Source organism: Gorilla gorilla, chromosome 8, assembly GCF_029281585.2.
Source record: "Gorilla gorilla gorilla isolate KB3781 chromosome 8, NHGRI_mGorGor1-v2.1_pri, whole genome shotgun sequence".
NCBI lineage: Eukaryota > Metazoa > Chordata > Mammalia > Primates > Hominidae > Gorilla > Gorilla gorilla.
The window spans coordinates 68,846,537-68,990,715 of NC_073232.2; the positions used below are offsets into that span (position 1 = coordinate 68,846,537).

The 144,179-nt window shown below is 44.3% G+C and overlaps 4 protein-coding genes and 2 long non-coding RNA genes across 13 annotated transcripts; 2 read left to right on the plus strand and 4 right to left on the minus strand.

The window, feature by feature from the left end:
- Positions 1 to 84: 84 nt before the first annotated feature.
- Positions 85 to 15,021, minus strand: GPRIN2 (G protein regulated inducer of neurite outgrowth 2). 7 transcript variants are annotated; one of them, XM_055353072.2, is made up of 4 exons: positions 14,864 to 15,021; positions 12,958 to 13,068; positions 9,796 to 9,955; positions 85 to 9,127 (listed from the first exon to the last, which is right to left on the minus strand). In XM_055353072.2, the coding sequence occupies exons 3-4, from the start codon at positions 9,859 to 9,861 to the stop codon at positions 7,745 to 7,747; spliced, it is 1,449 nt and encodes a 482-aa protein (XP_055209047.2). In that variant the 5' UTR covers positions 9,862 to 9,955; positions 12,958 to 13,068; positions 14,864 to 15,021; the 3' UTR covers positions 85 to 7,744. The 7 variants fall into 7 exon arrangements, with proteins under 7 accessions (XP_055209047.2, XP_055209048.2, XP_055209044.2 ...); XM_055353073.2 differs by having other exon boundaries at positions 12,958 to 13,084; XM_055353069.2 differs by lacking the exon at positions 14,864 to 15,021 and adding an exon at positions 14,420 to 14,848.
- Positions 15,022 to 36,587: 21,566 nt separating this feature from the next.
- Positions 36,588 to 54,780, plus strand: SYT15 (synaptotagmin 15). Of its 2 annotated transcripts, none has more exons than XM_004049349.5 (7): positions 36,588 to 37,557; positions 39,335 to 39,477; positions 40,338 to 40,633; positions 42,174 to 42,344; positions 42,936 to 43,056; positions 44,042 to 44,221; positions 44,919 to 54,780. In XM_004049349.5, the coding sequence occupies exons 1-7, from the start codon at positions 37,181 to 37,183 to the stop codon at positions 45,059 to 45,061; spliced, it is 1,431 nt and encodes a 476-aa protein (XP_004049397.1). In that variant the 5' UTR covers positions 36,588 to 37,180; the 3' UTR covers positions 45,062 to 54,780. The 2 variants fall into 2 exon arrangements, with proteins under 2 accessions (XP_004049397.1, XP_063566176.1); XM_063710106.1 differs by lacking the exon at positions 36,588 to 37,557 and adding an exon at positions 38,356 to 38,754.
- LOC115936054 (uncharacterized) lies at positions 40,610 to 55,524 on the minus strand. Its single transcript, XR_004071636.3, has 2 exons — positions 55,220 to 55,524; positions 40,610 to 41,580 (listed from the first exon to the last, which is right to left on the minus strand). It is a non-coding gene; the product is annotated as an uncharacterized lncRNA (long non-coding RNA).
- Positions 55,525 to 56,241: 717 nt separating this feature from the next.
- On the plus strand, positions 56,242 to 69,472 carry LOC129525005 (uncharacterized). Its single transcript, XR_008669031.2, has 5 exons — positions 56,242 to 56,314; positions 59,535 to 59,874; positions 64,733 to 65,124; positions 66,376 to 66,539; positions 69,227 to 69,472. It is a non-coding gene; the product is annotated as an uncharacterized lncRNA (long non-coding RNA).
- Positions 67,751 to 116,378, minus strand: LOC115935989 (shieldin complex subunit 2-like). Its single transcript, XM_055353076.2, has 8 exons — positions 115,580 to 116,378; positions 108,523 to 110,051; positions 102,485 to 102,592; positions 88,567 to 88,761; positions 88,265 to 88,399; positions 78,951 to 79,179; positions 72,049 to 72,164; positions 67,751 to 68,736 (listed from the first exon to the last, which is right to left on the minus strand). The coding sequence occupies exons 2-8, from the start codon at positions 109,232 to 109,234 to the stop codon at positions 68,537 to 68,539; spliced, it is 1,695 nt and encodes a 564-aa protein (XP_055209051.1). The 5' UTR covers positions 109,235 to 110,051; positions 115,580 to 116,378; the 3' UTR covers positions 67,751 to 68,536.
- LOC129525003 (GTP-binding protein Rheb-like) lies at positions 92,096 to 92,968 on the minus strand. Its single transcript, XM_055353082.2, has one exon. It carries the CDS (start codon positions 92,787 to 92,789, stop codon positions 92,235 to 92,237), a length of 555 nt encoding a protein of 184 aa, XP_055209057.1. The 5' UTR covers positions 92,790 to 92,968; the 3' UTR covers positions 92,096 to 92,234.
- Positions 116,379 to 144,179: the final 27,801 nt, after the last annotated feature.

The following is a 144,179-nucleotide window of genomic DNA, read 5'->3' on the forward strand; positions in this document are numbered from 1 at the left end:
CTATCTGCTCCCAGTCCCTATGACACAGGGACCAAGAGTACCTAAAGCCCTGGGAGAGGAGGAGGAAAGGTCAGGCAGGGACTAGGCGCAAAATTTAAGGCAACACTAAGTGATTCGGTAACCAAGATAAATCATATTTTAATTATTTTAACGCAGTGTTTTAAAATAAAAACTAATGAAAAATGATAAAATATCAAAAATTTCAATAAAGCAGCATCCGACTTCCTGCCCAGCTGTCCTCCCGTATCCCAGGTGCCAGCCCCCTGTGTCCACACCCCTGCTGGTTCCTGCCCCACCCCTTCCCCCAGCCCAGGAGGCTTCCACCCCTTCAAGAATTGAAATCTTCACAAGAAGCCCTTGCCCCTCTCCCTGAATACCCCCACCTCTGAAGAGAAAAAAAATCAAACCAAAGAGTTTTCCTCAAGAGTTGCAGGCTGGGCTTACAAAAGCCACAAAGCTTGAGTACAAAATGACACCCTTGGCCACCATCTCCCAGTCTGTTGACTGCTAAAAATGAGAAGTGAACAGAGAGAAGGCCAGGCAGAAGGCTGCAGGGGAGGGGCCAGGTGGGCAGCAACAGGGAACAAATCTGAGTGGAGGGGAGAATTCTACCCCTCCCAGGGTTCCAGCCCCAACAGAGGCTCCCTGCTTGGGCCTTGCTCAGGCCTGGGAGGGTGATATGCTTTGGCTGTGTCCCCACCCAAAATCTCATCTTGAATTGTAATCCCTATAATCCCCATGTGACAAGGGAGAGATCAGGTGGAGGTGATGGAATCGTGGGGGCGGTTCCCCCATGCTGTTCTTGTGATAGTAAGTTCTCACGAGATCTGATGGTTTTATAAGTGTTTGGTAGTTCCTTCTGCATTCATTCTCCTTCCTGCTGCCTTGTGAAGAAGGTGCCTTGCTTCTCCTTCGCTGTCTGCCATGATTGTAAGTTTCCTGAGGCTTCCTGTAAGTTTCCTGAGGCTCCCCGGGCCACATGGAACTGTGAGTCAATTAAACCTCTTTCCTTTATAAATTACCCAGTCTCAGGCAGTTCTTTATAGCAGCATGAAAACGGACTAATATGGAGGGGTCAAAGACAGAAATCTCCTCCTCCAGTCCCTAGCCTTGGCTCTTGGACACAAATCCAGTTCCTGACAGCAGAGAAGCACACAGGTGGGACAGTGCAGTGTGTCCCCACAGGGGCTCAGGCCACACCCCAACCCAATTACAAGCCATGCAAGAAGATTCTGAAAACATGGATGAGGAGATGGCCTGCCTAAAGCCAGCAGATGGGTGCCACCCACCTGATGTACCTCTCTAGCAGCCTAGCCAGCCAGCCCCCAACAAGGGCCACCAAAAGTTAGGACAGATGGGGTGCCCTTCCAGCCCGACCAAAGTCCTTCCATTCACCCAGCAGGGCCACTGACAACTGATTTCTCATTCTGGGCAAAAGCAATGGAAACTTGGCACAGCAACCCCAGGGAGACCTCCCTCTGTAAGGAGATGCTCAGATGTTTTGGTTTGTGTCCAAAGAGGGGAAGGACAGGTGGAAAGAAAGGGCCTAGACCCATGTAAATCACAAATGCCAAGACCCAGACACAGCCACAGCTGGGGGCCTGGTGGGGGGAATGGCCAAGACCGCAAGAAGAGAGACTACTGTATGGAGCCAGAAGGCGAAGGCAAGTAAATCCTTGGCACAAAGCAGGAGGAGGCAGGAATAAGTACAATGGACAGTGGGGAGGCAGACAGGTTCTGAATAACCCAGAACAAAGAGAATATGAAACCACAAAAGAAGAACAGATTAAAGAGAAATGGGGGATGGGGATGACAGAGCACCCAGGGCAGCGGGTGCAGGACCAGCAGAGGTCCCCCGACTGTCCTTGGCTGTGTGCACACAGAGGCACTGCAGTCCTGGGGCCATGTTCATAGGATGCAGAGAAAGCACACTCTGTCTTTTCTCAGGAAAGCTGCAGGGAAATGAAAAGCTCCAGGCAGGACAGACTGGGCGATGACTGCATGGCTAAAAGCGCACACCTTAAAACTAGACACACTCCCCTGCCCTGAGCCCCAGATGTCAATGGACATATTCCCACAATTTTCACATTCCCTCCCAATAAAGTAGGGCCATGAAAGATGAATTTTAGGATATCCACTTGGGGAGCTCGTATTTTGGGGCCAGACCTTCCTCCTTGCTGGGCTATCTCGGGCTTGGAGTGGGAGAAGCCAGGCAGGAGTCCTGGAGAGTGACCGCACAAGTGAGCAAAGGCAGCATTCACCCAACTCTTGGGACAAGGGAGTCAGACCCCACCACCCATCCCCAATCCTATGGGCCCACGTCACTTTGGTTTCGCTTGTTTTTTTTTAGTAAACATCAGCTTTCCTCAGGTGTTTTTCTGCTTTATTATTCCCGTGTAGCCACAGCAACAGAACTAGCCCCATGTCTCTCAATCAGGGAGGTCCCCAGCAAGCTTTGGAAAGACACCCATCAAAAAGAGTGAGCAAACCTAAAGAAGGGTTCAATAGGGAAGGTACCGGCGGCCGGCTGCAGAGGGGCTCCGTTCCCCTGACCCTCAGTCACTTCCCAGAAACCACACAGAGGAGCCCGGGTGTGCCAGAAACAGCCTTTCATAATACAAGATGGACAGGAAAGAGGCCAAGGGCAGGCAGTTCCCAATCTCCACAAGGGCAAGAAGGTAGAGTCCATACTTCTTTCTTGTCTTTTTCTTTTTTTGAAACAGGGTCTGGCTCCGTCATCCAGGCTGGAGCACAGTGGCACTATCTCGGCTCACTGCAACCTCCACCTCCTGGGCTCAAGCCATCTTCCCACCTCAACCCCCTGAGTAGCTGAGGCTACAGATGCACACCACCATGCCCAGGTAATTTTTGTATTTTTTGTAGAGATGGGATTTCTCCATGTTGCCCAAACTGGTTTCGAACTCCTGAGCTCAAGCAGTCAGCCCACCTCAGCCTCCCAAAGTGCTGGGATTACAGGCATGAGCCACTGTACCAGGCCGAGTCCACACTTCTAAGCTTGCTGTTGCTCTCAGACTTGCAGAACAACCTATTAAACAGAAGTAGGTAAAAGTTGAGAAAGGGAAGTGGCCACCACAGAACCAGTTCTGCTGAGAACGAGGACTCGAGTCAGGCTATGCTACCCTCCTTCCATGGCCATGGGAAAAAGGGGTGTGTGCTGTTGGTGTGAGAGATCTGGATCTTAACAGATCAGACTTAAACTAATTTGCCCATGATGACCGTGTGGATTTGGAGGGACCTGGGAATCTCACAGACCTATGGGATGTCCCAGCGATATGTCCTGGGCTTCATACCAGCCCTGCCCTGCCTGACAAGTTGGATGAAAACTGATAAAGGACTCGTCATAGCTTCAGATGGCAAAACCAGGCCAGGCCAGAATGAAAAAGGAGAAGGAATTTAACATGGGCAAATGCCAAGCTCTGCATTTAACTAACCAAGGCTGCTTGGCATGAACAAAACTGAGACAGAGCAATGCATGGAGAAAAGGGTTGGGCATTTGTGGGCTACAAGCTTGGCATGACATGGATGCAAATGTCAATGGGTGCACCCTCAGATGCCTGTGACTCCCTCTGGTGGTTTCTGTGCACAACTTCCCCCAAAATAGGCCCTACAACTCCATGCAGAAACCTACCCTGGGGCTCCTAGAGCTTCCTAGCCTGCCTGCCAGAGAGCAGAAGTGCCTGGAGGCTACATCTTCACCCCTGGGTAGTCCTTACTCTGAGATGGGACTGCATCCAGGGCTCCCCTTTAGGGTCTGGCTTGGACTGAAATCACACCCTGCCTTGCCTTCTGTCCCTCCCTTAACTTGCTCTCCCCTCCCTAATAACTCCAGCATCCTCATCTCAGCAGAAGCTTCTGGGGAACCCAGCCCAAGATGAGTGGTGAGGGCTAGGGTAGCCCTCCTCACTGCACTCTGGGAACTACATTTTCAGAAGCCCCAGCCAGAGGGCCAAGTCCCAGGCAGGGTACAAAGCTGTGGGGCGAGGAACCTGGAAAGAGGCTCTGAACAAGGGACTTTTAAGGAAGTGGGATGTGGGCTGTGATCACAGCCAAGCTGGCAGGGTAAGAGGTGGCCCCTGAATGTGGCTATGAGAGGGGTGCCCAACACTACCAGCCTGTGTGCTGAGCACTAACTCAGTGCCAGGCACTACTTGGGTTATTCTATTTAATCTCCACACCAAGCATGTGAAGGAGGCACCATTGTCATCCCCATCTTACAGATGAGGAAGATGATCAAGGCTTGTAACTTGCCCAAGATCACATGGCTATAGGTGTGGATCCTATATATCCAGATTCAAACTCCAGCTTTAGCCCACTAAGCTATGGTGGCCAACCCCAGCCCAAAGTGTTGGGACCTGCGTGTAGAAGACCCCTTCAGCCCTTGTAAAGTTAGGATCTAGCATGTCTAAGGGGACAGAGACCCAATCCAGGTGACACAGGAGGTAAGATCACAGTGGAACAGGCCATCCCTGCTTTTCCACCACCACCAGCACTGTGACCTCAGACCAGCTCTACTCTATGAGTTTCTTGTGACAGTGATGGCAGCCTGGGGCCAGACAAGGGATGCGTGTCTTGTGTCCTGGACACAAGACAGGCAGGCCCAGAGGGGACAAGCTATATGAAGAGAGGCTTCAGCTGTCGGGGGTCCTGAATGCCATGGAAGGAGAGCAGGTGGGCAGAAGCAGGGAGCCCCTGGAGCAGACAGAGGGGGGATTCCTGCTGAGGCAAGGGGCTCTAGGACTCCAGGGTTTATGCTCCAAAGAACAGAATTTACCAGGACAAAATAAACAAGACCAGCCAGGACCGATGCCCCATCCCTGCTGGGGTCTGGCAAAGCTCTCACCTCCAAATTTGTATCTATTTTGAATTCAAAGCCAAACAAACACATCAACAGTGAACTCCAACACCTCCCAGAGCAGGGCCTGAAAGGGACCCAGAAAGTCTGGCCAGAAATCCAGAGTCCAGGGGGAGGAGATCTGTAAACTAAACCACTGGCCGTGCTCTGGGGCCCTAAACCACTACAGGCATCAGGCCTGTCCCAGGAGAGGGCACAGCAAGGGGAGTTGGGAGGGGTCTTCAGTTCCAATCAGAAATGAGGCTGCAGTCACTTCAGGTAGACCTGTCAGCAGCAGCTGTGCAACCGGGCTAGGGAGACAAGGATCGTGGTTTAGCCAGGAGAATCGTCTGGGGCCCCAGCCAAGACACAGGTGTTGGATTCCAGCACCGCTCTGCAAATACTCATCTCAGTGATGATGAGGTGAGTGGGAGCTTGGCTGAGCCCAGCCCGGCCTGCCATCCTGGCAAGCCAGGGCAGCATGGAGGTAGCACAGAGTGGCACCCAGCCAGCGTGAATGCATGAGAATCTGCACGTGACACAGAAGAAAGTCTCTTCATGAAGTAGGTTTCACTGGTCCCAGCCAAACCCTGTGGCATGTGGCCCTTTCTGCACCTGCTGAACATGCCATTCACCTTGTCCCAGGTAGTGGCCTCACCCTCCTCTTGCTCAAACTGGAAACCTCAGCACCCTGAAATGCCTCCTCCCCAAATCCATTGCACACATGTGTGCCTGTGTATGCGTGTGTGTGCACGTGTATGAACCCAGCCCCCAGCTGCCCACTCCATTGCCCCTAAACAGGCCCCTCCTTGGTGTCACCTGGCACATCTCCACTGGAAGCCAAATGGATATTTCTAAACTGAAATCTGGTCCCACCTCAGAACCCCTTCCACAGTTCCCCTAAAGTTCCTTTCCTCATTTACATCAGGATCTTCACAATGGGGACCCCTGGTCACCTCCCAACCCAACAAACGCTCCAAATGAGCTGCCACTGCAGAAACTCATCATGGCCCGGGCAGGACAGGCACATCCAAGTATCTGACCAGGCTGTTCCATCTGCCGGGCAGGTCCTGCCCTCTCTCCACCCACCTGTCTAACCCCTGCATCCTCAAGACCCTACTTAGCTGTGGCCCTGTGTGAAAGGTCCCTCCCCATGTACCCACAGCCATTTGTTCTCTCTCATGTGGCCCTAACAGGCTGGGGTTCCTGGAGACTCCATGGGGAGCCAGGCATGAAGATGGCATATACCCATGTGTCACTCCCCAGAACGTGAGCTGCCTGCCCTGGCACCATACACAAAGGGACTGACAGCCCCAGAATCCCAAGGGGTGCACCTATGCATATGGGAAAGGCATGTTTACGGGTGAGAATGGTCCATCGTTGGGCTTCAGGAGGCATCTGACCTGACGCACGCCTTTGTCACTTTGTCCTTGTGGCCTGTTGAAATGCCACTCCTGCTTTACAAATTCACCAACTGTTGCATGAGTCATTTCCACCTCAATGAGTACCAGGTCCTTGAGGATGGGGAAAAGTAAGCCACCACTGTGGGGGTCCTGGGCTCCTAGGTGCAGAAGAGGCTCCAGAAACAGGCCAGGTCATGGGCCATGACCCCACACTAGCCCTCTGGTCCCTCACAAGGGTGGATTGGGGGGCTGTGTCACGGGAGCTTAGGATCTTCAAGACAAAGACCCAGGACAAGAACACAAGCCCACTCCCATTCTTCACAGGCCTTGAGAAATCTTTGGGCAATGAAGTCAAGACTGTGCCAAACCCCCGTGTTTCTGTCTCTCCAAGGCCCCTGGCCCCCACTGCCTAGCCTAGGTCAGGTCATGTGGGCAAGCGAGCCCCCACAGCCTCACAGCCCCTACCCCAGGGCCAGGGCAAACTCCTTCCCTGTCCCCCTCCTTCCCTGTCCCCCTCCATTCCTGCCCTCCCTCCTTCCACAAACTGCACCCGCTGGGTGCAGCCAACAGAATGAGGTGAAAATAGTGCAATTTTAGGCTTTGTAACTGATTTTAGGGCAGGTGGCCACCCATTCTCCCCTTCCTCAGGCCAGCCTCTGACACAATGACCCTGGAAGCCTGGCAGCCCTCCGTAATGGTCAGCATCCTCCCCTGCCATCCCCAACCCACACCATGAGCTCAGCCAGGGCAGGGGCAGCCTCTGTCTCATTCACCACAGAATCCACAGAACCCAGCACAGAGTATGAGCTCAGTAAATTCTCCTCATACATGACTGCACTGACTGGACCGGGCACATGCTACAGGGAAACACCCCCGGCTCAGCCGGCCCTGGCTTTGGATCTCAGTCCCACCTCTTCAAGCTGTCCAGCGTGGGGCACATCGGCTACAGCCTTGCCAAATGAAGCCTTGCCAGGATGAAGAGGTGAAGACAGGACAAGCACAGTATGTGGCACACAGGAGGCCTCTGATAACATCAGTCCCCTTCCCTAAAGACCTGGGCAGTCCCTGTCACTGGGGCCTCACATTTCATGTCGAGAATTCACTATTTCTCAGCACTGATTTCAAATAAAGCCACCAAGAGTCTGACGAGGCAACATGGCAGAGTTCTGAGGGTGGAGTGAACAAAAGGTCATTTTTTACAGAAAACTCAGGATCTCCCCTCTGCACAGTGCTAAAGCCCTGTCTCAAAGTTCAGAGCCCGGAAGGTGCAGAGATGTGGCCCTTGGAAATCAAGCCCTTAAGAAAACAGCCCAGCTTTGTGCAGCCGGAAGCCCCAGGCTGCAGTCCTGTGGTCTGGAGGCAGCCGATATTCAGGCGAGAGATGTGCCCAGCTGCCAGTGGGTCCAGGGGGCACGGAGCCCCCACCGTCCCTGGCCCAGGTCTAGGACTAAGTCAGTGGGCCCAGGCCAGCTCCAAGGGCCACAGGTCCTCATTCGGGGACCGCGCCGGAGCAGCCGCAGCAGCTGGGGCGCCGCAGGGACTGCATGACAGCCCGCAGCGGCCCCCTCCGGCCCTCCACAGACAGGCTGTCCTCGCTGGCGGGCGCCCGCTGCAGCTGCTCAAACTGCATCTCCAGGTGCTTCTGGATGGCCACACCGAGCACCTCTGGGTCCACCGCAGCTCCGTACACCTCCCATGTCATGCCCTCAGCATCCCATCGCACATCCCGCACAGGGGACGGCGCCTCCTCCAGGCTGGACCCCAGAGTTACCTCTGGGAACACATGCAGGGCTGCAGGCGCTTCCAGGGACGGACTGGTGGCCACAGCCTTGCAGGCCGCCACTGGGGCCGCCTGCACACCAGCATCCTGGGCTGACAGCGGGGATGCCTCTGCAGGGGCCAAGTCATTGGCTGAGGTCATGGTCCACACATCTTTGGTCCCAGAGCCAGGCTCTGGGACTAACCCAGCGGGACCCCAAAGGTGGGCACAGCAATGGGAGTGCCCAGGGAGCCCCCCAGACAACCTACAGTGGATCTTCACCCCATGCTGAGCCTGCAGCCCAGACTCGCTTACTGATGCCACTAGTTTGGGAAAGGCCAGGATCCCTGTGGCAGGTAGGGCATGGCAGCAGCCACCAGCCCCCACCTCCCTCATGCCACAGAGTAGAGCAGCTGGGGGCAGAGCATGGCAGGTGGTGGTAGCCAGCTGTTCAGCAGCTTTGGGCTCAGCCTGGGCACTGCTGCTGTGGGCAGTTGTGTCCCCCAGGTCTAGCGGTGGCACCGACAACTGACTCGCCCCCAGCATCCAGGCTGAGTTAGAAGTCCCATCCTCAGGAGCCAGGTCCCTTTCCAGGCCTGCAGGGGCCTGGCCACCCTGGCCAGACGTACCACCTGGCTGCAGCTGAGCCCTGTGGACAGGGCTGCTGCCAAGGGCTGAGCAGCTGAGACTGGCCTTCCGAGCACCACTGTGTCCCCGCATCTGGGTGCTACGGACCAGGTCTGAATGGCTCCTCTGCATAGCAGCAGCACTAGGGGCCCGCAGGCGACACAGGTCACCGCCGCCCATGGTGGACACACTGCCCACAGTGCTGCTCCGCCAGTGGCCTCCAGCACTGGGTCGTGCCTCGGGGCCAGAGGCCCGTGCTGGCTTCATACTCTCAGGCGGGTTCCCCTCTTCCTCCGGGGCCTGGGGTCTGCTGCTGGCCTCGCCCAGCTGGGCCTGCCACACGGTGCTGCTGGCAGTCTTGCGGAGCTCTGGCCTCTGTCCCCGGCCTTCACCCAGCAGGCTGGAAGAGCTCTGGGACAGGGGCTGAAGGCGGGGGCTCAGGGGTGCCCAGGGACCCGGCTTGGGGCGGCTGGAGCTCATGGCTGCCTGCAGAAGAGAGAAAGGGAGGGAGTGGAGTTGAGTTGGGTGGCAGCACCTAAGCCGATTCTACTGTGAACTCCCACAGTGCTAGGTTCACCAGGGAGCCACCTTCAGTCCCAGCCTGCCTGACTGGTCAGAACCATATGCAAGGCAGTGACAAGACACCAGACACTTCAAATCAAGGTCATCTCACATTAGACACAAGGATGACACTCAAATTATCTCATCATCAGTCTCAAGCAGTTAGAATCTGCCCTAGGGTGGGGTCCTGGAGGCCGCCACTCTATCAGCTCTCGACTCTTTACTGGCTGGTTTGTGTGGGAGGGGAAGGGAGAGGGCCAAATCTGCTGGGGCTTTGGGGGTGAAACTGCAGCCCTAGGGGGTGGGGCTGTGGGATAACAGCTCTTGGTCAACCAGCACGGAAGCACTATGGCCTCTTAACGGGCACAGCTGGACAGGCCAATACTGGGCTACTTCCTCCTGGGACTGGCAGTATCCAACTCACTGTGGACAGGGTCTCCTTGGTACAGAGTGGGAGCTCAGAGAAAGTTCACAGGACGAGGGAGCAATGACCAGAGGACACTGAGAATCACCCTGGGCTTCCACAACCACCCCCATCCTCCTTGGCCTAGCCTTGCTGAGCTGGCATGTCTCTGGGGTTCCCTGACTCCTACCTCTAGCTCCAGGGGCAAGGAGAGGCCCCATGCATCAGCTTTTTCCATGAGGGACTCATTCAGCATCTGGTCATTGATTCCACAGCATCTCCTGAGCCCCTACTGCGTGCCCAGCTGTAGGGCTAGGGAACATGGGATTCATCCAGACCTTTCTGTACCCCTGGGGACGGTGCAGCAGTGAGATAAGATGCCCACCCAGTACCATCAATCAGACCTACCCTGCATGATGTTTAACCCCCTCTTGCCCAGTGTACCTGCATCCTCATTGTCCCCCACCCTCTGTACCATCGCTGTCACTTCCCCCAGCCATAAAGACCACCCTGGACCTGGCAGCTGCAGCCTAGAGCCAGTTCTGGCCCTTTCCACTTCTGCATCTCTTCCTGGGGCCCCTTTTCCGACCCTCCAGCCAGGCAGCCTTCATCCCTGACTGAGCATTGGGCCTGCATGGAACAGTTTGGCCAACTGTCAGCCTCCCCACAGGCCTGAAGTTGGCAAAGCCTGGCCTGTGGCCTGCTCCCCTCTGGCTGTCCAACACCCAGCACTGACCTGATGTGTCGTCGGCACTCAGAGGATTATCTGCTGTGTGCCTGACCAAGAGAACAAGCAAATACAAGAACACACCCACAGAGGAGGGCACTGAGTACCAAAAATGGGGTCTTAGGGAGGGCACCGCCAAGGCAGGAGAGCTCACGTAGGGTGAGAGATGAGAAAAGGCTTCCTGGAGGACCAGCCACGTAAGTCAGGCCTGGAGTGAGAGAAGCAAGAAGGTGTTCAGGTGGAGAGCGGAGTGGGCAGGAGGAAAGAGGCCATGTGTCCAGAGCATATGAGGGGAGCAGTGGGGTCAAAGTGTCTGGGCCACCTCGGCCCTGGCCACAGCAGTGAATTGGGGAGATCACTCTGGGACTCCTTGCCAGGCAGGAGAGGTGGGAGAAACAGGGTGGGGACAGGAGGCAGCAGCTGCATTTGGGCAATCCCAGCCCTGCCCTCCCACCCTAGGCTGATAAAGACTTCCAGGAAACAACCTCCCCGACCAGGTGAGCAAGGCTACCCGAGAGGAAATTCGGGAAGGGCTGTGGGACTCGGTTTCTGTGTAATTACAAATGTCTTGGCAGCCCAGCACTCAGGAGATGGCTGGTGGCTGCTGAGCCACAGTGAGGATGATACTGGTGCTGTAGTCCCTGAGACTCCAGCTCTGCACAACTTCCTGCGATGATGGAAAGATTCTACCCTGTGCTGTCCAGTAGGTAGGCACCAATGGCATGTGGGTACCAAGCACTCGGCAGGGGGCTACTGCAACTGAGACACTGAATGTTTAAGTTTTATTTGAATCTAACTGGCCACATGAGGCTAATGACTACTGTACAGGATTGTGCAGCTCTGAACACAGCCCCGGCCTGGTAAGGATGTCCCATCCCAGCTGCTTCACGGGGCTGAAGCCAGACTTGTCCCTGGGAGGATCAGGAAGAGGAGGAGTAGCCAAGAGAGAATTCTGACCCAGACCCTGCCCTCAATGAGCTCTAAGATGGACATACAAACAAAGGAGGGCAATAAAGCCCGTAACAGCGATGATAATAACAGCTGCCAGGGCCTGATCACTCGCCAAGGGCCAGGCACGTGCCACATCCTTTGCATACATTGTCTCATATAACTGTGCAAGCAACCTCTTGAGACAGTCATTATCTCCATTCTACAGACAGGAGAATTCCATAAGCTCAGAGAGGCTCAGTGACCCCCAAGGGCACACACCTGTGGGGCATCTGAGCTCCTCTCCCCTTTGAGCACTGAGCAGGCCTATGCCTCGCAGCTCTCACCCTTTTTACTGATCTGGCCTGGCCCTGCCAATCATGCTTATGACATGCCATGGAACAAGTCACTGAGTGGATCTCCACCTGCCCAACATGCTTCTTAGCAGCTCCTGAGGCTGCAAGAATGAGGAGGGCAGGAGGTGTTCCTCCTGACTGGGACAGCTGTGGTCACTGCCAGCCCCTGGCAGGGAGATAACCACTCAGTTGCAGGTCCAAGACCCCAGGGAGGCCCCATCTGGACATCCACACAGCCTCTGGCCAAACCCCACCACCCTCCCAGGGAGGGGGGCCATAAACAGCCAGGCCAGCAGCCTCTGGCCCCTGAGGAGACAGGTGGAATGAGGTCCTCAGACCCCCACCAAGACCCACTGAGAAGCCATGAGCAATGAGCATCCCACTGTGCCTGTCTCACCAGAGGGCTGCCCAGCACCCAGGGCTAGTCATCACCCAGAGACCCCCGTGTGGGCTATGTATCTATTGGTTCCCTTCCCCATTCCCCCTCCACAAGTGACAAAACTGAGGCCTGGAGCAGCTCAGAAATGTCAAAGAACACACAGCTGAAAGTGGCTAATTCAGAACCCCAATGGATTGGCCTGGCTAACTACAACCTGGCCTTCCCAGCTCAGAAGGAAGGAAGGGCTCTGAGGGGAGTACTGGGGGAAAGAGGCTTCCACACTGCCTGTTACAGTGCTGTGGACTGGGCCAGAGGAGGGGCCTCCCAGGGAGCCAGGGGTGAGGAGGAAGGGGCAGGGCTCTGCTTCCAATGGGGGCTCTTCCCCTTCCTGTGCATGTACTCACACGTGGACCCCTAACTTCTTTGAGCCTCAGTTTCTTCAATCTGCAAAACAGAAGTAAATCCCCACCCTGCAGGGTTGTTGTGAAGACTAAATGTGACAGCATGTGCACTGTCTGCAACAGTGTTTGTTAACAATAATCTTCTCTTTCCCCTCCCATCAAGAGCAGCTTAAGTTCATGGTATAACAAGTATTAGTACTGGGGGCCAGAGAGGCCCTTTTCAGAAGCCATCAAGACACCCCAAAGGTTAGCCTCCTCTTGCTTCCCATCCTCGCTACCTTCATCCCATCCTAGGACCAGGTCACCATCAGTGTCCCCAGTCTCCCTATCACCAAACTAGGTTTCCCAGCACCTATTTTAAATCTTAACCTAGGAGGCTACGCATGCATACAAGTCTAGAGTCTGCACTTTAAATACCCAGAATGGCACACCCACCCTGCCTTTATAACAACACAGAAGGTTCTGGTTTTGCCCTAAAGGGACCCTCGGAAGATCTTTTAGGACAAGATAAAGAACAGGCATACAGAAGTATCCAAGACCTCTAGTATTCTTTGAACGATACCTTAACGTTCTCTCTCCTGCCCCATTTGATGCCGAAGTTGCTATGGTTGTGGCCGATGTCCCGTGGCCAATGCCAGGCTGTCCTGCTGCCTCAGGTTCCACCTGTCAGCAACTGGAAGATCAACCACCTATGTAGCAATCAACCAATGTCATTTTGAGTAAAAGCCCCCAGTTCTCAGACACTTCCAGACTAGCCCAAACATAGAGACCTTTGAGTCAACGTAGAGAGTCCAGCTCCCGCCATGCTGCCACAGCAGAGGAGCCCAGGCCTTTGGGATATGCCCAGGGGACTACCAAGACCACCACAAGTGGGCTCCATCTCAGATGACACTGTGGCATCCATCTAAGTCCCCTCTTGGTTTTGTTCGTTCATTTGTTTGTGAGACAGAGTCTCGCTCTGTCTCCCAGGCTCGAGTACAATGGCTCAGTCTCGGCTCACTGCAAACTCTGCCTCCCGGGTTCACGTGATTCTCTTGTCTTAGTCTCCCGGCAGCTGGGATTACAGGCGTGCACCATGGCGCCCAGCTAATTTTTGTATTTTTAGTAGAGATGGGGTTTTCGCCATGTTGGCCAGGCTGGTCTCGAACTCCTGACCTCAGGTGATCCACCTGCCTCGGCCTCCCAAAGTGCTGGGATTACAGGCATGAGCCACAGCGCCTGGCCCAAGTCCCCTCTAGTGAAGTGGCAAGCATTTGGATGATGACTCCAGCAAAACCAAAACAGGAAAAGCAAACCTATATGATCAGGCAGGAAAACTGGTTCTATGTTAAAATATGGACCTTACCTCTCAAGGACCAGGCAGGAATGCACACAGCACAAACCCCCATTGCACAGTGGGGATACAGCACCCTCCAGGAGGTGGTTTAATCCACCCCAGAGTGAACGGGGCCTGATAGGAACACTCAGGGCCAACTCTGGGCAAAGCAGCAGGCAGCATTCCTAAAGGGAGGGTTTGGAGGAGACAAAACCTGCCCTTCACAATGAACGTGCCTTAAGGGCTACATGCCCCGGGTCACAAGCTGTGCCAGGAAAGGGTTCTGGGGTAACTGTGGGGTCAGTGGCCCCATGGATGAGGCTCTGCTCACCAGGAAGAGGCCTAGGCGCCCAACAGCCCGTGAGCTTCCTCCCCTGGGGAGGATTTGCCCACAATCCCTGGGGGGCACCTAGGTGGAGAGGGTGCCCCGGCCTAGAAGCAGCCTAGGCGGCCGGTGTGTCCCTATCTGCACGCTCACAAGCACTCATGCCCCAGCCTGGGACACACAGGCCCGTTTGCAGTAACAGCGTCTACCCAGCTGCACTCTGCACGCCAAGCACAGGCCGCCCCTGCTGCGGGGCCAAAGGCCTGAACGCACCGCACCACGCAGCCTCGCCCAGAACAGCTCCCCTCCCGCCCTTCCTGCACAAAGCCCACCCGGACTTAGGGAGAAGGGGGCTCCATACGGGCCCGAAACGAGGCTACAGACCTTCTCAGGAGCAAAGGCAGCGACTGCAGGCAAATGGGGCTGTGGGCCGGGGTGAGGATGCGGGGCAGGAGGAGCCAAAGGGCAGCAAGGCTGGGGGCGGGGTAGGCGGCGCAGGAGGCTGAGGGAGGGGAAAAGGAAGAAGGGGAGAGGGAGGAGCGATGGCAGCAGGGGTGGAGGCCGAAGGAGACAGGGTCCCGGACAGACTTGTGAAAATGGGAGGATGGGCAGAGGAGACGTGGAAGAGGGGACAGGACAGGACAATGAGAGGCGGAGCGCGGGGAGTGCGATGCGGCCACCGGGGGCTCTGGGCGCTGGGCAGGGGCCAGGATGTCGGGGGTCTGAGCGCAGGCAGCGGGAAGGAGTGGGTTCTGGGGCTCAGCAAGGGGGAGGTGCCGCCCACCACGCCCCCCGCCCCCACGGGAGCGCGCGGAGCCGGCCTCTCACCCTCTCGCCCGCCGGGGCCGCGCAGGCGGGGGAAGCGCTGCTCCTGCGGCCGCCACAGGTGCCAGGTGCCGCGGCCCAAGATGGAGCCGGAGCCGACCTGGCCTGGGCGCGAGACGCCGCCCGCCGCCGTCGGCCCGGCCCGCGGAGCCAGCGCCGGGTACAGGGAGGGGCCAGCGGGGCAGCTGGCACCGGGGCGGCGGGAGGGGCGGCGGGCGGAGACCTCGCTCACCTGGGCCCGTCCCACTCTGGAGCCTGCCACCGCCCAGCCGCGCCCCGGGATCTGCGTCCGCGCGCCCTCACCCCTCCTTCCCGACCCCTCCTCAGGCCGGGTCCCCACTGTCCTCGGTCTTTTCGGCCCCGCCCGCACCACGACCGCCTGTTCTCCAGGCTGCCCAGCGAACCCCCAAGACTCCCACTTCCCCGACGCAACCCCACCGTCCCGGGTGTATAGGCGCAGCTCCCCACGATTCTCCGGCCCCAGACCCAGCCCCCCAAGTCCACCTCCTCGTAGCCCCGCCCCCTCGCTCCAGTGCCCCCTCGCTCCAGTTCCCCTTCCGCACCATGCCCCGCATTGAGGTCTCCGTGCCGGCGGCTACCCCTTTCCTCTCGCCTTCGCCATCCTAGCTCCGCCTCTCACAATTCTCTGGCTCCGGATCCCGCCCACGAGACCCCGTTCCTATAGGGCCCTTTCGTCTGGGATACCAGGCCTGGTCTCCACTAGCCTCGGACTTTCCAGCCCCAGGTCCCAAATCCTGGACCCACAGTCCCATCCTCTGAGCTCCACTCTCATGGACCCCAAACCTCACTCCAGTCCTTTGAACTCCATGATCCTGGCTTGGCCTGGCCCCCGGAGCCCTCCATTGCCCCTCAAGAGCCCAGCCTGGTAGACTCCTTCCCTAGGGTTGCATCTCCAGCCCCGCCCCTGAAGACTGGTAATCTACCACCCCTTTCCCTGCCCACGTGCCCCTACCCAGCCCGGCTTGAGGCCTTCAGTCTCCCAGCCGCGGACCCCAACAGCGGGCGAGGGCAGTGACCGTGCGGGGATGAGCCACCTCCACCGGAGCCCGCCTTCTTCCCCGCAATTCCCCGCAGCACCACCGCGCCTTCCCGGTCCCATGACGCCGGGGGCCAGCCCAGGCCCTGGGATCGCCAGGTTCCACACTATGAGGCTGAGGACCTGGGCGTACCGTTGCCTCAATATCCCCCAGTTTCCACAACCGCTGGCCAGCTTCAGGGCGCAGGACAGGCAGCCCCGGCCTCCCTCCACTCGCAATGGATTCCTGCTGTCCACCCAGGGCCACGTGGTATGAGGTACTTGTACTATCTCTGGGCCCCAGTATCACATAATTGGGTCCCAATGTTGGCACTTCTCCGTTGTCCCCTGTGCCGGGACCCCCAACTTGTTGGCCCAGCCCTGTGCTGAGAGGTCTGCGTTCCTCCCTTCCAGTGCCCAGGAGCCAACAGTATCTCTAATTCTCCCCGTTTGGGTAGCAAAGGACCTCAGTCTGCCCAGAGAGACTCAGACTGCCCCAAGTAGCCCTCTCCAGCGAGGTCTGAGAGCAGCTCTCAGATTCTGGCAGACGGCTGCCTTTGGCCAAATGCCCACAGGGGTGTCGACGTCAGACCCCAGGCTTGGGCCTCACCATCACACACTGCCTGGTAGGGGGATCCTGCTTAAAGGAGGCAAATAGGGGATTTGTTTGCCGAGACCACTACCCACTTCTGCCCCTGTCCAGGAATTAGGACCTCTGCTTCCACATCTTAGGCATCTTACTCATATTCCCTCTTTAGTGAAGTCAGCTGAGCCCCAAAAAGGGATGGACTGCTTGTGGTTACACTGAGAGTTGGTGCCAGATCCAGGCCCCAAACCTGGGGCTCTCAGCTCCCAGGACATCTCAAGAACCAAGAACCTCACTGTGTGTTTCAAGGAAGCCTTCTTGGGGCTGGGTGTCAGGAGATGTCTGCCATGCAATCTACCTGCGAACACAGCTGGCTGGCCCTCACCCCAGGGCATCACTCCTTGTCCAACTGGCCCCCTTCTTCCATTCATGCCCTGGCAAGGAGGCTCCCCTGGCTGTGGCAGCTGCCCAGGGAGAACCCAGGATGGGGAGTCACACTTAAATTCCAATCTCAACTCCCCCACATATTCACTGGCTGTGCAACCCCACACCCAAGCAAAACTGTTCATCTCTCTGGGCATCAGTTTCCTCATCTGCAGAGTGGTAGTAATTATACCTACCTAACAGGGCTGGGGGAAGAGGGTGTTTGTGAACGTGTCCCGTGGAGTGTTATCGCTGCTATCAGTCACTTGATCAAATATTTACTGAGCTCTTCCTGGGTCAGGTCCTGGAGGTACAAGCTGCACTGCATGGGGGAAGGAAGGGATGGATATGTGTAGATTGCTTTGGTAGAGAGCAGCTCAGGCCTGAGGACCACATGGGCCAACTACCATTTGCTGAGACTCTGAACCCTGACAGAAGAGGAATGAGTGTGGGGTGCTCTCAGGGGTCCAGCGGGGGCACACTGGGATGTTTGAGGCACCACGTGGACAGGTGGGTTGCACATACAGGATTGGAGGGGTTTTTCTGTTTGTTTTTGTTCCTTGAGATGGAATTTCACTCTTGTCACCCAGGCTAGAGTGCAATAGCGTGATCTCGACTCACTGCAACCTCCGCCTCCCGGGTTCAAGAGATTCTTCTGCCTCAGCCTCTTGAGTAGCTGGGATTACAGGTGCCTATCACCATGCCCAGCTAATTTTTGTATTTTTGCTAGAGGTGGGGTTTCACCATGTTGGCTAGGTCTCGAACTCCTGATCTCAGGTGATCCGCCTCCTCTGCCTCCCAAGATGCTGGGACTACAGGCGTGAACCACCATGCCCAGCCAAGGACCGGAGTTTTTCAGAAGTCTGGGTGTCATGGACATGGGGTGGTTGCTGAAGTCACAGGGGTGGGTGGATAAGGTCTTCAGGGAAAGAGTAGAGTGAGGAGAGGGCTTAGGACCCATTTGTGAGTCACCAGGTAACAAAGGATGGAGGAGCACCCAGAAAAGATAGTGGGAAACTGGAACATCATGGTGACACAGGGCACTTGGAGCAAGCTCCTTCAGTGAGGTGGCAGAGGCAGAAGCCACTGGCATGGGTTGGGGGATGAGCTGGAGGAGAGAACCAGAGATGGTGCATGTGCAGATGCCTCTTTTAAACACAGCCATAAAGGGGAGAAGAAAGGTGTCACTTGGGAAGGAATGTAGGGTCAAGAGAGGCATTTTTTTAATGCTATTTTTTTGTTTGCTTGCTTGTTTTATTATCTGCATCCTGTAGTAGGTTTCCTTTATTTCAAACAACAGAAAGCAAGTCTGGTTAAGTTAAGCAAAAAGGGATGGCCAGGCGCAGTGGCTCACACCTGTAATCCCAGCACTTTGGGAGGCCAAGGCAGGTGGATCACTTGAGACCAGGAGTTCAAGACCAGCCTGGCCAACATGGTGAAACCCCATCTCTACTAAAAATACAAAAAATGAGCCAGGTATGGTGGCGTCTGCCTGTAATCTCAGCTACTCGAGAGGCTAAGACAAGAGAATCAGGACACTTGAACTTGGGAGGCGGATGTTGCAGTGAGTCAAGATCGCACCGCCATTGCACTCCAGTCTAGACAACAGAGCAAGACTCTATCTCAAAAAAAAAAAAAAAAAATTAGCTGGGCAGGGTGGCATGTTTCTGTAGTCCTCCTATTCCCAAGGCTGAGGCAGGAGGATAGCTTGTAGCCAAGAGGTGGAGGTTGCAGTGAGCAGAAATTGTGCCACTGCACTACAGCTTAGCAACAGAGCGGGAGTCTGTCTCAAAAAAAAAAAAAAAAAAAAAAAAAAAGTTAAGCAAAAAGGGGATATGTCAAAAGATCGCAGGGATCTCCAGATGCTAATGCTTTCAGCCATGTTCTTCAAGGCAGGAGCCAGGTGACTCCAGATCCCAACAGGAGGAACCACTGGCTCCCCAGTGCCACCTCCACAGAAAGGATTCCTGTCCATGGTGCTTGGTGTGTCTCTCAGCTCAAGATTCAAAATCCCAGTGGAGTGGCAGTTTGTTTGGCCGAGCTATGGCCACATGCCCTCTGCCCTTGGATCGACATACCTGGAGGAATACCTGGCCCAATGCCTCTCTAGGATCACCCACTGCCCCACCGAGACTGCTCACAAGACAGTTTTCCCCAGCAGGGAGGTTGAAGCCTGAGTGACCAGAAACAAATATCCACTGCACATTGTAACGAACTGAGCACATTTGACTGCTAGGGAGAAGTACCCATTGAGAAGGAGTGGACAGGAGATACAGGAGCCAGAATTGCTACTGGCAATAAGGTCCTCAATGGGCTGAGATTCAGGAGTTCAATAGGAGGAAAGAGGTGACTTCTTTATGTAATAGCAGAGCAAGAAGAAATGATGGGGGTAGTACCGAGGTACCATAGTCTCTCTCCTCTTGGGAAAGAAAGTTGCTGGCAACCTTAAATCTACATCCTCACATCTCTGGATCTAAACAACCCACAAATCAAGTCTTACTGACCCTACTTGACAATCCTGGACCAGAGAGAGAGCTCTTCAATTGACCAGCCTGTGTCACTGCTCTTCCCAAAATGGTGGGGCCCTGCAGTAGGGCTGACAGTGGGTCACAGAGACTAGTGAAGAGTGGTTCCCCAAAGGAAAGGGCAAGACACTGTTGCCAGACTAAGGGAACCTGACACTGAGCTGTCCCAAAGCACAAATTACCACTGGGGACAGCCTCTGTGCAAGCTTTGAGGAAATGCTAAGTTGGGATGTATCAATGCCTAAGGAAGAGAGAGCTTTGATTCAGTTAAACAGCATCTGCTTTTCTAGCAAAATATCTCTAGGGTACAAGAGACCCCTCTAGCCAAAAGAGCCATAAATGAAAAGGCTGTCTTTTTGTCTGACAAAAAGACAACTGACTCCCCGGGACTTAGCATATAATAGATGTTTGCTGGCTGGCTGGCTGGATGAATGAATGAATGAATGGAAGGCAGTTGATTCAGAAATGCCTATTACTACCTCAATTTAGTTCCACAGACATTTTCCTGAGTCCCTAATAATAATTATCAGCTGCAAGCTGACAATATAGGCTAAATCAGAGGTGCCTTGGCCCCAAAGCCTACATGATGGGGGATTCAGGGGACCTGAGACAGATGCCCGAAGGACAATTAGGTCACAAGGATTGAAGGGAATAGAAGGGGCTGGAGTGCTCAGAGGAGAGGCGTTGTAGTAGACATCTGTTGCTTTTTCAGCTCCCCACAATCCAGCCCCCATTTCATTTGGGGGATCATCCCAAGACAGAGACTGCTAATTGCCCCCAATACTTATTGTCCCCTTCTATAGTAATAGAAGTCCTCTAACTGAGTACATAACTGCCCAGAATAATGACCACATTTCCCAGGCATCGTGCACCCAACATGCTGTAGATTAGGTTCTCAGCAGTGAGATGTTAGCAGAAGTAATTTCTGCAATTTCTCGGTCATGCACTTCAGAAGAAATGTGCCTCGCCCCTTTCCCTCTCCCCTGGTAGGAATGAAGTCATGGTGTGAAGCCAGTTTATATCAATCAGGTGAAGCTAAAACCCTAAGGATGTCAGAGTGACAAAAGAGAAGGAGCCTGTGTCCCAACACACTGTGGTTGCCTATCAGCCCTGGACTAGCTCTAACTAGGTTTTCCATGAAAGAGAAATTAACCTCCAGTCTATTTCAGTCACTATTTGGGGTGAGTGCTCTCTTGCAGAAGGAAAGCCTGTAAACTAATTATTAGTGCTGTATACAAATTATTAGTAAAGGCTGTATACTAATTATTACCAAGAAGGGCTGTGTTGCTGGTAACAAAACTGAAAACATATTTTAAATGCCATACATAAATATGATGGTCTGGAAACCCTGTTTATGCCATGCCATAGCAGTCGATCAACTGATTCCTGCAATACCTTGCAAAGTCAGCTCTTGCTCTAAAGGAAACAGTTGGAAATTTCAGAATGCAGGGGTTTGCTGGATGCTTCTTGCCACTCTCAACAGAGTCCTACATGACCCAGAAGAACGTGGACAGAGCTAGCCCGAGGAAGGCAGATACTGAAGAGAATACAGCAGTGCTGAAAGAAGCTCCCTTTGCCTATGGGCTATAACCTCAGTTTTAAAAGTTTTCAGACCTAAAAAAAAAACTATTGCTTGTTAAAAACTCCATATTTGATAGCTTGATTCTTATATCTTGAAAGATTTTTAGAGTGTAAATATAACTGATGTTATGAAATTGTTTCATGTTCTATAGAGCAGTTATATATCATAACGTAGGCAGAAATCAGCCATCATATCATATCATATCATATCATATCATATCATATCATAATGCAGGCAGAAATCCGCCATCATATAATTGTGAGCAGAAATCAGCCATCATATAATTGTGAGCAGAAAAATACCTAATTGGATTCTGTAAATGGGTATATTTTGAATTATGCTGTACAGTGCTTGCCCAAAAAAATACTGTGCCTGAAAATGGCATTAATTTATTAATAAAAAATATGATTTAAGTGATTTTCTAACAACATTTCAAAGGCACCTTTATGGTTCTCAAAGTGTTGCCATATAATAATATTCCTTTAGAATAAAATTATATTTATTTAAAAAAATAAAGAGAAAAATCTATTGCTTCTGTACCACAAACTGAGGCAGATATAGAATAATTTTCTGAAGAAGCAGGATTAGCAGGAGATGAGACTATGGACCCTAGTCTTTCTCAAACACTTGATTACGTTTCTCAACCTGACAATGACAGCCGCTCGGCCACAAAGACCAGATCAAGGAAGCTGCCTTCCAGTCCAAGTTGAGTGTTTTCGCTGGTCTCAGGTTGAGAGGGAGGTGAATTGATATAACATACAGGCTGATAAATAAAAGGCCACCATTTTTAGGCTTAAATACTGCTAATCTAAAGGAGGTTGAGCATCACTAAACCAAAAACCCAGAAATCTAAAATGCTCTAAAATCCAAAACTTCTTGAGCACACATGATGCTCATTGGAACATTTCAGATTTTGAATTTTCAGATTAGGGATGTTCAGCCAGGATAATGCAAATATTCCAAAATCTGAAATATGAAACACTCTGGCCCCGAGCATTTCAGATAAGGGATACCCAACCTGTACTTGCCCCAGAGGATAACTAGCCACAAATAGGCAGAAAGCCAACTGAGATTTTAAGGGGCATGTGTTACCAAAGAACCATGAATCTGGCTGGTACAAGTCTGCATTTTTGACTCCTTAAATCAACCGACCCCTACCCACCAAACCTGCACCTGCAAAAAGTGGGCTGCAAAAGCTATGCAGCCCAGGCCCAGTGTGGTGGCATGTGCCTGTAGTCCCTGCTGCTCTGAAGGCTGAAGTGGGAGGATTGCCTGAGCCCCAGGCACTCGAGTCCAGCCTGGGCAACACAGCAAGACCTTCTCTCTAAAAAAAATGTTTAAGCTGTATAGCCCTAAGAGGGATACACCATTTGATGCCCTTTAGTTGTGCCATGGAAGGCAGTGGACAAAGAGGGGACCACCAAGGTCCAAAGACGTCTATCCCAGGGAATACTCCTGGAGAGAGGTGCTGTCGTCCAAGGACTCTGCTCCACTCCCTGGGAACCTTCACAATTTCTTCCCACCAGGATTTGGTGGGTGTGTTTTTCCCTCTTCTGGATGAGGTTTCCCACCATGGTTATCTTCTTTTTACTGGCTGTTGCATATTGGGTGTAAGGAGGCAGGCAATGTATGTAAGGGTTCCAGGGCAACACACCATAAAGAACTGCATCCAGAAGCCTGGTGTGGTGGCTCACACCTGTAAACCCAGCACTTCGGGAGGCCAAGATGGGAGGATTGCTTGAACCTGGGAGTTTGAGACCAGCCTGGGCAACATAGTGAGAACTTGTCTAAAAAAACAAAAATAAAACAAAAACCACATCAGATCTGATGGTGCAGGCTGTCCCTCCACAGGTCCCAGGCTTGGAGCTGGACATAGGCACTGGATGCAACTTTAGGGTTGTCTCCCCTGGGGAGAGGACACACGGACATTTGACTGGCCAATGGGACAGGCTGGAGCTGAGATTGTTAATTGCCCCCGATCACACTCATCTCCTATGTTTAAAGAATTCTTGTTTTTTATCTGGAGACACGGAAATCCAGAAAAAAAATACCGTATTTCCTCACTTCCTGGAAGCTATATTTGGCCAAGTAAGTGACCAGCAGCATTGAAGTAGGGAGAGGTGACACTTTTAACCAGAGGGGCGAGCCCTCCTCTTCCGCCTTTTCCGTTTCCACTGGCTAGGCAGTGGAGGTGATGGTGAAACATCTCACATCACAATACCTAGGGACAGAGAAGCAACAAGATGGGGAAAAAAAAACCTGGGTTCCCAGGCTGCTTACCTGCAGGCAGGTGAGGGAGAAAGAAACTTCTAGCCTGCTTAAGCCAATCTTATTCAAAGTCTCTCTTCCAGCAGTTCAACATATATTCCACAAAGATATTACTCACACTCTACCTCCTCTACGCTCATGTGGGTCTTAGAGGAGGGCTGTATGCTAGGCCTCAGCCAATCACCGTATCAGTTTCCTGGCCAGAGATTGTTCAGGATAAGTGTGTACCCCACTTAGATCCAATGATAAATACTTTATCTGGGAATGTGGAGAAAGAAACTCACTCTATTCCCCAAGGGAATGTGGCGATGAAGCCACCATCTTACATGAAGCCGGATACTGGAGCCGCCCAGAGAAGGACAAAGCGAGGATGTGCAGAAGCAAGTTCCCGAGAACATCCCGGGAGCCTTGACCTCAGTGAGGACTAAGGCTAGTCTCATCCCTTGACATCTCAATTAAGGAAGACAATACATTTCCTTTTTTAAAAACCAATTTGCATTATATTTCCATCCTTTGCTACCAAAAGTGTCCTTAGTGATACGCTGGTCACCGTGGGAGGGTTACAGAGGCAACATGGAAGGGGGATGTCTGCTTTGGTCTCAGACCACCTGCAACTTGTTTGGGGGAAAAAATGGGTTTGTTATAAGGATGCATGAGGATTTGAACCAGAATTGAAAAGTCCTCAGGAATAGGCGAGACAACTTCAGAAATAGCCATTGCTCCCTCTCTTCATGGAGCTTCCCAGACCGGTTTCCTCCTGACTGTGCTCTGCCAGCTCTTTCCACCAACTGGCGCCCTCTCCTGATGCTGAATTTCTGCTGCTTTGAAACTGAGTTGCCACCACGCCAGCTCCTCCTAGTGGCACCTCTTCACATATCCTTCATGCTTCTTCCCTTGGAGCTGGCTGTCTCGCTCCTGCCCTGTTTCTCAACTTCCAATTTAAAAAAGAGAAATTGGATAGACATAGGTCATCTTTAATGCCAGAGGAAAACTCACAAATCCTGACCAGCCTGATTCAGAGCCTGAGTCAGGTGTTTGCTTGCTCTTGTCCAACTGTTACATGATCTAAAATAGGCCACCTGCTGGCTGTCTCCTCCTCTAGGGCTGCGGGCATGGCAGGTACCACCACTGATGTGTCTTGTATGCCTACACAGAATTATTGTATTAGGCAATACTCTTCTGACTTCAAGAGGCAGAAACCCAACTCAAATTGGCTTAAGCACCAAAGGGACTTTTTACTGTTTCTTGTAAGTCAACAGTCCAGGGTAACCGAGCTTGGCCAGAGCCCCTAGCTTAAATGATGTCATCAGAACTGGCACCTCTCTCTTTTAGCCAGGCTCTCCCTACATAGTGGATCTTGGGAACTCCTGGATTATGTTTATGTCCTCACAGCTCTAAGTCCATGGACAAGAGTTTAAGGAACAAGGACAGTGCCAAGTTAACTGTACTAGCCATTACTGTTTTGTTTTGTTTTGTTTTGTTTTGTTTTGTTTTGTTTTGTTTTGTTTTGTTTTTGAGACTGAGGCTCGCTCTATTGCCCAGGCTGGAGTGCAGTGGCGGAATCTCGGCTCACTGCAACCTCTGCCTCCCAGGTTCAAGTGATTCTCCTGCCTCAGCCTCCTGAGTAGCTGGGATTACAGGCCCCCACCATCACGCCTGGCTGATTTTTGTATTTTTAGTAGAGACAGGGTTTCACCATGTTGGCCAGGCTGGTCTCAAACTCTTGACCTCAAAAGATCTGCCCACCTCGGCCTCCCAAACTGCTGGGATTACAGGTGTGAGCCCGGCTGCCATTACTGTTATTATGGCTCCCAAAAGTTGCCCACAAATTCCAGGTTCAAGTCATAGTAAACTAAGGTAGGCCACTGCCCAGCTCCTAACCACTCACTGAGGCCTGCAGCATGTCATGCTCTGACTGGCCAGGTCTGGATCAGATCTAGCTCTGGAGTTAAAAGAGAAATGGGACCACTGAATTTTGTCACCAGAAGCAGCAAGAATAGATGCTGAGCAGGCAAAAACAACAAATGTCCTCTGCAATCTGCAGCATTGGTTGTCGAATGTTACACATACCCCTCTTGACATAAACACAGCTGTTAAAATATTCTTTCTCAAGATAAGGCAGTTATACCATATACCACCAAAACCCTACTCACTCCTACTGCAACAGAAGACAGCGCAGAACTCAGGTTCTCAACCAGTTGCTGCATTCAGGTTCAGAACCTCTGGAGGATGTGCCGTCCTCTCCGAACTGTGGTAAGTGAAGCTCTGAGGACATAGATAGCAGGACCCAATGGGCCTCTTCCATGTGCCTCCACCGGGGTGAGTAAATTCCAATCAGTCCCCAATTAGTCTGGCTTATTTCACTCAAGATTCAAGTTTCAGAGTGAAAGCATCTGACTGGCCCAGTTTGCATCATGCACCCACCCGCTGACCAGGGGAGTGCAGAGCACAGTGCATCTGATGGAGGCGGGAACATGGTTTCTGTTACTATGAGCGAGAAGTAAGGATGCTGGGCTAACGTGGGAAATCCTCGCTGAGTGGATTTCTCTGCCTCGATAATGACATGGACACTGCTGATGAGCTAGCTGGTGGGTGTGGCTGGGTCACCAGGCTCATATGTGGCAGCCAGGCAGCTCCAGATAGGAGGGGGTCCCCAATGTCTGGGAGCTGTGGACTCCCAATTCTTGTCTTGAGGCCCACTGGCACAGTCCTCACTTTGGAGAAATTGGGGCACTGTTTATGCCAGTTCAGGCTTAGGCCCTGGCTCCTCCCTGGTCTGATCATGACCTTGCTTGAGGACTATGTGTGGACACTGCTGATTGCCGACCTGTGTCAGGATAGTCTGGGTTATGGCGCAATAGCGACCTCACAAAAATAGCAGTGGATTAACTAAACACAAGTCTATTTCCCATCCTTGCTCTATGCCTATCACAGGTTTGGCAAGAGGGCTCTGTTCATCATGGAGGACTCTTGGCATTTGCTTTTACAGTCATCATATCAATGGAAAAGAACTTGGGGAACAATGTACCAACTGTCTTTTTTTAAACTTTTATTTCAGAATCAGAGGGTACATGTGCAGGTTGTTACAAAAGTATATTTTGAGGCTGAGGTTTGGAGGACAAATGAATCCATCACTCAGGAGGAGCATAGTACACAATAGGCAGTTTTTAATCGACTCTTGACCCCCCTCCCTCCCTCTCCTCTCTTGTATTCCCCAGTGTCTGTTGTTCCCATTTTTATGACCATGTGTACCCAATGTTTAGCTCTCATTTAATAAGCGAGAACATGCAGTATATAGTTTTCTGTTCCTGTGTTAAGTCACTTAGGATAATGGTTTCTAGCTGCATCCATATTGCTGTAAAGGACAGGTCTTTCTTCTTTTTGTGGTTGTGTAGTAGTCCATGGTGTATATGCACAACATTTTTTCTATCCAACCCACTATTGATGGGCACCTGGGTTGATTCCATGTCTTTGCTACCATGAATAACGCAGTGATGAACATATGGGTGCATGTGTCTTTTTATGCACCAACTTTTAAAGCTTCCACTAGAAAGTGATACATCTCACTTCTGCTCCCATTTCATTGATCAAAGTAAGTTACACATCCATAACTAACCCCAAGGGTTGTACCATCTGCCTGGAAGAAAGAAAACCAAATATAGTGGCCAAATACCCGCTTCACTAATGACAACCACTACCCAATTTCTCTCTCTTCTTCTTCCAAAACAGAGCACCAGTTTTGACTGGGATGACAATTGTCTAGCTAAATATATTTATTTTTCCTTGTAGCTTCCTTGTATCTGGGGTTAGTTACACGTGACCTTGTTCTAACCAATGAGATGTAAGAGGGAATCACTAGGCAGGGGTTTCTTGGAAAGCTAGATGTGATGCCTTGAGACGCAGCAGCCATACTGTGAACTTAAGGACAGAAACCACACACTCCAGAAGGTGAAGGAGGTTGATGGGGGAGCCTGGCATCTTGATGAAACCCTTAAGCATCTGTACCACCCTGGGCTGCTGATCTCTGGGGTGCTGGCTACATAACAACAATAAACCCCTATCTGATCCACTGATGGTCAGGTGTTCTGGTATTTCATCCAAACACGTTCCTTACTATTTACCTGCTCTGTATTTGAGGTTTCTCAGTCTTCGGTCTTTCATGTACAGATGATTTATGGTGCAATGGAAAGAACTTTGAATCATTCGACACTGGGTTCAAATCTGGGGTTGACCGATTTCTAGTTGTGTGACCTTGGGCGAGTTGCCTAACCTCTTCCAGCTTTAGTTTTCTCATCTGTAAAATGGGAATTGAAATCCCGTGGCACTGACAGCCATTTCTTATGTCCTCTTCCTTCAACCAGTCTCCCATTATAGGACTGAAAAGGTCAGATACTCACTTTCTTGGTCTCCTTGAAACCAGCATGGCTGTGTGTGGGTCTGGCCAGTGAGCAACAAGGTATGGAGGGTCAGTGTGCTGGAGGCTTTCTGATAAGATGAGGGATGTGAGTGAGGAAATAAACACTTTCCCTATCAGATTCCCTTCCTTCTTTTCCTGCCTTTGAACTTGGTGTTAGAAGACACCAAGCCATCTTGAAACTTTAAGGTGGCAGAGCAGGTGACACATCCAAGGAACCTGGATCTTAGATGATGATGTTGAGCTGCCAAGTCAAATCTGAGGCTACCCAACCACAAATGTCTTGCTAAGTAACACCATTTCTCCCCATTCCAAGGAAGACATTTTTTTTCACATTCTGATACCACTGAAATCAAGTCACTTCTCATATCTGATTTGATAGTAAAGAATGGCTTCATGGTTTGGCAGCAAGTTTTGCTTATACAAAGAAAGTGGTGCAAAACAGTGGTGCATTTCACAATCAATGACATCTTAGAGCTAATGAAATACGAAAGCAAATCTTCTTATGGTTTAAGCCCTATTTAGGCTTATTTAGTCAGATTTACTGTAAATTGTAACCAAAAGATTTCCTAAGTGATAAAAGTACCTGCCATAGGCCAGGCGTGGTGGCTTATGCCTGTAATCCCAGCACTTGGGAGGCCGAGGCAGGCAGATCACCTGAGGTCAGGAGTTCAAGATCAGCCTGGGCAACATGGTAAAACCACATCTCTACTAAAAATACAAAAATTAGCCAGGCATGGTGGTGGGCACCTGTAATCCCAGCTACTCAGGAGGCTGAGGCAAGAAAATCTCTTGAACCTGGGAGGCAGAGGTTGCAGTGAGCTGAGATCGTGCCATTGCACTCCAGCCTGGGCAACAAGAGCGAAACTCCATCTAACAACAACAACAACAAAAAAAAAACCTGCCATAGATGGTGGTTGTAAAGAATAAATAATTTTTTAAAAAGAATGAATGAATAAAACAATGTAAGTAAAGTATTTGGTGTAGATTATTTATTTGGTCAGCGTTTCAAAATCCTTATATAAATTATTTTGTTCTACTATGTCCAAATGTAAACACACATGTGTGCATGCAAACCCAAGAAAGGTGTATGTCCCTAAAATAAGGCCAGGTACAAATTTGGGCCACAGAGGGCCCAAAGCAGGTGGGCAATCTTGTATCACTGAAGACTTGTGATTGCAAATGGCAGATACCTACTCAAGCTGGCATTAAGTACACATCGGAATTTGTGGGCTCACCTAAGTGAAAAACCAGGTGGTGTTCTAGCTTCATGCCTTGTCTCATTCACCCATCACCAGCATCCAGTATCTCTCTCCCTCTCTTTCTCTGGGTACCACCTATTCAGCTGACCCTGTCCTCAGACCAGCTTTTTTCTTGTCATTTGAGATTCTCTCATTAAATTCAAGACCCTCGGGAAGAACCCTTGACTCTGCCCAGCATTGTCAGAAAAATCAGCCTTGCAGCTCATTGGCTCTCTGTTTCCCTGAACCAATCTCTGCAGCCAGGAGGAGGGACCTGTGGAGGAATCAAACCCAGCTGGAAGAAGAAGAGGGTGGAGTCAACCACACCCAAGAGGAGGGAAGGGCTTTCCTAGAGGGCACTTTTGACTGGGGCACCACTGCAACAAAAGAAGGATAAAGTATGCTGTGTGAAAACCTCAGATGTCCCCCACAAGCCTTCTCTCTTTCCCCTAAACCCACTACCCCTTAGCACTTTATTCCTCCCACAGCAGCAGAGGCTGGTCCAGAGAAGACCAAGGCCAGCCAGTAAGGAAAAGTGACAAGATCATCCACCTTCAGCCACAACTTTGAGGCATGTGGAGAGGGGACAAGGGGTGTGGCCCTGCCAGCTCACAGCTCTAGTCTCACCAAAGGAATCAAAAGAGAGTGACAGTGTTTTGCTCAGCTTTTGCTGCTTACAGAGTCTCTATGGCATCATCCAGAAGCATTTACTTTTCCCTTCCATGTCTGTGGGTTGGCTGGGGTCTGCTGGCTCAGGCTGAACTCCTTGATCTCAGGCTCCAGGTGGGGTTTGGACCTGCACCACAGAGCACTCATTGGCCTGGAGCCAGCTCTCCCTGGGCCATGCTCATCTCACCGCCTTGGCTGAAGCACAGGAGAGCAAGGCCAGCCGCACGGTGCAGTTCCAGCCTCTGCCGCATCATCTCTGCCAACTTTCCAGTGGCCCAAGCAGGTCATGTGGCCATGCTCAAAGTCAAATCATGGGGAAGCATGTGTCCCACTGATATGGTTTGGAAGTTTTTTCCCCTCCAAATCTCATGTTGAAATGTGGCTTCCAATGTTGCAGGTGGGGCCTGGTGGGAGGTGTTTGGATCATGGGGGCAGATCCCTCATGAAGGGCTTGGTGCCTCCTTTTAGTAATGAGTGAGTTATTGCTCTGAGTTCAGGCAAGATCTGGTAGTTTAAAAAAGTGGGCATCCCTTTTCTTGTTCCCTTTCTTGCCACTTGACACACTTGCTCCCCTTCCACCTTCTGCCATGAGTAGAAGCTTCCTGAGGCCTCACCAGAAGCAGATGCTGGCACCATGCTTCCTTTACAGCCTGCAGAACTGTAAGCCAATTAAACCTCTTTTCTTTATAAATTACCCGGTCTCAGGAATTCCTTTATAAGCAACATAAACAGTCTAATGCACCCACCATGTTGCAAGGCTGTGGGAGTACAATACCAGTACAGGGAAGAGAGGACTTGAGACCAATCGTTTAATTGACCACAGAAGGTAACCAAAGAACAGCCTTCCCACAGGCTCAGCACTTTTAACTGATTTGTTTATGGAAGTGAAACCTCAGCCTTGAGCACTAAAGCCCAGTAAAATGGTCTCATTCAAGATCTCGGGATCTATTTGAGGGAACAAAGGAGGACATGTAAGAGCCCCGAGCTCCCTATGGAGGCCACACTTGGAAGGAGCAGGTATTCAGCAGAGATCATTCCCTTCTAGCCACGGTCCCTGCAGTCCCAAGACAGTCATCAGAAAGGCCACCTAGGTAATAATCAAATCTGCAAACTTGAGTTAAGTCTCCCCATCTCCCATGGTGAGGGCCAGCCACAGACAGCCTCTTCCCTTGGAGAGGGTGCCATGGTCAGCCTCCTCTCTCCTCTCTCACTGCCCATAGCAGACTTCTGAGGTAAGAGCATGAGCAGAGGAAGGGAAGAGGATTTGGAAATTTCTGTCTTGATGGTCTCGTAAGATGCCTTACCTCTCCAGATCTGGAAGAGGTTTCATGCTCAAATGGGCCCTTTGAAAGGAACCCTCGATCCTTCACCCCTGATACCCACTCCAGAACTAGGGTGCCCTTGACCTGAGCAAATGAATCAGAAGCCACTTGCTCCCTCCTCGACCCCTAGAAAGTTCACCTCCTACTTCCTTCCACTGTGCCACATATGCCCTCTGGGTAGGGCCTGTGGTCAGGACTGAGATGATCACACACCGGCTCCTTCATTCACATGGTCAATGTCTGGTTGTGGGAAATATGTACACATTCCACATCCTGACAAGTCCCCAGGCACATGTCAGTGACAATTCCCCATCACACTCTGAGCCACACTCGCACTACCAGTGGCGTGTCATGTGCCCAAGATCCACAAACCTTTGGCTGGCATCTGAGGGAGCCCGGCTGCTTCCCAACACAGCAGCTGCCTACTCTCTTCATCAGAATCAAGAAGCCACAATTGCCTGTGCACCTCCACCACCAGTCCGTCTGCCTCCCAAACTCCAGGGGACAGAAACAAGCTCTCAGAGCAGAGTTGAATCCCCCACTCTCTGGGCTGGAGGGCAGGCTGTCCTCTGCTCCACCTGCCCCCTCTCTACCTGAGCACACCCCCCTCCCCAGCCCTGGCCAGCCATAGGAGGTGGGAGTCCACATCACAGCCCCAGCCCTCAAGAAAGGAATCTGGCAAATCCCCTCCCTCCCTCACTCTCTCAGCCCTTCCTCTCACTGAGGGACAGTTGTCCAGCAGGTTCTCAGCCACCTTTGGAAATCTGCATCTTAGTCTGTCACCACTCTTTGGAGTTTGATAGCTAATTTCTTCATGTCTTAACCGACACATCAATTTAGCATATTAATACATCAAAAAACAAAGTCTTTCCGCCCTCTCATGGCTCATTGGATGCATGCCTGGTGACTGAGCACATTGCTATTCCTGAAAAAAAAAAATGTGGGTCAGTTGTTAGCACAGAAGCTGGCGGAGGGGCAGGAGTGAGCCATGGAGGCTGAGCAGCAAATTAATTGTTGTTTGCCACAAATGGCCCTGGCTGAAAAGACCCCATCCCTAAGGGGGGTCAATAAACTTTAGGACAGCTGAGTGCCCAGAGGTGACGATTGAGGAAGGACAAGCCTTGCCTCAGTTCCTGACTTCTGCTCCATGCCGAGGGGCAGCCTTGGTGGTCAAGAGACTGAAGCTGGAACAGCTGATGCCAACGCCGGCTCAGCTCCTTGCTAACACAGTGGCCTTGGCGGGCTCACTCCCCTCTGCCGCCCTCTCTCTCCACCCCTCCAGGGGCAGGGGCTGCATGCAGCAGGATGCAGGGGCTGCCAGGACAACATAGGTCCCGTCCTCTGCACTTTAGCCCTGTGCACCTGTGCTGGCTCCATCCTCTCTGGCTTCTCCACGTGGGGCTTTCCATGGCCCCAGACTTAGCTCCTTCTGCTCAACAACTCCTGCCAGAAAGGAGGTGTCTCTTCCCCAGTACATCCCACAAAATTCCAGTGTTGATCCTGATTAGCCTCTCGCGGGGTGGGGTGGGGTCACAGGGACATCCCTGAACCTATCACTGCGGCCAGAAATGAACTAGGCTGAGCAGCCAGGCCTGGGTCATGGACAAAGCCCTAGAATAGGGGTGAGGAGGGGAGTGCCAGGTACTGTGTGGACAGGGAAGGGGAAGGAAGTTGTTCCCTCCAGAGGGAAGGCAGGGTTCTGGTGCTGGTTAAGAGGAGGCAGGGGAGCAGGCCTGCCAGGCAGGGGAGCAGCAGGGCAGGAAGCTGAAACCACACCCAGGGGCAGGAGGGAGCCACAGGCCCAAGCCCACCCTGCCAGTCAGAGTGACTGTCTGCAGGAGGAGACACAATTTGGAGCCAGCATGTTTCAGTGGGGGACGAGAAGTTCTGATCCAACAAGGAAAGATACTCCCTCCAAGCTCCTCAAAAGAAGGGGCTGGAGGAAATTAAGTCTGAGGCCACCATAGCAGAACCAAAGAGCAGACAGGATGCTGGCAGGGGAACCCTCCCCCTCCTCACAAAGAAGGACCTGGGCTGACCTGGTGCAATTTGCATGAATTGAGAAACACAGTCTTCCACATGCTTCTCAGCGTGGCCTTTATCCTGCTATGGCCTCTGTGTTCCTCAGTGATGAGAGATGACACTTCCTTAGACAGGGATGATTCTTAAGGTTAATTGAAAGTGGCCTTTCTCGTAATCATCTGCTGCAATGAATTATTAATCACCTGCAGGCATTTGCAGGTCTTTAAACTCTTGGACTTCCTGCAGCCCTCCTTGGAAGTGCTTTTGCCATGGAAATAAAACTTCCGCTTGGCCATGAAAGACAGAACCCATGTCTGCTGCTGTTTCTAGGCTTCCCAGCTCCAGAGACACGGGGAAGAACAAGGTCTGAAAACAGGAAGCAGAGCCAGAGCTGCTGCCAGACCCTGGATGCCTTTCTGTTCTGGGGAGCTGGCTCCAGGCCAGCCAGGTCTCAGAGCCCCCGGGCAGTGGATGGAGGGGAGGCTGCCCAAAGTGCCTGTGGCTCTTTGCCTGATTCACGGTCAGCGCCACAGGAAAGGGTCTCCTGGGTCCTTGCCCTACAGCTGGTCACTGGTGAAGAAGGAACGAGGGAGCCAGGTGCCAGGCCTAGATCCACCACTTAGTGGGTGGGCCAGGAAACCTCTTTGATTCAGTTTCCTCATCTGAAGAGGTGGTCATGACCCTGCAGGGCAGACATGAGGCAGGGCTCCATGGGATCGTGTACATCAGGCCTGCATCTCAATGCTCAGAACATCAGGAGCAGCAAGAAGGATGAGCTCCCTCCTGCCACCTGCTTTTATCTTCCCATGGAGGAAGATTGACTCAAAGCTCAGTGGGCTGGCTGGCTGTGTAAGGATTTTGCAGATAGAGCTGACAACGTGATTTTGCAGACCCCAGAAGCTGGTCTGCAGGACCAGGGCAGGGAGCTCCTGTTGGGCCCTAAATTGTGAGCCCAGGATGTGTATGATGCGTGGACAATGTTGGCAGAAGCTGGGGCAGCTCATCCCAATGGCAAGAGCCCTTCATCTGCCATTCAGCACAGCCTCAGCCCTGGAGGTGGATAGTGGCGATGCCAAGCTGAATAAGACACAGCCCCCTGCCTTCATGGAGGCCCTGGGCTGCCAGGAAGAGTGAGGCAGCAGTCTCAGGCACAGAGTCCCATATTCGGCATGGTAGCTGCAAGGACCATGAGGACAAGGAGGGGATGATGAAGGGCTTCACAGAAGGCAAGATGCTGGGGGTTCATCTTGAAACATGAGCAGTGGAGAAGGAGGGTGGGAGGGGCATTGAGTATTTCAGACAGGGAGAGAGCAGCATGGTGGGAGAGCCCAGTGCATACGCAGAGCCGTGGAAGTAGCTGCATCGGTCTGGGCACAAGCACTGCAGAGAGATGGGTGGTGGGGGGGATGAGAATGGGAGGGGAGCCTGGAAGACAACAGCTGGGAAGGGGAGTGGGTGCAGCATGGAATCTGAAGAGCTGAGAGGAGGCCCATGCAGAGCTCCAGATGAGAGGTGATGGAGGGCTGGGCAAGGTTTTTTGCCATGATAGAGATGGACAGAGGAGGAACAGCTGTCAGGACTTGGTGACACAGAGAAAGATGGGGACTTTGGAAAAGCACAGCATGGGGGTCGAGAGATGGCAGCTCTGGGCCTGGCACTCAGGAAGTGCCAGAAGGGATTCCCTTTTCAAAAAACATCCCACTACCCAACTCCACCCCTAGAACAGCCTGAGTACAGCTCGGGCGCAATCATGGAGGCAGCTGGTGTGGATGCCATGCCCCATTGGGGTGGTCAGGTGGGGGTGCATGGCAGCTGGGGGAAGGGGTCAAGATAGCTGACGGGTTCCATGTAGGGGTCCCCTAAGCCTTGCTAGCTGCCTGAGTCCAGTGTTGAGGCACACTGAACTCTAGACAGAGGAAGGGGAAATGTAAGCCACCCCTCCCAGGGTACTGCATGGACAACATGGTCCACACAATGGTCCTAGAGACATCAAGTCCTCATCCCCCAACCCCATGACTACATGGCAAAAGGGGCTTTGCAGGTGTGATTAAGTTAATGATCTTGAGATGGGGGTGGTGGTTATCCTGGATTATCTGATGAGCCTCTTATAGAGAAACGCCGCACTCTGAGATGAATTCAGAAGTCCTTTATTAGCCGGCAACCGAGAGACAGCTAGTGCTCAAAATCCTCTCGGACCTGAAGAAAGGGCTAGATTTTCTTTTATACTTTGGTTTAGAAAGGGGAGGAGGAGCCTAGCTGAAGCACTCTTACAGAAGCGAAACAGGCAAAAAGTTAAAAGACAAATGGTTACAGGAAAACAAACAGTTCCAGGTGCAGGGGTTTTGAATCCATCACAAGGCGATAGATGCGGGGGCTTCGGGTACCATCAACCGGACACAAACGTGGGGGCTTAGGGTACTATCAACTGGGCAAATTCCTGGGAACTGCGGATATAGCTTGCCACAGTATCTTATCCATTAATTGCATTCTTTGATGTGCTGGGAGTCAGCTTGCACAAGTTAAGTCCTTGAGGAAGGGGGGTGGGTAAGGGGCTGCAAGTGAAGGAGCCAAAATGGAGTTTGTCTGGCTCTCTCAGCTAAGGGACAGTCAATTCAGGTTAAAACAAGGTAGGGTATCACACTTACAAGAGGGAGGCAGAAAGAGTTGATGTGAAATGACCCGGAGTGGGAGAGGTTAGAAAAGGCTGTGCTGCCGGCTTTGAAGACAAAGGAAAGGGCCACTGGCTAGCAGCCTCTAGGAGCTGGAAACGCTGGGAAACAGCTCCCTTGCCTCCAGAAGGCCCTGCCAACCCAGTTTACATTCCCAACCCCCAGAACTGTGAGATAACATGCGTGTGGCTTAAACTACTCAATCTGTGGTACTTTGTTGCAGGGGCAACAACAAACATACAGACATCTAACTCAGACCCGAGGCCTTGGGTGGGACCCAGGCCCCATTTCCTGAGACACCTGCCCCCACAGTGACCTGGGGTAAGCAGAAGTGGGGGAGGATTCTCCAGACACCCCAGACTGTCTCCAAGTAGAGCGGAGATCTCGCCAGTTAAGCGCACAGCTGAGGACAGTTACTGGGTGAAGTGGCCTGGGTCTCCGCCTTCTCATGCCCCCACCGCCCAGACGCTAGAAGGGGAGTAGCTGCGGCCTCTGCACCCTGGCGCTGAGGGCTCCCAGACCCGGCCCAGTGGGGCACCCCAGTTCACTACCCTCCTCGCCTAAGGTGAGCCAAAGCCCAGGCAGAGTGGAGCCTCACGCACACTGACTGCCCCCTAGGACAGGCACAGGTGACGCGGGGGTGTGGGACCCAGGCTATGACTCTGGACACAACCTTCAAGGCTGTAAAACGAGAAGGCCCATCCCCCCAAAACACGCACTCCCCCACAACCACCCCCTCCCCCCCACACACACACACACTCCCCTGCACCACAAATACACACATTCCTTTCGCTCCCCACTCAGACGCCTCGAGGTCTAAGAGGCTCCCCACCAGAGCCTCGGCGGGGGAACCATAGGGGCGCGGCCAGGGCGCGCCGAGGGGTGACCAGAGAGGATGCGCAGCGACCTTACTTCCGCCTTTCCCGCAAGGCGCGTTCGCCAGCCTGGACTAGTGGGCACGGGCCCTGCCTTCTAATAATCACCATAATAATAGGCGCTGGGTGTACAGAGGGGACCCAGGCGACGCTGGCCTCCATCCGATAACCACCGTAACAGGGGCTGGGCCGCGCCGCTCCTCCGCTCTAAGTGCTCCTTACATGCTTCTTAAGTTACCGGCAGGCCAGCCGCCCTTACTAGAGCCCCTCACGGACATTAACCCAATTGAGAAGACTGAACGCAGCATGCGGACGTTAAGTTGTCCCAAATCGCAGGGCTGGCGAGTGAGGAGCCTGAATTGGAACCCAGGAGCTTCTGGAACCCGCTCCAGAATTGCGCTCTCGACCGGTTTGTCCGCTGAGAGCGAACGGGTGCGCCAGACCCAGCGCCGCATCCCTGCCCAAGGCCATCAGGCAGGCAGCGCTGGGGCCCAGGACCCGCGCGGAGACTCCACCCCGGGATCCAGGAAGGCTCCCCCGAGCCGGGGTCGGAGCTGCGGCGGGAGGGGCCTCGGCTTAAGGAGGATCTGGGAGGGCGGGGGCTCAGTCCTGGCCACCAGGTGTGAGGGGTCGGGTGCGGAGCCCTGTGTCAGACGCGGCGGTGAAGGCTGTAGCCCTGCTCTCCGGGATGGGGGTGGTACTCTCACCCCACCCTGCCCCAAGCCGCAGGGAGCCCCTGGCGCCCCTGGCACTGGCGCCCGGGACCCGCCCTGGCTGGAGCCCTTCGGTTTCCGGGAGCTCACGGTCGGCTCTGCGCCCCTCCACCTCCGGGCCTGGGCCTGGGCCAGGGACGGGCTGGGGCGGGACTGCGGCCTCGGGGCGCTGGGTCCCTGCCCCTGTCGTGCACTGCGCGGCTCCCCGCGCCGCAGCTGGGCACCAGCAGCACCACGGACCGCCCCTGCGCTCGCCCGACGGCGCCCCGCGGCGCTTTAAGAGCCGGCCTGTCAGCCCAGCCCCAGCCGCCCAGACCGGCGAGACCAGCCTGCGGGAGCAGCCCCATGGCGGGTAAGCGAGCCTCGCCTCCCCAGCCCAGCCCCGGCCCCTCTGCGACCCTTCCAGCACTTGCCTCCGCCCCGCCGCCCCCGCTGGGATGCAGCGCCTGCCCTGCCCGGCCTCGGCGCGCTCTTGGAGGGGCACTGGGATGGAGTAGACGCTGAGGCCCGCTCTTCGCGGTCAGTTAAGGCTTAGGAGGTGTGGGGGGTCCCGCCTTCTCACCACCCCACCCAGTGCAGATCCCTGAGACCTGAATGCCCTGCGGCCGCACGTCACCCTAAGGGAGGCACCTTTTTGGGCCGCCCCAGGTGGCCAGCGGTTGGAACCCAGCGTCTGAGCACCCCAGGGGCGAAGCCTCCTAGGTCCCGCAAATGCGGACGTGTGAGGGCCAGCAGCAAAGGGGCCTTGCCCCCTCTTCCTCCCCACCTCGTCCACCGCGTCGCACCAATTCCCCTAAGCGCGTGCTCACCTTGATAGAGGGCTAGGGGAGGGAGCGGGTGTTAGAGAAGAGTCCAGCCTTGCAGCAGGTTCCAGGGCCCCAGATGGTAGAGGTTTGATTGCAGACCAGGGGGAAGGAAGGTACCTTTCAGGGCTTTCCTTAACTGACTGCGTCCACACCCCAGCTCCCCTCCTGGCCTCAACAGGAGCCCAGGGGATATGGAGGTTCTGGTGAGGGCAGGTTTGATTTCTACTCAGAAGCGCAAGGAAATGGCTTCTTTAAGCCAGAATCCCAAGGGCAGGGCCAGCTGTTTTCCAAGGAAAACTAGAAGGTTCTGCCCAGGGCTCTCAGACCCTGGGGTAAACGGGTTCTCCTCTGAGAGCTGGCGGAACCCAGCTAGGAGCATCCCTCCCGGAACCCATCCCCAGCAGCCCTGCTCCTATCACTCCTGAGATCAAACGCAGAGGCAGGGTTGCTGCCCTAGTTCTGCCCCAGCAGGCCAGGGCTGTGAGGGAGAGTGGCTTTCCCAGGCAGGCATCACAGTACTGGTGGTCTCTGCCCCCAGAGCAGCTGGCCCTGGTGATTGGGGGCACCATCGGGGGGCTGCTGCTGCTGCTGTTGATCGGGGCAAGCTGCTGTCTGTGGAGAAGGTTCTGTGCCACCCTCACCTATGAGGAGCTGCCTGGGACACCAGCCATGGCCACCGCAGCTGCCTCCAGTGGGCAGCGGGACAGGCCCTGCCAGCCGCATGCTAGGACCCAACTGAGCAGGTGAGGCAGGATGTGGGGCCAAGTGCGCCCCTGGAATTTCCCTCAGGGTGGGGTCGAAAAGGAAAGTTCTGTTTATGGGGGTGCCTCTTCTATGCTGCTTCGGTGCTGGGAGCTATCACAAAGAAACCCCAGAAACCTCACATCAGCTATTAGGCAGGTGTTATGAAACCCATGTTCCAGGTGAGGAATCTGAGGCTCAGTGCACATAAGCAACAGGTCCAGAGAACACAATTAGTAAGTGGCAGAACAGGAATCCAAACCCAGACTGGCTGACACTGTCAGGGGCTGTGTTCCTTCTCCAAATCCCACGTGTGTGTGTGTGTGTGTGTGTGTGTGTGTGTGTGTGTGTGTGTGTGTGTGTGTGTGTGTGTGTGTGTGTGTGTGTGTGTGTGTGTGTTTTGCCTGGTATGGGCCCAGAAAATGGTGCCCTGGCCTCCTCCTGGCTCCCGATGGCTTTTCTTCCTCCAGCCACTGGTGCTCAACCGTCCTCCAGCCCCTGGTGCTCAACCGTCCTGGCTGAGCGCTCTGAGACCACACCATTCACTTGCCACCTACATGTTGTCTCCCTGACTCTGGACAGGCCACCAGCTGTGCCATTCGTGGTGCCCCCAACCCTTCAAGGCCGAGATTGGGTGCCCCTGCACAGTGGAGAGTGGGCCGATGCCGCATGGGACCCCTGCCCGGCATCAGAGCTGCTGCCTCACACCCCCAGCGGCGGCCTTGGTGAGTGTCCTTGCCAGGGCTGCCCAGAGGTCAGGGTCTGCTCGGGTGGCCCCATCTCCTTTCACCAGCTTGGCTCTGGAACACAACCTGAACCAGCCAGGGATGCCAGGGACCACCCAGGGACCACTCTTTCTGGGTGCTTTCATTTATGAAGTGCTTGCTGCACCCTATGAGGGTGAGATATGGCCTTGGGTGCTGATTTGGAGTGAGACCTCACCATGACTCTGAGGGGGAGGAATTATCACCCCATTTTACATAGTCTTAACTGAGGCTGTAAGCAACAGATTGGAACTGGAACCCAGGCACGCCATGTACAGAACTTGTGCTGGGTCCCACTCTAGGATGATGGGTTGGTTGACCAAGAGGACAGAATGGTAGGGGCTGCAAACACAGCTTTCTGCCACCTCTTTGCCCTGAAGATCTACCAAGAGACCATCACAGGAACCACCCAATAATCACCTTGGCCCTTCTAATTTGAAGAGGAAGAAGAAAGGCAATGTTTTATCACTGAGTCATTCCCTAGACACCATGGAAGGGGGCTAGGCCAGGTGATGGGCACTGTGTCCTTGAAACGGGTCCTGACCTCCAAGAATGGGGGCAAATCCCACGGGGCAGGACTCTGCTAGGATCCCCAGCCTGGCCATGCAATGCCTTCATGCTGAGAAGGCTTCTTGGAGGAGCTGCACCAGAGAGAGGGGATGTGTTTAGCCTGGTGAGGAGAGTGGGGTAGATGTGGTCAGGCTAGCTGAGGCTCAGCAGAGACAGATGGGCCAGGATGGGGATGGGTGCCCAGAGCTTGCCACTGTCTCCCATGCCCCTGCCTTCCTCTGGCCTGCCAGCCCTCCCACCCTCTGTTATAGGAGATGCATGTATGGTGGGGGCCATCGACCCAGAGCTGTACAAGTTCCCAGAGGACAAAAGTGAGACCGACTTCCCCGACGGCTGCCTGGGGCGGCTGTGGTTCTCGGTGGAATATGAGCAGGAGGCTGAGCGGCTGCTGGTGGGCTTGATCAAGGCACAGCACCTGCAAGCCCCCTCGGATACCTGCAGCCCCCTGGTGAAGCTCTACCTGCTGCCTGATGAGCGGCGCTTCCTCCAATCCAAGACCAAACGCAAAACCTCCAACCCGCAGTTTGACGAGCACTTCATCTTTCAGGTACAGCCTCTGGAGCAGGCAGGGTCTGGTGCCCTCCGCATTGCTGGGAAGGTGCAGACCTACAGGAGAGCCCAGCCTCCTGTACCAGCCAGGGCTCTGCAGCCCCCGGGACCCTTGATGCCACCAGCTCTGCTTTACCTAGTCTGCTAGTTTAAGGCCTACAGGAGCTGATCCCTGATAGACGGGCAGGGGAGAGATTTGGTGAGTGGTGACCAGAAGCCTGGGCTTCCCTGTCCTGACTGCCTGGAGGAGAGTGGGTGAAAACACAATTTTAGAGCAACTACTGAATGCCAGGCCCTGGCCTATGGGGCTCAGGGGAATTATCCCAAAGGCCTGAAGTACTATGGGGTTTCTGGCAAATTTATCCAAGGAAGGCAAAATACAGGCCTCAGCGTGAGTGCAGGAGCTTCCTGTGCTGTCAGAGGCCAGCGCGGGGCCCGAGTGCCCTCACAGGGTAGGTGTGGTGCCTTGCTGCACTCTGGGCTGGCCGGCTCAGGCTCTGGAGGTGAAGAGTCTGTTGGGGCACCGAGCCAGTTTCACAGGGGCCTGGGAGCCTTAGCAGGTGACTGGGGGCCCTTAGGGGAAGGAGTCATCGAGACCTGCCAAGAGGCCTTGGACAAACATGTTCTCAGGAGCTGGGTGGCAAGCTAGCCAAGAGGTGAGGTTCAGCCAGTCAGCTTTCAGGAGGAGTGTGACTGCCGAGGCCAGGGCCATCACTTGTGCCTTCCGCCCTGGCTAAGAGCTGGGAAGAGGGGTGCCATCGGGCCTGGTCCCGGGCCGTCTTTCTGAGGCCAGGGCTGTGAGAATTCACAGGTGAATCGCTCTTCTCAAGACATCAGAATCCAAGGCTGCAGCCTTGCTGACGTGCGACACGTCATGCTTGCAGGCTAATTTTTCTTAGCTCATCACTTCTCCACTCTGTCTCGCCCCAGCTTGATCCAGTCCCTCTGTGGAAAAGGGAGAAGGGGAAAGAAAAGAAAATCAATATTAATGGGCCATCTGCTGTAGGTCAGACACTGTGATTCGGGTTTTACAACCAGAGAGGAAGACCCATGATCCCCATTTCACAGGCGAGGAGGCCAAATCTCAGAGAGGGGAGGGCTGGCATGCCCAGCTCTGACAGCAGAGACAGGCCGGTGCCCCGGGCTCCTGGGCCTTTGCTACAGTGCAGGGTGGTGGCGGGGCCATACTCACTGTGCAGCCATGTCACTTGGTGCTCTGGTTAAACGGCAGATTCCAATTCATGGGTCTGGGCTGGGGCCCAAGATCCTGCATTTCTAACAGGGCTCCAAGTGGTGGTGGACGCTACACGTCCTTGGACCACACTCTGTGTAGCAAGGTCCTGGCACCTACCCCCACTTTCCAGGGGTACACGGCTCTGCTGCTGAGAAGGGTCCCCTGAAAATGCCTAGGTTTGGGGGATGTGGGTCCCTGGTTGAGACATCCGTTCCCAAAAGCACCCATGTCCAGAATAACGAGTCACACCATCCCATCCCCTACCCCCACGCCTGACTCTGGCTGCTGTCCTTGTCCCCCCCAGGTGTCCAGCAAGACTGTCACCCAGAGGGTGCTGAAGTTCTCCGTCTACCACGTGGACAGGCAGAGGAAGCACCAGCTCCTGGGGCAGGTGCTCTTCCCCTTGAAGAATGAGACCCTGGTGGGGGACTGCCGGCGTGTCATCTGGAGAGACCTGGAGGCCGAGAGCCTGGAGGTATGGTTGAAGTCACCATGCCTATGCCACTGAGCATCAGCTGGCAGGTGTGCACAGGGCCCAGCACCTGCTGGCGGCATCAGCCCTCAGCATCCTGCACACCACCCTACAACAGTGACTCAGGGAGAAGGGCCCAGGCCCCAAGCAGCATGGGACAGGTGGGAATGGACCTGCCCCTGGGCAGGGAGGGCCTGCTTGAGGTCCTGTTGTCACACTGGCCATCAGACGCCCTGGAGCAACCTGAAATATCCACATTTGGATTCTTATCTAGGTTAGACAGCTGTGAGAGATGACACCACAAATGGTCCAGCCCAGGGAAATGTTTCCCCCAGCCCACCACCCCCAGGAAGGCCCCAGCTGGCTCAGACCTGGGTGTGACTCCTTAGCTCTGGTCCACAGGACTGCACAAGCCCTTAAACTCTCCAGACCACAGTTGCCCCATCCTTAAAATGGCAGTGGAACTCAAAGGGGACCATGCGGGTGTGTCGCATGGACCGCTAGGAGGAAGCGGGAGGCTCTCTGGGGGTTCTGTGACCCCTTCAGCACTTGCCAGAGTAACAGGGTGGGGTGCTTCCATCTTGGCCTCCCCAGCCCCCCTCGGAGTTTGGCGACCTCCAGTTCTGCCTCAGCTACAACGACTACCTGAGACGCCTGACGGTGGTTGTGCTGCGTGCCAAGGGCCTCCGGCTTCAGGAGGACAGAGGCATTGTCAGTGAGTTCTTCCCTTTCTTCCTGGGGAAGGTCCCACCCACCGAGCTTACAGCCTGGGGCTACAGTCCAACCTCACCCCTGACCATCCAGTTTCTGCTTGCATACACCTATCATGGAGCGCTCACTACCTCACAAGACGTGCTGTCCCTCAGTCGACAGTTCTGGTGCAGGAAGCCTCTTCCTGTGTTGAACCCAAAGCTGCATCTCCTTGGCCTCCCCTACTGAGGGTTCTAACCCAGCCGCAATACCAGGCCCTGCCCCTCCTGTTTCCCGAGGCAGCATCTTGGCTCTTTGAACTGTCCTGCCTGCCTCCACCTCCACCTTTCCATCAGCGGCATGGGTCCAGTTCCTCCAGGGTGAGGCCCACACCTCCCTCCCCACAGGGGAAGAGCCCCCGACTCAATGGGCACTGATGCTTGGCCTCCCAGAATACAGGAGCTGCAGAAGGGGAGGCCTTGGTTCACCCCACATGTCCCACCCCATTTGGGCTCACCCCACACATCCCACCCATCCCAGTGAGGTGGTGGTGGTCAGCCACCTGTTTGTGTTCACATCTGGGGTCACCGTAAGCCAGGCAGGATCCAGACCTTCCACTGTGACTCTGACCCTCACCCACCAAATCTTAGCCCTCTGTACAAGGTGTTTAAGGGGCCCCAGGGGGCCTGGGGGCCCAGTGAGCAGCCCCCCAACAGGGAGGGACAGGCTTGTGGTGCTAGGCTCTGGTAAACCAGGGCCTGCAGGAGCCGTGGGTACTTTCCTGATGCAAAGAGGACGGAAAAGGAAGGGAGCGGAGCCCCGCCTGGGCCACAGGGCAGTGCACTCCTCAGCCGGCTTCCTCTGGTCACGCCCGCGGGGCCGCAGCACTGTGTGAGGGGTGGGGCCCTGGCACCTAGCTTGGGCACATGCCCTCCTAGCCGGACCTCCCACAGGCGGGGGCTCTGCTCCCATCTGCCTCTGCCAGCCCACTAGTGCTCACTGTTCCCTAGGTGTGTTTGTCAAAGTGTCTCTGATGAACCACAACAAGTTTGTCAAGTGCAAGAAGACTTCAGCTGTGCTGGGCTCCATCAACCCTGTGTACAATGAGACCTTCAGCTTCAAGGCCGATGCCACCGAGCTAGATACCGCTAGCCTCAGCCTGACCGTGGTGCAGAACATGGAAGGGGACAGTAAGGCCACACCCTACCCTGGGCTGCTGGGATGGGGACCACGAGGGGCTGCCGAGTGTTCAGGCAGAGTGAGTGCCTCCTGTCCTGACCTCAGAAGGAGCTGTACGAGCTCCCTCCCTGGTTAAGGAAACTAGTGCTCAGAAAGGCTGAAATACTTGCCCAAGACCTGGGTTTCAGGCCCAGCTTTAGTCCAGTTGAGCTCTGTCTGTGGCACCCTAGAAACAGGTTAAGCAGCCGGGCATGCTGGCTCACATCTGTAATCCCAGCACCTTGGGAGGCCAAGGTGGGTGGATCACTTGAGCTTAAGGACTTAAGACCCTTCTCCACGGTGGCCAGTGAACGTTACTGCTGAATGTACTCTCAGATGACCGAGGCCTTCTTTCTAGAGGGGCCCTTTCCTCCCTCAGCTCTTTGGCATAAGGTAGACTTAATACGGCCCCACAGAAGGGTGTGGGGCAGAGCTGGTGGCCCTCAAGGAGAGAGTCTTTCAGGGCTCTCCTTCCTCCCAATCTCCCAGGGGGAGAAGCAGCCCTTCCAGCTGCAGAGCAAAGGCAGGGCCCCTTTGGGGGCTGTCAGCTCCCACTCAGAGAGGAGGGGAGTTGCTACTTCCTCCTGGGGAGGAGGAGGGAGGAAAGGAGGTCACTGGGGACGTGGCTTCTGTGCTCAGGAGCACACCAGTGCTCTCCCTCCCCTGCAGAGAGCCAGCAGCTGGGCCGAGTGGTGGTGGGCCCCTACATGTACACCCGCGGCAGAGAGCTGGAGCACTGGGACGAGATGCTCAGCAAGCCCAAGGAGCTGGTGAAGCGCTGGCATGCGCTCTGCCGCACCACGGAGCCCTGACCCTTCGCCCAGCACCGCGGTTCCGCTTTGGGAGCCAATCATCCTCGCAGTTGCACGTGACAGCCACAGCCACACGCATGGACGTTTCATCCAACAGCTCCCCGAGCTGCCAGGCCAGCCTGAGCCAGGAGGACGTGAGTGCTGATATGCAGGAGAGAAGAGGGGACAAAGAAGCCCTGGCCCGGTCAGCGGCTCTGGCCATACAGCCTTCCGACACACTCCCTCCTCCTTACCTGCGGGGCTGCCTGGGCTCGGAATCCCGGCTCCTGGTCCTCACAGCCCTGATTTGGACCAGAATCTCAGGTGCTCAGAAGAAAGATCCTGTTTAGTGATGACCCAGCTCTACCTGCTGAATGGACCTGCAGGGTAAACTTGGGTGCCTCCATCTGGGAAAGCTGATGATGTGTTCATGCAGTCGATGACCCTCACTGCTTTTTCAGCCAGGGTTTCTCTGCCTTCTGTCTGGCAGAGAAAACACACTGCTATGGGGAAAATCACAGGGAGGGCGCTGTGACCAGCACACTCAGGCACCAAGTGTTGGCATGGCTCACTGTGCTGGGTGAAGGCCTCCCTGAGCATTAGGTCCTCCACGGGGCTGTGTCAAATGCCCTCCCACATTGTGTCAAGTTTGCCCATGGCCCACCCTCCCCACAGTCCAAAACCACACAGCCCTGGTTCTCCAGCTGTTCTGCTGTTTCTGTGCTCTCCCTGATTAAGAGCATTCAGTTCCTGGGCTCTCCCTTTGAGCAGGAAATGGTGAAAGCATGTGGCTATGGTATAGCCCACAGGGCTGAGATTGCTGTGTTGCAGTATTGATGTAAAATTTGTTAAGAAGGAAGTACCCACAAATCACTGCCATCAACTCCCCAGAAGTTGCACTCAAGCTAGTGAGCAGCCCTTGTGCTTGTCACAGTTACTGTAACAGGTAGTGTGTATTTGCACCTGGCATCGTGCAGCCTGCACGTCAACACGTTTTTGCGTAACTAGAACAGCACATGGAACCACTATCTCTTTCTCTTTTTTCCTTCTTTTTCTTTTTTTTTTTTTATTTTATTTTTTTGAGATGGAGTTTCCCTCTTGTCACCCAGGCTGGAGTGCAATGGCGTGATCTCGGCTCACTGCACCCTCCACCTCCCAGGTTCAAGCGATTCTCCTGCCTCAGCCTCCCAAGTAGCTGGGATTACTGGCGCCCGCCACCATGCCTGGCTAATTTTTTTTATTTTTAGTAGAGACGGAATTTTACCATGTTGGCTAGGCTGGTCTCAAATTCCTGGCCTCAGGTGATCCACCTGCCTCAGCCTCCCAAAGTGCTGGGATTACAGGCATGAGTCACCGCACCCAGCCCGACCAGTATCTTTTTCTTATGCAGTGAAACAACTTTAGCAAAAGAGGCAATGAATGTTATACTAAGTTTGTACCTCTTTAACTCCACCTCCAATTTCTGTCAATCTACAAATACAAGGGTCGCCTCGCAGTGTTTCGTATGGACAGAATATCTTGTGTTTGCTTTTTGTCACTTATTTCACTTGCACATTTTCTTTTTGTTTGTTTGTTTGTTTTTTGAGACGGAGTCTCGCTCTGTCGCCCAGGCTGGAGTGCGGTGGCGCGATCTAGGCTTACTGCAAGCTCCGCCTCCCGGGTTTACTTACGCCATTGTCCTGCCTCAGCCTCCGGAGTAGCTGGGACTACAGGCACCTGCCACCACGCCCTGCTAATTTTTTGTATTTTCAAGTAGAGACGAGGTTTCACTGTGTTAGCCAGGATGGTCTCGATCTCCTGACCTCATGATCTACCCGCCTTGGCCTCCCAAAGTGCTGGGATTACAGGCGTGAGCCACCACGCCTGGCCCACTTGCACATTTTCAAAGTAGTCCACAAAGCTGTAGTTTCTAATAGCTTCATAGCTCACATGTAATAGGGGTTCTCTGTGTGTTTATAGAGCAGGCTACTACAGTGGAACTGTTTCTGTTTCATCTGACATCCGGATAGATGCCAGCCACCCCCACATTCCAAGGTGAGATTTCTGACTAGCAGTGACTTTTCTAGGGCCACTTGGAAAAGTTGATAAGTATCCTTTTCTGCAGGACAGAGTAGACTGGTATCTCTGACTCATCCCTGAAAAATCTAAATGGCAAGAGACTAGCTGGCTCTCTGCTCTGATGGGGAGGAGGTTGTTGTTTGGGCTGTTCTCTACAGACATAGTCAGGGCAAAAAGCATACGCATGCTTCCCATGGACCAGAGAGACCTGGCCTGGGTTGTCTCAAATCCTGTCCACAAGGCAGCTCCAGAAGAAAGAAGCCCTTTACATTTCCATAAAACACTTTAGAATCAGCTAGTCAATTTCCACAAAATAAAGTGCTAGAATTTGATTGGATTTAATTGATTATGTAGAACAATTTGGGGGCCATTTGACATCATTAAAATATTCAATCTTCCTGTTCATTAACATGGTATATCTCTTCACTTTAAGTCTTTTGTATGTTTCTCAGAACTATTTTTGTGGTTTTCAGTAAAGTGTTCTTGCACATCCTTCAATAGATTTATTCTTAGACGTTTTATATTTGTTTATGGCTAGTATATACAGATTCTGTTGCTACAAAACTATGTTGACCTTGTTATCCAGTGAGTGGCCTTGTGACATTCATTTAAATTATAATAATTTGCAGATTATTTTTGTATAATCATGTCCTCTGTGAATGACAGTTTTATTTCTTCCTTTCTTAATCTTTATGCCTTATTTAGCTCTTGCCAAACTGCAGTGGCTGAGCAATTGGACAAGATAAAGAAATAAAAGTGATCCAGATCATAAAGAAAGAAGTAAAACTATATCTGCACATGACATAATCTTGTCTATGGAAAATCCTAAGGAATCCACACACAAAAAAACTACTAGAGCTAATAAGTTTGGCAAGGTTGCAAGATATAAAATTGGTATACAAATTGCAGTGGCTAGGACCTCCAGCAGAATGCTGACTATAAGTAGTGATAGTGGGTATTCTTGTCTCATCCTCAATCTCAGGGGTGGTGGGTGTGGCATGTGGAGAGCTGTCAATATTCACCATGAAGTTTGATGGTTGTTATAGGATCTTTAATGTACTCATTAACATATATTCTCAAGCTGTTAAAAAGATTTTTTAAAAATTACAAATGAGGTTAAATTTCTCTCAAATACTTATTCTGCACCTTTTGAAATAATTTTATTTTTATCCTTTATTCTTTGGATGTGATGACTTATACTAATTGACTGTTGAATGTCAAACCAAACTTAACATTCTTGTAATAGAAACCAGCAGGGTGTGTACGCATTTGTGTGTGTGCGCAGGTTTATACACATAAACACAATAATACTTGGACTTATTTATTTAAAATTTAGATTTATTAGAGGGAGCATGGCCATAAAATAAAATAAAATAAAATTTAGATTTAAGTTGAGCTCAGTGGCTCACATCTATTATCCCAGCACTTTGGAAGGCCAAGGCAGGTAGATTGTCTAAGCTCAGGAATTTGAGACCAACGTGGTGAAACTCGGTCTCTACAAAAACCACAAAAATTAGCCAGGTATGGTGTCACATGCCTGTTGTCCCAGCTACTTGGAGGGCTGGGGCAGGAGTATTGCATGAGCCCGGGAGGTTAAGGCTGAAGTGAGTCATGTTCACGCCACTGCACTACAGCCTGGATAACAAAGCGAGACTCTGTCTCCAAAAATAAAATAAGTAAATAAATAAATAAATAAAATTTAGATTAATTTGCTGTTATATTTTTATATAAACTATGTTTATGACATAAGTATAAACAAAAAAATAAAATAAGTAAATAAATAAATAAAATTTAGATTAATTTGCTGTTATACTTTTATATAAGCTATGTTTATGACAGACTTTCCTATAATATTCTTATCATAATGTTCTTGCACTTGAAAGAATGTGCATTCTGCAGTTGTGTGCAGGTGTTATATGTATTTCAACTGGGTCAAGTTTGTTAATCAGGTTGGTCAAATTATCTACATCTTTACTGATATTTTTGTCTGTTTTTCTATAAATTACTGAGAGAGGCTAAAGCCTGCCACTATTATTATGAATTTGTTTATTTCTCCTTTGAGTTTTGTTAATTTTTGTTTTATGCATTTAGAGGTTGTGTTATTAGGCTCATACCCCTTTAAAATTGACGTTTTCTGGTAGAGTGAACCCTTTATTATGTGAAATGGCTTTCTCTACCACTCACAATGGTATTTTTTTCACTTTCCCCCTTATTTTTGAATTTTCAATGTTCTTATAATGATGTCATGTCTCTTGAATAGAGTTGTTTTAATCAAGTCTGTCAATTTTTGTCTTTTGTGTATTTCGTGAATTTACATTTATTGTAATTACTGATATAGTTGTGTTCATAAATACCATCTTACTGTTTCCATTTGTCTTACCCATTTTTTTTATTTTTTTCTTTTCTGTTGCTTTCTTTCTGATTATTTTTTTAATTCTGTTTCCCCCCCTACCATTGGTTCTACTTACACATTCTTTTATAATTTCTTTAGTGGTTTCCTCCACAGATTACAACTTCTGTACATTATTATAATCTAATACAAATTTTACTTTTTATTGTTTCCCAGACAATGCTATGATCTCACAATACTCAATCTCTATTTACCTCCATTCTACTCTTGCATGTATATTATTATTACTCATTTTAATTTCACATATATTTTACACCTAACGAGACATTATTATTATTGCTATGTGCAGTCAATATTCATTTGTATTCACCCACATATTCACTCTGTTTTTTTTTATTATTTCCTGCATTTCTGTGATTCTATCATAGATCAGTTTTCTTCTACCTGAAGAATTCCCTTTAGTATTTTTTGTGTATGCACATCTGCTGGCAGCAAATCTTCTCAGGTATTTTTGTGTTTTTTTCTTTGCTTGTTTTTGAGACAGGGTCTCACTCTGTCGCCCAGGCTGGAGTGCAGTGGCATGATCATGGTTCACTGTAGCCTCAACCTCCTAGGTTCAAGCAGTCCTCCCACCTCAGCCTCCCGAGTAGCGGGACTACAGGCAGGCACCACCATACCTGGCTAATTCTTTTGTATTTTTTGTAGAGAAGGGATTTCACCATGTTGCTCAGGCTGGTCTCAAACTCCAGAGCTCAAACAATCTGCCTGCTTTGACCTCCCAAAGGACTGGGATTACAGGCCACCTCACCCAGCCTTTCTCAGTTTTTGAATAGAAACATCTATTTCAAATTCATTTTTAAGTATATTTTGTGAATATAGGATTACAGGTTGACACTTTATTCTTTGAGGAACTTCAGAATGGCACTCCATTATCTTCTCACTTCCGTCATTTCTGTTGACAAGTGATTTTCAGTGCTGTTGTTTCTCCTTTGAGAGTTATGTGTCAGTAATGTGCGCTGGCTCACGCCTGTCATCCCAGAACCCTTGAGCCCAGGAGTTCAAAACCAGCCCAGGCAACAGAGCAAGATCCCCCACTCTACAAAAGAAAATGACAGGAGGGAGGCAGGAAGGAGGAGAGAGGGAGGGAGGGGAAAAGAAAAAAGAAAAGAAGAAATGTGTCCCTCCTACCTGCCTCTAGCTGCTTTTAATGTTTTTTCCTTGTCTTTCATTTGCAGCAGTTTAAGTATAGTGTGCCTGGGCCGGATGCGGTGGCTCACGCCTATAATCCCAGCACTTTGGGAGGCCAAGGCCAGTGGATCACCTGAGGTCAGGAGTTCGAGACCAACCTGGCCAACATGGTGAAACCCCGTCTCCACTAAAAAATCCAAAAATTAGCCAGGCATGGTGGCGCGTGCCTGTAATCCCAGCTATTTGGGAGACTGAGGCAGGAGAATCGCTTGACCTTGGGGAGGTGGAGGTTGCAGTGAGCTGAGATCGCGCACCACCGTACTCCAGCCTGGGTGACAAAGAAAAACTCCGTCTCAAAAAATAATAATAAAAAAAAAAGCATAGTGTGCCTGGATGCAGTTTTGTTTTTATTTATCCTGCTTGGGGATCATAAAGCTTTATCAGTTTTGGAAAGTTCTCAGCCTATATTTATTTAACTGTTCCTTCTGCCCCATCTTCCTCCCTTCTAAGACTCCAGTTACATATGTGTTAGGCCTGTTCACCACTTCCCACAAGTATCTTATGTTCTTTGCTGTATTTTCCATACTCTTTGTCTCTGTTCTTCAGCTTAGACTTTTTGTTCTGTCCTATATTACAGTTCAAAGAATGTTCCTTCTGCTAAATCTAATTGTAGTTAACCTATATGCTAAGTAGTTAATTTCAATTATTGTATTTTTAAGTTTTAAATTTCCATTTCATTCTTTCTTATAGATTCCAGTTCTTTGATGAAAGTCTCTATTCCACCCATCAAGTCTGTGTCTGATAACACCAATATCTGGGTCATTAGTGGCTCCGTTTTGTTGTGTCTGTTTTCCCCTCCTTCCTGTTTTGTGGTGTGTTTGATCACCTATTGTTGAATGCTAACCATTATAATAAATTTTAGTGGCTCCAGGAAACATTATCTGAAGACAATGTCTGTCTCAAGGGAGGGTTTACCATGTCATCTGATAGACAGAGTGGGAAGATTTTACCTTAATCCAATGGTACTGAACTGACTAGAGTCTATGTTGCAGTTCTTGGAAGGCTTCATCTCCATCTCTGGTTTGCCCGTCTATCTAGAGTGTGGTCCTCCAAGGATTCCAACTGAGCGTCTGATGTGATTATTAGGCTTCTTTTCCTTGGTGGGTCCTGAACTCCAACTTTTATCTCATTAATATGACACTGCCAAAACCTGCTGCCTTTCATAGCCTTTCTGCATAGCTTAACTCAGCAGATGCCTCAAGGGGAAAGTGTTCCTTTTCTGTGTTTCCCTTCTACATGATATCTCGGCCCCTTCAGTTCCAGCTGCCTTGACAACCTCAGTCTCCATTTCTTGTCTCTCCAGCTGAAGACTCTGCTGCCTTTGCTGCCTCTTAGCTATGGCCGTCTGCCCAAATGCTCGGCCTCTTAGCTAAAATCAGCACGTTTCCTGAAGGGAAAAGTAGTTCACAGAGGGCCAGCTTGCCTCCTTGTGTTTTTCTTCTTTTGAGATTATGGCCCTTCAAATGTTTGTTAACTGGGAAGCTTTCCAAAAACTTTTTTGAAAAGTTTTCTGTGTTTTATTCAGCCTTTCCAGTTGTTCTTGGAATGAGTGTTGGTCTGCCTCAAGCAGAAAAAAAATTCTCAGAATTCTTTTCTCAGAAAAAGGATTCTCAGCAGAGAGTGATTTTATACAGGGAATGGGATTAAACAATTCTTGGGAAAGCTGGTGAAGCCAACGAGGGAACAGTTACTTTTATCAGTGTGCAATTTTTTTTGCTATAATGGTGCATAACAACTAATCACAACATGTCAATGCCATACTTAAATAAGCACTCATTTCTAACACATCTGTGGGTTGGCTGGAGGTGGTCTGAGCTAGGGTAGGCAACTCACTTTTTTTTTTTTTTTTTAGAGTTTCACTCTTGTTGCCCAGGCTGGAGTGCAATGGCGCCATCTCAGCTCACTGCAACCTCCGCCTCCCAGGTTCAAGTGATTCTCCTGCCTCAGTCTCCTGAGTAGCTGGGATTACAGGCATGTGCTACCACGCCCGGCTAATTTTGTCTGCCTTCCTTCCTTTCTTTCCTTTCTTTCTTTCAACGGAGTTTTGCTCTTGTTGCCCAGGCTGGAGTGCAATGGCGTGATCTCGGCTCACCACAACCTCTGCCTCCCGGGTTCAAACGATTCTCCTGCCTCAGCCTCCCAAGTAGCTGGGATTACAGGCATGTGCCACCACGCCCGGCTACTTTTGTATTTTTAGTAGAAACGGGGTTTCTCCATGTTGGCCAGGCTGGTCTCGAACTCCCGACCTCAGGTAATCCGCCTGCCTCGGCCTCCCAAAGTGCTGAGATTACAGGCGTGAGCCACTGCACCAGGCCTAATTTTGTATTTTTTAGTAGAGACGGGGTTTCTTCATGTTGGTCAGGCTCGTCTCGAACTCCGGACCTCAGGTGATCTGCCTGTCTCAGCCTCCCAAAGTGCTGGGATTACAGGTGTGAGCCACTGCGCCGGGCCTGGCAACTCACTTTCAAGCTGGCTGGGCTTGGCTCCTCACATTTGTGCATTCTGAACACAGGCTGCAGGGACAGCTGCTACCCCCAGGGAAAGCTCTTTTCATGGTGAAGGCAGAAGCATAAAAAGGCAAGCTGCATTGTGCAGATGCATATCTGTGTCTCTCCTTATGTTGTGTCATCCAATATCCCATTGGCCAAAGCACGTCACATAGCCAAGCTCCAAATCAAGGGTCAGAGAAGTAAATGATATCTTTTTCCTGAGGGGAACTACAACACTACAGGGCAATGGACACAGCCACAGGGAGGGGTGAAGAATTCAGGTGGACAATGCAATGAACCATGCTGATGTTTCCTGGAGCTGGGATCTTCAGGAACCTGTGCTTGGCTGTGCCCATCCAGTCACCAAGAAGGAACCCCCCTACTGCAGAGCTGCTTTTGGGCCTCAATGCCATTGTTGCCAAACTGACATTCCATGATGAAAATGGACTGTAATTTGTACAGCTATTTGCCAGTTACGTTTTTTCTATTTTGCACTGTGGAAATCTTTGCCCAAATTACTGCAAGAGTCTCGAGCATCCTGCCATGGGAAGTGCAGAATCAAAGGAAGAAAACGATGATTTTTTAAACCATCTTTCTGCTTTCTAGTCTCACCTGAGTGCCTCACATTTGGCAGAATCAACCTGGAATCCTGATCATAAGACTATCAGGGAAATATAATTTCCAGACTTCCATTTCCAGAAAAATGTAATAAATACTTTTAAAGGGGATGGAGATGGTACCGTGTGCTAACCCCACTCTGAGACAAACCTGGGTCACAGGAACCATAGGGAAGATGTCTGCAGTAGAAGGGGACCTCGAAATACTCAAGTACTTGGCTCACAACAGCACTATTCACATAAAGCCTGGCCTGCCCCTTGGTGACCTCCTTCCCTTACGCCTCTAGACTCTACTAGGTGATCAGAAATCCCTGCAAGCTAGTTGGGGAGGGAAGAGTGAAAGTGAAAAATGGAGAGGAAACACTGCTACCCGCCCAATGCCCGGAGCCAAATGCAAGCCTGGGCCAGGCTTGGGGGAGGAATCAAGAGGAAGCTTAAACTTAAAATGAAATCGAAAGTTTAGACTCCTGCGTGGGATTGGACATTTTAAATGCTGAACAGAGCCTATTTTTATAGCTAGAAGTTACAGGACAAATTTTTGGTTAACTGAGAATGATTCAAAAATCATGTGAATTTTGTGATCCAGAAAGTCACAGAACATGCCCTAGATTTTATCCCAGGGGCAGAGAGGAGTGACCTGCAGAGCAAGTTTGAATTGGTAAATAGAAAACAAGAATAAAATAGTTTGCTGTTTACATTCCATAAGCCTGGCTCTTTCAACATCATGGGTATATTTCTTGGTTGAATTTAGTATGCCACTATGAAGCCGGATTGTGATATTTGCCTAGGATGTTTTGTCCTAATATTTAGTATGGAATTATTTGCCCAAATCACCTGCCCCTCTCCACTTGTAGCTTTATTTCAAGAGGTATGTTTCTCAAAGTGGAGTGACTGCCAGAGTGGGAGAAAGGAGCTAGCCCTTACAGCTGTAGCAGGTCTTTGTACATCAGCTTGGTAAATCTGCAAAGCCCCCCACCTTCCCCCCTCCCCCCCAACCCCCCTTCTCCCCTCCCCCCCCAAGGAGCCTTCCCCACGTGTGGACAAGAGAGATGGGAGGATCCGGGAGGATGTGCTGTTTCTCAGGGTCCCACAGCTAGAAGGTGATGGAGCTAGAATTTAAATCAGATTCCAAATGTCTAAAAATACTGTCATTATCACATATTACCAGAGACACCTCAAAAAAGACAGAGACGCCCTGCAGGGCTGCAACATTCCCGCAGCCTGGTAGGGTCTGTTGGGGGCCCCATGCCTGTGAGAGCCGCTCCTGCCGGTGCAGCACCGGGGAGGCTGTGCATTCAACGAGTCCTTCCTCCCTTCTCCTTTCATTCCATTCCTGCCTTCCTTCCTCCCTTCCCCCTCCGCTCCTTCCCCTAGACCTTCCTTCCGCCCTCCCTACCCCCCGCACGTCTCTCCCTACCATCCTTCTTTCTGTGTGAATTATCTGTTCATCTCCATTGCTGCAGTACCGTCTGGCAAATGATCTGCTTGGATCCTCCTGGCTTTTTGAGAGGCATCAGGGTGCTGACTGACAAACTTCCCGGGGTCTGGGTACGGTGGGGACGGAGCCTGCAGACGGCGGTGTCCCCGCTAGGAGAGCCGTGGGGACGTGATTAACAGGTCAGGCCGGGCCGCGAGGTGGCGGAGGGGCCGCGCTTGCGGGCGTGGGGCGCTGGCAGAGCGCGATCCGCGGCCTGTGGCCCGCAGCCGGACCCGAGCGGCAGCCTCCCGCAGCGTGTCTCCAGCGCCCTCTACTGTTCAGCATCCTCCCCGCCGCGAGGGGAGCCGCGGAAGGGAATTCTGGCTGAGACCGCAGAGCAGGTATTAAAGGATGGATTTGGAGGTGCGAGGCCATACATTGACAACCGGTATACCATGCGTCCCAAAAACCTTCCCTTATGTCCCCTTCCAAACACTACCTCTCCCTCCCCACCAAAATAACCAAAATAACCAACGACCTGATTTTTATGGCAAACACTACTTTTACCACCTAACCATGCAACTTCTCTCTCTCTCTCTCTCTCTCTCTCACACACACACACACACACACACACACACACACACACACACATATATATATATATATGAAGCCTGTTGTGATTTTGATTGGGATTGCATTGAGATTTTTTTCTTTTTCTTTTTTTTTTTTTTTGAGACGGAGTCTTGCTCTGTCGCCCAGGCTGGAGTGCAGTGGCCTGATCTTGGCTCACTGCAAGCTCCGCCTCCCGGGTTCACGCCATTCTCCTGCCTCAGCCTCACGAGTAGCTGGGACTACAGGCGCCCGCCACCACGCCCGGCTAATTTTTTTTTTTTTTTTTTTTAGTAGAGACGGGGTTTCACCGTGTCAACCAGGATGGTCTCTATCTCCTGACCTCGTGATCTGTCCGCCTCAGCCTCCCAAAGTGCTGGGATTACAGGCGTGAGCCACTGCGCCCAGGGTTGCATTGAGTTTATAAGTCAATTCAGGGGAGAATTGACATCTTTAAAATACTGGGTCATCTAATCAGTTCACATGGTATGTACTTCTGTTTATTTACCTCTTCTCTCATTTCTCTAAATAATATTTAAAGTGTCATGGACATCTTTCATTAAATTTTTCCCCAGACATTTGAATTTTTATGCTACCATAAATGGTATTGTTTTAAAATGTTTTATTTTCTAACTCTTGCTGGTATACAGAAATAAAATTTGTTTTCCTATTTTGACCATTTATTCAGTCATGCTAAACTCACTAATTCTAATAACTTGTCTCTGGATTCTTTTGAGTTGTTAATATACATACATAGTTTTGTATCTTAGGTCCAATCTTAGTATTTTTATTTCAACTTTTTTGCCTTATTACTCTTGTTAGGAATACCAGGAAAGTATTGAATACAAGTGATGATAATGGACATCTTCGTCTTATTTCTGTTCTCAGAAATGTTTCCACATTTCATTATTAAGGAAAATATTTACGATAGTTGTAGCTCCTTGAGATAAACAGTGTTAAAATTTTTTGGCCACTCTCCATTGATTTAATGTATGGTTTTCTAAAAATGAAATATTTTACATACTGTTTCTGAGTAAGATTTTTTACCCAATGCGCCGTAAACACCAAAATCATATATTTTTATATAGTTTTACTTGGCTTACCTTGTTTTTTTGCTTTAACTTGAAAAATATTTCCCTGTTAGGCCAGGCGCAGTGGCTCATGCCTGTAATCCCAGCACTTTGGGAGAGCGAGGCGAGAGGCTCACCTAAGCCTGGGAGTCTGAGACCAGTCTGGCCAACATGGAGAAACCCCATCTCTATTAAAAATACAAAATTAGCCAGGCATGGAGGCGCATGCCTGTAATCCCAGCTACTCGGGAGGCTGAGGCAGAAGAATTGCTTGAACCTGAGAGGTGGAGGTTGCGGTGAGCCAAGATCGTGCCATTGCACTCCAGCCTGGGCAACAAGAGCAAAATTCTGTCTCAAAAAAAAAAAAAAAAATTCCCTGTTTATTCTTTTTTTATAATCGTTTTATTGAGATATAATTCACATATGTGATTCATCCATTTAAAATGTATAATTCGATGGTTATTGGAATATTTACATTTCTGTTTAATTCCCTCAATTAATTTTTAAATCAACTTGTCAACTTGTATAGGCCATCCCTCAGGGACTTTGTTTATTGTTGAATTAACTCTGTATAGTACATCTTCCCAAACAGCAGGAGCACAGTAGAGTGTTCCACTAATTCTTGTCTCCTTTTATTTCCCTCATGATATTTAAATCATTTCCTTTCAATAAATTAAGCTCTTAAAGTTTTTGGTTTTATCTGTGAGCATGATTATTTTTATTTAGAATTATGTATTACTGTTATATGGTAATATAATTTTGTAAATTTGTTATGTGTAATTAATATATTACTAGCATATTTTTTATTTCCTGGGATTATTTTTCTTAATATATATTCTAGTTATTCAAAATAGTGACATTTTAATTTATTTAAGACTTATTGTTATGATTACATACGTATTTTTATTCTCAAATCATATAGCCAGCATTTCTACTGCTGAACAAAATGCTTTGAAATATCAATAATACATATATCTGACTTTTATCTAGAATACCTATGTCTGATCAGTAAAAAGACAAACAACCCAATAAGATAAATGTGCAGAGGACTTGAGAGACACTTCACAAATGAAGGTATACAAATGGCCAATGAGCACATGAAAAGTTGTGCATCATTAGTCATCAGTGAAAGAGAAACCAAAACCAGGAGGTTCCACTTTACAGCCTCTAGAATGGCTACAGTGAAAATGACTGACATCTCAAATGTTGGCAAGGATGTACAACAACTGGAAGCCTCCGTTTTGGCTGTGGAGAGTGTAAAATTGCACAACTTTGGAGCACTGTTTGGCAGATTCTTCTCAAGTTAAATATATACCTATCCAATAAACTGACAATCTCAGTCCTAGCTATTTAAATCCCTGCCCCAACAAAAACTTATGTCCACAACAAGACTTGTTTTAAAAATGTTTTTAGCAGCTTTATTCATAATAGTTCGAAACTGGGAAGAACTCAAATGACCTTCAACAGGCGAATGGATAATATATTCACACATTGATATATTACTGAACAATAAAAAAGAATAAACTGCTGATTCACATAAAAATATGGATAAGCCTGAAAAACATTCTTAGGTTAAAAAAAGCCAGTTACAAAGGAATATATACTGTATGATTTCATTTACATGAAGTCCAAACACAGATCAAACTAGTGTATAGTGATAGAAATCAGAATAGTGGTTGGCCATCATGGATGGAGACTGACTGGAAGTGGAGATGAACGAAAATTCTAGGGTGATGGAAATGCTCCATATCTTGTTTGGGGTTCAGTTACATGAATGTATATATTTGTCAAAACTCTAAATTGTACACTTAAGACCTGTGCATTTAACTATACGTTTTCATGCAATTTTTTTTTAAATTACAAGAAAAAGGATCTGATTGACCCAATTTGAGTCAGGCATCCTACTGTCTTTGCATAATCAGTTTTTGCCAAGGAATCCAAACAAGCAGTATAGACGTGACCTAGAGAAGGGGCACCAGCATGGGCTTGGCTCCCACCCACAAAGTTCCAACATCTCCTACGTGATGTCAGTTTTGGGGACCAAAACCATATCATCTTTTTCTATTATTTGGGTGTGATCTTTTTATTTATGTATGTTTGTTGTTGTTTTTATTTTTTTAGAGACAGGGTCTCGCTTTGTCATCCAGGCTGGAGTGTAGTGGCAGATCATAGCTCACTGCAGCCTCAAACTCCCGGGCTCAAGTGATCTTCCTGCCTCAGTCTCCTGAGTAGTGTGTGTCACCATGCCTGGCTAATTTTTTTTTTTTTTTTTTAGTGTTTTATAGAGACAAGATCTTGCTATGTTGTCCAGGCTGGTCTCCAATTCCTGGCCTCAAGCAATCCTCCCGTCTCAGGCTCCCAAGGTACAGGGATTATGGGAGTGAGCCACCACACCGGAACTGATCTTTCTAACACAGGGAAATTGTATTCTTTAGAAGTGGGGGAATATTTCCTAGTAATTTGATCAAGTAAAAATAATTATAATAAAGAAGGTAAAATCAAGCCCTAATTCCCCATGTGGGGGAATAATATCATTTTGCTAAGATTCTTCCAGACAGTATGATTAGGATGTTACATAAATCAAACTGTGCTATATACAATATGCAGAGAAGGACAATTCCTTAGCTTGTCTAAAGTCTGATAGTGTGAAGAATTTGCTGACCTGCTCTCCATGCCTGTCTGAGCACGAGTGAAGTGAATCAGAGAGAGATTGCAAGATGGAGAAAGGAGGTACAGTTGGAGAGAGTGGAGGGGGCAGGAAAGACCAGACAGAGCTGCATCTCCCATGAAAACAACTGTGTACATATGATAGAGTGAGTACATAGAGTACATAGAAGAGTGAGCTCTGAAAGAACTCTCACATGGACCCCAGAAAGAGGAGTACTCAACGCCTGCTGCACAGAAGGTATCAGCAGTTAAGTACTGGCTAGAAAAGCGGAGTCCATCAAAGGAGAGGACCACAGTGGTAGCTGCCTGGTAAGTACCACTGTCCCCTTTCCTTCTTTTCTCCCTCCCCAGCTCACTGGAGGAGCTAGGCCTCAGGAAGCTGGGAAGGAATGGGGAGAATTCACCTCGGTGCCAGTTCACGCCCTCCCTCCAGCTCCAACAGCTGGAGTCAAAGGAAAGGAAGAGTGCACCTATCTCCTCCCCATTCCAAGTCCCTTTAGTGACTAGCTGGACATGCTCTGGAGAAGAGCAAAATGAGGTTGGAATTTAAACAATACCAGACTTTCTAAAACACAATGCCTGGGAAGTTATGTGAGGCATGTGAGACATGAGGGGATGGAAAAGGGATTCAACAGAGCATAGTTGAAATCAATGATTTAAAAAAACAAAAAAACTGGCTGATGGCTCATACCTGTAATCCAAGCACTTTAGGAGGCTGAGGCAGGTGGATTGCTTGAACCCAGGAGTTCCAGACCAGCCTGGGCAACATGGCAAAACTCCATCTCTACAAAAAATACAAAAATTATCCAGGTGTGGTGGCACATGCCTGTAGCTCCAGTTACCAAGGAGGCTGAGGTGGGAGGATAGCTTGAGCCTGAGAGGCAGAGGTTGCAGTGAGCTGAGATCATACCACTTCACTCCAGCCTGGGCAACAGAGTGAGACCCTGTATCAAAAAAAAAAAAAATTTTTCCATAGTTAATACCCTTTAAATGTGGACTGCTAAATAAAGCTAAAGCTAAGGAACATTAAAGAATACTTTATTAATTGAAAAAGCATGCTCTTCTTAAATAGTAAGCCTTAACCACTGAAAACATGTCCAAATGATCCATAAATTCAAAGCAATCTCATTAAAAATATCAATGGGATAAAAATGATTCTAAACTTATCTCAAGAACAGATGGCATGCCCACTAGGATGGCTATAATCAAAAAGTCAGATAATAATAAAAAGTGCTGGTGAGGATGTGGAGAAATCAGAACTCCAATGCATTCTCATGGGAATGTAAAATAGTGCATCTGCATTAGAAAAGTTTGGCAGTTCCTCAAACGGTTAAACCATACAACCCAGCAATTCCACTCCTGGGTACATACCCAAGAGAAATGAAAATATGCATCCACACAAAGACTTGCACACAAATGTTCATGATAGTATAATTAAAAATAGCCAAAAAGTGGGAAAAACTCAGTTGTCCATCAACTGATGAATAGATACATAAAATGTGGTATCTCCATACAATGGAATATTATTTGGCAATAAAAACAATGAAGTAGTGATACATGCTACATGTGTGAACCTTGAAAACACTATACCAAGTGAAAGAAATCAGTTACAAAGGACCACATATTGTATGATTCCATTCATGTGAAATGTCAGAATAGTGAAATCTATACAGCCACTAAGTAGAAGAGTGGTTACCTAGGGTTGGGGGAAAGGGGGTGGGTATGGAGGAGCGACTGTTAGCTCCTCTTAAGGAAGAGCTGTGGGGTGGTATAGTTAATGTAACTACGGATGATTCTTTTGGGGGTGATGAAATGTTCCAAAATTGAGTGTGCTGATGGTCACACACTCTGAATATACTAAAAAACACTGCAACATATACTCTTAATGGGGAATAAAAAAGAACAGATGGGCAAAGATGTCTAAGAAAAACAATTTTAATGAAGAAAAATATGGGGGTACTTTTCTTATCAGATGTAAAGTTATAATAATTCTAACTGTATGGTTCTGGCTCAGCAATAAATATAGAACAACAAAACAGACTAGAAAGTCCACAGGTAACGCTAGCAGGAATAATAATTTCATATTATAATAAAGATCACATCTACGTCACTGATGGGAAAGAAAGAAATCAATAGTGTTGGGACAACCAGCTGACCATTTTAGGAAAATGAATCAGTTAGATCCATTCATACCATGCACTAAATTTTAGATAATTAAAGATTTAAATACAAATATAACAATCATAAATGTTTCAAAAAATTTTTTGAAGAAAATGTGTATAATCTTATAGTAGAAAAGAAGCTATCTAGGCATGTCATAAAATCTAGAAACAATAAAGAAAAAGATTGATGGGTTGATCCACGTAAATATTTATGATTTCTGCATGTCAAAACATATATAACAAGCTTGGGAAAAATGTCTGCAACACATGTTAAAAATTACTAACTTTATAAGGAGAACATACTAATTTAATAAAAGTCTTCTCCCAAATAAAAATGGTCTAAGGTAAAATATGAAAAAGCAAACTGCAAATGACTGATAAGCATATGAAACAAATGTACAATCACTTTAGCAATAAAATAATTCAATTAAGGCTGGGCGCAGTGGTTCACACCTGTAGTCTCAGTACTTTGGGAGGCTGAGGCAGGCAGATCACTTGAGGCCAGAAGTTCAAGACTAGCCTGGCCAACATGGCAAAATCCTGTCTCTACTAAAAATACAAAAACTAGCTGGGCATGGTGGTGCGCACCTGTAATCCCAGCTACTCAGGAGGCTGAGGCAGGAGAATCGCTTGAACCCAGGAGGCAGATGTTGCAGTGAGCCAAGATCGCACCACTGCACTCCAGCCTGGGTGACAGAGTGAAACTGTGTCTCAAAAAAAAAGAAAAAGAAAAAAGAAAAAGAAAACCTCAAAAAAAAAAATTCCAGTTAAAACAAATAACCTTTTTTAAACCTAACAACTAGTCTTTTACTTATGCCATTCAGTTTAGAGTGTGGAAAACGTCTGATAGGAATATATTTCAGGATAACCTTTCTGAGAACATTTTAAAAGTAGGATTCAAGAGCACACACAGATGATGGAATCCTGTGTAGTTGATATGATTTAATCTATGTTGATTGATTTGGAAAGACGTATATGGCAAATTGTGGAGTAAAAAAAGTACACACTAGGTATTGGCCTATATGGAATGGTCCCATTTATGTAAAATTGTGTATGTGCACGCACAGATCTGTCTTCTATCAGGGTATCTGGAAAATGTTCAACAAAATAGTAACAATGGTTATCTGTTTTGTTTTGTTTTTTCAGAGACAGGGTCTTGCTCTATTGCCCAGGCTGGAGTACAGTGGTGCAATCATAGCTCACTGTAGCCTCTAACTCCTGGGCTCATGCCACACAATCCTCCCGCCTCAGCCTCCTGAGTAGCTGGGACTACAGGCATGTACCACCTTGCTTGGCTCTCGTTATCTGTTGATACTGGAATTTCTGCTTTTTTCCTGGTACAGATACATACATACAAGTACTTTGACCCCAAAATTCTATTTTCTTAGAATAAATTCCCAGAAGGAATGAAAGATGTGTGCAAAGACTATCAATGAGAATGTTGGCCAGACGTGGTAGTCTACACCTGTAATCCCAGCACTTTGGGAGGCTGAGGCAAAGGGGATCACTTGAGGCCAGGAGTTTAGACTAGCCTGGGCAACATGGCAAAAACATGTCTCTACAAAAATTATCCAGGTATGGAGGCATATGCCTGTAGTCCCAGCTACTCATAGGAGGCTGAGGCAGGAGGATCACTTGAGCCCAGGGAGGTTGAGGCTGCAGTGAGCCATGATCACACCACTGCACTCCAACCTGGTTAACAGAGTGTCTCTAAAAATAAAATAAAATAAGATGTAGATACATGCAGGAGGCTGACGTGATGGATCACTTGAGCCCAGGAGTTTGAGTCCAGCCTGGGCAACATTGAAAGACTATATATTTTAAAGTAGACACACGTATAAAATCATACATGCATAGAACAACTGAAGGAATATCTATTAAAATGTTGGCAGCAATTAGCTTTGGTTGGTAGAATAACAGAAGGGTTACTTTTCTCACTTCGTTCATCCATATTTTCCAAAGTTTAAAAAAAAAAGAAACGGCCTGGTGCAGTGGCTCATGCCTATAGTCCTAGCACTTTGGGAGGCCAAGGAAAGACGGTCGATTGAGCCCAGGAGCTCAAGACCAGCCTGGGCAACGTAGGAAGACCCTGTCTCTACAAAAAATAAAAAATAAGTTGTTGTGGTCTGCACTTATAGTCCCAGCTACCAGGGAGGCTGAGGTGGAAGGACTGCTTGCGCCCAGGAGGTAGAGGCTACAGTGAGCCATAATTGTGCCACTGTACTCCAGCCTGGGTGACAGAGCAAGACTGTCTCTCAAAAAAGGCAAAACAAAACAAAACAAAAAACAAGGAACATGCGTGTTTAAAAGGAAAACGTTCTTTTTTTTAAAGTTTATATATATATATATATATTTTTTTTAAACAGAGTCTCACTCTGTCACCCAGGCTAGAGTACACTGGCATGATCTCAGCTCACTGCAAGCTCCACCTCCCAGGTTCAAGCAATTCTCCTGCCTCAGCCTCCCAAGTAGCTGGGATTACAGGTGTGCACCACCACGCCTGGCTAACTTTTGTATTTTTAGTAGAGATGAGGTTTCACCATGTTGGCCAGGCTGGTCTCGAACTCCTGAACTCAAGTGATCTGCCCGCCTCAGCCTCCCAGAGTGCTGGGATTATAGCCATGAGCCACTGTGCCTGGCCTTAAGTTTATAATTTCTTAACACGGTGTTTAATTAAGCCTATTCACAAATATTCTTAAATAACATACCAAAAGAATTTACTTATACTCTAATAGGAAAGATTCTACATTAGGATGCAGAATCTTAAGGAAACAATCTTCAATTTCTTGACTTAGACGTTCTTGGTAACAGACCCACACAGTAATTAGGTAGCACTTATGTATTGTGATATTACCTGGGGTGTTTATAAGCTCATCCTTTAATAAGCTAGACTAAGTGCAGTAAATCAGCTCACTCTGCAACCAACCAGTCCCACCTCCTAACTGCTCCTGAACTGCAAAGACCAAAAGCCTCAGAGAAGACATATTTCCCAAACTTTCTTGCAGCTAAAGCTCTCAGTGTGAATCATGTTCCATCAATGAAACACACACACGTGCAATATGGAAGATGAGTGAAATCCAGGCTGTCTTCCTGAAGCTACTGTTCCTGGCAAGTGTAGCTGTGGGGACTGAGTTTTGGGCAGCAGCAACTAACTCCCAGCTTCCATGTGCTTGAGAGTCAGTTGCCGGGATGCCAGCAGCTGCATCCTCAGTCTGAGACTGCAGCCAATGGTGATGTTTTCATGAATCCACCGTTCACGTGGCAGCCTCCTGGAGCTCAGACTGATGCCTGCTCCTCCAGCCTTCCAATACCTTTGCAAACACCTGAATTCCACATTAATCTCTCTCTGTTTAGAATACCCAGAGTGGCTTGGGTTTCCTGGGCTGAACCCTGCCTGGTAAGTCCATTTTAACAGGCTTCTAGATCTTTCCTCAAAAACTGTAAAGCCGATGATGGTTTTGAAAAAAATCACGATTTCTTAACAACGTGGAAGCAGAGAGGTCACCTTTAGCAAATGTATGCCTTAAGTGGGTAGAATTCACTTCTTAATAACAAATCAGGTTCAAGACCTCCAAAGACATAATGACAATTAATTGGCAAACCTCATCCCCTCTCACACATTTCTCCCCTGTTGACATTAAATCAAGGGCCAGAATTAAGCTACTGATAAAGACGAACACTTTATTCTAATTGTTCTATGATTCATGACCTGTGTTCCAACACCTAGAAACCCATCAGGATACAAATATATCACTTAAAATAAGACACATAGGGATGGTTAGTTTTTCTGTCTCATTCTATATTGTTCTGAGAAATTACAGATATTTTCTTCTAAGAAAGGCATGATCAACTATTCAAGTTTTGCTGAATCTAAGGTAATGTCAGAATACTCTTAAACAACTTACGGCCTCAGATCCCAGTAGTTTAGAATTCTAGGGATGATGTAAATTTATAATCACTGTGAAAATGTTATCCTATCAAAACTCTGTAGAAACATCTATGCTTTTGCAATAACAGCGTAAAAGACCTCTTCTGATGAGAGAGACAGAGAGAGAGAGAGGGAGGGAGAGAGAAAGAAAAAAGAAAGAAAGAAAGAAAGATAAATTAGGGAGTTGGGGTAACCAGGTAATTTAGGCCAATGGATTCAACTGTGCCTTAAGCTGGTACTACCCTCATTTATGTGAGTCAATCAAGTCCCCCTTTTTTGCTCAAGCTACTCTGAGTTGGGTTTTTATCACTTGCAACCAAGAGTCATGACTAACAAACCCATCCTACTGTTACCTCTTTTGCCTTGGCTCTGTATTCCACACAGATTTAATCCTGGCGCTGATATAATTTTGTTTAAATATTTCTTCACCAGCTTGCCTGTGAACTTACAGAAGGCAGACATTTGTGTCTTTGCATTCCCAGTGCCTAGCACATGGTAGACATTCAGCGAACGTCTGCAGGGTGGATCATGCACCCAATGTTGTCAACTTATTTGATGATCAGCCCCCTTTCCCCCAACCAAAAAAAAAAAAAGATGTAAAATGAAACAGCACAGATCTTACTAGTGGGGAGAAAGGTGAATGCCTCTAACGCTGTTAGAAAAAGGATACCTTTGGGGAAACTAAGTGACTAACAAATAAAAATAGTTCTCTAAAAATAGGAGAGCTGTCCCTGCAAGCTGAACTATCAGAAGATGAAGAATGAGGTCTCCCTGAAATGCCCACCATAAGACTGCCAGATATGGGACTGCTGGATGACACTCTGGCTACCCCACTGAGTTTTATGAAAACATAACAGAATAAAGACACTTACTTGTCAACTCAGGTAAAGAATACACACAGAAGGTGTCTTAGTCCGTTCTGGGTGCTATAACAAAATAACAGACTGGGCAATTTATAAGTAACAGAAACTTATTTTTTACAGTTTGAAGGCTGGGATGATCAACGTGCCAGAAAATTGAGAATCTAGTGAGGGCTTGCTCTCTGCTTCAAAGATGACACCTTCTGGCTGTATCCTGTGGCAGAAGGGGACAAAGAAGCTCCCTCGGGCCACTTCCGTAAGGGCACTGATCCCATTCACAAGGGCAGAGCCCTCATGACCTAATCACCTCCCAGATGCCCCACTTCTGAATGCCATCAGAGATGAGGTTTCAACGTAAGAATTTTGGGAGGACACATTCAGACCATAGCAGGAGCAATGGGCTGATCCTGATCCCACTTAAATAGCTCATAACTTCTGTAGATAGCTCAGATTCCTCAGGACTGGAGGAAACAGTTCCCAACCTAAATAAGGGCTCCTGGAAATATGTGTTAATTAATGAAATACATACCAACAACTGTGAAGAGATGTTGGTGTGATCTGTTGACTCATCTGAAATGGTTTAAAGATTTCTTCCCAATAGGATGTGAAGAGCCATCTGTTCCTGGGGATTACGTTCTGGTTGATGTAGGGATTAGGTCTCCACTTGAGGACAAAGTGGGGAAGGGCACACTTAAGCGAACAGCTCTCTTGGTCGGCCTATATTGACTGGGCAGATTTTATATCAGAATTCCAAATCTCCGCCTAGTGTGGTTATAGTTGAGAGAGCACAGATTAGAAGGCGTCAACTACAGGCTCAAGTTCATCACCCATTCAATGAATCATTGAAGGGAGCCAATGATTTTATTTGAATTCCAGTCTCTCTAGATACAAAATGGAGTCAATTCTTTCTGTACCCACCGTATTAGTCGCTAGACAAAACTTTGGCAATCATTTGCTCTAATTCCCTTATCTCCCCCACAAAGAAACTCATCAGTTAAAGCCTTGTTCTTACCTTTCTTGGTCACAGAACCCTCTGAGGATTTGTTGAAAGCTATGGATCCTTCTCCACAGAAACATGCATTTGTGTGTGTGTGCTCCCACAAAGGCATTTTGGCATATTATTTTTGAAAGAATCACAAAACTCTTGTGGTTCATTCTTAGGGAAGCCAAGTTAAAAAACAACAACCACCTCTGAACCAAAGGAATTTTTAAAAACATACACAGAGTAAAAGAAGCTTGTTCATGTCATCATGAATTTATTTTCAGGCAATATGATAATCTATTAACACTCAGCATACTCTGAACTTACAGAATAAGTACCACGCCATACTTCCTCATTAATGACTATCATTTTACATGAGCTTCTTCCACAGTCACAATGAGAGAACAGATTGCTACATGTTTGCTGGTAAATACATTCAGTAAGGCACTCAAATCCTAGACACGAACTAACCACAGAACGCTCTTCCCTGCTTTAATAAATTGAAACATGATCTCATTTCCTTCATTTTCAATACTTTTTATAGAAAGACACGCTTGTCTTGAACTTGTCTAAACATAGGTTTATATAAACTAATCCATTATCATTATAGTTATAATCAAGGAAATGATTTCACATTGACGGTTTTTTAGGTAGGGATAAGCGAAAGCACTGCAGCAGTTTCTGAGGGAATGTCTTCTCTGTGGTTCCCCATACTTAGTACAATGCCTGGAATGTAGCAAGGACTAAATACAGTGAACAAATGGGCAAACCTTTAATTCCCAGGGATCTGCTACATATTGCCTTGACTGGTAGATCATTTCTCCAGGAGAAAGGAAGAAACCAAAAGACAAAAACAATCTTTTTAAACCTCACAGGATTTTCTTAGAAAAAAGTTTTAATTTATATATCTAGTGCAATTCTCTTTGTAAAATATATTTCATAAAAAATCCAAAGCAAAAGCCCTGTCATTCATTTATTTCAAAAGGCAAATCATTTCAGTACTTCTTCCTTGAAATGCCTGCAATTTCCTCCTCTGGCCTCAGAGACGGGCATTGGTTCCATGCTTTACAATGTCAGGATAAAAATCTAGGAGGGAGAAATCTTGTTGTAATGGATAGCTGTTTTCATCTAACACAAAAAGGCTCTGAATCTTCAATACACAAGGTTCTGCACTGACTGCCAACAAGGAGTGGAACAGGTCTGCCACGACCATCCCATAGGTGATCTCTGAGGAAGGAACTGCAGAAGACGAAAAACACAGAGCTCTCAAGATCGCTGCTAGCTTGACAGGAGCACACACATTGAATGGTTTCATTGTTTCTTTTGGTTCCTCAAGTCTCAAACCCATTTTAAATTTCTCCTCCCGGCCAGTAGCGGTGGCTCACACCTGTAATCCCAGCACTCTGGGAGACAGAGGCGGCCGGATTACTTGAGGTCAGGAGTTCGAAACATGCCTGGCCAACACAGTAAAACCCTGTCTCTACTAAAAATACAAAAATTAGCTGGGAATGGTGGCACATGCCTGTAATCCCAGCTACTCGGGAAGCTGAGGCAGGAGATTTGCTTGAACCCAGGAGGTTCAATGAGGCAGGAGATTTGCTTGAACCCAGGAGGTTGCAATGAGCTGAGATTGTGCCACTGCACTCCAGCCTGGGCAATAGAGCAAGACTCTGTCTCTAAATAAATAAACAGGTAAGTAAACTATTCTTTCTATACCTTCTCTTTCTAGTTACAAGCTACTGAGGCACTCCAGAGTGATGGCATGTGATCCCCCTGACACAAGAAACAGGCCCAGATAACACACCGTTCAGACCGACAGCAGTTCTGGTTATGCTGCAGTACATCAGAAGAGTGCTCTTATCCATCCACAGTTCTTATCACAGTTACTTATGCATATATTCATTTTTTATATAAAAGAATCTTGAATTGGTCACTTAAATATTGAATCTCAATAATAAAAAATACTAAAAGTATAGCTAAATGTGTTATTTTGCATTTGTCCTACACTCTTCCCCTCACTTTTTTAGGACATGTAATCAAGACATTTGGCAGGTTGTTCAATACCAGAATGACAGAGCACCATCAACCATGCTCAGACCGTACTAACCCCTTGACAATTATCACAGTCTTTCTTGGATGGGGACTACAGAGTCCTGGAGGACCAATGACATATTTTGGGGGGTATGATAATTCTCTACAATAACTTTTAAATTTTGTATTTTCACTGCGATAAACTAAAACATAACCAATATTAGTAATAGTCTGCATGGTCTGATGACCACTTTATAGCCAATGACATTTTGACTTATGATCACAATCTAATTAATGCCAAGAAGTACAACTTTAATTGTCTCAAGAATGGACAAAACACTGAAGTATATGTGATATGAGAATGATGCTTCTCTAAGAGATAAAGACTGATTTACATTATGCAAAAAAGAAGAGATAGGCCGGACACAGCGGCTCACGCCTGTAATCCCAGCACTTTGGGAGACCGAGGCAGGCAGCTCACCTGAGGTTGGGAGTTCAAGACCAGGCTGACTAACATAGAGAAACCCCATATCTACTAAAAATACAAAATTAGCCGGGCATGGTGGCACATGCCTGCAATCCCAGCTACTTGGGAAACTGAGGCAGGAGACTTGCTTGAATCCAGGAGGCAGAGGTTATGGTGAACTGAGATCGTGCCACAGCACTCCAGGCTAGGCAACAAGAGCAAAACTCCATCTCAAAAAAAAAAAAAAAGAAGAGATAACACTGAAAATATATAAGTAACATTAAGAAAAGGAATAAAAATAGCCAAAAGAATAAAAATGAAATAAAGAAAATGGGGGAAAAAAACGGAGAGAGGCTTCTAATTAAGATGCAGAAAGCTGGAAAAAGTGGCTCCTACCCTAACAGTTACTGGAAAAAACTGAATAAATGTAAAATCATCATTTTCTTGAATACACATGAGAACCAAGGTTGTAAAACAGTCAAAAAGACTGAAACATAAGGAGACAGGTGCCTCCAGGGAGATGGAACAGGAGCACAGGTTTCCTTGGGGTAGGCCTTGGGAAGAAGACAGGTCCTCCATACAGGCAGGAAAGAAGAATGTGATTAATTTTTATTAATAAATTAATTGCAAAAAGCCAATGAACTGCCAGTGTCAGCAACATAAGGAACATCTGCATCCTCACAGGCTCTTCCACATAGTACGTCTCACCTCCACCAGGTGCTCATAAGACTGGGGGCAGGGCAAGACATCAGAGAAAGCTTCCAACTACAAAACACAAAGCACCATCTGGCCTCCCCTTTAAGGAACAAAAGCCTTCAATTGCTGGAGGAGGGATACCAAATCCTGTTGCCCCAGGGTACAGGTGAGGAACCAGTACAGATGGGGGAAAGAAAAAAGGAAAAAAAACCCTCCATCCTGGGGGAGGACTGAAAAACCACCCTGGGTCAAGACCATTAGTGGTCCCCTACTGCTGGGGCAGGGCCAGGACCACACAAGACCCACTAAAGGCACAAGACAGAGCTCAGCTGCCATGCCACATAAGGGACAGGGCTACCAAGAAAGCGCCATATGCAACATCCTGTATAAGACTGTGGCTGGACCAGAATCAAAGAGGAACAACCCTGTTCCCGCCCACCAGGTTAGGATGCACCAAATAACAACCAACAAAAGCTTGTGCAACTTGGGGAGGTGCAAGAACACGGAAAGAAACTTTCTCTGAGGCCCAGGTGCAGAGTGGAGGGCTATGCTGATGGTGGAGCAGGAACACTGGGGAACCACTTCCCACCATAAGCACAAGATAATTTGAAACCAGTGGTGACCTGAAGGTAACCAGAGAAACAACAAAACCTGAATCCAACTCAACTTATGACAAGACTGACCATCCTGCTCACCCCTCACCTCCAGTAAAGGACCAGAAGAGGCATGCCTGTTTCCAGGTACAAATACTATTTACCTCAGTTTGTACTGTTCTACTTAATATATGCAATGTTCAGCATTCAACCCAAAATTACTAGACACCCCCAACTAAAAAAAAACAAGAAAAACAATCTACTATTGAAAGATAAAGCAATCACAGAACCAGATTAGCTCATCAGCTTAGAGGATCTGAGGCTAATGAGAACAGGAATGGAGTTTGAATACCTGACAAATATATTATCTTTGCTTTATTCTTAGCCACTGACAACTTAAGACATCACGGTTGAAGATCTTGCAAATCCATTCCACTGACAGTGGACTATCTTCATATATATTATGTCACACACTCATTGACTTCACTCTTATAAAACTAGAGTTAAGTAAAATAGTTTTTGCTTACCAACAGGAAATGTAGGTTAAGAAGAAATTAGGTGCCTCCCGCTGTTCATGTACTAACAGGTGTAAAGCAAGTCAACCTTCTAACTTACATAGGCTTATATTTCACTTAAGCTAAATTATCCTTCTGTTTTCATATGGACAGAAAAGCTCTTAATTTAAAGTACAGTGCTCTTTCTGTTCCGATATACCATTTATACTCCTGAATAAAACAACGTCTTGATGGTACACTGATATATTACCTATCACTCTGTTGAGGCAGTCTGCAGAAATGTTGAGAAGAATCTTCTCTATCAGCTTTGATTCTACACGGATGCAAACATCATGTCTTCCATCAACGGCGGTCATTAACGCTGGCCTACAAAAGAGTAAGCAACACACGACCTTCAAAAAGATTTTCAAATAAAAGAAATGCTTAAATGAAAAATAATTCCAAAAAGCACTTGGTTTTTATGCAGGATTAATTTTAATGCCTAAAACAACTCTAGGATGTTCTGTGACATCCTAGAAGGAAAAAAAGTTTTTTTTTTTTCCCCAAGAGCTTCAAATGATAAATTACTACATTTTATTTATTCTATATCCATTTTTAAATTTCAGATACTAATATAAAAATATATTAAACTGTTTTATAAATTATTTTTAGAAATGAAAATAAAAATAATAATCACATATTTCACAATCACAATTTCGAGTTACTTTTTTCAACTGAATTCTTTCCTATCAGAAATAAACTGTTTTGCATATCAATAAACAGGGAACTGGATTAACAATTTTCAGTGCATCCTACATCTTAATGCTATGTAGCTGATAAAAAGAATGAAGAACATTTGCAAGTGCTATTAGGGAAGGAGCACCAGGATAGACTCTAGGGAACAACAACATGAACAATATTCTTCTGTCCACATGCTTCTAAAGAAAGGGATACACATGTGCTGGGATGAACATAATAAATCACTGGAAGGACATACAAAAAACCTTCTCACCAGCATGGAAGCAGCACTGGTGGGAGAGGGTTGGATGGTGAAGGAGACTTTCACTCTTTGTTTTGTAACCTCCTGTGTAGTGTGCATTTTAACCATGGCATGTGGTACCTATTTTATAACTACATTGATTTTTAAAAAATAAATTGAGAACAGAATTCAGAAACAGGCTCATTAGCGGGGGAATTTAATGTAACAGAGCTAAAACATAACTACTGATTTTCCCCCTAAAAACCCACTTCCCCCTTTATTCACACGATGACTCTATGTTCCTTCCTCTTTTCACTCTACACTCTTTCCTCAGCCTCTCTCTCCCTCCATTATTTATTTCAACAAATACAAACTGAGTATCTATCATGGACTGTGGTAAGCGCTGGGTACCCACTAGTGAAAAAGACAAATCTGGTTCCGTCACTCAAGGAACGTAAAACTTTAGAGGGATAGGAAGAAATTGGGTGTGCGCGGTGGCTCATGCCTGTAATCCCAGCGCTTTGGGATGCCAAGGTGCGGAGGACTGCTTGAGGCCAGGAGTTTGAGACCAGCCTGGGCAACACAACGAGACCTCATCTCTACAAAAAGAAGAAGAAAGAAAATAAGCTTTTCAACAGTGGTGCCAAGATGACTAAACAGGGATGGAACAGTCTTTTCAAAAATTCACGCTGGGACAACTAGATATCCACATGCCAAAAAATAAAATTACACCCCTTCCTTATCCCATATACAAAACTTAACTCAAAGTAGATAATAAACCTAAATGTAGGAGGTAAAACTACTAAACTCTTAGAAGAAAATACGGGAGCAAATCTCCATAAACTTGGCTTAGAAATGACACCTTTCTTAGATATGACCCAAAAGCACATGCAACAAAAAGAAAAACAGAATAAGAAGTACTGGCAAGAATATGGGGAAATTACAACCCTCATATTGCTGATGAGAATGTAAAATTGTGCAGCAATTTTGGAAAACAGCCTGGTAGTTCCTCAAAAGGTTAAACAGACAGTTACCATATGACCCAGCAATTCCACCACTCCTAGATATATGCCCAAGAGAAATGAACACACATATCCACACAAAAACTTGTACACAAATGTTCACAGCAGCATCATTCATAATAGCCAAAGAGTAGAAACAACCCAATTGTCCATCAACTGATGAATGGATAAATAAAATGTGGTATATGCATACAATACAATATTATTTTGCAATAAAAAGGAATGAAGTAGTGATACATGCTACAACATGGATGGACCTTGAAAACATCATGCTAAGTGAAGCCAGTCACAAAAGATCACATATTATATAATATTTATATAAAATATCTAGAACAGGCAAATCTATAGAGACAGAAAGCAGATTCGTAGTTGCCATGGGTTGAGGGGCATGGGGAATGGAGAGTGACTGCTAATGAGTATGAGGCTTTGTAAAGGGCTGGGTGACGAAAATGTCCTAACTGGTTGTGGTGATAGCTACACAGCCCTGGGAATATACTACAGCCGTTGAATTGTACATTTCAGAAGATTAATTTGATGGTATATGAATTTTAACTTCAGTAAAAATGTTTTTTAGAAAAGACAGTATGCAACTACAAATTACAGTAAGCACACCCAGGCTACTATAACAGAAAATAAAGAAGGGTGGTTAGGAAAGGCCTCTCTGATAAAGCAGCATTTAATCTAAGACATGAAGAAACCAGCCTTGTGGAGTCAGACAGAGGGAAGACATTCGAGAACATCCTAAGGAGAAAAATCAAAATGTCTGAAGAATTGAAAGAAGGCCACGTGGCTAGAGTGCTGGAAGACAGGGGAGTGGCAGCAGATGAGACTGCAGAGGAAACAAGCATAAGGAGACAACTGATGGGTGAAGCAAAGGGTAATCACACTGCCAACGGGTGGAGAATAAAGGGGAGGAGGCAAGGCCAGGAGGAGCCCCACCAAGAGACTGCTGGTGTGCTGGTTTGCGCAACAGGTAGTAGGGACTCAGATGAGGCCTGAGTGATTCCAGACCAGCAGGCACTGACTTTCCATTTTGGTTTCACAGTAATTGAGGTTCAGCTAGGGGAAGGTAAACAGGGATGCCACATGCCCCGCAGCATGTGGGATATGGTACATAATGAGAAACTGTCCTGAGAAAAATGTCAACAATGACCCTGCTGAGATACACTGGACTAAGATGTTAGCAGTGGAGATGGAAAAAAGTGGATGAATTTGTGATATATTTCTGAATGAAAATTCCTAGGACTTGCTAATAGATTAGATAGGGGAGGTAGGGAAGAGAAAATGATGCAACGATTGTGCCCAGGTTTCCAGCCTAAATAATTGGGTAGATGGTGTGCCATTTTCCAGAAAGTATAAAAATGAAGAGAACTAGATTTAAGTGTGGTTAGGAAAAACAAGAGTCTATTGTGGGTATGTTTAAATGTGAGATGGACGTCAAGCAAAGAATTTGATACCTGAGTACTGGAGCCTGGAGGAGAAAATCAGGGTGAAGATGTTAAGTACAAATACGAAAACAGCTGTGATCATCCAGGCAGAAGGTACAGAAAGAATAAGAGGAAGGACACAGACAAGAGCTCAAGATTAACCCCAGCATTTAAAGAGGGGGTAGAAGAGGCTGAGAAAGAAGGGCCTGGGAGACAGGTTAGAAAGCAAGGAGGAGGCTGTTTCAAGAAGGAGGAAGTGGACTGACATGCTGAATATAACTGAGAGCAGTTAGAGCGAGGAAAGAAGTATCCATGCCTCAGGCAACATCAAAAGCGTAACTTTGACAAAAGCAGCTTCTGCAGCATGGTAGGAGTAGAATGGAATAACTGAAGTGAAACTGAAGACATAATAGGGGAGAGAGAGTATATTTACAACTCTTTAACAAAGTTTGGCTGGGTATAAAACAGAATAGAAAAACGAAGGGATAAGAGGGAGATGTAATGTTAATGGATGATTTTGTTTGTTTTTTAATAAGAGAAATATGGGAGTGTCTTTATAGGCTAGTAAGAATAATCCATTATGAGAGGTAATCACTGAAGATTAAGAAGGAAAAACAAAACAGGGTGCAGAAACCAAGGAAAAGTTCAATCACCATAGATAACCTTATAAGCCTAGCCCAGACTTCTCTTGCAAATTGCATTTCTTTACATCTAACCACTTTCCAACTTGTTACCTCTCAGGAACTCAAGCTCAATATGATCAACATTTCTCCCAAGATTACTTGTTTTAATAAATAATCTTATTGTTCACCCAACTTTCAATGATTTGCAATGTACCTGTGCTCTCTCTTTACCTACCAATCACTACATCTTGCAAACTATTTTCCGACCATTCTCAAATCTGTCCACTTCTTTTTATTCCTACCACTTCCTCTCTAGTCAAGCCACCATCATCTCCCCTCCAAAATAAGGCAACAGCCTCTTACCGCTTCTCTGCACTAGCTTCATTCTAATCCACTCTCCAACGCACAGCTAAACTCACTTCTGATGAACAGAATTTGGTAGAAGTGATGCCACATGACTTCTGAGTCTAGGTCACAAAAAGGCTGGCTTCCACCTGGAACTCTCTTTCTTGCCTTTCCTGCTCTGAGGAAATGAGCTTCCACTTTGTGAGAACGTTCAGGCAGCCCGTGGAGACACCCAAGTGAAGAGGAACTCAACTTGCCAGCCATATGAATGAGCCACTTTGGAAATTAATCCTCCAGCCCCAGTCAAGCCTTCAGATGACTGCAGCCCCAGCCTACACCTTGACTACAACCTCTTGAGAGACCCAAACATTTCCTAGTGCTGCCTAAATAGGAGCCTTAATTGTGGTTTGACTTGCTGGAGTTTTTTGCTTCTAGTACAGAAAAATAAATGTATTTCTTGTATTCCAAAAATGTAAATCTGAATATTCTGTAGAAACATTGTTAAAAATGGTATTTGAGTTTTACGATAGCTTGAAGAGCAGGAACTATGCTATCTACATGTTAATTTAATAAATGTCTGTGGCCTCGTATGAGACTCCAATGCAATATCTAATGTTGCTTCCATTGGAAAATCAGCTCCAAGTTACAACCAATGCAAAATATGATCAACCCACTCATAGTTTGGGACTGTTATGCCACACAAATGTTCATTAAGTGTTTCTTAAATGGACTACCAAGCTTCTTGGGCACAATAAGTCTACTTAGATCAACTAGTATAACATCCACAGGACATATGTGATATGTGAACATACGTGGATTCCTAATAAATATTTGACTGAGTCTTAGAAAAATAATCAATGAGAGTTTTCTCTTATTCAGTTTGCTGATTGATTTATGTAGATGATTTTGGAGTCACATACTTGATAACTTGAAGGGAGTTTGTTAATTTCAATATTTTCTTTTCAAGGAAACCACATAATCTGGACTCTAATAACAATTTAAAGGCTTTTAGGCTGGGCTTGGTGGCTCACACCTGTAATTCCAGCACTTTGGGAGGCTGAGACGGGTGGATCACCTGAGGTCAGGAGTTCGAGACCAGCCTGACCAACATGGAGAAACCCTGTCTCTATAAAAATACAAAATTAGCCAGGCGTGGTGGCACATGCCTGTAATTCCAGCTACTTGGGAGGCTGAGACAGAAGAATCACTTGAACCTGGGAGGCAGAGGTTGTGATGAGCTGACATCGCACCAGTGCACTCCAGCCTGGGCAACAAGAGCGAAACTCTGTCTCAAAAAATTTTAAAAAAAAGGCTTTTAAATAAATAAAAAATAATAATTCTTGCCTTAACATGACCATTCAACATTCTAGTAAGACAACAAACTAGCACTACATCTTTAATGTGGTATAGTTTGGGAAGAGATCTTAAATACCTCATACTAGTTATGCCATAATCAGGTGATACTGATCTGTGAAGTCCTTCTCTTGAACAGTCATTTTGTAAACTAAAGATTCAAAGGCCCTCCTCCCCATAAGGAATAGTATTGAGCAACATTTTTGTCCAATAAATGCTTATATTGAATAGAAACATTTGGAATGATATAAATAAGTCACCTATACATACTTTTGAGGGGCCTTGACTATTAATAAATCAATGTTGTTTGTTACATACCATGCATTTTTTTGTTTTGATTTTGAGACAGGGTCTCACTCTGTTGCACAAGCTAGAGTGCAGTGGTGCAAACATAGCTCACTGTAACAATCGATCTCCTGGGCTCAAACAATCCTCCCGCCTCAGCCTCCCAAGCAGCTGGGACTACTGGCCTATGTCACCATGCCCAGCTTTTTTTTTTTTTTGGTAGAGATAGGGTTTCCCTATGTTTCTCAGGCTGGTCTTGAACCCCTGAGCTCAAGCGATCCCCCACCCCGGCCTCCCAAAGTGCTGGGATTACAGGTGTGAGCCACCACACCCAGCCTACCATACATCTTAATTCAATCTTCTTTTCCACAAAAGCAGCTTTCACAGTAATAGCAAAATTCATTCACTTATTTATAACAAACATAATATCTGTAAAGAGAAATAACGTTTACAAATTAAGCTTCTATAACTTTTCTTGAAGTATGCCATGATAACATGTGGAATATATCTGAATTTAGTTTTTAGATACCGCAATATTTAGAAATAATCATAAGGAGCATAAAACACTGAGTGCTATTTTGTAAACACATGTAATTTATAAGGTAAAGAGAAAAAATCTGACCTTTTGACTACCTATTATTCAAAAAACAATGTGTTTTTCACTGAGCTGATTAGCAGTTTTACCATACAACATTTATTTGCTAGCTTTAATTTCTAAGGTAAAGGTGGGAAAACAGCTTAAATGTCTTACTAGCTTCCACAACAACTCAGAGGTGAGATCATATGATACTTTTAGCCTTTAAATTCTAATTATATGTTAAGGTGGGAAAATGAGTTATTTATGAGCATTTAGATTTTGGTTAAAAAGTAAACCAAGGAAAATGTTTCTTTGGTACAGCTGTTTGAAGCCAATAAAATCTCCCAATTACTGCTTTAAGAAATTCCTATCTTTAAGAAATTCCTATAACGATTCCTGGGTAATTTTTGCTTCCATAAATAGCTATCTACCACTCAGGGAAAATTTTATTCTCTTTGACTAGCTCTACTTAATTCTTTTTAGAAAGTAAGGGTTTACAGACTAATTTTTCCAGATCTATAATAATTATTTTCCATCAAATTGGCTTGCTTAGTTGCCTTACCTATAATATATTTTCTTCATAGTAAATGGCAAGCAGCTAAAACATTGTTTGTAGATCCTGTTCTCATCTGTTTCTAGTTCCAATCCATATTTTGCACAGCCAGTATATACGATGTTGGGAAGAGAAGAAAAAATACTCTTCAGAGAACTGTGAGCATTTAGAGCTATCTTCTGAGCTGCTGTAATAGGAAATGCCAGCTCTGAAATCTGGGCTTTAATTAGAACCACTCCTACAAACAACAAACAGATATATTATAAATTATTGGGCCAAAATTATAACTTTAATTTACAAACATGGCTAATTTTATAGTTGATTTACAGTCACTTGTAGTAAAAGGATACACTGAGGTCTTGTTCTTCGTCTTCTTTACTATTTTCCTAGAATCTAAGGGCAGGGATGTCTGGCTGCAACTGAGAGCAGGTTTACTTGGCTAATTTGGCTGAACATGTGATGTTTCCTTCCTTCCCCATCCTCTGGAATGAGGCAAAATAAGTTCAATACCTCCTTTAGAAGAAATCCCTTCGAATACTTGAAACTAGCTAACATGCCCTCTCTCCTTGCCCTGTCTTCTTTTAAACTGATCGTAGTGAAAAGCCAAATAGGGGCCGGGCACAGTGGCTCACGCCTGTAATCCCAGCACTTTGGGAGGCCGACGCGGGCAGATCACGAGGTCAGGAGATCGAGACCATCCTGGCTAACATGGTGAAACCCTGTCTCTACTAAAAATACAAAAAATTAGCCGGGCGCGGTGGCTGGCGCCTGTAGTCCCAGCTACTCGGGAGGCTGAGGCAGGAGAATGGCTTGAGGCAGGAGAATGGCTTGAACCCGGGAGGCGGAGCTTATAGTGAGCCGAGATCGCACCACTGCACTCCGGCCTGGGCGAAAGAGCAAGACTCTGTCTCAAAAAAAAAAAAAAGCCAAATAGGAGGTGAACTTTTCCTCTTCTCTCTACCTAAAAATATCAATAGCCTGTTCTCTTTTAAACTTTTTTCCAACTTTCCGCTCACCATTATCATCTATATACTCTGGGTGTGGGTTATAAAAAGTTCTCATTTATTAATCGTTTCTCAGGTGACTCACAAGAAACCTCAAGCATATTCATAATTCACTGCTAATGGCTCATCCATTCACCAGTAAACAAATACTGAATATCTACTATCTCCCAGACATTATTTTTTCCTAATTTACTTTTGTCTTACTGTGTACTGGTGAGGTCTATGAGTTTTCTTGAGCATTATTCTCCCTTTCTCCATAGTCAATTTAAAGGCTTCTTTAAGCCTTAAGCCTTCAAATTTGTTCTTCTTCATCCACTTAGAAGTAAGAACACTCCAGGTCAAGAACTAATCACTCTAGTCTCCTGCTGTTTTCTGGTTATCTCTTTCAGAGTCCAGTTAATGATGAGTCTTCTGTTCTTAACTTCATTTGCTTTAGTCTTTCAATGCCCAAAGACGGTTTCATCATCTCTTCCAATTGTGTCACATATCCCTACATGAGTTAGCAGGAGTGCGTAGCGATCGAATATGTAACAAACTGTAGAAGATTCAATACCACATCTTTCCAAAGACATGTTAAATCACTACAAAATTATTATTATTTTTTTTTGTTTTGAGACAGTCTCACTCTGTCGTCCAGGCTAGAGTGCAGTGGTGCAATCTTGACTCACTGCAGTCCCAACCTCCCTGGGCACAAGTGATCCTCCCACCTCAGCTTCCTGAGTAGCTGGGACTACAGGCACACACAACCACACCTGGCTAATTTTTGTATTTTTTTTGTGGAGATGGGGATTTGCCATGTTGACCAGGCTGGTCTCCAACTCCTGGGCTCAAGTGATCCACTCTTCTTGGCCTCCCAGAATGCTGGGATTACAGGCTTGAGCCAATGTGTCTGGCCTAAAAAATTATGTAAAAAAAAAAATTTCGATTTTTATTTTAGATTCAGAGGGTAGATGTGCAGGTTTGTTACATGCGCATATCATCACCCAAGTAGAGTCTCCTGTAGTAGGCAGAGTACCCAACAGTTAGTTTTTCAACCCTTGCTCTCCTCCCTCCACTCAAAAACTTTTTTTTTTTTTTTTTTTTGAGACAGAGTATTGCTCTGTTACCCAGTCTGCAGTGCAGTGGTGCAATCTCGGCTCACTGCAACCTCTGCCTCCTGCGTTCAAGCAATTTTCCTGCCTCAGCCTCCCAAGTAGCTGGGACTACAGGCACCCGACATCATGCCTGGCTAATTTTTGTATTTTTAGTAGAGGCAGGGTTTCACCACGTTGGCCAGGCTGGTCTCAAACTCCTGACCTCAAATGATCCACCCACCTCGGCCTCCCAAAGTGCTGGAATTATAGGCATGAGCCACCCTGCCCAGCCTAAAAAATTCTTAATAATTCAATAATTTTAAAAGAATGTTCACATAATCCTATCATTTTGTAAATTTACACAACTCTTGAAAATAATTAAAAGGTCATGCTGAATGTGGACTTTGCTTTCAAGGGGGTCACTCCGGCTGAGCACTGAAATTCTGCTGGCGGTAAGATGAGGTACTGGGTAAGCGTCTTCATTTCTTTACAAGGACTCAGGCCTAGCCTCATCCCCCTCTGGCTTTTGTTGAGCAAGCAGACCCTTCTAGGAAATGCTCCCATGCTGATCTCTCTTTCTCCTTTTATTTAACTATAAAATAGGTTAGGGAAAAGTTGCTTGTGTTTTCATATTCTCTCTCCATTTTTGTCTTAAAAACACATACACTATGACAGAAACTATGAATTCAGCCCTCATAGCTGAACATAAAGAGAATGAAAAAGGCTAAACAGGCCTCTGTGAACAAAGCCTCTGAAGGACTGATTTTAATGGCACAGTTTTGGCATGGCTTGCTAATGAGGAGCACACCTCCAGGACTTCCAAGAACATGCACAATTCCTGGCTGCGTCCTCAAATAAGTGGGGCTATATCCTCAGAATCTTTCATCATCAGCGTGGTGGCCTCCTATTTTGTTGTTTTCCATGATGTTATTTATTTTTATTTTTAAACCTAATTCTAGACTTCAATCCCAGCAGATAACTGTTTTGTGTAAGCAGTAAATGACAGAGTTGACTTCTCCATGGCACCAAACTAAACGTCTCTGCAAAGTAATGTAGCCCCTCAACTGTGTCTGGCATTCCTTCCTGTGGTGACCACCTCTATATGTCTGTGAAGTTGGAGAAGCAGAGCACGGGAGGGGCACATAAATATAAAACTGGCTTAGGAACTTACATGATGCTATAACATTACCAAGATTTTACCAGTTAGTATAAATCTAGAGTCTTTTATGACCATAGGCAACTTCCATTTTTGAAAATAGTATGAAATTTTTTATAGTATAAAAGCTTATAAATTTTCTATCATCTGTGTTTACCTTCCAGAAATATTATTAATTTAAACTATCTGCTGGTATTAGTAAATGTTTCAGTGTAGAACTAGGAATAAGGAGTTCTTCTCTGAGAATGAAATCTCTGTATTCAATTAAAAGTTGGGTTTTTTGAGAGGTATTGTCTTTGTTTTCTGCCTGTATTCTCCTTAGCATAGTTTTATGATATAACAATGCTAACCTTCAATCATATATTGGAAAACATATTTACACATATATGTGAATTAACCCAACTAGTAACATTTTAATCTGGCATTTGGCCAAGATAAAGTAAGGAACTGAATTTCTGCTCCCACTTGTCATATAATAAAAAATAGGTATTTGCTCTTTGTCCCTGGTTCCTGGCACATAGTTCCTAAAACTACTGGAATCTAGTTCAGATATTTGCAAAGATTTATATTTCACTTTTATATAGAATTATACATTTTTACCACAAGTGGTAGCCTTTTTGCTTATATTAAAACTAGCAGTGGGCTGCGTGTGGTGGCTCATGCCAATAATTCCAGCACTTTGGGAGTCCAAGGCAAGAGGATCACTTGAGTCCAGGAGTTTGAGACCAGACTGGGCAACATAGGGAGACTCTGTCTCTGCCAAAATAATAAATAAATAAATAGCTGGGTGTGGTGGCATGCACTGATGGTATGCACTAGCCTTCCCTTCCCTCCTCAGCTACGCGAAAGGCTGAGCGGGGAGAATCACTTAAACCTGGGAGGTGGAGACTGCAGTAAGCTGTGTTCACACCACTGTATTCCAGCCTGAGCAACAGAGCAAGACCCTGTTTCAAAAGAAATAAAAATAGCAGGATTGGGTTGCTAAGTCTGGTATCTTCACAAAGGAGGGTGCACTTTTTTGAAATTTTGCTTTAAATGTAATTGCCCTTATATCATCATCAAACAAGCACTCACAGGATGACCAAGGCGTTGTATGCAATTCTAGGTTTTCTAGTGTGTAATTGCACTGAACAAAAAGATATTTAAATTCCCAAATATAACCTTAAATAAAAACAGTAAAAACAAAAGTCACCAAAAAGGAAAAAAAATCTAGGCTTAGTATCAGATTAAATAGATTGATCTGATTAAGTCAACTGAATACTAATCTTTTATCACTAAAGAATTTGGGTAAACAGAGACAAAATATGAATGGTGCATTAAGACAACAGAAGCATGCTAGAGATTATTATTATTTTTTTTTTCCAAGACAGAGTCTCGCTCTGTTGCCCAGGCTGGAGAGCAGTGGTGTGATCTCGGCTCACTGAAACCTCCACCTCCCAGGTTCAAGTGATTCTCCTGCCTCGGCCTCCTGAGTAGCTGGGATTACAGGTGCGTGCCACCACTCCCGGCTAATTTTTGTATTTTTAGTAGAGACAGGGTTTCACCATGCTGGTCAGGCTGGTCTTGAACTCCTGACCTCATGATCCGCCCACCTCGGCCTCCCACAGTGCTGGGATTACAGGCATAAGCCTCCGCGCCGGGCCACCAGAGATAATTTTAATAAAATATTTTCTAAAGATTCCCTGCCCTCCTGAACGGTCATCATTTATAATAACCAACTGCTTTCTGTAAAGAAAATTCTCATGTATCTATCTATAGGCAAAGTTTTATTTTGTTTTGTTAAAGAAAGGACACTGAAATGAACCCAAGTCTAATATTTCACTCATATTTCAATACTTTAGTTATCTTAGTTAACTTTTCTAGAACAAAAAGCATTTAGACACAATAGTACTTATTTTTAACTCTCAGTAACAATTTTTTTTTTTTTTGAGACAGAGTCTCGCTGTGTTGCCCAGGCTGGAGCGCAGTGGCGCAATCTCGGCTCACTGCAAGCTCCACATCCCGGGTTCAAGCCATTCTCCTGCCTCAGCCTCCGGAGTAGCTGGGACTACAGGCGCCCGCCACCACGCCCGGCTAATTTTTTTTGCATTTTTAGTAGAGACGGGGTTTCACTGTGTTAGCCAGGATGGTCTCGATCTCCTGACCTCGTGATCCGCCCACCTCGGCTTCCCAAAGTGCTGGGAGTACAGGCGGGAGCCACCGCGCTGGCCACAATTCTAATACTTAAAGCCACAGTAACACAGACCTTGTTACTGTTATATTCTCTATTAGTAAATTCAACTTATCTGTATTATCATATTTTGTATTAGTAAATTCAACTTCAAAACTATAATAAAACAAAAGAGGGTTTCTTAGCACTAATTTTTCTGATAACATCAGCTGTCTTTTTAGTTTCTCACTTCAGGCCATAAATCTAATTTACTACACCTGCTCATCTCCTTAGTTTCTTTCACTAGAGATTTTTTTTTTTTTTTTGGTGGAAAATCATCAAACATCTCAGTAAATCTGTAAAGACAGAGCATCACTAGCTAGAACTAAAGCATATATTCCAAGTTACTGCTTAAAACCAATCACTAAAATAGCTTTCTTGTCTTATTACAAAATACCTGATTAGAAAAGTAAGCTAAGAGAAGCCAAGTAAATAAACATATAGCAGCCATAATCTCAACACCCTACATAAGCAGTTAACATTTTAGCGGACAAGTTGTTTGGGATTTTATTTATTGGGATTGACTTAATAAGTCAAATATAGTTTTATATGTATGTATTATTCTACATTGCTTTTAAATATTACATAATATGCCATTGTCCAGATACACCAAAATCTTAAAAATTATTACAGCAAACCTCTATTTTGAGGGACTCTGGTTGTTTTTTATTTTTCACAATTATACATGATACCATGATAAACCCATTTTCAGCTACATCTTTATACATAGTTATGATAAGTTCCTATAGCTAAAATTATTGGGCTAAAAGTACCCCCAATTTGTTCATATTAATTGTCAGTTATCCTCAAGAAAGGTTCTGCCAGTTTGCATTTCCAATAGCTGATGACAGTAGCTGTTTTCCCATATCTTCTCTATCAATTTCTTAAAAGAAAAATCATCTATCATCATTACTTTGTGTGTTTTCAATTACTTGTAAGAACAATTTTTCCATATATTTATTGGCCATTTTTATTTCTTCTTTGGGGACTTGCCTACTCATATCCTTTCCCCATTTATCTCTATAGATATGTGTCTTTTGCTTACTGCATTATTTTCTGACAATGTAATTTTTTTTCTGTTTTTTTTTGGTTGCCTTTCAATTTTGTACATGGTGGTTTTTATGTATAATAGTTTTTGTTCCTGGATTTTATTTACCCTACCAACCTTTGCATTACAAATAATTTTGCCTATATTTTCTTCTACTATTCATTGTTTCATTATTTTTGTATTTGAATCTCTAACGTATCTGAAATTTATATTGGCACAAACATAAAGTAAAAATTTAATTCTATTTTTTCTCACATTGTTAGCTAGATTTTCCAAACATTAACTATTCTTTTATTTTAAAAAGCATAAGGTTTTAATTTTATTTTTAATTATAAAATAAAATATATTTATTGTGAAATATTTAAACAGTAAAGACAAGGGAGGTAACAGGTGAAACAAGACTGACCATGTTTTAATAAGCTGGCTAATAGGTACCTAAGTTCATTATGCTGGCCAGGTGTGGTGGCTGGCTCATGCCTATAATCCCAGCACTTTGGGAGGCTGAGGCGGGTGAATCACCTGAGATCAGGAGTTCGAGACCAGCCTGGCCAACATGGTGAAACCTAGTCTCTACTAAAAATACAAAAATAAGCTGGGCATGATGGCACATGCCTGTAATTCCAGTTACTTGGGAGGCTGAGGCAGGAGAATAACTTGAACCCAGGAGGTGGAGGTTGCAGTGAGCAGAGATCATGCCACTACATTCCAGCCTGGGTGACAAGAATGAAACTCTGTCTCAAAAAAAAAAAAAAAAAAAAGTGCCTTATGCTTAGTATTCTCTCTACTTTTGTATATGCTTGAAGGCTTTTATAATAAAAGTTTTTAAAAGTAAATGCAGATGCTCACACACATATGAAATTCAAACTAAAGGTATAAAGAAAAAATTAAAGCACATATAATACTACCATACAGAAATAACCACTGCTAGCATTTTGCTATACATGCATATTTCCAGGTTTTCAAATGCACATATGTACTTATAGATACATTTTTTATTAAAATGAGATACTATTATATATAAAGGGTTTTCTTGAAAATTTTTATGTATTAACTTATATAAACATAAAAATATTTATTATATGATAACATATTTTCTATACGTGAAGTTTTACAATCCAATTTTTATTTTTATTTTTTATTTTTTTTAAGATGAGAACTTGAACTCCTGGGCTCAAGCAATCCACCCACCTCAGCCTCCCAAGGTACTGGGTTAACAGGAGTGAGCCACCACACCTGGCCTATAATCTACTTTTTAAACTAAATAACACATTACATATATCTTTCTAAGCTAATGAACATACACATTTTTGGTAGTGAATATCTTTATGTATTCACCCAGATCATAAATGATTCCCTTAACTGTTTTCCCATCCACTGAAATAAGCTCAAGCTCTCATATTTGTATTGTGTGACCCTGTCTTCCTGATCACAGTTTTTTGAATCAAATTTACTCTGGGCAATCAGATTCTCTTTGCTGGGAATTTGGAAATGGGGTTGGTCTCTTGAAAAGAAAAGTAAAATCAGGAAAATAGAATTACTTAAGTAATCCTTCAAAATTGGTATTTTTATCTTAAAAAGACTGATGTGAGGTATTGAAGTAGATGTTAAAACTTTAAAATGATGGTTATAAATAAGGGGGGCTGGATGAATGAATGTACAAAGAACAACAACATCTTAATTCCTGGATTCATATGTTTTCAATACTAACCTAAACATCATAGAATCACCTAGAGACAACTGTAATTTCTCTTCTATTAACCAAAAAACTATTAATTTTAAAAGAATATTCACATTAAACATGGAGCAATCTGCTTTGTTACAGCTCCACTATACCTGTGACCTACATTCTTGTGTAGCATGCACTAGACCCATGTTCTCAGCCAGGCTATGGTGGTCAATGATCATAGTTAGTCTATCACTGATACATGTTTGTCAGCTTGCTCAACCAAACAAACATCTGTCCCTGTTTGATCTTAACATAAAAGTCCAAAGTTAGACTTATCTCAAATCCCAGTCATAGCTATTAATGATTAAGAGAGACAATGTGATAGATCCTATCTACAAGTAACTATTTGGAAGGCAGAAGTTTGGAGAGACATTAACTCTTTCAGGTAAAAAATAATAATACACTGAATCAATCTCTAAATTACTTTAGCAGGGAAAAATAACTCATAAGCCACAAATGAAACTGTCTTTGATTGTTACAACTAAAGGATCTCACAATAGCAAAGGGAAGACACTATACTATTTTAATGAAACATCAATTCCATTTAATTCAATATACCAGAAATAATTTATGCTTTAAAGAAAAATGTAATCATGGGTCATATTTTAACACTGAACATTCTAGGGATGGCTAACAGTGCATGCTTTTAAAACAACTATAATAAAAATATGAAACAGTAATTTATTGAACATTAATTGTGACTTGAAAGAGTTAAGGTAACTCCCTTGACATCTGCCTTATAATCACAGCATTTATTTATCAGAGTACTCTGGCTGAAAAAAAATTGTAGAAGCTTCTCCAGAATTAAATGTTTAAAGAACATTATTTGAAGGAGGTAAGGTCTTCACTAAAAAGGTAAAGTAGTATATCTGGGAATAAATTTAAGCCTTTATTTCACCACCATTAATTAATGAAGACTTATTAGATAACTGAATTGCTACAAGAGGTACAAAATTTTAACAGAAGAAATTTGCAGAAGAATATTCAATCATGATCACTTGTATTTCAAATGCTGTCTCGTCTCTTAAGATTTTCTCCATCTTGGGCTCATAAACATTAATCATTTACCGAAATATAAATAGGTTAAACGCTTTTTGGTGTATTTACCTTTTTTCCTTTGAAGTTGAGGGTACCAGGCTGCTCCAGGACCCCATAATACAAGCGCATAATGTTGATCTTGGGCCTGTTCCACTGTTAACATAACTTTTTTCTGCTTCTGTCCTCTATAACTGTATACTGCCTCTGGAAAAGGAAATTGAGTATCTTAGTTGGCATTACTCTATCACACGTGATACCATACTTTAATAGCTGATGATACATATATAGTGATAACCAAATGGCACACTAAGACGGTCTTGTATCTTAATTTTTTCATAATCTAAAATTAAGGAGGCAGTCAAAATGTTTACCTGTCAGTATAGTGAAATCAACAACTCTTAGTACTGCGTGGACTAATACATCAGGTTGAAGGTGCTCCAATTCTACAAAGTCTATACTGTTCACCCTCTGAGGCTGCCTCGGAGGAAGATCTCTGAGGTAGGAATGTTTTGAGGACACATATGCCAGTAAGTCTTGAAGTACAACGTCACTAACTACACTGGAATCTAAGGAAAAAAAACATACATACAGACAAAAGATGGCAACATTATATTTTTCTTGACAAATAATATTTTTTAGAACTGTATTTTATGTTGTAAAGTATGATTAGATATAAAATATAGTTTTGTTTTCTCTAAAACATGTACAATAGCTAAGTCTTGAATCATTTTAGATGTAAAAATAAACTTGATATTTTTAATCAATGGAAATGGAATTATTTACTATCCCCAAAAAACTTGTGCTGTTCCCATACTTCTTTACTTTGTTAATAATATCATTTTCTATCAATTAACCAAACACAAAATTTCTGTTCTTTTTTGACTCCACCACCCTGTAACAGCCAATTTGTTCCCCAATCCCTGGAGTGTGATTTGATCCTGCTTTCCCAACTATCCTAGTCTCTGCCATTCTTCCTCAAGCCCCTTCTGAAACAGGCTCAGAGCCACCTCACTGGTTCTCTCCCTGAGTGTGCCTTACTCTTTCCACAGCGAGGCCTCCGTCCTCACCAATTTCCAGCTGCAAGGCTGTCTTCTTGTCCTACCCAATACCACATAGAATGATGACCACTATAGATTCACAGTGCTGCTTTTTTCCCTGAGCTCAGAGAGCTTTTGAGCATGTGCTACATTGTAATATTTTTCAAGTGTTGGATTGGTTATTTAATTCTTCAGTTACCATGTCTTTTAAATGTTTTTCTCTTTCCTGTCTCATTTTTTTCTCACTTTTTATTAAGGTATAGTTTCTGTACAATAACATGCATATATTTTAAATGTACAGGCTGATGAGTTTTGCTGATTAAATTTGAATTTCTCTGAAGGTAAGAGAAGTATGCTTGAGTACGTGATTGATTGCTGACCAAAATAAGATATTGGCAATAAACACTTAAGTACTTTTTAGAAAGCAGACTCCATAAACTGATTTGTGATTCTTCTTTCCTTCCTTTAGACAGTAAAAGAAAAGGGACGTAACAGGTGAAACAAGACTGACCATGTTTTAATAAGCTGGCTAATAGGTACTTAAGTTCATTATGCTTTGTATTCTCTACTTTTGTATATGTTTGAAGGCTTTTACAATAAAAGTTTTTAAAAGTAAATGCAGATGCTCACAGACACATAAAATTCAAACTAAAGTTACAAAGAAAAAATTATAACCACACGTAATACTACCAGACTGAATTCTTCTTTCACAGTATTTCCAGCAAATCTGGAATCAGAAGAGTTGTATTCAAATTCTGGTTTTGTCAATAATAAGCTCTGTGAACTTGTACATAACTTCTCTGGGCTTCGTTTTTCATGAACAAGATAGAGCTTTTGGGGAACAAAAACATCTCTGACATCAAATTATATATTTGTCCCTGATTCATAAAAATTTACATGGAAACACATGGTTAGATTCCAAAAAAAGTCTACCTCATGGAAACATTGTGTTGATCTTTGACTTACATATTTAATAATATTCAAGATAAATTTATATTCCTGTCACATTATCAGAACTAGGTTTGTAAAACATGTAACACCTCACTATAAAGATGAAAGAACAGAAGTCTTTTCTTTTCAACTTTTACTTTAGATTCAGGTGTACGTGTGCAGGTCTGTTACCTGGGAATACTGCGTGATACTGAACTTTGGGGTACAAGTGATCCTGTCACCCAGGTACTGAGCACAGTACCCAACAGGTAGTTTTTCAACCCTCTCCCTCTAGTAGTCCCCAGAGTGTATTGTTGCCACCTCTATGTCCATGAGTAGCCAGTGTTTAGCTCCCACTTATAAGTGAGAATACATGTTATTTGGTTTCCTGTTCCTCCCTCAATTCACTTAGGATAATTGCCTCCAACTGCATCTGTGTTGCTGCAATTTATTTATTTATTTTATTTTATTTTTTTGAGACAAGGTGTCACTCTGTTGCCCAGGCTGGAATGCAGTGGCACAATCTCAGCTCACTGTAAACTCCACCTCCTGGGCTCAGGTGATCCTCCCACTTCAGCCTCCCAAATAGCTGGGGCCACAGGTGTGCACCACCACACCTAGCTAATTTTTTTTGTATTTTTTTGTAGAGACAGGGTTTTGCCACCTTGCCCAGGCTGGTCTCAAACTCCTGGACTCAAGCAATCTGCCTGCCTCAGCCTGTCAAAGTGTGGGAATTACAGGCATGAGCCACCGCACCATCCTGATTTCATTCCTTTTTATGGCTGCGTAGAATTCCATGGTGTATATGTACCACATTTTCTTTATTCAATCCTCCACTGATGGCCACCTAGGTTGACTGCATGACTTTGCTACTGTGAATAGTGCTACAATGAATATTCAAGTGCTTATGTCTTTTTGGTAGAACAATTTGTTTTCTTTTGGATATATACCTAGTAATGGGATTGCTGGGTCAAATCATAGTTCAGTTTTAACTTCTTTGAGAAAACCCCAAACTGTTTTCAACAGCGGCTGAACTAATTTACATTCCCACCAACAGTGTATAAGCATTTCCTTTTCTACACAGCCTACCAACATCTGTCGTTTTTTGACTTTTTAATAATAGTTGTTCTGGGGCTGGGAGTGGTGGCTCACACATGTAATTCCAGCACTTTGGGAGGCTAAGACAAGAGGATCGCTTGAGCTCAGGAATTCAAGGCCAGCTTGGGCAACATGACAAAACCTGGTCTCTACAAAAAAAACAAAAATTAGCTGGGCATGGGGTCATGCACCTGTAGTCCCAGCTACTCAGGAGGCTGAGGTAGAAGAATCTCTTGAGCCTGGGAGATTGAGGCTGCAGTGAGCCATGATCAGGCCACTGCACTCCAGCCTGGGTAACAGAGTGAGATCCTGTCTGTAAAAAATAAATTTTAAAAAAGTATTATTAGGTCCCACTTTTCAATTTTTGGTTTTGTTGCAATTGCTCGAGGGTTTCATCACAATTATTTCCCAGAAGTCCTTTCCAAAAACACAATATATTGATCAGAAATAAGAATCCTCTCATGAGTTGTAACCACTTGCAAAATCAAAACCAAATTGGTAAAATGAGTAACCAAATTGGTTTACTCTTTTTTGTTTTGTTTTTTTGTTTTTTTGTTTTTTTTTTGAGGTTTGCAGCTATTTTATTTACAAGTATACATTTAACACAATGAAATAAACACTGATATACTGAAGCCTAGTTAATAGTAGTGTAACAATATGCATCATTTTGATGATTACATTATTTTAAACAACAAACTACACTGAAAAATTAATGCCGATAAAATTCTTGGTCATAATATTAAGAAATACAATATATAAATTGAAAATATGATTGCTTAAAATTTGAAAATGGAAGTGAACTCATTTGGACAGACTCAGAGTTAACATAATCTGAAGGGAGGGGAGCTCTGACCCAAATGATATCTTTCAGGTTAACAGAAGAAAAAAGAAGCATAGTTTATCTTCAAGGAGAACGGGCAGTTTGCTTCTTCAGGTAGAATATATTCCCAGTGTCCTCAGGCTTTGCAGCAGAATCACATCACCAAGCATGAAGACTTGCCTTGTGAAGCTGCCCCGTCCATTTTTTCTGCCTCCAAAATTATCCTTCGAAAAACATCAACAGCAGTCTGATTTTCTTTAGCAGAAGATTCCAAAAAATCTGCATTCCAAGATTCTGCCAAAGCTTTCCCTTCTTCATAACTGATCACCCTTTCCATATGCAGGTCTTTCTTATTCCCAACCAACATAATAGATATTTGTACTTTCCCCACCATATCTAACAATTTGCCATGGATAACTTTAATCACTTCAAAACTTTTGATTGATGTAACAGAATACACAAGAATATAGCCATTAATATCTATGGAGTATGTCTGAGGAAAGATAGAATATTCATCTTGCCCGGCTGTGTCTACAAGTTGAAGATGATATTCTTGTCCATTTACTGTGATCAACTTTGTAAAAGTGTTTTCTATGGTTGGATCGTAGGAGTCCACAAATTGGCCTTCAACAAATTGAATCGTCAATGAGGATTTCCCCACAGACCGGTAGCCCAGGATCGCGATCTTCCGGGACTTGGACTGCGGCATCTTGGCGGCCTCCTCAGCCCCGGCCCAAACACATCAACCGCGGCGGCGGCGGCTCCTGCTGCTGTGATCGGCGGCGGCCGCGCCGGGAGAGAGCGGCATACAGAGCAGGGGCGGCGGCGGGCGCGGCTGCCTCTCGCTCGCTAGCTCGCGCGTTCCCACCCGCCCGGAACCGACCGCGCGGCGGCGCCCCTCCCCTCCACAACACGCCCACGTGACCGGCCGGCGTCAGCACCGCCCCTCTTCGCGCCGTGGCCCGCCGCCTCCGCCCCCCGAAATACGCGGGGGGTGTGTCGGGGCGACGTTTTACTTTAAAGGCAAAAAAAGGGGACGCCGCGATGCCCCCAGAAAAGTCACGACTGAAACTCGCTGCGTCATGACCCGGTTTACTCTTTCAGAAGAAAAACAACTGCAATATTCTCAAAATGTCCACTGGTAGCCATTTCCCTACATCAATAAAAAACTTTAGAATATACTTTATTTAGCTACTAACCTGTAAAAAATAAAGCACCATAAATTCCTGTGTATGTGTAAAAACAAAGATTGTGAAGTAACTTCTAAAGATTATCTAATTAGTTCAAGATTTTTCACATCATTCTACAAAAACCTGAAACTCTCTAGGGGATTCATAGAATATTCTCCATCCAGAATTTTGTCATAAGAGTTTTATGAAATTACTGAACTATTACTTGAATCTAGATCATCCTTAAAACCAGAGATATCTACATTTCCCAAATCTCTTGCAAAGCATTTGCATACCATGTTATTTTCATTATTTCAAAACATTCCTTCCCCTTCTATTCTATCAACATATACAAGATATGCTGAATTTTACTTAGAAGCCATTTAGCTATCATTCATACACACACACACACACTTTCCAAAATGTAACACCTTCAAATATACATAATAAAAGACTAAACTTGTATCTTTTACAGAAATCTCAAAATTAAAATTTAACTGACTTCAACTGGGCAAAACCATACCATCTCAGTTACTATAGGTTCATACTAAGTCTTGATAGCTGATAGGGCAAATTATTCTTCCCTGCTTTTCTTCTTAAAATGCCCTGCTGTTTTCAACCACTTACTCTTCTACATAAATATCATAAAATCTTATCAAATTACATGAAAATCTTATTGGTCTTTAACTCTTTGCCTCAAGAGATCCTCCTACCTTGGCCTCCCAAAGTGCTGGCATTACAGGCATGAGCCACTGCGCCCTTGAAATCTTACGAGGATTTTTATTGAACATGCACTGAATTTACAAATCAACTTGAAAAGAACTGAAATCTTCACAATGTTAAATCTTCCAATCAATGAATAAAGTATATGTTTATTTCATTCTTTGTTAGTTTTTCTTCATTTAAAAATTTTTCCTTTTTTAGGTCTTGCACATACTTTGTTACATTTATTACTATTAGTACAAAATAATATTGTTGTCAATGGCAGCTTCCTTTGTTATTGTTAGTCGCTCTACTCTAGAAATGTGATTGACTTTTGTATGTTAATCTTATATCCAGCTACTTTGCTAAATTTTCACATTATTTCTAATAATTTGTTTGTAGTTTTCAGAGGGAAAAGGTATGTAAACCATCTATAATAATGGCAGTTTTATTGCTACCTTTCCAATCTTTACATATCTATTTTTCCATGTTTATTGCATTGGTTAATAACTCTAATATGGTGTTGAAGAAAAGTAGTAATAGTAGTATCCTAGTCACATTCCTGAATTTTAAAAGGAATGCTTCTAATATTTTTCCAATTAGGATGATAATTGTTCTGGGTTTTCTAAAGACACTCTTTATGAAGTTAAGGAAAATTTTATTCTATTCCTAATGAACAGGTGTTGAATTTTATCAAAAGCTTTCTTTGTACCTATTGAGATGATCGTATACAGCTCTTTTAAAAACTCTGTTTTGAACTAACGTAAGACTTACAAAAAAGTTGCAAAAATAGTACAGAGTTCCCTTATATTCCTCACTATGTCGACTAATGTGGGCATCTCACATATTATAAATTATCTTAAACAGGAAACTAACGTTAATTAAATATTGTTAATTAAAATGTAGATGTTATTTAAATTTTACCAATTCTCCTATTAATATGCTTTTTCTATGTAGGATTTCATCCAAGATCCCACCTCACATTTAGTTGTTATTTCTCTTTGGTCTCCTCTAGTCTATAAGAGTTTCTCAGTCTTTTCTTTTTCATTACCTTGACACTTATGAAGAATCCTGATCAATTATTTAGTAGAACGTCCTTCCCTTTGGGTTTCTCCAGTGTTTTATGATTGGAATGAAGTTATGCATTTTTGGCAATTCCACAAAAAATATGGTGGATCCTTCTCAATGGATAATATCAAAGAATTTATGATACCATACATCTTATTACTGGTGATATTTACCCCAATCACTCAGTTAACTTGGTGTCTGAAGAGTTTTCTTATAAATTTATTATTTTCCCTCTAGTAAGCTGGTATCTTGGGGAGATACTTTGAGACTATGCAATGCTCTCTCTCCTCAGACTTTCACCTACTAATTTTAGCATCTATCAGTGCATTTGTGTCGGTGCAGTATTTATTATTGTGATCTCTGCCTGATGGTAATTCTCTATTTTTGTGTTTTGTATTTTTTTTTTCTTGAGGCAGAGTCTCACTCTGTTGCCCAGGCTGAAGTGCAGTGGCATGATCACGGCTCACTGCAGCCTCAACCTCCTGGGATCAATCAATCCTCCCACCTCAGCCTCCCGAATAGCTGGGACCATAGGGGCACACCTCCAAACCTGGTTAATTTTTCTATTTTTTGTAGAGATGGGGTTTTGCCATGTTGCCCAGGCTGGTCTCGAACTCCTGGGCTCAAGCCATCCACCTGCCTCAGCCTCCTAAAGTGCTGGGATTATAGGCATGAACCACTGAGCATGGCCAGTAATTCTCTATTTTTTTTCTTTTCTCTCAGATTTATTAACTGGAATTCCATTGGAAGGAAGAGCTCTCTCTTCCCGTCTGGTTAGTTAATGAAATAAATATATCTTTATATCAGTAAGGATTTGTAAAGATTTTAATCTATGGGTTCTAACCCAATACTATCATTATTTTCTTACTCAAATTGCTTCAGCTTTAGCCAGTAGGTGTTCCTTCAGGTTGGCTCTTGCATTATTTCAACATGTCTTGTCTGGCACCACTAGACTTCCAGGCTTATCCTGAATTTGCCCTGACCCAGTCCGGTAATCAACCACTTTTAGCAGAGCTGGTTCCTTTCATTAGAGAACTATGTTGGCCAGGCACAATGGCTCACACCTGTAATCCCAGCATTTTGGGAGGCCAAGATGGGTGGACTGCTGAAGCCCAGGAGTCCGAGACCAGCCAGAGCAACATGGTGAAATCCAGTCTCTACAAGAAATACAAAAATTAGCCAGGCGTGGTAGTGCACACCTATGGTACCGGCTACTTGGAAGGCTGAAGTGGGAGGCTGGCTTGAGCCCAGGAGGCGGAAGTTGGAGTAAGCCGAGATCGCACCACTGTACTCTAGCCTGGGCAACAGAGCCAGACCCTGTCTCAAAAAAAAAAAAGGGAGGCCGGGCACGGTGGCTCACACGTGCAATCTCAGCACTTTGGGAGGCCAAAGTGGGCAGATCATTTGAGGTCAGGAGTTCAAGACCAGCCTGGCCAACATGGTGAAACCCCATCTCTGCTAAAAATACAAAAATTATCTGGGCGTGGTGGCACGTACCTGTAGTCCCAGCTACTTGGGAGGCTGAAGCAGGAGAATTGCTCGAACCCAGGAGGCAGAGGTTGCAGTGAGCCAAGATCACGCCACTGCACTCCAGCCTGGGTGACAGAACAAGAGTCCATCTCAAAAAAAAAAAAAAAAGAAAAGAAAAGAAAATGTTTACAGATGAAGATCTGGGCACCAGGTATGCTCATTATTACTGGGGAGTAACTGCATCTGTGCTGTGCTCGCTCAATGGACAGAACTAGGAGATGTTTATGTATGTGTACTATCCCACCCATATACACATGCCTATATTTCTGTATCCATTTATCTATATTAAAAATCCTCAGTTTATAACAATACCTCTGGTTCGTTTTAACCTTCCCTTGTTTATAATTTCTTTCTCCAACAGTGAGAAATCCAGCTTTCCTTATCTACAATCTATGTACTCATTTGTTCATTCTAGTATGTACATAAGGTTATTGCTAAGCCATTCCCCTTTGAGAAACATATTTCTAACTAGATTGCAGCATTTATGTACAGTCCTTTCTGTCATTAGCCTTACAGAATCCAGTCAATATACTCTTTTCCACAGCTACTTAGGTTTGTTCTTTTCTTCCCCACCCCCTTCTGTATAGTTATTTTATTCATTTGTAACAATATTAGGTTCATTTGTAACAATAATACATTCATTTGTTAGTGTCACTTCCTCCTGACCCCTGCTATCCTGTTCCCATTCCCCACTTTCTTCCACCCCTCTCCTACGTGCCCCCTGTAGGTGACCAATCTCTTTAGTTTCTGGTTTATCCTTCCTGCATTTTCTTTCCACAAATAAACAGAGGTATTTTCTTATTCCTCCATTCCTTCTTACAGGAAGGACAGCATACTACATACAGTTTTGGGGGGTTTATGTTTTCACATAACAGTATGTCCTGGGAATCACTCCATATCAGTTCGTAGAGATCTTTTTCATTCTTTTTGTACAGCTGCATAGTACATAGTGTTCCACTATGTGAATGTACCATAACTTAGTGAATCATTCTCCTATATATTTTGCAATTATAAACAATACTGCAATGAATAACCTTGTGATATGTATTTTCATATTGTTGGAGGTGTAGCTTCAGGGTAGATTCCTAGAAGTGGGATTGCTAGGTTGAAAGCTGAGTACATATGTAATTTTGTTAGATATTGCCAAATATCCCTTCACAAGGGTTGTAGCAATTTGCATTCCTACCACCAATGTATAAGAGGGCACATTACCTCACAGTTGCGCCAACAGAATGTGCTTTTTTTAAATTTTGCCAATCTGATAGGTGAGAAATGGTATCTCCATGTAGTTTTAATTTGAATTTCTCTAATAAGTTATATTTGATAGCCATTTTTATATCTTTTTTTGAAAATTGACTGTTCATCTCTTTTTTCACATTTTCCCTTTTGCCAGGCTAGAGTGCAGTGGCATGAATACAGCTCACTGCAGCCTCGACCTCCTGGGCTCAAACAATCCTCCTGCCTCAGCCTCCTACGTAGCTGGGACCATAGGCATGCACCACCACACCTGGCTAATTTTTTGACTTTTTGTAGAGACAGGGTCTCACTATGTTGCCCAGGCTGGACTCAAACTCCTGAGCTCAAGTGATTCTCCCACCTCAGCTTTCCAAAATGCTATGACTACCAGTGTGAACAACCACACCCAGACTTTGTCACTCAAGGTTTAAAAATTCTTTATATATTAGGGATATTAGCCTTTTGTTGTATGTTACAAATATTTTCTCCAAGTTTGTCAGTTGTCTTTTGACTTTGTTTATAGTGTTTTGGTTATGCAAAATTTATTTTTCTATAGTAAAATGTATCAGTTTATCTTCTACTGCCCCTGGATTCTGAGTAATATTAAGTAAAAGCCTTTCCCTACACCAAGATTACAGAGGAGTCATTCAGGTTTCCTTCTTGTTGTTGCATGATTTTATTTTTTACATTTAGACTATTAATCCATATGGTGTTTATTACTGTTTGTTGTGAGATATGTGTCCAATTTTCCCTTTTTTCCAAATGGCTACCCAGTTGTCTCAGCACCATTTATTAAGAAGTTAGCTTTTATCTCACTGATTCCAGATACTATCTTTGTCATATACTAAATTGCTATATGTAGGTGGGTCTAATTCTAATCTTCTTACTGTGTTCCACTGGTCTACTTGTCTATTCATGCATCAGTACTTCACTGTTTTAATTACAGAGGCTTTATAGTATGTTTTAACATCTGGTAAAGCTAGTTCCCCTCCTCTGTAGTTTTCCTTTGTCAGTCTTTTCCTAGCTATTCTTGCATATCTGTTTTCCCATATGAGCTTTAGTATCAACGTTTATATGCCATAACATATATATTTTCATTGGAACTACATTGAATTTACACATTAACTTAGGAAGAACTGGCATCATTATAATGTTGAGTCATCCTATCCAAGAACAGGGAATGTCTTTCCATTTATTCATGTCTTCATTTCTTCCTGGAGTGTTTAAATTTTTTCCTCATATAGGCTTTGCATATTTCTTGTTAACTGTATTTTGAACTATCTTCTTTATCACTGTAGTAAATGAGTTTTTCACTATCATTATGCCCTCTGTTTATTATTTGTGTATATTAAGTCTAATTACTATTATTATTTTTTTTTTGAGACAGGGCCTTGCTCTGTTGCCCAGGCTGGAGTACAGTGGTGCAATCACAGCTCACTGCAACCTCAACCGCCAGCCTGGGCTCAAGCAATCCTTTTACCTCAGCCTCCCAAACAGCTGGGACCACAGGTGTGTGCCACCACACCCAGCTTTTTCTTTTTCTTTTTCTTTTTCTTTTTCTTTTTTGTAGCCCAGGCTGGTCTTGAATTCCTGGGCTCAAGCTGTCCACCCACTTTCATCTCCCAAAGGGCTAGAATTACAGACGCAAACCACTGCACTCAGCCTAATGATATTTTTTAACATTAATTTTGCATCCTGTTATATCACTGAATTATCTTATTATTTAAATTTGTTTTAACTTTGATTCCCTGGAGTTTTCAGGTATGTTATCAGAGCATTTGTAAATAGAGATAATTTTCATTCTTCTTTATCCATTCAAATGTTCAAATGCCTCTTCTTTCTTTCTTTTTTTTTTTTTTTTTGGAGACAGAATCTCGCTCTGTCGCTCAGGCTGCAGTGCAGTGTAGTGGTGCTCACTGCAACCTCCACCTCCTAGGTTCAGGCAATTCTCATGCCTCAGCCTCCTGAGTAGCTGGGACCACAGGCATGCACCACCACACCTGGCTAATTTTTCATCTTTTTAGTACAGACGGGGTTTTGCTATGTTGGCCAGGCTGGTCCCAAACTCCTGGCCTCAAGTGATCCGCCCACCTTGGCCTCCCAAAGTGCTGGGATTACAGGCGTGAGCCACCGCACCAGACCAGATGCCTCTTCTTGTCTAAGTGCATTAGCTGATAATTCTAGTATAAGATGAATAGTTGCAGAGATAGTGGACATCCTTATCTTTTTCCTGGTTTTAATGACAATGCCTCAAGTGCTTTTCTATTAAATAAGACATTGGCATTAGGACTAAGTAGCTATTTTATTGATATAGTATTAATCGTATTATAATGCTGTATTGATGCTATATTTATTTATTTAAGAAAAAAATCTTTTTTGAGACAAGGTCTGACTCTGGTCACCCAGGCTGAAGTGCTGTGGTACAATCATGGCTCACTGCAGCCTCAACTTTCTTTCCCACTTAAGCCTCCCCAGTAGCTGTAACTACAGGTGTGCACCACTACACCTGGCTAATTTTTCCATATTTTTAGTAGAGATGAGGTTTCACCATATCATCCAGGCTGGTGTCGAGCTCCTGGGCCCAAGTAATCCTCCTGCCTCAGCCACCCAGAGTGCTGGGATTACAGGCATAAGCCACTGTGCCAGGCTGATACTATATTTATTAATACTGAAAGGGAAAGTATCCTAGTATATTACTAGTTAACAGTATTATACAAATGTTGATTTCCTGTTGTTGATATTGTACTAAAGTTATATAAGATATCACCATTGGGAGAAGCTAGAAGAAGAGTTCATGGGACTTTATGTATTATTTTTGCAATCCCCTGTGATTCTATAATTATATAGATAATATTTATTATTTAAAAAACTTTTAAATTTGAAATATTATCTGTATGCTAATAACTCTAAAATTTGCCTCTTAATTTTAAACCTGTCTTCTGAGTCCTGAACTTTGTTTCCAGTTCTTATATGACATCTCCACTTGAATATCTCAAAGATATCTAAAACTTAACATGCCTTGAAACATAGCCCTTTTCCCCACAAACCAGTTCCCTCTCAGTCTTTCCCAATAAAGCCTACCTAGTTACTTAAACCAGTAATCCAGTAGCAGTAAATTGTCCCTCTTCCCTGATCCCCAGACCCACATCATCAGAAAATCCTATTAACTCTATTTACAAATATATCTCAGCTCTTTAGCTCCACTGGCCTCCCATTATCTCTCAACTGCAGCTATTGTAACAACTTCCTAACCCTGATTCTACTCCATGATCAATCCTTCTCAACTAGAACCATGGCATTCTGTATCTTAACCCTTTGTTAGTTTCCTTCATAGCACTCATTATCACCTGCAAATATTTTACTTATATGTCTGTTTCATTCATTTTTTTTGGTCTGCCTTCCACATGAGAACATAAGCTCCAGGAGGACAGGCACCATTGTACCCCCAGTGTACAGTAAACACAGTGCCTGAAACAATGTCAACACATAATAAATATATATTGGATAGATGAAGAACTCTATTTTAGTTGTCTATGAAATATGTCAGAGTTGGTTTTCTGCTGATGGGCCACCCTAGTATATAATGAAACCTTGCCCATTCCAAACACAGTTCTTGTTATTCTAATTGTTGCTCTTCCCTTCTACTTGCTCTGCCTTTCTTTAAAAACTCAAAGATTGGAATTCCATGCTCTATCTTCCATATACATCCTATAACTTTCCTATTATTCCAGTTATCTTCTTGTATAATCAGTATATTTCTCTAGCTATTTTCTTGTATGATATTTCAGCATTTTATCAAATATATTTTGCTAGCTTATTATTTCTCCCTCTAATATTACTATGTTACTACTACATTATGTGCAGGATCAACATCTTATATTCATTTTCTCACTTAATCTTCATAACAACCCTATAAGGTATATATGTATTTTTATCTCCATTTCACAGAAAAGGAAACAAAGGTATAGTGAAGTGAAATAACTTGCCTAAAGACAAAGACTGGAAGTAAGAGGGCCAGGATTCAAATCCTGGTCTATCTGAGTCCAGTGACCAAAACAACAAGTTTATACTGTTTCCCTTACTTTGTTTTCTTTCTTTTTTTAATGTTATTTTATTTCCTAGAGGAGGAGATAGCTGCTAGTTTCCTCATTAAACAGCTCCTTTTAAAGAAGAGAAAACTGGACATTAAAGAAGAAAGATAGCTTTTCCTAGCAGTGGTAGACAGGAGAATAAGGATTCAAACCACAGCTGTCTGAATACGAGACCAATACATTTTTATTACCTCAAGGATTCTTAATCAGAGGCTCAGAAGTTCCACAGAAGAACTTCAGAGGTCCATGGAATGCTTTAGAATTATAAGCAAAATTTTGTGCCTATCTACATAAGTCCAGTTTTCTGGAGAAATGGTCTACAGATTCTCAAAGAGGTCTCTGACTCCCTAAAAGGTGAAGAACCACCACTATACTGACGGCCTAAGAAAACGAAACATGAGACCCAATACTTCTTAAAATAAATGTGATTTACAATGTACAAGTTCATTTCTTAAAATTCTATTTTCATTCTTACTAATGAAAAGAAACCAATACTCTCCAACTGTTTAGAAAACATTTTGTAAAAGAACCATTTTAACCCTAATCTTTCCTAGTATGTTTTTATACTTTAAACACTAATACATTACTTCATTTAAAATGTGCCTTACATTCTTCAGGCTGAATAGATGAATAACTCCCAAGATTTAATAACTGACTGCTAAATGTTGATTGTAGTACTGTCTCACCAATCCATTGGTCCTCATGAATAACAACATCTAGAGAGAGAAAAAACATTCTGATCATGCCATAAATTCCTTCACAATGTGGTTAACCTACTAGTCACAGCAAAATATTATGCATGCCTCCCATATACCAAGCAACTAGAGATCAAATAGGTTAAATAACCTGCCTAAGGGCATGAAATGACAAAACAGCAAATCTAAAATCTAAATCTAGGTAAATTAACAAAATTGCTTCTTTATATTCAAATGATAGCAGTATGGAAGTCCACTGCTCTATATAGAAAAGGTTTAATAGTTTTTATTTACATAAGGAAAATGTTATCATGTATATTTCTGATACATCAAAAATAATTTTTTTTAGGACCAGAAGGCAAAGTAGTGGTTCCAAAGCCGTAGTGCCTAGGAGAGTAATAATATTCAGTATGCACTGGTCCCTTCTACTATAAATATATCTGAATATAAGGCATTCTTAACACACTTGATTATTTTTCCCTAAATAGCACGATAATTATCTTCCACATAAGTTAAAAGTGAAAGACTTTGGAGGTAGGGAACATTTTCCAATTGGAAAGAGAGAGCTGTATATCTAAGACGGATAGAGTAGAATCAGGTAGAACTAAACATACCAACAGGTAGAAACAATTGTAGGTAGAGAAAAACGTGTGAGCTGTAAAGAGAAAGAGGGGAAGGGAGCTATCTCTAAGGCAGGATCTAATCAGCATACAGTGTCAGAGGTATAAACATATATTAACAATAGTGAAATAATTTAGAGATAATAGGAAAGAAAACCAAGGATGTATAAATTCCAAGTGATTACTTACAGATTTAGATTCCAGACCCTTTCCTCAGCTTTTGAACCTTTTATCTACAACTGCCTAATGGAAATTCCCACCTGGATATTCCACTGGCTCCCCAAACTCAGCAATGTCCAAATCTGCTTTTCCTTTCATAGCGCCCAACTCATTTGTTGACACTATGCTGCTAATCAAGTAAACTAAAATCTGAAGTCATCTTGCCTCTCCCTTCCCACTCCTTGCCACCAGCCCCCACCTACCCCTCTGCTGCTTAAATGTGCCCATGCCCCACCACTACTACTGTTTTACATTACACATTCCTTTCCCTCCCAACAGGTGCTTGTCCCGCCTGCAACCCATTTCTTACAATGCTAATGAGCCATTTATCAGAGCATTAATGAGTTCAGGCGAGTGATATATCAGAGCATTAATGAGTTCAGGTGACTTACTAAAAAACAGTGGTTCCCCACTGCCTAGCCAGGAAGAGCTAGTACAGCATTCAAGACTTTTCATGATCCAACATTCAGGATGCATGTTCTTCAGAAAAAAGGAACAGACAAGAAATTTCAAGGAGAGCATTCTGAAAGCTAGGACTGTGAAGCCTATGTTGGATTAGTGACATGGTAATCACTAGTGGTGCATGGAGGGGATGGGTAGCCCGCCCTGGCCTCCTGGCTCCTTCCTACCCTCTCACTGACATGCCCCAGCTCCTAGTCCTTATTCTGTTTGTCCTTTAAACACTGTGGTTTCCCAATGTTAAGCCTCCCATCTTCTTCTAATTCTAGTCAGTAGTCTCCCTTAGGTAATCCTTATTTTTGGCATCTCTTCATTCTATTGCTAGAAGTTATAATAGCAAACTGTCTACTGTGTTGGTATTCAACAAGGTCTGGAATACATCTGTTACTTCAAATTTTTCAGTTTGGGCCGGGCGCGGTGGCTCATGCCTGTAATCCCAGAACTTTGGGAGGCCGAGGTGGGCAGATCACAAGGTCAGGAGTTCGAGACCAGCCCAGCCAATATGGTGAAACCCTGTCTCTACTAAAAATACAAAAATTAGTCAGGCGTGGTGGCAGTCTCCTGTAGTCCCAGCTACTTGGGAGGCTGAGGCAGGAGAATCACTTGAACCCAGGAGGCAGAGGTTGCAGTGAGCCGAGATCACGCCACTGCACTCCAGCCTGGGCAACAGAGCAAGACTCCATCTCAAAAAAAAAAAAAAAAAAGGAAGATTTCTGTTTGGGGGTATATATCAATAGGTAGTATGAACTACCCAAGCTATCCAACTAAGTTCACTGCCTCATTAGTACAACAGAAAAGTGTAGATTTCTTTTTTTTTTCCCAACATTTCCATCTGTTCCACACAAAAGAAACTTATCAGAAATCGGTGAACTAGATCCTCTTTTTCTTAAAAAGACAAAAAAATCTGATTTTTTAAAAAAATGTTCATAGAAATCATCTAAATGTCTTATAATAGGAAAATGGTTAAGTAAATTGCATTACAGCCACCAGAGAGAATGTTACCTAGTCGTTAACAACTATAGAGATGTTAGGAAAAAATACAGAGATTGCAGAGTTGAGTTTACACCTACCTAGGAAAAAGGAAAAGGCCCCTGAGAGGTCCCTGCTGACATTAATTGCCTTGGTAAAATGACCATGGTCCAGGATCCAGCCCTCTTTTACAGTCTGGGAAACTTAATTTTGTTAACACTCCAAAACTAGATTTCAGCTCTGCAACATAAGCTCATACTAAATCAATTAATGAAACAAATTAAAGAAAAAAAAACATTTTTTTTCATTTACAATGAGGCATTAATTGCCCAAAAAAAACAGTATTTCAGCCTGTTCTCATGCTGTGGGCAGCTCTACAACTAGAAAGCCAAATCACAAGCAAAGAGGTATTCAGCAAGCACTGAATCAGAACAGAGGGAGTTAGGTGAATTGAACCTCCAATAATATAATCACATATAAATAATATTAGCTAATACTGCCAGTGGGATGTGGCTATGCTAAGCCTGTTCATTACAATCTTGTGTTTACTTCTTTATAAAAGATTGTACTCGGCCGGGCGTGGTGGCTCACGCCTGTAATCCCAGCACTTTGGGAGGCCGAGGCGGGCGGATCACGAGGTGAGGATATCGAGACCATCCTGGCTAACACAGTGAAACCCTGTCTCTACTAAAAATACAAAAAAATTAGCCGCGCGCGGTGGCAGGCGCCTGTAGTCCCAGCTATTCCGGAGGCTGAGGCAGGAAAATGGCGTGAACCCGGGAGGCGGAGCTTGCAGTGAGCAGACATCGTGCCCCTGCACTCCAGCCTGGGTGCCAGAGCCAGACTCCGTCTCAAAAAAAAAAAAAAGATTGTACTTGACAATCCTACAGGAACACCAAGGTACATTAGCTAAGGTTCTCATTCCTCCTGTAAACTATTTGGTAGGACTATCAATATTGCTTCGAAGTTTTCTTTTTCTAAATACCTCCTCTGTATCACATTCTTTCTTTAGGTATTTTATTAAGCTTAATCAACTTCCTCCTGCTCTAATACACCATGTGTCAATTTTAAATCAACAAAGAACACGTGACACAATGTTAGATGTGTTCGGTGAAAACATATTCTGGCCAGGCACGGTGGCTCACACTTGTAATCCTAGCATTTTGGGAGGGCGAGGTGGGCGGATCACCTGAGGACAGGAGTTCGAAACCAGCCCGGCCAACATGGTGAAACCCCGTCTCTACTAAAAATACAAAAATTAGCCAGGCATGGTGGCTTGCACCTGTAATCTCAACTACTCGAGAGGCTGAGGCAGGAGAATCACCTGCACCCAGGAGGCGGAGGTTGCAGTGAGTCAAGATTGTGCCACTGCGCTCCAGCCTGGGTGACAGAGCAAGACTGTCTCAAAAAAAAAAAAAAATTAAATATTATCTCTGGGTGCAGCGGCATGCGTGCCTGTAGTCCTGGCTACTTGGGAGACTGAGGCAGGAGGCTCACTTGAGCCCAGGAGTTCAGAGTTGTAGCCGATCAGGTGTCTGCACTAAGCTTGCCATCAATATAGTGACCTCCTGGGAGTGGAGGACCACAGGTTCCCTAAGGAGGGGTGAACTGGTCCAGGTTGGAAACAAGCGCATGTTAAAAATACCATGGGCACGGTAGCTCACGCCTGTAATCCTAGCACTTTGGGAGGCTGCGGCAGGAGGATCAATTGAGCCCAGGAGTTGGAGATCAGCCTGGGTAATGCAGTGAGATCCTGTCCTTATTAAACAAACAAACAAAAAATTAAAAATAACAATTTAAAAATTCTCATGCTGATCAGTAATGGGATTGTGCCCGTGAGTACCCACTGCACTTGGCAACATAGCAAGACTCTGTCTCTTAAAAATAAATAAATTAAAAATTAAAAAAACAAAATGTTCTTTATGGTTACAACTATATAGTAAGAGTATAAATTCTGGAGTCTAGGAGAAACTATAGCTTTGCCACTTCCTAGATGTATGACATTGGACAAGTTACTTTACTTCTCTGGGCTTCAGCTTCCTCAACTGAAAAGTGGGGATAAAAATTAGTACCTTCCTCATATACTTGTTGTAATGAAATATGCATGTAAAATCTAAAACAGGGTCTCACAAACTAAGCTCCCAATAAATATGAGCTTCTATGTGTGATATATACACACATGCACACACATTTTAAGGAGAACAGAGAAAATAACTGGAAGGCAACACTCTAGAACTCTATTGGTGGTTATATGAAGTTGGTATAATACCAGTTTTTTCCTTTCCATATTTCCAAGTGTAATTAATATAATTTTGATAATAAAATAAGGCAACAGAAATCAATAACTGTTCCCACAGTAAAAACACAATGTGCACAGCATTATTAGACATTAGGTAAAGAAGCAGAAAGGTCTAACTCTGTTGCTCGGGCTGGAGTGCAGTGTGGCCCAATCGAAGCTCACTGCAGCCTCAACCTCCTGGGCTCAAGCAATCCTCTCACGTCAGCCTCCTGGGTAGCTGGGACTACAGGCACGCAAAACTTAATTTATTTTTTGTAGAGACGGGTTCTGTGTTGCCAAGGCTGGTCTCAAATTCCTGGCCTCAAGCAGTCTTCCTGCCTCAGCCTCCCAAAGTGCTGGGATTACAAGTGTGACCCACTCCACCTGACTAGGGAAGGCTTATTAAAGGAGGGGATAAGTGGAAAGAAGGGGCAGGGCTGAGAAGGATAGAACAGAGGCCCAGAAGTGGCAATGGGCAGGAGAGTGGACAATGGAAAGGAGAACAATGCAGATGCGATAAAGGGATCAATTATGCTGAGCTCAGAAGAGGCAAATGACTAAAGATCAAAACCACAATGAGATACCATCTCACACCAGTTAGAATGGCAATCATTAAAAAGTCAGGAAACAACAGGTGCTGGAGAGGATGTGGAGAAATAGGAACACTTTTACACTGTTGGTGGGACTGTAAACTAGTTCAACCATTGTGGAAGTCAGTGTGGCGATTCCTCAGGGATCTAGAACTAGAAATACCATTTGACCCAGCCATCCCATTACTGGGTATATACCCAAAGGACTATAAATCTTGCTGCTATAAAGACACATGCACACGTGTGTTTATTGCGGCATTATTCACAATAGCAAAGACTTGGAACCAACCCAAATGTCCAACAGTGATAGACTGGATTAAGAAAATGTGGCACATATACACCATGGAATACTATGCAGCCATAAAAAATGATGAGTTCATGTCCTTTGTAGGGACATGGATGAAATTGCAAATCATCATTGTCAGTAAACTATCACAAGAACAAAAAACCAAACACCGCATATTCTCACTCATGGGTGGGAATTGAACAATGAGATCACATGGACACAGGAAGGGGAATATCACACTCTGGGGACTGTTGTGGGGTGGGGGGAGGGGGGAGGGATAGCATTGGGATATATACCTAATGCTAGATGACGAGTTGGTGGGTGCAGCGCACCAGCATGGCACATGTATACATATGTAACTAACCTGCACAATGTGCACATGTACCCTAAAACTTAAAGTATAATAAAAAAATAAAAAATTAAAAAATTAAAAAAAAGAAAGAGTCTTCAAAGACTAAGTGGGAGAAAAACAAAAACAAACAAAACTTAGCTTTATAAAATAAGCTACCACTATGCCATAATGACCTCACCTGTGAGTAAAATTATATCTCCAAGAAACACTGTAAATGCCCAAAATGCTGCAGTCCTCCACAGAAAAACCTTCTTCTTAGTTTCTGATTGATCAATTACTGTAACTGTTGCTAAAGGCACTTTAGAGCCAGAATTTGGTCCGAATTTTATGTTTATTTCCTTCACATGGCATGGAGATAGCACCATGACTAAACAATTACACTTCTGGCTTTTAGAATCACAGTTTTTTATTAATGATGTTTTTTTAATACTCTTAAATTCAGACACATTTCTCTGATCCATTTCTACAGCAGAATCTCCTCCATTAGAAATCAACTTCATTTTCTTAGCTACTTGAAGGACTCTAGATAGAGCTTCAGACTGGCCCACTTTATCTTCAGAGGTACAGCTTCTTTTAATAGCACTTTTGTGGAAGGTATTTAGTTGGGAACACAGTATTCCTGAGCTACACAACTCAATACATATCTCATTTGGTGGCAGTTCATCTGCAGAACTGAAAAGTTCTTGAGATCCTGTATGTTCTTCAAGACCTTTATCAGAGTTTATGTGAATGTGGCTATTTTCTGTTTTAGGACAAACAGGACTAAAAAGTTCAAAGGAATATGCTTGGTTTTGTCCACTTTCATATGCTTCTGTAAAACCATCAAGCTGAACCGAATTCTCTTCAGGTATTCTTATCTCCCCGTAACTTGCCTTTGGTTCAGTCTCCATGTTTACATTCCCTTTATTTACAGGACTCCGCCTTTTATCTTTCTTTTGAGCTAAAAAAGCAACCTGGCTGGAGGTAATTATACTGAGAAATTCTGTATCAGTTGATATTTTAAGGTCTGAGACCTTCCTAACTGCTGCTTCAGACCTTGACTTATCTACTGCGTTGGAGGAAAATAATCCCAAACACTGGTTTTGTATTTCATGATATTCTGTTGGCACACACTCTCTTTGTACCACTTCAGGCCCTATATTAATTTTTTCAGTACTACAAACCAAATCCAACACAGCTGCACATTTATGGCCCAACTGAAAAAATCTGTGTTAAAGTTCTGACCACATATATCTGGCTGATGTTTAGGCTGTTCATCTCTAATTTTATTTTCACTGAGAAGCTTTTGATACTTTTCTTCTTCGGTTAAATGCGGAACTGTGTTTTTAAATCCACATATTTGCATATTAGAGCTAGTTATATCACTCAGTATAGAGGAGTGAATCTTCTGGGATTCTATATTCTGTGTTTCAGAAACAGAACGTACAAAGTCATCTTTCACATGAACATGTCTATTCATACAGTTTGCTAAGAAATGACCACTAAGATCTGGAGAACCAATAGATTCTGGGACTTTATAGTTTTCAAGATTTTTGTGCTGTTTTTCATCCTTCAGATATAAAGAATGTTGACTGTATAAAAGCTGAATTTTTTTCCAGGGGTCAGCAACAGACATTAAAGAAGCTGTGTCTTCTGATACTGTCATTTTCAGTGGAGCAACTGGAGCACCCCAAAAAATGTGGACTTGAGATCCTCCACTCGTGATTTCTGATAAAAATGAAAAATCCAAAATTAATATATTGTCAGCATATTTTTGCATATGGATATTAACTTAATAATGTACCAAAAGAAAATATAACTGAGTCAAAAACATAATTAACATAGATGATTTTTTTGATATGCCATTTAATTATATAAAATTCATAAATACACAAGAAATTATTAAGGAGAAATCACAATATTCACAAAAATTTTTCACCTAAAGACTCTCTTTAGGCCGGGCGCAGTGGCTCACACCTGTAATCCCAGCTCTTTGGGAGGCCGAGGCGGGTGGATCACGAGGTCAGGAGATCGAGACCATCCTGCCTAACAGCGTGAAATGCCGTCTATACTAAAAACAAAAAATTAGCTGGGCGTAGTAGCACACGCCTGTAGTCCCAGCCACTTGAAGGCTGAGGCAGAAGAATCGCTTGAACCCAGGAGGCGGAGGTTGCAGTGAGCCTAGATTGCACCACTGCACTCTAGCCTGGGCAACAGAGTGAGACTCCATCTCAAAAAAAGACTCTCTTTAAGGGACATAAAGCTAAGCACACTCACATCAAACAAGTTAATAGGTTTTTAGTATGTTTGTTTCATTTGAGATGGAGTCTTGCTCTGTTGCCCAGGCTGGACTGCAGTGTTGCCATCTAAGCTCACTGCAACGTCCGCCTCCCAGCTTCAGCTCCCTGATTAGCTGGGATTACAGTCTGTGCCACCATGCCCGGCTAATTTTTGTACTTTTAGTAGAGACGGGGTTTCACCATGTGGGCCAGGCTGGTCTCAAACTCCTGACCTCAAGAAATCCACTCGCCTCTGCCTTTCAAAGTGCTGGGATTACAGGCGTGAGCCACCGCACCTGGCCTGTTTCTTATGTTGTAAAAACTTGCCCCATTTAAATAACAAGTTAGTAAAGAATGGGAAAAGAGGCATTTGTTTAACTATATTACAGTCACCTTTAAATTACTCATTTTGGGGCAGAGCACAGTGGTTCACGCCTGTAATCGCAGCACTTTGGGAGGCCAAGGGGGTGGATCACTTGAGGTCAGGAGTTCAAGACCAGCCAGGCCAAGATGGCAAAACCCCATCTCTACTAAAAATACAAAAATTAGCCGGCTGTGATGGCCCGTGCCTATAGTCTCAGTTACTCGGGAGTCTGAGGCAAGAGAAGCGCTTGAACCCAGGAGGAGGAGGTTGCAGTGAGCCAAGATCTTGCCACTGCACTCCAGCCTGGGCGACAAAGCGAGACTCCATCTCAAAAAAAAAAAAAAAAAATTACTCATTTTTGGCCAGCCATGGTGGCTCACACCGGTAATCCCAGCACTTTGGGAGGCCAAGGTGGGAGGATCACTTGAGACCAGGAGTTCGAGGCCAGCTTGGACAACATAGTAAGACCACCATCTCTACAAAAAAATTTAAAAACTAAAAAATTTCTTAAAATTAGCTGGACATAGTGGTGGAACACCTATAGTCCCAGCTACTAGGGAGGCTGAGGTGGGAGGATTACTTGAGCCTGAGAGGCGGACATTGCAGTAAGCCATGATCACACCACTGCACTTCAGTCTGAGTAACAAAGTGAGACCCTTTATTTATTTATTTATTTATTTTGAGACAGAGTTTTGCTCTTGTCACCCAGTCTGGAGTGCAATGACGCGATCTCAGCTCACTGCAACCTCCTGTCTCCCAGGTTCAAGCAATTCTTGTGTCTCAACCTACCGAGTAGCTGAGATTACAGCCATCTACCACCACGCCCAGCTAATTTTAGTTTTTTTAGTAGAGATGGGGTGTCACCATGTTGGCCAGGCTGGTCGCAAACTCCTGACCTCAAGTGATCCATCCACCTTGGCCTCCCAAAGTGTTGGGATTACAGGTGTGAGCCACCGTGCCTGGCGAGACCCTCTTTTTAAAAAAATGATTAAGAATCACTACTATTGCTATAACTACATATTCCAACCTCATTTAATCCTCATAGAAAGAATAACCTTCATAAGGAATAACTGGTATATTAGCGGTTCTATTGCATGTCATTATTAGATTTACCACTAGGGGCCCCAAATAGCACAGCAAAAGCCTTCAAGTTCAAAATACATTAATATATCAAACCCAAGTGGAAGGAGAAATATATTATCTTGAAATGTTGGTTGGGGCCAGGCATGGTGGCTCACGCCTGTAATCCCAGCACTTTGAGAGGCCGAAGTGGGAGGATCACCTGAGGTCAGGAGTCCGAGACCAGCCTGGCCAACATGGCTAAACTTCATCTCTAGTAAAAACACAAAAATTACCAGGGCGTGATGGCACGAGCCTGTAGTCTCAGCTACTAGGGAGGCTGAGGCAGGAGAATCGCTTGAACCCGGGAGGTTGCAGTGAGCCAAGATCGTGCCACTGCACTCCAGCACTCCAGCCTGGGTGACAGAGTGAGACTCTGTCTCAAAAAAAAAAAAAAATTTAGTGGGATATATGCAAATCAAATGCATAACATTACCATGATAATGAATTCTCCTCCATCAGATCTTTGGCTTTCTTCTCCAATGGTTTCTTCCCTTTAGCTTCAAATCTTTATTTTATTTTATTTTATTTTATTTTATTTTTTGAGTTAGGGTCTCTCTCTGTCACCCAGGCTGGAGTGCCATGGTGCAATCATGGCTCACTGCAGCCTGAAGCTGCTGGGCTCAAGCTACCATCCAGCCACAGCCTCCCAAATAGCTGGGACTACAGATACATACTGTCACGCTCAGCTACAAATCTTTAAAAATAAAACCAACCCACCCCCCCACAAACTTGTTTGTTGTTTCTTACATCTCATTTCTCCTTTAATCTTCAACCACTTCTACTCCAACCATTTTGCTATAAAAGTTTTCACTATAGAAACCAATGACCTTCTAGAAGCCAAATCCAAAGGTCAGTTTTCAATACTTTTACTACCATTTGAAACTGTTTATCAATCCCTCTTTTCTGAAACATTCCACTTTTTTGACTCTGTGAGACCACCATATTGGAATTCTTTTGTACTTAAGACAGATATGTATTGGATTATTCCTTCAATCACTCACGTAACAAACACTCAACATTACGTGCTGGGCATTATGCTAGGCCCTGGGAATTCAAAACAATAATAGAGAGCTTTAAGGAGCTTAATTTCTGAGAGGAAAAACAAACTGACAATTATAAAAAGTGACAGGAGGGCAGGAGCCTTGGCTCAAGCCTGTAATCCCAGGACTTCAGGAGGCTGAGGCAGGTGGATCACCTGAGGTCAGGAGTTCAAGACTAGCCTAGGCAACATGGTAAAATCCCGTAAAAATACGAAAATTAGCCAGGTGTGGTGGCACGCACCTGTAATCCCAGCTACTCAGGCGGCTGAGGCATGAGAATCGCTTGAACCCAGGAGGCAGAAGTTACAGTGAGCTGAGATCCCATCACTGCACTCCAGTCTGGGTGACTCTGTCTCAAAAAAAAAAAAAAAAAAAAGTGATAGGAGCTACTACAGGATTAAAAGGAAGGGACAGCATCTCTAGAAGAGAGAAGCCTGGGGCAGTTCAACCAATGTGGAACTGCCCATTATCTGCATTTTTTGTAGGCTCTTAGGACTACAGTTAATCACAAAATTTTGGAACTGAATTTTATTAATGTTCAGAAAAAAAGTCATATAATAAAGTCCCCGAGTCATTCCCCACCCCAAAATAGGGCCCAGGAAAGCTGCCCTAATTGCCTTACCCAAGGGACAGGCCTACTATGGGTAATCTCCAAAATGTTTAAAAGGCATATACGACATTTACTGCTTCTGTGTCCTCACTTAACATTTTCTCCTAAATGTTCTGCAGCCTTTCATTTCCTATCTGTGATAAGACAATAATGAAGTCCAAATTGCCAAATAAGAACTCACAGTGCTTCACCACTGCAGTTGTGAAGCTCTCTCCTTAGTTTCTAGAACATTACTCTTTCCTAAATTGTTCTACCTCTCCAATTTCTCTCTCTCTCTCCCTCCTTGGGCCACCTCTTTCCATTCCACACACCTCTAGACAATTTCATCCAATCCCATTCATATAACTACCATATATCCAACTGTGCTTTACATATCTATACTGAGCCAATCTCTCTCCCAAACTTCAGACCTATATTTCTAGCATTACTATATTTGATAGGATCACAGTAGAATCAAAGGCGAGATTCAAAGCCCTACTTGCCTTCTAGGCAGGGGAAGATAGTAGAGCATAAAGGGATGACACGAAGCAGTCCTGAGAATTAAGAGGATCTCCCAGGGCAAGAAATATCTCAGATGAATGTGAGATCCACAAAACACAAGGTTTTATTGTTTTTTTTTTTTTTGAGACAGAGTCTCGCTTTTGTCACCCAGGCTGGAGTGCAATGGCGCGATCTCAGCTCACTGCAACCTCTGCCTCCTGGGTTCAAGCGATTCTCCTGCCTCAGCCTCCCAAGTAGCTGAGATTACAGGCGTGCACCACCATGCCCAGCTAATTTTGTATTTTTAGTAGAGATGGGGTTTCTCCATGTAAGTCAGGCTGGTCTCAAATTCCCAACCTCAGCTGATCCGCCCGCCTCGGCCTCCCAAAGTGCTGAGATTAGAGGCATGAGCCACCGCACTGGGTGGCACAAGGTTATTATATATAACTGTTATTTCAGTGTGCCTTCACTTATTTGTCTAAATCAGGGGTGTCTAATCTTTTGGCTTCCCTGGGCCACAACGGAAGAAGGAGAATTGTCTTGGGCCACACATAAAATACAGTTAACACTAATGATAGCTAATGAGCTTAAAAAAAAAAAAATCGCAGGCTGGGCGCGGTGGCTCATGCTTATAATCCCAGCACTTTGGGAGGCCGAGATGGGCAGATCACTTGAGGTCAGGAGTTTGAGACCAGCCTGGCCAACATGGTAAAACCCCGTCTCTACTAAAAATACAAAAATTAGCTTGGAGTGGTGGCACACACCTGTAATCCCAGCTACGCCAGAGGCTGAGGCAGGAGAATCGCTTGAACCCAGGAGGTGGAGGTTGCAGTGAGCCAAGATCGGGCCACTGCACTCCAGCCTGGACAACAGAGCGAGACTCTGTCTCAAAAAAAATCTCAAAAAAAACTCATAATGTTTTAAGAAAGTTTACAAACTCATGTTGGGTTGCATTTAAAGCCGTCCTGGACCACATGCAGCCCCACAGGCTGTGGGTTGAACAAGCTTGGTCTAAACAAATACCCTTGTAAGTGTGGAACTGTTACCCTACCCTCCTCACCCCCCCCAAAAAAAAACTTGACTAGAAAGTGGCCGTGTTAATTCAAAAAATAGTAAATTTTTAAAAAGTGTTTATACCAAAGGCTACTGCTACTAAATACTCCAATTTACAGGAGTTGTGAGTATGTGAGTAGGAGGATGGAAACTGGCAAGGGCAGGGGGAAACAAAATATGTATGATAGCCAAATTATACAGACAGAAAAGTTATGGACAACTGATTAATTTCAATAATTCTAGGATATGTTTTAGGTGTACTCAGAGGGTTAAAGCTCATTAAGATACCAGATGAAACTTGCAAGTACATCTCCATTACCGCAGTTAATAATTATACAATTTCTCAATCTGCAGAAGGCCGCTTCAGTCGGAAAAACCAATACAACCATAATCCTTTATCTTTAGAGTGGTCAGAGTCTGATGAATGGGTCAAAGATTTCTAAAACAGGATGAACTGTATCAGCAGGTTTTGTCTTTGCAGAACACTGCAACTAAAAAAAATGCTTATTACAAAACATGTATCATTAAAAGAGAGTGCTTTTCCCCTCTTATTACCAGGGAGTGAAAAAACTCCCTGTAGTAATGCCTTTTCATGTCTATTTTACCAAAAACACCAAAAAAATCATAAAGTTGCTCAATAGCATCAAATGACAAAGAAGCCACATGGGATTGTAATTAAAAGCAAAGGATTTGGAACAAGAGAGATGTGGGTTCAAATTACTACTCTGCAACTTACTCAAACTTGAAATTATTGAAGTTAAGTGATAGTTGCATGGGGTTCATTATACTATCCTTTGCTGGTGGTTAAAGAAAGTCATCCTTTTATTCTTTGACCTGATTGAACCAAATTCAATTTGCTATCATAGTTCATTTGTGTTAACAACACAGTACTAATAACCCACGTACTGTGTATATTCATGCTGAACTCTTTTAAGAGTTACTAAATGCTGGGAGGCTGAGGCGGGCGGATCACGAGGTCAGGAGATCGAGGCCATCCTGACTAACACGGTGAAACCCCGTCTCCACTAAAAAATACAAAAAATTAGCTGAGCGTGGTGGTGGGCCCCTGTAGTCCCAGCTACTCGGGAGGCTGAGGCAGAAGAATGGCGTGAACCCGGGAGGCGGAGCTTGCAGTGAACCAAGATCACACCACTGCACTCCAGCCTGGGCAACAGAGCAAGGCTCCGTCTCAAAAAAAAAAAAAAAAGAATTACAGGCCGGGAGCAGTGGCTCACGCCTGTAATCAATCCCAGCACTTTGGAAGGCTGAGGCGGGCAGATCACGAAGTCAGGAGATCGAGACCATCCTGGCTAACACGGTGAAACCCCGTCTCTACTAAAAATACAAAAAATTAGCTGGGCGTGGTGGTGGGCGCCTGTAGTCCCAGCTACTCTGGAGGCTGAGGCAGGAGCATGGCGTGAACCAGGGAGGCGGAGCTTGCAGTGAGCCAAGATTGCGCCACTGCATTCCAGCCTGGGCAACAAAGCGAGACTCCCATCTCAAAAAAAAAAAAAAAAAAAAAAAAAAAAAATTAGTAAATGCTTGTACCTAAATCTACTCTTTAAAATAATAGAAAATGTCCACATTTTATGCGACTTGTGAAAGGATATAAGATGATTTTTTTCCTCAGAAACAAAAGCAGTTGAAGTTTAAAGCTATCGCTCATTTAGTATCAAAGTAATAGCCACTAAAGCCAACCTGTGAGCAGACAACTGACTTCTCGACTCTCTTTGCATAACTTTTAATTTCCTTTGCAATTGTCTTTGGTATTCAAGTGAAACATCTGTAATCACATTCTCATCAACAACTGAGATGCCTTAGGCCAGTGCGGGTGAGCCTCTCTTATTCTGGCTTGCAATACAACGGGAATTTCTCCCTTTCACTCTTGTTCCAGGGCATTTGCCTTCTCCCAATAAAGTCCAAGCACTCAAACAGAAAGTGAACTTTACTCTAGCTGGTTTTCTGGCCTTAGGAATAGGGTGAGGCCAGGTGCAGTGGGTCATGCCTATAATCCCTGCACTTTGGGAGGCCGAAGTGGGCAGATCATGAGGTCAGGAGTTCAAGACCATCCTGGCTAACACGACAAAACCCCCGTCTCTACTAAAAACACAAAAAATTTGCCAGGCATGGTGGTATGTGCCTGTAGTCCCAGCTACTCAGGAGGCTGAGGCAGGAGAATCGCTTGAACCCAGGAGGTGGAGGTTGCAGTGAGCCAAGATCGCGTCACTGTACTCCAGCCTGGGCGACAGAGCGAGACTCCGTCACAAAAAAAAAAAAAAAAGAAAGAAAGAAAGAAAGAAAGAAAGAAAGAATAAAAAGAATAAGGTGAACATGCCTTCTGATTTGCCCAGAACAGTCCTAGTTTAGGCATGCCCTTCTGGTGTCCTGTTTAGTCAGGATCTTTTTTCCTTCTCAAAGGGTTGGAGATAGACTATATGGTATTCCTAGTTAAGAACCATATAAACACATGAATAAATATTCTATTAATGAAGAATGTGCCTTCTAATACACTTTATCTAAAATATTATAACAGGATTAACAGGTAAAGGGAAACATTGCTCAGTTTTCCTGTTAAAATATTTAAATAACAATGAAATACTAATTGAAATAAGGTTGAATTTTGTCTAAAAACTATGATATACATTTGAGACTCTCAAGACTGAGGTAAGACTCAAATGAGGTAAGACAGAGAACCCATGTTTGGCAACTAAGGGGGAAAAAAAGAGGATCATGGCTGCCAGGTCTGTGTAATGAAGCTATGAGACAATGGGATAAGAGTTTTTTGGATCCAGCATTACTAGAAAATGTCTCAGCCCAGATGTCATTTGTCCAATGTCACGCCTAAGGTCGAAAAAGAAATCCTCAAATTCCTAAAATATCACACTTTGCCTCCCCATCCACACCATGCAACATCAAAAGGCCAGAATTTGGCCACGCACAGTGGCTCAAGCTTGTAATTACAGTACTTTACTTTGGGAGGCTGAGGCAGACAGGCTGCTTCAGCTCAGTAGTTCGAGACCAGCCTAGGCAACATGGTAAGACTATGTCGCTACAAAAAATTTAAAAAAAAAAAATTGCTGGGTAGGGTGGTATGTGCCTGTAGTCCCAGCTACTCAGGAGGCTGAAGTGAAAGGATCACCTGAGCCTGGGAGGTCAAGGCTACAGTAAGCCATGATTGTGCCACTGCACTCCAGCCTGGATGACAGAGTGAGACACTGTCTCTAAAAAAAAAAAAAAAAAAAAAAAAAGTAAAAATAAAAAGGACTGAACTTTAAGACTAGTAATCATGAACTCACAGGTAGGTGCCAGGGGTATGCCTGCCAACCCCTGTGCTTGCTTTCATCTCCACCCACCTCCCACAAAAGATGAAAAACAAAACAAACACAATCAAGAAAAATTAAAAAAAAAAAAAAAGAACTTTGCTACTTACGCCTTGACATTCCTTTGTGAAAAGTCATACTCAGCAAATAACTCCACTATCCCAATTCCCCAGGCCAAAAACCTTGGCATCATCACTGATATCTTTCTTTTTCCCTGTGCTCTACTTCCAATTTCTCATCAAATCCTTTTGGTGCTATCTTTAACGTTCATTCAGGGTTTGACCACTTTTCTCCACCTCCACCTGCTACTGCCTGGCTCAAATCACCATCCTTCTTCCACCACCATCCCCCTAGAAAACAGAGTTTACAAAAGGAATTTGCCCCAGGTCAGGAAGACTGCAGGTAGTGGAAGGAGTACTGGCATGTAGGAAATCAAACAGCAGAACATAAGTTCTTAACTACCACACTGACTCTCTGGTTTTTTGCCTTTGCACAATGTGGAGCTAGAATCCAAGTTAGAACACTGCCATTGAGTCATATGACATATGTTCCCAAAGCACTGATTTATCTAAAGAGGTATGAAAAGAATAAAACTTCAGCGTAAAGGAGCTTCTTTATCAAAGAATTCCCATAAGAAAGTTCATTATAACTTAATGATGGGGTAAATAACTGGTTTTTAAGAAGACTTCTCTCCTTTTAAAAATTTATTTTTTATTCAGCTGGTAAGTACAAGATAATTTTTTTAAATTTATTTTTTAAACTGTCATATTGTAATTGTACGTACTTATGGGGTACAATTTGATTTTTTTTTTTTTTGAGATGGAGTCTTGCTCTGTTGCCCAGGCTGGAGTGCGATGGCGCAATCTCAGCTCACTGCAACCTCTGCCTCCCAGGTTCAAGCAATTCTCCCGCCTCAGTCTCCCGAGTAGCTGGAATTACAGGCATGCACCACCATACCCAGCTAATTTTTGTATTTTTAGTAGAGACGGGGTTTCGCCATGTTGGCCAGGCTAGTCTTGAACTCCTGACCTCAGGTGATCCACCCACCTCAGACTCCCAAAGTGCTGGAATTACCAGCATGAGCCACTGCGCCGGGCCACAATTCGATGTTTTGATACATATCCATGTTGCATAATGATCCAATCAGAGCAGTTAGTGTATCCATCACCTCCTGCATTTCTCACTTGTGAAAGAACATTCAAAAGCCCCTCTTCCAGCTATTTTGTAATAATATTTTACTCTTAACTATACTCATCCCACTGCAATAGAACACCAGAATTTGAGATCAGGAGTTTGAGACCAGCCTGGCTAACGTGGTGGACTAAAAATACGAAAATTAGATGGGTGTGGTGGCATGCGCCTGTAATCCCAGCTACTTGGGAGGCTGAGGGAAAAGAATCATCTTGAATCCAGGAGGGGGAGGTTGCAGTGAGCCAAGACTATGCCATTGCACTCCAGCGTGGGCAACAAGAGCGAAACTCCATCTCAGAAAAAAAAAAACAAAAAACCGAACACCAGAATTTATTTCTTCTAATTGTAACATTGGTTTATGTGTTATTATTGAGAAAGGATCTTGCTCTGTCTCCCATGCTGGAGTGCAGTAGCACGAACACAGTTCACTGCAGCCTCAACCTCCCAAGCTCAAGCAATCCTCCCACCTTAGCCACCTGAGTAGATAGGACTACAGGCCCATGCCACCATGCCCGCCTTTTTAAATTTTTTTTTTGAGAGACAGGGTCTCACTATGTTGCCCAGGCTTGTCTCCAATTTCTGGGCTCAAGCGATCATCCTACCTTGACCTCCCAAAATGCTGGGATTACAAGTGTGAGTCACTGTGCCTCACCTTTTTTTGGTTTTGTTTTTTTTTGAGACAGGATCTCCCATCATGCTTTATCACCCTGGGTGGAATACAATTATGGCTTACCATAGCCTTGACCTCCTGAGTTCAAGCAATCCTCCCACCTCAGCCTCCCAAGTAAGTGGGATTACAGACAAGTGCCACCATGCCTAGCTAACTTTTTATATTTCTATTTTTTAATCTTTGTAGAGATAGGGGTATCACTATGTTGCCCAGGCTGGTCTCAAACTCCAGGCCTCAGCATTCCAAAGTGTTAGGATTACAGGCATGAGCCACCATGACTGGCACTAATTTTATTATTACATACCTAGGTATGATTATATTTGTTTATTCTATTTAGAGTTCACTGAGTTTCTTGGATCTGAGAGTTTATGGTTATCATCAGATTTGGGAAATTTATAGTCACTGTTTCTTTTTCTTTTTTAAGGAAATTGCCCAGGCTGGTCTTGAACTCCCGTGCTCAAAAAATCCTCTCATCTCAGCCTCTCAAACTGCTGGGATTACAGGCATGAGCCACCATCATGAGCCACTATTTTCTTATTTTCTTTTTCTTTTTCTTTCTTTTTTTTTTTTTTTTTTTTTGAGATAGGTTCTCACTCTGTTGCCCAGGCTGTAGTGTAGTGGCATGATCTTGGCTTACTGCAACCTACATCTCCCTGGCTCAAGCAATTCTCACGCTTCAGCCTCCCAAGAAGCTGAGATTACAGTCGCATGCCACCAAGCCCAGCTAATTTTTGTATTTTTAGTAGAAAAGAGATTTCACCATGTTGGACAGGCTGGTCTCAAACTCCTGATCCAATGATCTGCACCCCCCTCAGCCCTGCAAAGTGCTAGGATTACAAGTGTGAGCCACCCACCCGGCCACCCAGACACTATTTCCTAAAGTAATTGCTTTCTACCTTTCCCCACTTTTCTGGAACTCCAATTATACATGTATTAGGCAACTTGCTATTGTCCCACAGGTTACTGATGTTCTATTAACTTTGTTCTAGTATTTTTTTTTCTCTTTGTGCTTCAATGTGAATAGGTTCTACTGCTATACCTTCACATTTAATGATCTTTTTTTCCGCAGTGTCTAATCTGCTGTTAATCACATCCAGTTTTTCCCCCAGTTTTGGATATTATATCTGGTATTTTTCATCTTTAGATACTACTTGTGAGTCTTTTGGTTTTTTTTGTGACAAAGTCTCACTCCGTCACCCAGGTTGGAGTACAGTGGCATGTTCTCAGCTCACTGCAACCTCTGCCTCCCAGGTTCAAGCAATTCTCGTGCCTCAGCCTCCCAAGCTGGAATTACAGGCACATCCCACCACACCCAGCTAATTTTTGTATTTTTAGTAGAGACAGGGTTTTGCCATGTTGGGCAAGCTGATCTGCCCACCCTCAAGTCTGTAGGCCTGAGTCACCACATCTGGCTTGTGTCTTTTTATCTATCATTCATTTCTCTACTAGTCATTATAATACTTGTATTAACATATTTGGCTGATAATTCAATCATCAGAATTATTTCTAATAATTCCACATTTCTAGGTCTCTTTTCTATTGATTTTTCTCCTGGTTATGGGTCATTTTCCTGCTTTTTATTTGTATACCTAGTAATCTTTCATTAATATATTATTAATGCTGAACATTTTAATTGTTAGGTGCTGGCTTTTACTGTATTCTTTAAAAGAGTTTAGTTTTGGCACATAATTGAGTTACTTAGAATCAGCCTGGTCCTTTCAAAACCTGCCTTGAAGCTTAGGGTAGGTTTAGAAAGGCCTTTAGTCTATAGCTAATTTAACCCCACTTTGAAGACTCTAGCCAATGTCCTTTGTATGAAACAGTCTCTCCACTATGCCTAATGGAAACATAAACTATTCCCAGCTCTGTGTGAGCTCCTGGAATTGTTCAGTCTTCTGATTTCCAGTGTGACTTTCTCCAGCATTGCTGACTTCCACACTTCGCATGTGCAGATGAGTGTCCAATCAAAGATTCTCTTACTTCTATAGATTTCTGTGTAGTTCCTTTTATTCTTGTTTTCTGCCCCACAAATTCTAGTTGCCTTGACTTCTCCAAACTCTCCTGGGCTCTATTTGGATTCCCCTACTCTGTGCTACAATCTGGAAACTGCCTATAGGAACCCCTGTAGGGTTCATATCAGTTATTTCCCTTCTCTCAGGGATCACTATCCTGTGCTGCCTGTTGTCCAATGTCTGAAAACAGTTGTTTCATGTATTTTTGTCCTGTTTTCTAGCTGTTTACAGTAGGAGAATGATTCTCGTAGCAGTTAATCCCTCTTGGGCAGATGTACTGACTTTATGGTATCCCTGTTTGTGTTTTTAGTGCTTGTTCTAGAGATTACATATGCATTCAGAAGTTACTACAGTCTCCTTTCACAGAGTAAGAAATGTATGACAGTATAATTCCATCTCCTCCTTTTTGTTCTTTCATGGTTGTGTAATCACATATATGCTGTAAAACCCACATCTTGTTAATGTGTATGTTTTAATGTTTTTTGAGTCCAGGTCTGCTGGAAACAAATTCTTTCCCTTTTTGATATGTCCAAAAAGTCTTTATTTTGCCATTATTTTTGAAGGCTATTTCTGCTGGCCATAGAAATCTAGGTTAACAGGTTGTTTTTTTTTTTCTTTCAGCTCTTTATGGATGTCATCCCATTGTATTTAACATTCTATTTTTTCTTTTCTTTTCTTTTCTTTCTTTGTTTTTGAGACTGAGTCTCGCTCTGTCGACAGGCTGGAGTGCAGTGGCACATGATCTTGGCTCACTGCAACCTCCACCTCCTGGGTTCAAGTGATTCTCCTACCTCAGCCTCCCGAGTAGCTGGGACTACAGGTGTGCACCACCACACCCGGCTAATTTTTGTATTTTTAATAGAGACGCAGTTTCACCATGTTGGCCAGGATGGTCTCGACCTCTTGACCCTGTGATCTGCCCACCTCCCAAAATTCTGAGATTACAGGTGTGAGCCACCGTGCCTGGACTTCTTTTCTTTTTTAAATAGAGATGGGGGTCTCACTACTTTACCCAGGCTGGACTCGAACTCCTGGGTTCAAGCATGTGCCACCATGCTCAGCTAAGACTCCATTTTTTTCTGGTCCTAAAACATGGATTAGCCATAACCCATGTTGCCATTCTCACATAACTAATGTGTCTTTTATTCTCCTGTTGCTCTCCTGTTGCTTGTAAGATCTCTTCCATCTTCAATTTTCAGCAGTTTGATTATGATATGCCTATATATGGGATTTTTAAATTTGTTGGCTTATTTTTGTTTTGTATTTAACTTGCTTGGGATTTGCTGAACTTCTTCCATTTGTGAATTGATGACCTCATCAATTTTAGAAGTTCCTGAGCATTGTCTCTTCAAATATGTCTTCTGCCACATTCTCTTCTCTCCTTCTGAAACTCCAATTACATATATGTTAGACCATCTGATATTATCCCACAGATCTAAAATCTCTTTTCTACCCCTCCCTGACTTTTTCTGTCTTTTCTATTTCCAATCTGTCTTCATATTCACTGATTCTTTCTTCTGCTATGTCCATAAACTGTTAAGCCCATGTAATGAATTCATTTCTGCTAGTATATTTTTCTTTTTCCCTTCCCTCCCCTCCCTTCCCTTTCCTTTTCTTTTCTTTCCTTTTTTTGTTTTCCCTGGTCTCTGCTAGTATATTTTTCACCTCTGTTTAATAGAATTTCAACTTGGTTCTTTGGCATAATTTCCATGACTCTACAGAAATCCCCATCTTTTCAAGCATATTGTTAACCTTTATCATTCAATCATCTAGCATTTTTTTCATAATTATCTTTAAATCCCTGTCTGATAATTCTGATAAATCTGGATCATCTCTGGGTCTTCTTCTACTGACTATTTCTTCTCTTGACCTTTGGTCACATTTTCTTGCTTTTCTTGTGTCTTGTAACTTTTTATTACACACCAGACATTTTATATAAAAATAGATTACTTATTAAATTAAGTAATATTTTACTTCCAGAAAAAGACATGACAATTTTTCTGTTAGGACACTAGAAGGGAATCTGAGTCAATCCAATATGTAACTGAGCTGGGTGTGGGCTATGATGCAGCTTTAATTTGACAGTTAATCACTGGCTTCAAATATTTAAGGACTGAGATCAAGCCTTTCACTTGAGCAGGTCTGGGATCTGAGCCTAGGTAAAATTACAGAGACCTGCTTGTGTTTCATAGCCAAGCCACCAATTTTTAAAACTGTGGGAGTACCTTACATGTGTACTAGAGTAGAATGATTAAGTAAATGGGTGGCTGGTGGTAGGAGACAGATTTCTCACTATTGGAGCAGGAGTTTTCAGATAAGCAAGGGCAGGAAGTTAGAATCATCCATGTAGTGATTCAACTGGAACCGAATACATCAATATAAACTCATGTTTAGCTTAATTAGATACAGATGGATACATATAGAAATATTTATAGATATGTGGATATATACAGGGTAGTATAAATACATACATTTTCTGGCTCTGTCAGCTGAGATGGCCTACAAGCAACAACACCCCAGTAGCAACATGTACACCTAGCACCTAGATCTTGGTTTCTCCATTCTCCAGTAAAAGGAACCAAGGCTCCATGGAGAAATGGCTAATTCTAGGATTGAGACAGAAAAATATACTAGATAAAGCATATACTAAAGCATATACTACATGCTTTAGTCTCTAAATATACTAGAGCATCTTGTAGTGCCAGAAAGTGAGAAAGTGCAAACACACATACACACACATACACTGACAGTGGTATATCAAAAAGTCATACCAACTGAAAGAGCTCCCAGTGGCCAAAGCTGGAACAACTTGACCAATAAAATAAATAAAGCAATAATAAGATTTTAACCCAAGGTATAAAATATCCATAAGTCCATACTAATATTTAAAAAATTGAATGGATAAATAAATGAGGAAGAAGAGACAAATCTCCCATGCAGAAGAAATCTAAATAATTTATATACACACTTTGCCCTTGAGGAGGGGTATCATAACTCCCTGTGCCTTAAGTGTAGGCTGCGCATATGTAACTTCCTTCCAAAGAGTACAGTATGTAAACAGAGGAGAAAAAAGAGTAACTTTGTAGTAAAGAAATACACAAACACTACCTCAACCAGATGATCAAGGTCAATATCAATACTGATTAGTCATATTGACAGTATGTCCCCTTAATATGATGTGATGAAAATGGTACTGCCAAGCATAGTGGCACATGTCTGCAGTCCCAACTACTTGGGAGGCTGAAGTGGGAGGATTGCATAAGCCTAGGAGTTCAAGACCAGCCTAGGCAATACAGTGAGACTCTGTCTCTATTAAAAAAAAAAAAAATTAGCCAGGTGTGGTGGCATGCATCTGTAGTCCCAGCTACTCAGGAAGCTAAGGAGGGAGGATCGCGTGAGCCCAGGAGTTCAAGGCTGCAGTGAGCTGTCATCATACCACTGCACTCCAGCCTGGGTGACAGAGTGAGACACTGTCTCAAAAAAAGGAAAGCAAATTGTACTTAACCTGCATGTTCTTCGTCCCAAAAATACAAAACCTCACTGTAACAATGACAAAAATACCAAACAGATATCAATAGAAGGACATTCTACAAAATACCTGAACAATACTCCTCAAAACTGTCAGTCATCAAAAACAAGAGATGAGAAGCTCAAGTCTAAGAAAATGCCAAAACCAAGAGGACCCTAAGGAGACGTGACAGCTAAATGGGATCCCAAAACATTAGGTAAATAAAGTATGGACTTTAGTTAATGAAAATATATCAGTATTAGTTCATTAATTATAACAAATATACCATACTAATATAAGGTGTTAAAAATAGGAAAAACTAAAAAAAAAAATAAATTAAATAAAAATAGGAAAAACTAGAGGCAGCATTTATGGGAACTCTGTATACTATCTTGGCAATTTTTCTTTGAGTCTGAAACTATTTTAAAAATTCAAGTTTATATTTTAAAAAAGAAAGAAAAAAAACTGTAGGAGCTCTATCTCTGCATTAAGCGCGACGGTCAGAGTTTGGTTTGCTAGATTCTCCTTGCTCTCCAGTCGCACACCTTGCTTTCTGAAGCTCAGAAAAGGGCACAAGGGTGCCCTTGTGCAGCCCTGCTCCTCCTCCCCAGCCAGCCTTCTGGAGGGCAGCTTCCTTACATTCTGTGAAGGCCTGAAATGAATTAGAGCAGTTTCACTTACCTCTTCTGCCCTGTCCCCAGTCCTTGGTGGCTGAAAACATGGACTGCCAGAGTGTGGGGTGAGAGTTATCTCTAGCTCTTCCCCTGCCTGCAGCATTCCAGAACTGAAAGCCTGGAGTGCCTCTGCTGGATTTTTCTCAGCAATCCTGCCTTCTAAGGGTGGTTGCCCTATACTTGGGAGAGGTTCCAAATGCCTCAGGTATTATCTATGCCAGTTCGTCACTGGCCCAGGCTTTTGGCTTACTACTCATGAACATTCAGTGAACATCTGTGGGTAGGAGCTGGAGTGTGGGTGCATACTTGCTCTTTGGTGCCAGAGTTGCTAGGGCTTCTTAGGATCCTAACCTGTCAAACCAGCCCATACATGGCCATTAAAAATCTGATTTAAAAAAAATGTGGCTGGTTTCTCCTTTCCCCTCATCTATGGTGGATTCCTATTCCTTTGGTTGTTCCATCCTAGAGCAACCATGGGTTTCTTCTCCACTATGAAAGTTTGGTTACTTTTTGGAGTTTGGTTCATTTAGGTTCCCTTGTATCCTCAGCTCTTCAATGGGTTTTTAGAAACCGTACTTCTTATCCTGCTTTTATAGGTTTTCAGTTACAAGAATGGCAATATCTTGGAACTTTGTACATCTGAAGAGGAAGCTGAATTCTTTCCCCAGACCTCGAATGGTTCACTCCCTCAGTACATTAAGATCTCTGCTCAAAAGTCATCTTTTCAAAGCAGTTTCCCGTATTACACTATCTAAAGATTGACCAGATCTCAGTCACCCTTCATGCCTTCATCCTGCTCTACTCTTCTTCCATTGTCCTCATTTCCATCTGAAATGTATTTGTCTCATTTTTTAACTGTCTCCTCCACAAGGGCAGGAATTTTATTTTTCTTATTTGTCAGTATAGCCCCAGCTATAAAACAATGATAGGGAGCAAATATGATTCTTTATAAATTATAAGTTTAAGCTTGCTTTAAAACTAATTAACTAAACAGAAAGTTATTGTTGCATATTATAAAAGAAAAAGTACTTTCATGGGAGATAAGAAGTTTTGAAGCTTACCAAAAAAGAACCTGTGTGATCAGTTCCATTCTGTCCTTAGACAACATATTATTCTTTAACATATATACTTTTTCCAGCTATATCGTTCTGTGTACACTTAGTGCTTCCTGATATCCTGCTATCAACCCAGGTTCTAAGCAGGAATTACAGATATTCTTCACAATAGAATAAGACAATTAAAAATTGTTCTTAATGAATGGTAAAAAGAACAATATTCATTACTTGCTAATTATTACTCATCTTTTTTTGAAAATGACCCAAATGGCATCTGGAAACAGCATAACACTAAAAATTAGATTGCAATAGAAAACAAGAACAATGTTTTGATGATTAAACATAATAGAAAGGACTGTAGAAGGAGAACAGAAATAAGTAAGAAGGAAAAATTTAGATATTGCAGAAGTGATACAGTAAATCTTAGGATTTCAAAGATATTAATTAAATACCTCAGATTAATCAAGAGGCCTAAAGCACAAGCTAACTAGTCTTTTAAAAGAAACCAATTGGGCACGATGACTCACAAAATAAAAAAAAAAGAAGCAAAACACTAAAAAAATTAAAATTAATTAAAAATTATTTTTTTCCATTGCTAGAGATTTTCTGTCTAGATATCAACAGCAAAACTCCACATAAAGCAATATAGTTAAGAAAGACTACTTTGGAATCAGATCTTAATGTTAACCTCAGCTTCATCATTTGCCAACTATGTGACCTTTGGCAAGTTAACCTTCCAAAACAGCATCTAAGGTTTTAGGGACCATTGAGCCCTTCAACAAATATGTGAGTACTCATTCAGGACACAACAATGAATAAGATTAATGAAAATAATTCATGAAAAAAGCTTAGAACACATCTGGTACCCAATAAAAGCTCAATAAAATACTATAACAATTATTATCTCAAATATTAGATAGGATTCCATACCCCCACTTAATGCAGAAATATAGTCGGTTTTTTTTGTTTGTTTGTTTGTTTTGTTTTTGAGACAGGGTCTTGTCCTGTTGCCCAGGCTGGAGTGCAGTGCTACGATCTCGGCTCACCACAGCCTTGACCTCCTGGGCTCAAGCTATCCTCCCACCTCAGACTCGCAAGTAGCTAGGACTACAGGCACGCACCACTAAGCCCGGTTAATTTTTCATTTTTTGTAGAGATGGGGTTTCACCATGTTGCCCTGGCTGGTCTCAAACTCCTGAGCTCAAGTGATCCATCCGCCTGAGCCTCCCAAAGTGCTGGGATTATAGATGTGAACCACTGCACCTGGCAAAATATAATCTTTAATATTAATAATAACAAATACATTATCATGGATAAAAATAGCTTTTTGACTGTAGTTATTGGTGTAACTAACTTCACTTCTGCTGGGACCACATTTTGGAAGCAGGCCAACTTCCCTTTCTGTCTTAAGTAATTTCTTATCAGTCCTTTATAACCCTTGTGTCATAATACCATTTACTGGGGGAGAGGAGAGCACCTAAAATATAATCCTTCCAAATAACCTGGTAAATAAACACAAATGACACCAATTCTGTCATCATTACATCACAACCATAGAATATAGATGAGTTCAAGGATCAAAAATAAAAAAGTAAAAAACATCTAGAGGCAAAAGATTTGAAAATCATGTATCTAAATTTGAAAATCATGTCTAATACCCAGAATGTATAAAGAACTCTTACAACTCTACAACACAAAGACAACACAATTTAAAGTGGGCAAAGGACTTAAGCAGACATTTCTCCAAAGAAGATATACAAATGGCCAACAAGCACATGAAAAAAGGCTCAATGTCATTAGTTACTGGGGAAATGCAAATCAAAACAAAAAGATACCACTTTACACCCACTAGAATGACTATAATAAAAAGTTTTTAATGGAAAACAGTGTTGGCAAAAATGTGGAGAAATTGGGACACTTGTGTATTGCTAATAGGAATATAAAATGGTACAGTCACTGAGGAAAACAGATTGGCAGTTCCTCATTAAGTTAAAGACAGAATTACCATATATGATCCAGCAATTCCACACCGAGCTATATATCCAAAAGAATAAAAACAAATGTTCACCTCAAAAAATTGTACATCAGTGTTCATAACAGCACTATTTACAATAGCCAGAAAAAGCAGAAACAACCCAAAAGTTCATCAACTGATGAACAGATAAACAAAATGTGATATATCCACACAACGAAAATTATTCAGCCATAAAGAAGAAGGGAGCAGTGATCTATGCTATACCATAGATGAACCACAAAAATATTATGGTAAATGAAAACATGTGACAAAAGGCCGCATACTGAATGACTTCATTTATATGAAATATCCACAAAAGGCAAATCCATAGAAACAAAAAGCACATTCGTGGCTTCCAGGGGCTGAGGGAGGGAGGGAATGGGGAGTGACTGCTTAATGAGTATGGGGTTTCTTTTTGGTGTGATAGAAAAGTTCTAGAACTAGAAAGTAGTGATGGCTGTAAAACATTGTGAATGTACTTAATGTCACTGAACTGTATACTTATAAATAATAAATTTTATGTATATTTTACCACAACAAAAAAGATGCTTAACAAAAAAAAATTAGAAATAAGTTCTGGGTAAAGAGAAGATGGAACATACATATATTTAACTTCATTTCTTCCCCAAATTGTGCTAAAATACTAATAAGGTTTTTGGGGGTTTTTTGTTTTTGTTTTTGAGATGGGGTCTCATTCTGTCACCCAGGATGGAGTACAGTGACATGATCTCAGCACGCTGCAACCTCCATATCCCAGGCTCACACGATCCTCCCACCTCAGCCTCCCAAGTAGCTGGGACCACAGGCGTGCACCACCACACCAGGTTAATTTTTCTATAGTAGAGACAGGGTTTTGCTATGTTGCCCAGGCTTCTCTCAAACTCCCAGATGCAAGGAGTCTACCTGCCTCGACCTCCCAAAGTTCTGGGATTACAGGCCTGAGCCACCACGCCTGGCCCTCATCAGGTATTTTTAAGGCATAAACAAAACTTAAAAGCTAGAAAGCAAATGAATAAATGGTAACTGACATAGCAGATCCAAGAAACCAGCAGTATGGAAAGCCAAAAACCAACCTTCATCCACGGAATCCTCAAAAGGCTCAGGAACTGGTAACAGATAGCGCCTGTAGAAACAGGTGTGAAGGGAGCACTAAATAAAGAAGGCTGGCTGAAAGCTCCTTAGGAAACGCTCAATCTCTCAGTACCTTCCTAAATACCACATGGTTAGGTTACTATGCTTTTCCCACCAAGGCAAAATTCTAGAGGATTATTCCCTCAGGAGGATTTCAGAGCAGGGAAACATAAAGCACATTGGTGCGGGGGAGGCTTAATGAAAACAGAGGCCTTAAGAAAACACATATGTACTGAATACTGAAATCCTCACTGCCCTACTTCCCTCACTCTCCCACAGAAGTGGCATACAGACCTCCTCCCACTAGACAGGAAATTAAAAGACCTCTCTCCCTTTTCAGAAAAGGGAAAAGTAATCAGAAGCTGACATGAAGGGTGCCCCAGCAAATGACACAGATAGATCACCCTAGAGTGAACTCTAGTCAACAAGTACCAATGAGGTACTAAGAGCTTCCAATCAGCTTTTAGAGGCATAACTGCAAATAGCCAAGGATTACCACTCATCTGAGGAAAGCATCTACCACAAAAAGAAAACAAAGGAAAACAAAAAATAGAAAAGGAACTTGGAGGAAACACGGACAACTGTGGGAAGAAAAAAACTTAAAATTTAAAAAGAATTTTATTAGCAGGAATTTCTGATGTCAATAAAAAAATAAATAAATAAAAGGAATTTTATACCCCATCATTAGCGTCCATGGAAAGAATACAGAAGATACTACACTGTAATCCCAGAATTTTAGGAGGCTGAGGCAAGAGAAATGCTTGGCGCTTAAGAGTTCGAGACCAGTCTGGGCAACACAGCGAGACCTTGTCTACTAAAAATCAAAAAAGTTAGCTAGGTTTGGCGGCGCAGGCCTGTAGTACCAGCTACTGGGAGGGCTAGGGCAGGAGGATCGCTTGAGCCTGAGCAATCAAAGCTGTAGTGAGCCACGACAGAGCAAGACCCTGTGTCAAAAGAGTAGATACTCCATCCATGAAAAAAAATCGATACTTTTCCAAAGAGCCCTTGGAAATTAAACTTAGGAAAATTTATCAGAAAGAATAAGGAATCAAAGAGATGGCAAAAGAATAAAGAAGAAAAAACTGGAGGTCCAGTCAAGATAATTCAGCATCTATGCAATGGGGAATCCACGGGAGAAAGCAGAGAGGAAAAAAAATCAGTGAAATAATTCAAGAAAATGTCCCAAAACTAAACAATGTAAGTTTCCTAACTGAAAACACTGAGTGAAGCCAGGCACGGTGGCTCATGCCCATAATCCCAGCACTTTGGGAGGCCGAAGTGAGTGGATCATTTGAGGTCAGGAGTTCAAGACCAGCCTGCCCAACATGGTGAAACCCCGTCTCTACTAAAAATACAAAAAAATTAGCCAGTCGTGGTGGTACACCTGTAATCTCAGCTACTCGGGAAGCTGAGGCATGAGAATGGCTTGAACCCAGTAGGCGGAGGTTGCAGTGAACCGAGATCGCACCACTGCACTCCAGCCTGGGCAACAGAGTGATACTCTGTCTCAAAAAAACAAAACAAAACAAAACCAAAAAACAAAAATTGGCTTGGCGTGGTGATGCACGCCTGTAATTCCAGCTACTGGGTAGGCTGAGACACCAGAATCACCTGAACCCAGGAGGCGGAGGTTGTTGCAGTGTGCCAAGATCATGCCACTGCACTACAGCCTGGGCGAGAGTGGGATTCCGTCTCAAAAAACAAACAAAACCAATAAATTTAAAAATATATAAATAAATTTAAAAATTAAAAAACAAAAACAACAACAAAAAAACACTGAGTGCAGAGCATAATTGTTTAAAATACAGTACAACCATATTAAAGCGTATCATTTACAAGTTTCAGAACAGTGGAAACAAAGGGAAGATCCTACAAGCTTCCAGAAGAGGGAAATAGCTAACAATAGATAGGCTTCCAGAATGATTTTGTACTTTCAACAGGCATAACACAAGCTAGAAGACAATGGAGCAAAGTCATCAATCTCAATGTTACATACAGTGAAACCACTAATGAAGGGTGAGAGGAAAATAAAGTGTTTTCAGAAAACATAAGGTATCAAATATTTGCCTCCCATGAAACAGGAAGACATAAGAGGAGAAGAAACAGAAGTGCCAATGCAGGAGAAAAGAAAAGAGAATTCCAAGGATGATTGCTGGGCACTATGAGAAAACAGAGACTACTCCATGTTGGAGCACTGTGCTCTGGAAAAGGCTTCTTCAAGATGATGAAACTGACAAAGTAAGTGAAGGAAATGGGAAATTTGAAAGAAAATGGGAAATTTGGACAACTGATAGAATGTTTAGGTTTAGTCATAAGAACACAGCAAATCATGCAAATAATTTATGTTCTAACCTGAAAATTCAAGTAAATCAATTTTTTAAATGTTTCTTGAAAAACGCAGGTAAATTCCAAATACCTATGAGTTGAGGATGGTTACCTATGAGAGGAGGAAATGAAGGTGGAGGCTGAGAATTACTGTTTGTTTTAACAATCCCTGAAAGACCACTTGACTCATTAAACTGTATAACATTTGAGGGGAAAAAAAATTAAGATTAAAAATATGAAATATGGGAAATAAGGTACTGAGGATTTCCCAAGGACATAAAACCCAAACAAACCTGACCCCTGGAAACTAAATCTTACAAAATTGCCCTGTAAAAGAAAAACATAAAAATGAATTAGAGGGAAAAAGAAGGAACATTACTTGCACGACATCATAACTCCAGCCAAATGCATGACATTGACGGCAGAAATCCTTGGGTTTCTGTGCTTCGGCTCCCTGGTCTGTCAAGTGGGTGTAATAACCACAGCATTCCTCTCTTAGGACTGTTGTAAAGCTTAAGTGAGATAATGCACATAAAACACTTATAGCAACGCTGGCTGTCAGTATTAACACAGTTGTGTTTTTTCTAATAACTGAGATCCTTTTTCATATCAAATAATTTCACTGTCACAATGATCTTGAAACGTTTATTTGAATACTTACCTTGTCTACCCAAACATTCAAGGCCTCTAATGCTCTCACATAAGCCTCCCAAGAAAAAAGTGGGAGGCGGGGGGTGGGGGATGGGGGGGCGGGTAAGAGGGACAAAAAACATTCTGATGATCCATATCCAAGAGAAATAGGAAAAACAACTAGTAAAGAATTAGTGAAAGTTATTTCTAAAGATTCTTGTTCTACTGAAGAACTGACTGTACCTAAAAACTACTCAGTAGTTTTTATACTTTTTAGTTGCCGTAATCAATCTTTCACTCTCACTAGGCAAGTTAGCAATTAAAAGTGAAAACTTTCTACCAGCTATACATTAACTCAGTAATGCTAGGACAAGCATTTTTCCATTTCACAATAGGTAGCCTCCAACTTACGCACAGATTGTGCTCTCCAAATTGAGTTATACTTTGTTATAAAACTTGTGAAACGTTTCCTCAAAGAAATAAAATTATGAAATAAAGTTGGGATCCCAGGCAATAAACAAAGGGCAATTTAATCCATAGAGTAGAACAATTTATTCCTAAGAGCCATGGAAAAGGAAAGGAATAAATGTAACTGTGTCAGATGACTTTCAACCACTTATTTTGTGCTCCCCACAGCTAGTAAAAAAAAATAGCATTTATGTGAGATTAGGAATTGTGTAATACTTTGTTCTCTTCATCTTTGTATTCTGGTAACACAAACAGCATATAACACAGTACCTGCCTTCTAACAGGAGCTTAAAATATTCATTTAAGGAATAATAATGAGTAAGAATATATAGCACTGTTCAAACCATACTGTTTCAATGGAGAAATACATTATCATGATTTCCAACTGAAAGAATGTCTTCCTTTATCTTAGCAGGACAACTAAAGTTTAAGCACCAAGAACAATAAAGTGTACGCAGCTATTCCACGGATGTAACAATCATTCCTCCTAGAAATCATATTTTGGTCACACATCACTCAGACTATTTCTAAGTATGTATAAATCATGAAGTTGAGTTTTAATAATATAAAACTTGACCTCCATAATGTCCCTGACTTCTTTTCCTTTATTAATACCTTAAATAAAAATAGCAGCCATCAACATTTTACCTGGGGTTTTTTTTTAATTTGCAGTTTCTATACTACTTCTAGTTAGTACAGAAGGTTATCAACTGCAAACTTAATACTATGGCCAAAAAAACAAAATCAAAAAAGTCATTAAGACTCAGTATTCAGACAATAATCTTGATTAAAACCCAGTATTTCTCAACTGGGTGTGGTGGCTCATACCTGTAATCCCAGCACTTTGGGAGGCCAAGGTGGGAGGACTGCTTGAGCCTAGGAGTTCGAAACCAGCCTAGGTGACATAGCAAAATTCCATCCCTACAAAAAAATTTAAAAATTAGCCAGGCATGGTGGTGCACACCTTTAGCCCCAACTACTTGGGAGGCTGGGTTGGGAGGATCACACGAGCCCAGAAGGTCAAGGCTGCAGTAAGCCATGATTGGGCCAATGTACTCCAGTCTGGGTGACAAAGTAAGGCTGCCTCAAAAATAAGCAACAACAAAGAAACCCAATATTCCTCTGGCTCGAATGCAGCTACCTATATTTAGATATTCCCAAAGTGAAGTTGACAAAGTTATCCAACACAATAACAGAAATTATTTTAGATACCAAAAAAATTGCAAAAATTACTGAGAATTATTATTATTATTATTTTGAGACAGAGTCTCACTCTTGTAGCCCAGGCTGGAGTGCAGTGGCGTGATCTCGGCTCATTGCAACCTCCGCCTCCCGGGTTCAAGCGATTCTTCTGCCTCAGCCTCCTGAGTAGTTGGGATTACAGGCACCCGCCACCACACCCAGCTAATTTTTGTATTTTTATTTTTATTATTTATTTATTTATTTTTGAAATGGAGTTTCACTCTTGTCACCCAGGCTGGAGTGCAATGGCATATCCTCAACTCACTGCAACCTCCACCTCTTGGGTTCAAGCAATTCTCCTGCCTCAGCCTCCCCAGTAGCTGGGATGACAGGCACCCGCCACCACGCCCGGCTCATTTTTTTGTATTTTTGGTAGAGACGGGGTTTCACCCTGTTGGCCAGGCTGGTCTCCAACTCCTGACCTCAGGTGATCTGCCGCCTTGGCCTCCCAGAGTGCTAGGATTACAGGCGTCGGCCACCGCACCCAGCCAATTACTGAGAGTTATAAGTTAAAATTACAGAATTTAGTAGACAATGTAGTCAATGTCCACAGTGATACTGATATCTTAAAACCTGAGAAATTCACCTAACAAAAGAAGTCCTTTAATTTTACATTACTCTAAAAAAAAATTTGATCCCTTTAATATATCCCTAAGGGAATAAAGATTAAAGGAATAAAGATTAATTTATCCTAGAGAGCCAGAGTTCACTTCAAACTTTAAGGAATAATTCACAATCATCCAAACATAAAATTCAGATGGACACCTTAAATGAGATATGAGTTTCATCTAGCATCAGAAATTACTCCAAAGGCATTATTTCTCTTAAGCACCCCTTCTGCTTTGAAATTCAGTACTGCCAATGAAACCAATTAATTTAATTTCTTTGTAATGACTTCATAGGACAGGCATGGTGGCTCACACCTGAAATCCTAACACTTTGGGAGGCCGAGGCAGGAGGATCACCTGAACCCAGGAGTTAGAGATCAGCCTGCCCACATAGTGAGACCGTGTCTCTACAAAAAATAAAAAACAAGCTGGGCATGGTGGCATGCACCTGTAGTTTCAGCTACTCAGGAGGCTGAGGCAGGAGGATCAATTGAGCCCAGGAGGTTCAGGCTGCCGTGAGCCATGATGATGTCATTGCACTCAGCCTAGTCAATGGAGCAAGATTCTGTCTCAAAAAAAAAAAAAATTTTTTTTAACTATAATGACTTTATCTCACGCAAATTTACAAAGGGTGTATAAATATTTGTTAAAACAAATGTAAGAGGTTGAGTTGATAATCACCAGTGAGCGACAGCAGCAGAGACACACGGTCATCAGTGAAGGAGACAGAAACATCTCTAAACCACCCAACACAATTAACGTGGTGTCTTCCACATAGACTTTTTTCTTTTTTTTTGAGATAGGGTCTCATTCTGTTACCCAGGCTGGAGTGCAGTGGTGCGATCACAGCTCACTGCAGCCTCAACCTCCTGGGCTCAAGTGATCCTCCTGCCTCAGCATCCCAAGTAGTTGGGACCAAAGGTGCGCCTCACCATGCCCAGCTGATTTTTGTATTTTTTGTAGAGACAGGGTCTCACCATGTTTCCCAGGCTGGTCTTAAGCCCCTGGGCTCAAGCAATCACCTGCCTCAGCCTCCCAAAGTGCTGGGATTACAGGCATGAGCCACTGTGTAGAGCCTCACATAGATTAAGTGAGGTCACTGTATGTGAGGTCATTGTATAATATTTTTCAAAAATGTTATTTTACTTCCAAGAAATTATAAATACAATTAGTTATATCTACTCCTGTCACTTTAAACTTTATTATATCAATTTTTATTCACAAAAACATGCGTTATTTCAGACATTATAATTAATGAAACAATTTTTATTCATTTGCTTTAAGTTCATTTCAAATCCAAGATTCATATTATAAAACCACTCTCCCTCCCTGAACTACACATCTCTAGTTAAATTTAGATTCAATAATGTTTTCCACGGAAATAACAAAACTCAAGTCCTCTGTATTAGTAAACTGTGTAATAAAATAGGAAATTTACTAAGGAAGAGCAAAGCAGGAGCCCTGTATGTCACTTTTAGATAACTATCCTCAAACTAAACTAAACACTTTCAATTCCAAGCATATTTCAAAGTTTTAGGAGAAGCAGGTGGATGGAGTAAGGAGATTGTGAGAGCTAACTCACTACTGCGAGGACAACACTATGCCATGAGGGATCTGCCCCATGACCCAAACACCTCTCACCAGACCCCACCTCAAACACTGGGAATTACAATTCAACATAAGATTTGGTGGGGACATATATACAAGCTCTATTAGGGTGACAGCAAAAATCTGGAACTAGATAATGGTGATGGTTGCATAACAATGCGAATGTACTTAATGCAACTGAGACTTTCATGCTGTGTAAATATAGATCTCAATCAATAAAAGAAACAGTACCCCAGCCTGGCCAACAACTGCTAAAAATGCAAAACTTAGTGAGGCATGCACACCTGTAGTTCCAGCTACCCTGGAGGCTGAGGTGAAAGAATTGCTTGAACCTGGGAGGTGAAGGTTGCAGTGACCCGAGATCATGCCACTGTACTCCAGCCTGGGTGATAGAGTGAGACCCTCACTTAGAAAAAAAAGAAAAAAGAAACAATAGCACTATATAACAGAAAGTAGACATTGACATCTCATTGAAGAAAGTCACCTTCTAAAATAAATGTTGATTATTTTGGTATCCTTTTAAAAATCTTATTGGGACTCATGCCTGTAATCTCAGCATTTTGGGACGCCAAGGCAGGCCTTGAGGTCAGGAGTTCGAGACCAGCCTAACCAACATGGTGAAACTCTGTCTCTACTAAAAATACCAAAAAAAGGCCAGGTGCAGTGGCTCACGCCTGTAATCCCAGCACTTTGGGAGGCCAAGGCGGGTGGATCACAAGTTCAGGAGTTTGAGACCATCCTGGCTAACATGGTGAAACCCCGTCTTTACTAAAAATACAAAAAATTAGCTGAGCGTGGTGGCAGGTGCCTGTAGTCCCAGCTACTCGGGAGGCTGAGGCAGGAGAATGGCGTGAACCCGTGAGGCAGAGCTTGCAGTGAGCCAAGATCAAGCCACTGCACTCCAGCCTGGGCGACAGAACGAGACTCCGTCTCAAAAAATAAAATAAAAATAAACAAAAATAAATAAATAAAAACACCTTATTGTTAACTTGATAAGTAAATTATAAACATGTCAAAATGAACTCTTTTACTATAGTGTCAATCCTTGAGCTTTTCTATTTATTAGGAATTCTCATAACACTCTTAGCACCAGCTTTCCAATGCTTAGTCTGCCAGGGCAGGAATCAATTTTATATAGTGTTGGGTGTCCAAGGGAGATAATACAGTCCTGGGTTCTTAGTTTCTATTTCTGGTTGGGCCAGTAAAGCCCCTTCCTCATCCCTCCTTTCCACTTATCACTACAGACAGAAACTAAAAACCACGGCTTCAGGCTGCTGAAAGCATACAATAAAACAAAATCAAACAACAACAAAATAAAAGGAAGGATGGACAGGCTAGGAAGTGAATTTTAAAATGGGCAGAATATTTGATTAAATTTAGCTTTCCAATATTGTGTTAAATTTTAATACAGGAGAGTAACATATTTATTTCTAATAAACAAGATCAGCAAAAGATGAAAAACTTTTTAGATACCAAAATATACCTTGGTCTGCTGTAGCACTTGGGAATCATGAATCTCTCTTGTGGCACTCATGAATGTAGCCTTTTTTTTTTTGACAGTCAGTGGAGAAAGACAACATGGAAAAAAAAAAAAAGCCACGCCAAATGCAATAACAAGCCCATCAATTTCTGTTACCTCAAATGCAATAGAAAATACCACTTTTGGCCAGGTTCAGTGTCTCACGCCTGTAATCCCAGAACTTTGGGAGACCAAGGCAGGCAGATCACTGGAGGTCAGGAGTTCAAGACCAGCCTGGCCAACATGGTGAAACTCCATCTCTACAAAAAATACAAAAATTAGCCAGGCATGGTGACATATACCTGTGATCCCAGCTCCTTGGGAGGCTGAGGTGGAAGAATCGCTTGAACCTAGGAGGCGGAGGATGCAGTAAGCCGAGATCACACCACTGCACTCCAGTCTGGCCATCAGGACGAGACTGTATCAATTTAAAAAAAAAAAAAAAAGAAAGAAAGAAAATACCACTTTTGCTGAACCTGATTACAGGCAAAGCCAAATTCAGTCACTTACATAATCATGTGTCCAACATTCGTTCACAATGTTCCTGCCTGCTCTTAACGGGCTTTGAGTAGAGCAGGCTCTCAAAAACCATGAATTATATGAATTATCAAATTAAACAACAGTTTCCACTTGAAATAATAACATTTATTTTGGGAATATACAAACCAGACAATGAACTAGATGTTTTATACATACTATTACTCACTTTAGCCTCATAATACTTTATGGATAGGTTAAGTAGCTTGCCTAAGGTCACAACACTATTACATTCAAAAGCCAGGATTCAGGCCGGGCTTGGTGGCTCTCACCTGTAATCCCAACACTGTGAGGCCGAGGCTGGTGGATCGCTTAAGCCCAGGAGTTTGAGACCAGCCTGGGCAACATGGTGAAACTCTGTCTCTACTAAAAATAGAAAAATTAGCTAGGCATAGTGGAGCACACCTCTACTCCCAGCTACTCAGGTGGCTCAGGTGGGAGAATCACCTGAGCCTGGGAGGCGGAGGTTGCAGTGAGCAGAGATCACATCACTGCACCCCAGCCTCGGCCACAGAGTAAGACCCTGTCTCAAAAAATAAAAAATTAAAATTAAAAAGCCAGGATTTAAACCAAGGTATGTCATACATAAAATCATTTTTTGCTAAAACACTTTTTTTTTTTGAGACAGAGTTTCACTCTTGTTGCCCAGGCTGGAGTGCAATGGCTCAGTCTCAGCTCACTGCAACCTCTGCCTCCCGGGTTCAAGCAATTCTCCTGCCTCAGCCTCCCAAGTAGCTGGGATTACAGGTATGCACCACCACACCCGGCTAATTTTGTATTTTTAGTAGAGACAGGGTTTCTCCATATTGAGGCTGGTATCGAACTCCTGACCTCAGGTGATCCGCCCACCTTGGCCTCCCAAAGTGCTGGGATTACAGGCGTGAGCCACCGCGCCCGGCCTAAAACACTCTTAAGTGTGGGCTGCACAGGAAATATTTTCAGTTTACTTGGCAAATATTAATATTCTCTCTTGAATACAGCTTTTAAATGTTAAGGAATGAGAAAGAAGAACGTACTTGAAAAGAATATTACTGAAAAATGCAGTGAGATGTCTGGAAGAAACATGCAATGGCTGTGTGCCTACTATGTGCCACATGCTGTGCTGGCTATATTAAAAACTTCAACACGGCCGGGGCAGTGGTTCACACCTGTAATCCCAGCACTTTGGGAGGCCAAGGCGGGCAGATCACGAGGTCAGGAGATAGAGACCATCCTAGCTAACACGGTGAAACCCCATCTCTACTAAAAATAGAAAAAATCAGCCGGGCGTGGTGGCGGGCGCCTGTATTCCCAGCTACTCGGGAGGCTGAGGCAGGAGAATGGCATGAACCTGGGAGGCGGAGCTTGCAGTGAGCCGAGATCATGCCACTGCACTCCAGCCTGGGCGACAGAGCAAGACTCTGTCTCAAAAATAAATAAATAAATAAATAAATAAATAAATAAATAAATAAATAAATAATAAATAAATAAAAACCTCAACACTTCACTGTTACAGCAGCCTTGGGAGGGAAATATTGGTAATCTCTTTTACATATGAAGAAACTGAAATGTAGAGAAACCTTCAAGGTTACAGAAGTTGCAAGGGACAGAGTTGGAACTGGAAATCAAATTCAGCTCATTAATACCTATCACTAGTGCTTACTAGGGGGCATTTCAAATAGAATATTAGAAATCTCATCACATACAACTCAAACCAACCTATTTTTTCTTTGCTCAGGGAGTTGTTGTGAAAACTGAGAAATCCCTATAGATTTTTCTTCCAATAGCCTTATTTTAAATAATTATCCACACTTAGATTATATATGTTAAGTACTGCCCATAAACTCCATAAGTTGATTGCTATGAAAACCAAACAGGCATCCAGTAGTAAATGTGAAAATATAAGCAATTCTGTCCTATATACATGATTTTTTTTTTTTTTGAGACAGAGTCTTGCACTGTTACCCAGGCTGGAGTGCAGTGGTGCAATCTTGGCTCACTGCAACCTCCGCCTCCCGGGTCCAAGTGATTCTCCTGCCTCAGCCTCCCAAGTAGTTGGGACTACCCGAGTAGTTGGGACTACAGGTGCGTGCCACCACGGCTAGCCAATTTTTATATTTTTAGTAGAGATGGGGTTTCTCCATGTTAGCCAAGATGGTCTCGATCTCTTGATCTCGTGATCCACCCGCCTCAGCCTCCAAAGTGCTGGGATTACAGGCATGAGCCACTGGCGCCCGGCCCTATACACATGATTTTGAACATACTGACAGATGGAGAAAACCACTTTGGAAAAGATACTTCACATGTTCTAGAGACGATTTAAACCATTAAGCATTCTATGAAGCTTCTGAAGGTCTGTCAGATTTTAAATGACAACAGTGAAATTTTAAAACAAGAACAGGAGAAGTCAGCACCAAAGCTACTTTAACATTAATAATAAGTGAGCCAATAAATAGGTCTATGTTTGCCCAGGCAGGTTTTGCTTATTATGTCAGTTGGGAAGCCAGAAGGAAACTGGTTTTAACTCTTAATATAACCTGTATCATGACACCATCACTTTACCAGAAATGTAGCTGATGTCAGCATAAGACTGAGACAGTTTACATTTAAAACCGTTGTTTCCTTTCCAACTATTTTCATAATTCATTCATGGTATAGGATTGAGACTATTTCCTTAAACAGAAAAAAATGGGTAATTAACATTGAGAACTTTCCATGTGCCAGATACTGTATGAACTGTCTTAATTTTCATAGCCACCCTGCAAGATATTATCCTCATCTTCTTAGAGGAAGAAACAAGTTTCAAGAAATGAAGTAGGTTTTCTAAGGCCACAGCTATAGTAAAGAGGTGGAGCTGACATTCAAGCTTGGATATGAATTATTATAATTTCCACAGCACTACACAGCTGTCATTTTCTCTACCTGCAAAACTAAATAAATACTGTTAAAAATAAAAGATGATCTCCAAGATCTCTAAACATTAAAATTTTACAATAAACTGGTTGAGGTGACACATGCCTATATTTTCAGCTACTCAGGAGTTTGAGACTGGCCTGGACAACATAGCAAGACCCTGTCTCTAAATTTAAAAAACAAATTACAATAAGATAATCTTAGACCAGAGAAAGGAAAGTGAAATAGCTATTTGGATTATAAACTGTTTTAGTAACTCAAATGTAATGTGTGGTGGTGACAATATCTTTGATTCCTGGGAAGGTCATTGTGAAAGGGAATAGAAAATGCCTTGAAGTCAAAATATAAGGCTCTCAAATAGAAAAATAAATGTAACATTTAAGTATTATCAACAGAGAACCAAGTTAGAAAAAACTAGTTATAGTCTGAAACAATGCTGTTTAAAAGACTGCAGTCACCAGTGTAAACTGACTCAGGCAACACTTCCCAGGGTCCATGCCGTGGACAACTGACTAATCTCTCTATAAATACTAAAAGATAATAAGGTTCCATAACCAAACAAGATGGGGAAATGCTGGATTTAATGTCAAGCCTGTTTCCATACTGGTTATAGGCTTGAGAATCCTATGGAGCAAGTCTTTCTGGATTTGAATCCCAGCTCTTCCATTCCAGCTTAGCTGTGTGACTTAAATGAGATAGTTGCTGTAAAGACTGGAAACAATAATGCATGTGGGAGCCTTAGAACAGAGCCTTAGACAGTGCTCAATAAATGTTAAATCATTAATAGTAACATCATTTCGCGGAGCCTTTATTAATCTAAGTTGAGGTTCATTGTGAATTACCAACGGGATAGAGTTTGCAGTTTCTCAAACTTATTGGATGATGGAACCCACTTTTTCATAGACTATCCCTCGAGAAAACTGGTTAATGTCTTTAAAACAAACAAAACTCTTCGAAACAATAGAGAATTCCATCACCAGAATAAAATGTTGTTTTTTGTTTTTTTGGGTTTTTTGAGACAGGGTTTCCCTCTGTTGCCCAGGTTGGAGCGCAGTGGCACAATCACAGCTCACTGCAGCCTCAACTTCCTGGGCTCAAGAGATCCTCCCACCTCAGCCTCTCAAGTAGCTGGGACTACAGGTGCATGCCACCATACCTGACTAATTTTTTGTATTTTTTGTAGAAACAAGGTTTTGCCATGTTGCCCAGGCTGGTTTCAAACTCCTGGGCTCAAGCCAGCTGCCCACCTCGGCCTCCCAAAGTGCTGGGATTATAGGCGTGAGCCACCACGCCCAGCCTAAAATGTTTTTAAAAACTGAATTTTTCTTCACTAAATTTTCCTTACCTCTTATCTGCTACCACCTGCCTTTGAGCAAAAGTTATTTTTTGTTTGAGACTGAGTTTCACTCTTGTTGCCCAGGCTGGAGTGCAATGGTGCAATCTCGGCTCACTGAAAGTTCCACCTCCCAGGTTCAAGCGATTCTCCTGCCTCAGCCTCCCGAGT

Coding starts and splice junctions, on each gene's coding strand:
- GPRIN2 (XM_055353072.2), bottom strand. CDS start 9,861: ATGCTGAATGAGTCCCTCATGGAAAAAGCTGATGCATGGGGCCTCTCC. Junction 9,128..9,795: donor CCTTGCCCCTGGAGCTAGAG/GTAGGAGTCAGG, acceptor TCTCTTCTGCAG/GCAGCCATGAGCTCCAGCCG.
- LOC129525003 (XM_055353082.2), bottom strand. CDS start 92,789: ATGCCGCAGTCCAAGTCCCGGAAGATCGCGATCCTGGGCTACCGGTCT.
- SYT15 (XM_004049349.5), top strand. CDS start 37,181: ATGGGGGTGGTACTCTCACCCCACCCTGCCCCAAGCCGCAGGGAGCCC. Junction 39,478..40,337: donor CACCCCCAGCGGCGGCCTTG/GTGAGTGTCCTT, acceptor CCTCTGTTATAG/GAGATGCATGTATGGTGGGG. Junction 44,222..44,918: donor GCAGAACATGGAAGGGGACA/GTAAGGCCACAC, acceptor CCTCCCCTGCAG/AGAGCCAGCAGCTGGGCCGA.
- LOC115935989 (XM_055353076.2), bottom strand. CDS start 109,234: ATGGAGACTGAACCAAAGGCAAGTTACGGGGAGATAAGAATACCTGAA. Junction 88,400..88,566: donor TGATTTCACTATACTGACAG/GTAAACATTTTG, acceptor TTCCTTTTCCAG/AGGCAGTATACAGTTATAGA. Junction 79,180..88,264: donor TCAACTTCAAAGGAAAAAAG/GTAAATACACCA, acceptor TGTTGTTTGTAG/GAGTGGTTCTAATTAAAGCC.